This window comes from Triturus cristatus, chromosome 1_1, assembly GCF_964204655.1.
Source record: "Triturus cristatus chromosome 1_1, aTriCri1.1, whole genome shotgun sequence".
Classification (NCBI taxonomy): domain Eukaryota; kingdom Metazoa; phylum Chordata; class Amphibia; order Caudata; family Salamandridae; genus Triturus; species Triturus cristatus.
The window spans coordinates 3,087,855-3,232,033 of record NC_140579.1 but is presented as its reverse complement, the minus strand read 5'-3'; the positions used below and the strand labels follow the sequence as shown (position 1 = coordinate 3,232,033).

The 144,179-nt window shown below is 47.1% G+C and overlaps 1 protein-coding gene across 1 annotated transcript; it reads left to right on the top strand.

Annotated features, from left to right (window-relative positions):
- Nucleotides 1-47,186: 47,186 nt before the first annotated feature.
- Nucleotides 47,187-142,694, top strand: LOC146869052 (E3 ubiquitin-protein ligase TRIM39-like). The gene is made up of 6 exons (XM_085645090.1): nt 47,187-47,600; nt 63,070-63,165; nt 76,811-77,041; nt 101,353-101,375; nt 128,483-128,532; nt 142,180-142,694. The coding sequence occupies exons 1-6, from the start codon at nt 47,187-47,189 to the stop codon at nt 142,692-142,694; spliced, it is 1,329 nt and encodes a 442-aa protein (XP_085501216.1).
- The last annotated feature ends 1,485 nt before the right edge of the window (nt 142,695-144,179 follow it).

The following is a 144,179-nucleotide window of genomic DNA, read 5'->3' as shown; positions in this document are numbered from 1 at the left end:
CGAGGCCTATGCACCCGCTTCCTGTGGGTGAGGTAAAGCTGGCAATCCTGTGCCCAAGTGTAGTATTACATCTCTAGTGCCTGTGTTCCAAATATTGAGTTCCTAGTCCATCCGGAAGATCCTTTTTGCAGTAACTTTGTACTTTTTACGCACCCATTGAAACCTATGGGAGCACGCGTGTGACTATTTGCTCTGCACACGCCACCCGTGGACCTCCTGGTCACTAACTGAAGTTAGCTCCTTGTAGGCCCAGCGATTCTAGAGGCCCTAGGCCTTTTCCCTTTTCTGTTCGTGGTACTTATACCACTATTTTAGTATATGGTTCGAGCGGCCACCAGGGCCTATCCATATAAAGTGCAACTTCTGTGTATTCTACTGTAATCTTGTTTGACGATTTGTGCTCCTGTGCTCATAAAGAGACTAGGGGTTACTTTGAGAAATAAATACATATATATTTTGAATATATATCTGTGTGGTGTCCTTTCATTGGTATAAAAGGGGGTTGCATTTGGTAAAACAGCTGGCTTAACACGCTTCACGAGTTTAGCCTCAAAGACTGCTTAGCCTACGCTACCACTAGGGCAGCTAGTCCGAAAAGGTTGACTTACAACCACACCATAAGGGTTGCTTGGCATGGTACAAGGTGGTCACTTTAACTAGTGAACATCATATACCAGGCCAACTTCTCACAACAACTGTTCAATAAATCCGTATTGAAACGACCAGACCGTTTATTCTGTATATCTCTGAGACAAACTAAGTGAGCACGAGTGACTGAGCGAAAGGTAGTACATTGTTTCCACAATCCTGTGGGATCAGGGTTGTAATGTTCTGAGGTTGCCAGAAACTTTTCTCTCCCCAATAAGAGGAGATTCTAGTGGTACTGTGAGCTAGTTAATGCAAACAGGCCAATATATCCGGTGGGGTTGCTCGGAACCAGTCTGCCACCAAACCCACAGTTTATGCTATTCAAACGCGCAGATCCTGTATAGTATATATAGGAACTACACGACATTTCGCCCAACGTTGGTTGGGTACCTATTTAACAGTAGAATCTGAGTAGTTCAGTTGTGCTATTCTCAGAGACCCCTACTCACAAACACCAGAGACGTCTGGAGTGGGTGGGCACAAAACTCCGCCGCAGCTGAGCAGGCAAAAAATCCTATTTATTGACTGTTGGTTAATCAAGCTTGAAGGACACAGTGTTCCTAAAATTGTGCATAAAAACCTTATCTTAGTTCCCTTGAACAAACTTCTTGGTTGAAGGCGTGGAAAACGCAGGGGGAGTTGAGCATAATTTGCAACTCGCAGATGAATAAGATGCAGGAGCAATTCCGATTGCAGAAAAATTCAGACATATAGTCACCATGAAACTGTTAGAAATGGTTTATCAGCTAGGGGTGGCTTAGTAGTTTGTGATTGAGGCACACAAATCAAACAAAACAGAGGTATTTTATTTGTGGGGTACATTCCCAGCAGCAAATGCAAGAACACAGATTTCACTCTTACACAGAAGGAGATGCACCCACGGAATATTGTCCGTTAGAGGACATAGAGGTTCCTCTCACGTACCAAGAACACTTATACTGGTTTAAAGGCACCCTACCCCATACAAGAAGAAAAGTAAGACTCGGCTCGCTCCTCAGAGAAGGGGCAACATGGCTGATATTAGCGGCCTACACACCACAACCTGACATTGATACAATGCTACAAGGAGACTTACTCATACAACACAAAGAATCTATAGAAACATGATGCAATTCGTCATGAGTCCAACCAGCAATAGTTGCAAAAAATTGAACTCATTCTCAGGGTACAGTGACTAAAATCACACCACAAACATTACACGCAGTGATGGGCAAAATGCCCACAAAACGGGAACAAATGCCATTCTGGGTGGCTCACAAAATAACACAGTTAGAGGCAGTATTCCCGAATACTACTCCATATGAAAAACGCAGAATGCTAACAATCTGCTTGCCCATGGGGATAACACCACAAGTAGAGGGTTGTACCACTTGGGGTACAGTCTTTGCTACCATTTACACCAGGACTCATGGTATTCCGTCATTAGCAGTGATACCAGATGTATTAAGACAAATACAAAACGAATACGGAGTGGAGCCTGCTCTGAACTTAGGGATGAAGTTACTAGGTAACTATGCCCCGGTATCAGCCATAATTGTAGCCAATATTAAAGGGGAGGCAGCATCAGTGGCTATCCGCCAATGCCTAAGGGATTTCAGTCCTTTAGAACAGGAACATGAACTACCTAAAATAATTGAAACTGCGTATGCAGAATTAGGCAGAGACAGTCTGGGTGGGAAAGCACTAAAACCACAGCGAATGGGCAGTCCTGAAAAGGACACTTCAAAGCAGACGCCTGCTTCTTCTAAAAGAAAGTGGGACAATAAAAAACAACAAACATTTAAGGGGAACAGATCTCAATCTCGAGGTAGATCTCCTCCACAGGAGCCCTCTGAAAAGAGGTATAATCTCAGGAATAGGGATAATATTAGGAAACCTGACAGGTATCAGGATACTGTTACACATTCCTCTCGTTCCTTTCAGGGTTGTCCGAAATACTCTGAGAGGGAAGGACAGTCAAAAAGACAAGAAGTACAAAGTCCAAAGACAAGCAGCACGCCTAAGATTACAGTTCCAAAAAATAAGAAAAGCCACAGTTCACACGGATCGCTTATTTCTATATCTCCCTTTCTTATTCGTCTTTCATAACTTGCTGTACGTTCCTGTATATGTTCACAAAGCTTGGGACAATTATAGTATTCAAAAACTTTACTCAGACTACCTTCGTACTGTTTACACTACAATGGCCGATGATTCTTTATTTTGGGGTTTTAAGCCTAAACGTAATTTATCTCTCTAATTAGAATGGTATTTATGTATGGACATTGACTGGAATATTCCACTCTGAATGCCTTTCAGTCCAGATCTGTTGAAATTATTGAGTACGGTTGTGTTGGTGTTTATTTATTACCCTGATGGTGTTAGGCTTCTCCGGTGTTAATGTTGCAACCGACTAGCAAATGCATTTAATTTGTGTTATATTATTCACGGACTCATCTGTCACCTCACCACTTTTGCACCTTTGGATTTTTGCTATGTGATAACAACATATGAAGTATCCTTTAAACTTTTAACGTCAAGAAGTTTTCACTTATTATTTTCTCCGCATATATATTCTTGTAATTTTTTTCCTTCCTATGCCCAATATTCTCAATACACCACAGGTTTGATTCTTTAATTGTGTGAAGTCACTTATGTTGTTGCTTTTATGCTCTTTCCACTTCTTTCATAGGGTTTCCACATACACAAGGTGTTTTTCTGGGCTGGTACACCTCGTTGTTGTTTTTTTGTTCTCTTGAATCGCTTTTGGATATTCTATCCTGTACTGTACTATATTATTTGTTTATTCCCAGCCCTGAAGAGTCACGGGTACACTGCCCGATTGACGAAACACGTGTCGGCTGGTTTATCTTTGATGTTCTCCTTCTGAAGAAGAAGGTTCAAATATATCTTACCCAAACGAAAACCGTCTACTGGTGTTGACCCTGTCTCCATTCCTACCATTACATTGTGTTTCCTCATACAGACATTTACTTGTATTTACCTAATGTGTGCACAGGACCATTGTTGAACTAAGTAATGTCCACCTGAAGCAGACCATCTCTGGGGAATTCAAATCAGTCACAGCAAGACCTGTCTGGATCCCAAAAGTCAGGGATCTGGCCAGAGAGAAAATAACAGACAAGAAAGAATTTGGACCATCCTACAGAAAACCTGTACCTGTCCTAGCAATTGAAGGAACAAGAACTGTACTTCTGCCGCCTCTTGCCTGAAAAAAGGAGAAAAGATTTGTCTCAATTGACCTAATCATACCAAACTATGTAGCCGATACTAAGCAGTAGGCCGTGTGGACTCCAAAGTAGCAGACGCCTTCCTCTCGATACTATTCAAGTAGTTCAAACTGAAAGACTCATCAGGTTCGAAGAGTCACCTGTATGGAATGAAGGACTATGCAACAATGCTATGGAACTTGTTCCCCTTGAACCTGAAGTTCAACTTCAAAATGAAACTCAAAATAACACTCAAGTTGCAATTCGACCAAATACAGATGTCAACATGCCTCAACGAGAGCAAAGTAAGATTTCGACAAATCTTGATGCAATTCCAACAATTGATCGAACTGCTTCTGGCTACTTCATAAACTTTGATACATTTTCTTTGGATCCAAGTGAACCAGAAACGACGCGAGCCCAGAAAACACGCAAGCAGCAAGTTAAAGACTTTAAGAAGTTCAGAATGGCCAGTGCAGGGGACAGAAGCTTTATTTAGAGAATGTCTTATCACTCATCAACTCATGTTTTTGAACGAGACAGTGCAACAAATGTCTTGCCTTGGACTAGCCAAGAACGAAGACTTGAACGCACCTCGGCTACCAACACCATCACTAACCGAGGGTAATGAAGCATCACAAGAGGGGGTTACATTAGATGACATCATGCAATACAACAGATCAGACCCCGATTGGAAAAAATGGTTGATTTGGCCCACAGACACCAATGGTTGTCAGGAAAGATTAATGGGTAGTACGGAAGGGTTTACTGAAGGGTTTACTATCCATAGGCCAGATCCACGATATGTACAGAGACAACATGCAGGGGTAGTGACATCACTAGTGAGGTTGCGGGTAGTGACATCATACAGTGTTGGGATGTTGTGCCTTGATTGGCTAGAAACCTCAACACTCACAGAGGTGAAACAGCACTTATCCTTACTCACACAAGACATGGACTTTAAGGATTTTTTACTCGGTTCCAGGAAGCCACGTCAGAAACATTTTATATATGCTGGCATTTATGCTGCATACAATGAAATTTGGAAAATATCCCAACAAGAGGCCGCAGAGAGAATACGGGAAATAGACGTATTAAGTTAGAACAATCTCTAGCAGTGGTAGACAATGGGTTAACAACATTGACCGCCAGGATATTTTCCTTAGGTAACATGGTATCTTCAGCGATAGACATACTGGAGCAAGATTTGGCCATATTACAACACAGACAATCTCAGTTACGTTCTATTATGTTGTTGAGCTGGACATTGCAATCTTTGCATGCAGGGAATGTGCCTTGGCATTTTATCAACAGTATGCTTCTGTTTTCTGAATACAATCTAACAAATAAACAGATAGACACAAAGGGGACAAGGGGGAGCAAAATACACAATGCTGCGTATCGAAAAACTGGAAAGATTACCATTCACAGTGGCAGAATCATCGCACACAGAATGAATAATCCATGGCCACATACCTCTACCTGTCACTACTTTTCAGTTTCAATATTGCCTTGAACAAAAGCACGGAAAGGTCAATGTGCCATCAAGGGATTTAATTTAAGGTGATCAGTTAATTCTAAATTTAAGTGATTTGAATCAATAAGTATGTTAAGATGAATTAACATCAATATGAAATCAATTCCATGAACTAAACATCATAAATATCTAATGATGACAATGCACACGGGGATTTCTTTTTGTGATTTAATCACAGTGATTTTTATAGTTTTATCCAAGTAAAAAAGAGTACAAAAAGGAATATAAATAAGAGCAATATATCGTGAAAACAGGGAACGGAATTAAGTCCTCTTTTCATCTGAATATACACATCAATTCCTGGGCGGTTTGAACAGAGATGAAACTCTTTCTGAGCATACAATCTACTGTACATAACATGTAAACTGGAATTGGATGGTAAAGTCGACGTTTCGGTCTTGGGTGTAGTCAATCCGTCAGACCATCTTCAGGACAATAATTGCTTATATAAGGACTCCATGTAGAGCTTAGCAACAGCGACTGCCAGTTCGTGTTATTGCGGAAGTCAATCCTGCAGTGATTTTATTGTTTACCGTCGTTAGTTTTCGAAATACGAAATGTGATCCGTCTGATTCAGGGGCAGCCTGATTACGCACTGCACTGTCAAGTGCTTTTAAGGAATAATCGTAGTTGCAGTTCAACACAGTTGTGAGTATTCTGGCGTCAGTCTTCAGAACACAGATGGGGGTCCGCTAGCATCGGTACAGCCTGTACAGCCTGTACAGGCTGTACCGATGCTAGCGGACCCCCATCTGTGTTCTGAAGACTGACGCCAGAATACTCACAACTGTGTTGAACTGCAACTACGATTATTCCTTAAAAGCACTTGACAGTGCAGTGCGTAATCAGGCTGCCCCTGAATCAGACGGATCACATTTCGTATTTCGAAAACTAACGACGGTAAACAATAAAATCACTGCAGGATTGACTTCCGCAATAACACGAACTGGCAGTCGCTGTTGCTAAGCTCTACATGGAGTCCTTATATAAGCAATTATTGTCCTGAAGATGGTCTGACGGATTGACTACACCCAAGACCGAAACGTCGACTTTACCATCCAATTCCAGTTTACATGTTATGTACAGTAGATTGTATGCTCAGAAAGAGTTTCATCTCTGTTCAAACCGCCCAGGAATTGATGTGTATATTCAGATGAAAAGAGGACTTAATTCCGTTCCCTGTTTTCACGATATATTGCTCTTATTTATATTCCTTTTTGTACTCTTTTTTACTTGGATAAAACTATAAAAATCACTGTGATTAAATCACAAAAAGAAATCCCCGTGTGCATTGTCATCATTAGATATTTATGATGTTTAGTTCATGGAATTGATTTCATATTGATGTTAATTCATCTTAACATACTTATTGATTCAAATCACTTAAATTTAGAATTAACTGATCACCTTAAAGTAAATCCCTTGTTGGCACATTGACCTTTCCGTATTTATCTGCCCAAGCCCTCAAGGGTATATTGGGTCTGACCCCTATTCAATATTGAACAAAAGCAGGCAGGCAAATATGAAAAAATGGGTAAGGAATACAATAAGAAATCTTGGAAATTGCCAAACAGATTTCGATGCAGGAGTGGGGATCGAGAAGTGTTTCTCAGTGGTACAAACTGAGAGCGCTTTAAGTGGATCGCTCATTTGTCAGGATATTACGCTGCACTGGGCTTGTTGGTTCTGTAGTGAACTTGTCCTGTCATCTGAGGGGTGCCCCAGCTGCTGTGAATACTCCAGCTTTTGGCAGTGGCTTAACGAAACCTGAGGGGGCCCCCCTGCAAAGGACATGGAGGGGGCGCCCGACTCTCCGCCCACCACGTTGCCCCACCACCAAAAATCTGGTATATTTTTAATTGAAACCTTCAACATTAAATGAAATGCCTCTATATTTGTGTACTCAAAGTTCGAATAAGAAAGTAAGAAACACTCTTAACATATAAGCTAAACCATTTGTAACATTATTGTCGAGAGCAGATTATTTAACTGATACGGGAATCAGAGCAATGCCAAGGAGCGGTCCTATTGTTTGAGGAACTGCCTATCACTGAAGAACAAAGAACAACTACATAGGGTCTGAATTAGAATTGACATTGATGGAAAATAATTTGAAACTTTGAAAGACAAACCCAAATCTGCAATTTAACAGACTTGACTGACAATATACATGAGCAGTACACAAGATATAGCCCAGTATTCCAGTATCCTGCCAGCTCCAAGAAAATAAACTGGTGTGAATTGTCTGCATGCCACACGCTTGCGTCTGTCAGGGATTTTGTATCATATTAACCACTCTATAGTATTTAAAATGCACTGAGGATGCAATTTCAATATCTACCATCAGGGCTTTATTAGTAAGCAGGGCATAAACAGGCAGGCAAACAAGGCTGAGGATGAAAACTGCTTCGATGCTTCAGAACACTGATGCACCAATTACAGGTGGTCTGGATTGAGATGTCAGGAGACTATCTAGCCAGAAAGAGCGACTCCAGATGGTATATCCAGACCTGAAACCTGCTGTTCTGAGTACTGGTGAATGTGAATTAACACATGAACTGGGAATTACCTGGTCCAAAACAGCATGTGGAGCCTTCCTTCTGTGGACAAATCTGCTTCGATTCACCACCAGCTATTAGGAGGTGATAAATGGGTGCAGGACCAGGTCAGCCTTTGTAGGGTGGGTAGGGCTTCAGGGGTTATTAGAGGCAATGGGTTCTGATGACTTAGGAGGGCGCCAGAGAATGGGTGTTTTCTTGGGACTGAATGCCAGAAGTAAGCCAGGAGTTTTCCTGGTTTATTAATTAAATTTGGAAGTAAGCCCGGAGTACTGCAAGAATACGTCATACCTACTCATAACAAAGCCTTTTGTGAACCAGGCCATGTGTGAATTGAGCTCCATGTGCCAATTCACAAAAAATGTGTTGGAAATGGGTGAGACTTACACATATAGTACTCCTATCTTACTCATGAATTGTAGACATAAGGTAGACAGTTCCTAACTTACTCCTGCCTTCCTCACAGAATTCAAGCGTAAGCCAGGCGTACCATAAAATTAAGTCATAGCAAAAAGCTTTGGAGAGTGTGGCCTGTATCTTTTCCTCTGCAATGTCATTACACATAGAAAAACTCTGCAAAAGGTAAACTCGCAGACATATTTTTCATCCTGGCTAGCTTTGTTGAAAGTGAAAAAACATTGCTATGCAGTAGAAACTATCACACTATGCAGAGACAAACTTTGTGGAATTGCAATGGAAAACTTTGCAAGCTTCGCAAATGGAAAGAGTTGGACATTTTATCAATCTTTGCAAGTTAAAAATAGCCCCCTTCTGCACTCTAACCCTTAAACCTGTTGTGCATCAAATGTCGTCTTTTGGCTAACACTATTACCCCACTCATTCCTTTTTTGTCAGTTTTGTAAAATCAATATTATTGCACTCAGAAATGAGACAAATTAATGGCATGAGTGTCCCAAACGTACTTTCGATGCACATTAACTTAAATAAAGGTTCAGTACATACAAAAATAAAGTAAAATGCAACTGAAAGCTCTTCCAGCAACCTGGTGCATAGCCTGCTGGAAACCCCTGTCTAGACGTAAGCGCTGGGACGCCTTCGGGTAGCTACGCGCTATCAATCAATCAATCAGTGACACTTGTAAAGCGCGCTACATACCCGTAGGGTCTCAAGGCGCTGGGGGGGGGGGGGGGAGCCGCTACTGCTCGAACAGCCAGGTCTTCAGCTTCTTCCTGAAGGAGAGGTGGTCTTGGGTCAGGCGCAGGTCGGTCGGGAGGGAGTTCCAGGTCTTGGCGGCCAGGTAGGAGAAGGACCTTCCTCCTGTAGTCGCTTTTCGGATGCGGGGGACGGCGGCGAGGGCGTGGTTGGCTGATCGGAGGTGGCGTTTGGGAGCGTAGAAGTTGACTCGGCTGTTGAGGTAGCTCGGGCCTTGGTCGTGTAGGGCTTTGTGTGCGTGGGTGAGGAGGCGGAAGGTGATTCTTTTGTTGACGGGGAGCCAGTGAAGGTCTCTCAGATGTCCGGAGATGTGGCTGGTTCGTGGGATGTCGAGGATGAGTCTGGCTGAGGCGTTCTGGATCCGCTGGAGTCTCTTCTGGAGCTTGGCGGTGGTACCGGCATAGAGGGCGTTGCCGTAGTCCAGTCGGCTGGTGACGAGGGCCTGGGTGACGGTCTTCCTGGTCTCGGTGGGGATCCACCAGAAGATCTTCCGTAGCATGCGTAGGATGTTGAAGCACGCCGAGGAGACGTTGTTGACTTGCCTGGTCATGGAGAGGGAGGAGTCCAGGATGAAGCCCAGGTTGCGTGCATGGTCTGTCGGTATGGGTGCGGTGCCCAGGGCGGGAGGCCACCAGGCTATATAAAAGTTAATAATAATAATTAAGCTACAACTGACCACAAAAAAACTAAACACTGCATGGTCAAGCATTACCTAAAGAGTGCACTCTCTCGATATTCAGAATTTGTATGCATCAAATCTTTAAGGCCTTTAGCACGCCTAATATAATTCAGCCTACTGGAAGACGTTTACATAATTTTCCAAGCAAAGGTTACCTGACCATTTCACGCCGTTCACAGTGTGGCCGAAATGACCCCGATGAATGAACGATTACCCAGACACTAAGGCAAACAACAGCGCGTAATAAACATCTGGAAATTTCCATAGCACTGTCCATCTTTGCCTTTGGTGACACCTAGATCAAGCCTGGATTTCCAGCCATCATTTCCCAAGGCAGTTGATAGGTCTTAAAGGAAAATCTTTGTGTGTAGAGTCAGTTAAAAGTTCAATTTGTTTTTTATTCAACATGTAAATAGGGGGTTGCTTTCAGTGTGCACAAGGTGCCACGCCGAGCTGCATGCAAGACTGACATGATGCTTGCATTATGAATGAAGCACCTACGAGCATAGCTCTATATTCCGGCATTTAAAAAAAATACATATTGTGTCAAATTGTGTAATACAACAAAAAGCGATCACTATATTATTATGCTGTGAAGAAATATATACATTAACTTCTTTAATTTGTGGTGTTTTTTGTCAGTGCATTTTTTTAAAATATGCAATTCTATTCGGTCACAATTTTCAAAGTATACGATTAGTACATTTACTTGCAAGGCAGTAATATGTGCATTAGCACCAAATTTGAATTTCTGAGTATGTGGCCCGGTGTAATGGAAACATTTTAAAGACTAGAGAAAGGATTTTTACCTGAGGAAATGGAAGGAGACGTGACCTAACAGTTGCTGGCAGGCAGCTTCAGTAGTGTCCACGGGAGCAGGCGCAGATGACTGGTGCTGACCAAGCAGTTTACTCTGCGCACATGACCCATCCTGCAGAGCAATGCGGGATTGCGTGCAGGCGGCGCACTAAATGTGAACATGCGGCACTGCAGCCGCAGGAGCCCAGCCTCTGTCTCTGAGGCTGAGGGCCCGTTTTAATAATGGCCTGCTGTACAAAGAGCCAGCCTTTGCGGTGCATGGGAGGCAGGTCATTATCATTATTAAAATGCTCCTCTTGTTAGGGTTTACAGTACTCCTCAGGATCCGGGTGATGCAATACAGGTCCACCTCCTGATATCCCCGGACTCCAACCTAAGGTTACGGAGCCCAAAGGTGATCAGGCGAGGGAAAGAAGGGAGAAAAGGGAAGGGACAGCTGGGACAAGGATCTGAAAGACAAAAGGAGAATCAGTCAACCACACCTCTCATCGCAAAGTCTACACTCTTTTAGGTCTTACTAGATAATAGAATTACCATTTGCTCCTGAGTTATTCATCCATTCCACTAGTCCCAAAGATTCCGCTCACTGGTTAAAGAAATGAAGACCAACGTAAACAGGCACTCCCTGTGTGGACAAGAAGAACTATTCCCTTGTTGTTAGTAAGAAACAAATATAGGAGGAGCGACAGTCTTCCCTCAAACCATAACTCCACTCCGTGATTAAAACAGCCTCAAACGTAACCAAAATAACAAAGGGTGGCTTCCACGGTGAGTACACCGCCGCCTAAGACCTAAAACGGCGTAGCGCTCCTTCCCTCCTGTGAGTATCAACACGCTAAGGTACTAGAAAGAGTGCTCCACTTAAGCAGTCTGTCTATGTCTTTTCCAGCACAATTCTGTTGAGTAATGATCATGTACGGCGACTCACGGGGCAAGATGGCGGCGTCGAGCTAGACGCCGGTAGCAGCTCCTGACCGACCCAGATCGTATTATAACAACAAGGGATGCAGTATGCTCTCGCTGGTTATTTGAAAGGAGAAAACAGCATTGCAATGGATTAAGGAGATATGCCCACCAAAAACCTGACTTTACCGCTGCAGTTCACGATCTCAATTACGAGGACGCCGCTGTCACTTCTGGCTTCCATCATCGGACGTGCTGTCCTTCATTCGTTGATTGGCGGCCGCCTCCTCCTCGGCATTCATCCTCTCCCTGAGCGTTGCGGTGGTTGTGGCATCAGCGGAGCTGGTAGTGGCTCCGCGTACAAACGGCAGGTTAAGCACGGCGCCGATACCATGCCTCCCAAAAGCGCAGCTCTCAGTTCTGCAGCCGCCAAAGCTAGAACGACTCGTTTAGCACTACGCGAGCAAGAAATGAACCACAGACGCGGGACGACCCGAGAGGAGCATGCTGGGGGTCCAAAAAAGTCTATTGCCTCTTCGTCTGCCTCTTCGTCTGCCTCTGCCTCTGCCTCTGCTTCTGTAAGTGCTCCTACTCCCCCTACTGTTCTGACAATGATGCATGCTGCCAATCAGAGACTCCAACACAGGCAGACTCGGCAGGGCCAATCAAAGGAACTGAAGGAGGTAGTTGCTACCGACACCACTACAGCCGGAGTGGCTGCTGATATTGATACTCATAATGGGGAGAATACCAATAGCCCTAAACAGATGAGGAAGATCCCTGACTCAGATATACCAGATCATATTAAAGAATCCAACGGAGGGCAAGACGTTCAGTTAGCTGCCGAGGGGTCAGACGCTGCAAACACCCCGGTAAGTCAAGCGATTCTTCCTGCTTCTGGTTTTGCCTCTGCTTTTACGATTACTAATATTGTCAATGGTCGAGATATCTCTAAATCTATTTCTGAGACTTTGGAGACATTAGCTCAGCCACAGACTGTAGCTGCCGTCACTCCAATTACAGGATCAGACAGTTCCTATCCTCATGTCGGCAGTGGCAGTGATACCCATTGCTCGTTAGTGCTGTCAGAGCCGGTTAGGGGGGCCTCAACAGACCCTTTAATCCAATCACCCTATACTACGGTCCGGCCTATAACTGAGAGAGAAGCGACGGCTGGACTTGTGCCAAATCAGGGGAGAGAACTCAAAATAGATAATACAGTCAACGGTGAGACAAGCGACCATTATACTGATCATTTGGAGGCAACTGAGGCGGACAATGATAAAGATAAGGATATAACCGACTTCTACTCTTTATCAGATGGCTTTAGCTTGTCCGGTGACACAGAGGACGAGGTGGATGAGGGCGAGAACGATTCTGACTCGTACTCCAGTACAGATTCAGACTTCAACCCTTCAAGGGAACCACGTGATAAAAAACGGACAGTACTCAAAAAGGGGAAAGCTGGATGCCAAGGAACAAACGAACTAACTTGGGATTACACTCCAACAGCTTTGAGCTCCAGTCATAGTCAAAATATCATTGCCACGCCACAGGTACCAAATTTAAATGAAGCCATAAACACTCATCAAGCTGGTCCACAACCTGATGTCTCTGGAGCGACTGGTGCGACATTGTCTCAAGTCATGGAAACAGTTTTACAAGCCATTGCTTCTCATCGTGAAGAGACCTCAAGAGACAGTCGCAAAGCGCGAGTAGCTGTGCAGAAGGTCCAGGGGGTTGTCCGAAAACTTTCAAAAACGATGGGTGCTTTCACAGAAAGGCTGCATGACATAGAGGCGCGGATCGTTCAGAATGAAACCGACGCTACCAGAGTAAATGATCGGCTTGAGGCGCATGAGGCAGAACTCAAAGATACCAGATGGAAGTTGGAGGACTATGAAAATAGACTTCGCAGGAATAACCTTCGCGTTCTTGGTGTTCCAGAGAAAGTCGAGGGCGAAGACTGTCGTTCCTTCATCATACAGTTGATGCGCGATACACTACCTGAACTTGCTGCCTGGGACTGGGACTACGAGATACAACGTGCACATAGAGTTCCTTTAACTCTAAAATCTGCGACTGTAGCTGGGAAATACCCACGAGCAATCTTAGTTTACTTTGGAAATTTTATGCTTCGACAAGCTATCTCCGATAAAGCTAAGCCAGATAAACCTCGCAGCAAGGATACCATCTCCTATTTCGTGCGCCCTGACTTTTGTCATTACACAGTCGAACGCAGATGGAGATTACGACAGCTAATTAAACCTTTTCAAGAGAAGAATGTCACGGTATATCTTAACAACCCGGCTAAGTTAAAAGTAATTAATGGTGGGCAAATTAAGTTTTTCACATCCGAGATCAAGGCTAAAGAGTACCTTGATAGCTTAAAGTAAAAATGCATAAAATGCTTAAACCACTTTATAACGCCGTATATCATTAACATTGTAGGGTCACCTCTCTTAAATTTGTAATTAGTATGCTAAATTCAGAACGAGGGTGATTCACAGTGTTTAAATTACTGACTAATTGTACTTTATATTGTACAGAGAGGGTCAAACAATTTCCGGCTATTCCTCTCTCCTTGATCTTCGCGTGGCTTTGCTCCGTTTTCTTGGGGTACAGTCTTTGCTACCATTTACACCAGGACTCATGGTATTCCGTCATTAGCAGTGATACCAGATGTATTAAGACAAATACAAAACGAATACGGAGTGGAGCCTGCTCTGAACTTAGGGATGAAGTTACTAGGTAACTATGCCCCGGTATCAGCCATAATTGTAGCCAATATTAAAGGGGAGGCAGCATCAGTGGCTATCCGCCAATGCCTAAGGGATTTCAGTCCTTTAGAACAGGAACATGAACTACCTAAAATAATTGAAACTGCGTATGCAGAATTAGGCAGAGACAGTCTGGGTGGGAAAGCACTAAAACCACAGCGAATGGGCAGTCCTGAAAAGGACACTTCAAAGCAGACGCCTGCTTCTTCTAAAAGAAAGTGGGACAATAAAAAACAACAAACATTTAAGGGGAACAGATCTCAATCTCGAGGTAGATCTCCTCCACAGGAGCCCTCTGAAAAGAGGTATAATCTCAGGAATAGGGATAATATTAGGAAATCTGACAGGTATCAGGATACTGTTACACATTCCTCTCGTTCCTTTCAGGGTTGTCCGAAATACTCTGAGAGGGAAGGACAGTCAAAAAGACAAGAAGTACAAAGTCCAAAGACAAGCAGCACGCCTAAGATTACAGTTCCAAAAAATAAGAAAAGCCACAGTTCACACGGATCGCTTATTTCTATATCTCCCTTTCTTATTCGTCTTTCATAACTTGCTGTACGTTCCTGTATATGTTCACAAAGCTTGGGACAATTATAGTATTCAAAAACTTTACTCAGACTACCTTCGTACTGTTTACACTACAATGGCCGATGATTCTTTATTTTGGGGTTTTAAGCCTAAACGTAATTTATCTCTCTAATTAGAATGGTATTTATGTATGGACATTGACTGGAATATTCCACTCTGAATGCCTTTCAGTCCAGATCTGTTGAAATTATTGAGTACGGTTGTGTTGGTGTTTATTTATTACCCTGATGGTGTTAGGCTTCTCCGGTGTTAATGTTGCAACCGACTAGCAAATGCATTTAATTTGTGTTATATTATTCACGGACTCATCTGTCACCTCACCACTTTTGCACCTTTGGATTTTTGCTATGTGATAACAACATATGAAGTATCCTTTAAACTTTTAACGTCAAGAAGTTTTCACTTATTATTTTCTCCGCATATATATTCTTGTAATTTTTTTCCTTCCTATGCCCAATATTCTCAATACACCACAGGTTTGATTCTTTAATTGTGTGAAGTCACTTATGTTGTTGCTTTTATGCTCTTTCCACTTCTTTCATAGGGTTTCCACATACAGAAGGTGTTTTTCTGGGCTGGTACACCTCGTTGTTGTTTTTTTGTTCTCTTGAATCGCTTTTGGATATTCTATCCTGTACTGTACTATATTATTTGTTTATTCCCAGCCCTGAAGAGTCACGGGTACACTGCCCGATTGACGAAACACGTGTCGGCTGGTTTATCTTTGATGTTCTCCTTCTGAAGAAGAAGGTTCAAATATATCTTACCCAAACGAAAACCGTCTACTGGTGTTGACCCTGTCTCCATTCCTACCATTACATTGTGTTTCCTCATACAGACATTTACTTGTATTTACCTAATGTGTGCACAGGACCATTGTTGAACTAAGTAATGTCCACCTGAAGCAGACCATCTCTGGGGAATTCAAATCAGTCACAGCAAGACCTGTCTGGATCCCAAAAGTCAGGGATCTGGCCAGAGAGAAAATAACAGACAAGAAAGAATTTGGACCATCCTACAGAAAACCTGTACCTGTCCTAGCAATTGAAGGAACAAGAACTGTACTTCTGCCGCCTCTTGCCTGAAAAAAGGAGAAAAGATTTGTCTCAATTGACCTAATCATACCAAACTATGTAGCCGATACTAAGCAGTAGGCCGTGTGGACTCCAAAGTAGCAGACGCCTTCCTCTCGATACTATTCAAGTAGTTCAAACTGAAAGACTCATCAGGTTCGAAGAGTCACCTGTATGGAATGAAGGACTATGCAACAATGCTATGGAACTTGTTCCCCTTGAACCTGAAGTTCAACTTCAAAATGAAACTCAAAATAACACTCAAGTTGCAATTCGACCAAATACAGATGTCAACATGCCTCAACGAGAGCAAAGTAAGATTTCGACAAATCTTGATGCAATTCCAACAATTGATCGAACTGCTTCTGGCTACTTCATAAACTTTGATACATTTTCTTTGGATCCAAGTGAACCAGAAACGACGCGAGCCCAGAAAACACGCAAGCAGCAAGTTAAAGACTTTAAGAAGTTCAGAATGGCCAGTGCAGGGGACAGAAGCTTTATTTAGAGAATGTCTTATCACTCATCAACTCATGTTTTTGAACGAGACAGTGCAACAAATGTCTTGCCTTGGACTAGCCAAGAACGAAGACTTGAACGCACCTCGGCTACCAACACCATCACTAACCGAGGGTAATGAAGCATCACAAGAGGGGGTTACATTAGATGACATCATGCAATACAACAGATCAGACCCCGATTGGAAAAAATGGTTGATTTGGCCCACAGACACCAATGGTTGTCAGGAAAGATTAATGGGTAGTACGGAAGGGTTTACTGAAGGGTTTACTATCCATAGGCCAGATCCACGATATGTACAGAGACAACATGCAGGGGTAGTGACATCACTAGTGAGGTTGCGGGTAGTGACATCATACAGTGTTGGGATGTTGTGCCTTGATTGGCTAGAAACCTCAACACTCACAGAGGTGAAACAGCACTTATCCTTACTCACACAAGACATGGACTTTAAGGATTTTTTACTCGGTTCCAGGAAGCCACGTCAGAAACATTTTATATATGCTGGCATTTATGCTGCATACAATGAAATTTGGAAAATATCCCAACAAGAGGCCGCAGAGAGAATACGGGAAATAGACGTATTAAGTTAGAACAATCTCTAGCAGTGGTAGACAATGGGTTAACAACATTGACCGCCAGGATATTTTCCTTAGGTAACATGGTATCTTCAGCGATAGACATACTGGAGCAAGATTTGGCCATATTACAACACAGACAATCTCAGTTACGTTCTATTATGTTGTTGAGCTGGACATTGCAATCTTTGCATGCAGGGAATGTGCCTTGGCATTTTATCAACAGTATGCTTCTGTTTTCTGAATACAATCTAACAAATAAACAGATAGACACAAAGGGGACAAGGGGGAGCAAAATACACAATGCTGCGTATCGAAAAACTGGAAAGATTACCATTCACAGTGGCAGAATCATCGCACACAGAATGAATAATCCATGGCCACATACCTCTACCTGTCACTACTTTTCAGTTTCAATATTGCCTTGAACAAAAGCACGGAAAGGTCAATGTGCCAACAAGGGATTTACTTTAAGGTGATCAGTTAATTCTAAATTTAAGTGATTTGAATCAATAAGTATGTTAAGATGAATTAACATCAATATGAAATCAATTCCATGAACTAAACATCATAAATATCTAATGATGACAATGCACACGGGGATTTCTTTTTGTGATTTAATCACAGTGATTTTTATAGTTTTATCCAAGTAAAAAAGAGTACAAAAAGGAATATAAATAAGAGCAATATATCGTGAAAACAGGGAACGGAATTAAGTCCTCTTTTCATCTGAATATACACATCAATTCCTGGGCGGTTTGAACAGAGATGAAACTCTTTCTGAGCCTGTACAGGCTGTACCGATGCTAGCGGACCCCCATCTGTGTTCTGAAGACTGACGCCAGAATACTCACAACTGTGTTGAACTGCAACTACGATTATTCCTTAAAAGCACTTGACAGTGCAGTGCGTAATCAGGCTGCCCCTGAATCAGACGGATCACATTTCGTATTTCGAAAACTAACGACGGTAAACAATAAAATCACTGCAGGATTGACTTCCGCAATAACACGAACTGGCAGTCGCTGTTGCTAAGCTCTACATGGAGTCCTTATATAAGCAATTATTGTCCTGAAGATGGTCTGACGGATTGACTACACCCAAGACCGAAACGTCGACTTTACCATCCAATTCCAGTTTACATGTTATGTACAGTAGATTGTATGCTCAGAAAGAGTTTCATCTCTGTTCAAACCGCCCAGGAATTGATGTGTATATTCAGATGAAAAGAGGACTTAATTCCGTTCCCTGTTTTCACGATATATTGCTCTTATTTATATTCCTTTTTGTACTCTTTTTTACTTGGATAAAACTATAAAAATCACTGTGATTAAATCACAAAAAGAAATCCCCGTGTGCATTGTCATCATTAGATATTTATGATGTTTAGTTCATGGAATTGATTTCATATTGATGTTAATTCATCTTAACATACTTATTGATTCAAATCACTTAAATTTAGAATTAACTGATCACCTTAAAGTAAATCCCTTGTTGGCACATTGACCTTTCCGTATTTATCTGCCCAAGCCCTCAAGGGTATATTGGGTCTGACCCCTATTCAATATTGAACAAAAGCAGGCAGGCAAATATGAAAAAATGGGTAAGGAATACAATAAGAAATCTTGGAAATTGCCAAACAGATTTCGATGCAGGAGTGGGGATCGAGAAGTGTTTCTCAGTGGTACAAACTGAGAGCGCTTTAAGTGGATCGCTCATTTGTCAGGATATTACGCTGCACTGGGCTTGTTGGTTCTGTAGTGAACTTGTCCTGTCATCTGAGGGGTGCCCCAGCTGCTGTGAATACTCCAGCTTTTGGCAGTGGCTTAACGAAACCTGAGGGGGCCCCCCTGCAAAGGACATGGAGGGGGCGCCCGACTCTCCGCCCACCACGTTGCCCCACCACCAAAAATCTGGTATATTTTTAATTGAAACCTTCAACATTAAATGAAATGCCTCTATATTTGTGTACTCAAAGTTCGAATAAGAAAGTAAGAAACACTCTTAACATATAAGCTAAACCATTTGTAACATTATTGTCGAGAGCAGATTATTTAACTGATACGGGAATCAGAGCAATGCCAAGGAGCGGTCCTATTGTTTGAGGAACTGCCTATCACTGAAGAACAAAGAACAACTACATAGGGTCTGAATTAGAATTGACATTGATGGAAAATAATTTGAAACTTTGAAAGACAAACCCAAATCTGCAATTTAACAGACTTGACTGACAATATACATGAGCAGTACACAAGATATAGCCCAGTATTCCAGTATCCTGCCAGCTCCAAGAAAATAAACTGGTGTGAATTGTCTGCATGCCACACGCTTGCGTCTGTCAGGGATTTTGTATCATATTAACCACTCTATAGTATTTAAAATGCACTGAGGATGCAATTTCAATATCTACCATCAGGGCTTTATTAGTAAGCAGGGCATAAACAGGCAGGCAAACAAGGCTGAGGATGAAAACTGCTTCGATGCTTCAGAACACTGATGCACCAATTACAGGTGGTCTGGATTGAGATGTCAGGAGACTATCTAGCCAGAAAGAGCGACTCCAGATGGTATATCCAGACCTGAAACCTGCTGTTCTGAGTACTGGTGAATGTGAATTAACACATGAACTGGGAATTACCTGGTCCAAAACAGCATGTGGAGCCTTCCTTCTGTGGACAAATCTGCTTCGATTCACCACCAGCTATTAGGAGGTGATAAATGGGTGCAGGACCAGGTCAGCCTTTGTAGGGTGGGTAGGGCTTCAGGGGGTATTAGAGGCAATGGGTTCTGATGACTTAGGAGGGCGCCAGAGAATGGGTGTTTTCTTGGGACTGAATGCCAGAAGTAAGCCAGGAGTTTTCCTGGTTTATTAATTAAATTTGGAAGTAAGCCCGGAGTACTGCAAGAATACGTCATACCTACTCATAACAAAGCCTTTTGTGAACCAGGCCATGTGTGAATTGAGCTCCATGTGCCAATTCACAAAAAATGTGTTGGAAATGGGTGAGACTTACACATATAGTACTCCTATCTTACTCATGAATTGTAGACATAAGGTAGACAGTTCCTAACTTACTCCTGCCTTCCTCACAGAATTCAAGCGTAAGCCAGGCGTACCATAAAATTAAGTCATAGCAAAAAGCTTTGGAGAGTGTGGCCTGTATCTTTTCCTCTGCAATGTCATTACACATAGAAAAACTCTGCAAAAGGTAAACTCGCAGACATATTTTTCATCCTGGCTAGCTTTGTTGAAAGTGAAAAAACATTGCTATGCAGTAGAAACTATCACACTATGCAGAGACAAACTTTGTGGAATTGCAATGGAAAACTTTGCAAGCTTCGCAAATGGAAAGAGTTGGACATTTTATCAATCTTTGCAAGTTAAAAATAGCCCCCTTCTGCACTCTAACCCTTAAACCTGTTGTGCATCAAATGTCGTCTTTTGGCTAACACTATTACCCCACTCATTCCTTTTTTGTCAGTTTTGTAAAATCAATATTATTGCACTCAGAAATGAGACAAATTAATGGCATGAGTGTCCCAAACGTACTTTCGATGCACATTAACTTAAATAAAGGTTCAGTACATACAAAAATAAAGTAAAATGCAACTGAAAGCTCTTCCAGCAACCTGGTGCATAGCCTGCTGGAAACCCCTGTCTAGACGTAAGCGCTGGGACGCCTTCGGGTAGCTACGCGCTATCAATCAATCAATCAGTGACACTTGTAAAGCGCGCTACATACCCGTAGGGTCTCAAGGCGCTGGGGGGGGGGGGGGGGGAGCCGCTACTGCTCGAACAGCCAGGTCTTCAGCTTCTTCCTGAAGGAGAGGTGGTCTTGGGTCAGGCGCAGGTCGGTCGGGAGGGAGTTCCAGGTCTTGGCGGCCAGGTAGGAGAAGGACCTTCCTCCTGTAGTCGCTTTTCGGATGCGGGGGACGGCGGCGAGGGCGTGGTTGGCTGATCGGAGGTGGCGTTTGGGAGCGTAGAAGTTGACTCGGCTGTTGAGGTAGCTCGGGCCTTGGTCGTGTAGGGCTTTGTGTGCGTGGGTGAGGAGGCGGAAGGTGATTCTTTTGTTGACGGGGAGCCAGTGAAGGTCTCTCAGATGTCCGGAGATGTGGCTGGTTCGTGGGATGTCGAGGATGAGTCTGGCTGAGGCGTTCTGGATCCGCTGGAGTCTCTTCTGGAGCTTGGCGGTGGTACCGGCATAGAGGGCGTTGCCGTAGTCCAGTCGGCTGGTGACGAGGGCCTGGGTGACGGTCTTCCTGGTCTCGGTGGGGATCCACCAGAAGATCTTCCGTAGCATGCGTAGGATGTTGAAGCACGCCGAGGAGACGTTGTTGACTTGCCTGGTCATGGAGAGGGAGGAGTCCAGGATGAAGCCCAGGTTGCGTGCATGGTCTGTCGGTATGGGTGCGGTGCCCAGGGCGGGAGGCCACCAGGCTATATAAAAGTTAATAATAATAATTAAGCTACAACTGACCACAAAAAAACTAAACACTGCATGGTCAAGCATTACCTAAAGAGTGCACTCTCTCGATATTCAGAATTTGTATGCATCAAATCTTTAAGGCCTTTAGCACGCCTAATATAATTCAGCCTACTGGAAGACGTTTACATAATTTTCCAAGCAAAGGTTACCTGACCATTTCACGCCGTTCACAGTGTGGCCGAAATGACCCCGATGAATGAACGATTACCCAGACACTAAGGCAAACAACAGCGCGTAATAAACATCTGGAAATTTCCATAGCACTGTCCATCTTTGCCTTTGGTGACACCTAGATCAAGCCTGGATTTCCAGCCATCATTTCCCAAGGCAGTTGATAGGTCTTAAAGGAAAATCTTTGTGTGTAGAGTCAGTTAAAAGTTCAATTTGTTTTTTATTCAACATGTAAATAGGGGGTTGCTTTCAGTGTGCACAAGGTGCCACGCCGAGCTGCATGCAAGACTGACATGATGCTTGCATTATGAATGAAGCACCTACGAGCATAGCTCTATATTCCGGCATTTAAAAAAAATACATATTGTGTCAAATTGTGTAATACAACAAAAAGCGATCACTATATTATTATGCTGTGAAGAAATATATACATTAACTTCTTTAATTTGTGGTGTTTTTTGTCAGTGCATTTTTTTAAAATATGCAATTCTATTCGGTCACAATTTTCAAAGTATACGATTAGTACGTTTACTTGCAAGGCAGTAATATGTGCATTAGCACCAAATTTGAATTTCTGAGTATGTGGCCCGGTGTAATGGAAACATTTTAAAGACTAGAGAAAGGATTTTTACCTGAGGAAATGGAAGGAGACGTGACCTAACAGTTGCTGGCAGGCAGCTTCAGTAGTGTCCACGGGAGCAGGCGCAGATGACTGGTGCTGACCAAGCAGTTTACTCTGCGCACATGACCCATCCTGCAGAGCAATGCGGGATTGCGTGCAGGCGGCGCACTAAATGTGAACATGTGGCACTGCAGCCGCAGGAGCCCAGCCTCTGTCTCTGAGGCTGAGGGCCCGTTTTAATAATGGCCTGCTGTACAAAGAGCCAGCCTTTGCGGTGCATGGGAGGCAGGTCATTATCATTATTAAAATGCTCCTCTTGTTAGGGTTTACAGTACTCCTCAGGATCCGGGTGATGCAATACAGGTCCACCTCCTGATATCCCCGGACTCCAACCTAAGGTTACGGAGCCCAAAGGTGATCAGGCGAGGGAAAGAAGGGAGAAAAGGGAAGGGACAGCTGGGACAAGGATCTGAAAGACAAAATGAGAATCAGTCAACCACACCTCTCATCGCAAAGTCTACACTCTTTTAGGTCTTACTAGATAATAGAATTACCATTTGCTCCTGAGTTATTCATCCATTCCACTAGTCCCAAAGATTCCGCTCACTGGTTAAAGAAATGAAGACCAACGTAAACAGGCACTCCCTGTGTGGACAAGAAGAACTATTCCCTTGTTGTTAGTAAGAAACAAATATAGGAGGAGCGACAGTCTTCCCTCAAACCATAACTCCACTCCGTGATTAAAACAGCCTCAAACGTAACCAAAATAACAAAGGGTGGCTTCCACGGTGAGTACACCGCCGCCTAAGACCTAAAACGGCGTAGCGCTCCTTCCCTCCTGTGAGTATCAACACGCTAAGGTACTAGAAAGAGTGCTCCACTTAAGCAGTCTGTCTATGTCTTTTCCAGCACAATTCTGTTGAGTAATGATCATGTACGGCGACTCACGGGGCAAGATGGCGGCGTCGAGCTAGACGCCGGTAGCAGCTCCTGACCGACCCGGATCGTATTATAACAACAAGGGATGCAGTATGCTCTCGCTGGTTATTTGAAAGGAGAAAACAGCATTGCAATGGATTAAGGAGATATGCCCACCAAAAACCTGACTTTACCGCTGCAGTTCACGATCTCAATTACGAGGACGCCGCTGTCACTTCTGGCTTCCATCATCGGACGTGCTGTCCTTCATTCGTTGATTGGCGGCCGCCTCCTCCTCGGCATTCATCCTCTCCCTGAGCGTTGCGGTGGTTGTGGCATCAGCGGAGCTGGTAGTGGCTCCGCGTACAAACGGCAGGTTAAGCACGGCGCCGATACCATGCCTCCCAAAAGCGCAGCTCTCAGTTCTGCAGCCGCCAAAGCTAGAACGACTCGTTTAGCACTACGCGAGCAAGAAATGAACCACAGACGCGGGACGACCCGAGAGGAGCATGCTGGGGGTCCAAAAAAGTCTATTGCCTCTTCGTCTGCCTCTTCGTCTGCCTCTGCCTCTGCCTCTGCTTCTGTAAGTGCTCCTACTCCCCCTACTGTTCTGACAATGATGCATGCTGCCAATCAGAGACTCCAACACAGGCAGACTCGGCAGGGCCAATCAAAGGAACTGAAGGAGGTAGTTGCTACCGACACCACTACAGCCGGAGTGGCTGCTGATATTGATACTCATAATGGGGAGAATACCAATAGCCCTAAACAGATGAGGAAGATCCCTGACTCAGATATACCAGATCATATTAAAGAATCCAACGGAGGGCAAGACGTTCAGTTAGCTGCCGAGGGGTCAGACGCTGCAAACACCCCGGTAAGTCAAGCGATTCTTCCTGCTTCTGGTTTTGCCTCTGCTTTTACGATTACTAATATTGTCAATGGTCGAGATATCTCTAAATCTATTTCTGAGACTTTGGAGACATTAGCTCAGCCACAGACTGTAGCTGCCGTCACTCCAATTACAGGATCAGACAGTTCCTATCCTCATGTCGGCAGTGGCAGTGATACCCATTGCTCGTTAGTGCTGTCAGAGCCGGTTAGGGGGGCCTCAACAGACCCTTTAATCCAATCACCCTATACTACGGTCCGGCCTATAACTGAGAGAGAAGCGACGGCTGGACTTGTGCCAAATCAGGGGAGAGAACTCAAAATAGATAATACAGTCAACGGTGAGACAAGCGACCATTATACTGATCATTTGGAGGCAACTGAGGCGGACAATGATAAAGATAAGGATATAACCGACTTCTACTCTTTATCAGATGGCTTTAGCTTGTCCGGTGACACAGAGGACGAGGTGGATGAGGGCGAGAACGATTCTGACTCGTACTCCAGTACAGATTCAGACTTCAACCCTTCAAGGGAACCACGTGATAAAAAACGGACAGTACTCAAAAAGGGGAAAGCTGGATGCCAAGGAACAAACGAACTAACTTGGGATTACACTCCAACAGCTTTGAGCTCCAGTCATAGTCAAAATATCATTGCCACGCCACAGGTACCAAATTTAAATGAAGCCATAAACACTCATCAAGCTGGTCCACAACCTGATGTCTCTGGAGCGACTGGTGCGACATTGTCTCAAGTCATGGAAACAGTTTTACAAGCCATTGCTTCTCATCGTGAAGAGACCTCAAGAGACAGTCGCAAAGCGCGAGTAGCTGTGCAGAAGGTCCAGGGGGTTGTCCGAAAACTTTCAAAAACGATGGGTGCTTTCACAGAAAGGCTGCATGACATAGAGGCGCGGATCGTTCAGAATGAAACCGACGCTACCAGAGTAAATGATCGGCTTGAGGCGCATGAGGCAGAACTCAAAGATACCAGATGGAAGTTGGAGGACTATGAAAATAGACTTCGCAGGAATAACCTTCGCGTTCTTGGTGTTCCAGAGAAAGTCGAGGGCGAAGACTGTCGTTCCTTCATCATACAGTTGATGCGCGATACACTACCTGAACTTGCTGCCTGGGACTGGGACTACGAGATACAACGTGCACATAGAGTTCCTTTAACTCTAAAATCTGCGACTGTAGCTGGGAAATACCCACGAGCAATCTTAGTTTACTTTGGAAATTTTATGCTTCGACAAGCTATCTCCGATAAAGCTAAGCCAGATAAACCTCGCAGCAAGGATACCATCTCCTATTTCGTGCGCCCTGACTTTTGTCATTACACAGTCGAACGCAGATGGAGATTACGACAGCTAATTAAACCTTTTCAAGAGAAGAATGTCACGGTATATCTTAACAACCCGGCTAAGTTAAAAGTAATTAATGGTGGGCAAATTAAGTTTTTCACATCCGAGATCAAGGCTAAAGAGTACCTTGATAGCTTAAAGTAAAAATGCATAAAATGCTTAAACCACTTTATAACGCCGTATATCATTAACATTGTAGGGTCACCTCTCTTAAATTTGTAATTAGTATGCTAAATTCAGAACGAGGGTGATTCACAGTGTTTAAATTACTGACTAATTGTACTTTATATTGTACAGAGAGGGTCAAACAATTTCCGGCTATTCCTCTCTCCTTGATCTTCGCGTGGCTTTGCTCCGTTTTCTCCTTTTTTTTTTTTTCATTCAGCTTGCTTGTTTGTTTCCTCTCCTTTGTTTTTTTTTTTTTTTTGGGTTGTATTGTTTTCCGGTGTCGGTCAGACATTGCTAAACCATCACAAAAGACTCTTACGGAGTCTTGTTGCCTTTTTTTGGGATGTCTGGGTGGGTTGGTTGGGGTGGGTAGGGGGGGGGGGTTGTGTGGGTGTTTTGCTGGGAGGGGTGGGAGGGGAGGGGGGAAAAAAATATGTTGCAAAATGAGCAGATCCGAGAGTACTATAAGATTATGTATCGACATTAAACTATTATTTACGCTTCATGTGCCGTGTTTAAAAAATAAAACAATAAAATCGGGAAGTTAAAATTAGGATGTTGGAATGTGGCAGGACTTAATGACAAAGGGAAGAGGGATCAATTTATTCAACTAGTGAGACAAAATTTCTGGGATATTATATGTATACAGGAAACCCATATTCCGATCGGGGAGATTGATAAATTGAACATCCCGGGCTTTAACCTATTGGCTGCAACCACACAAACCTCTAAAACTAGGGGGGTCAGTATTTTTGCAAGATCAGGACTTGGCACTCCAATACGTAAAAAAGTTGACAGTCATGGTAGGTGGGCCATTGTCCAACTTAATATAGAAATTGTCATATGTTCTATTTATGGCCCTAACATTGATGATCCTACTTTATTTATTGAGCTAGACTCAGAATTAGCATTATGGACTGGCCCTTTAATATTATGTGGTGATTTCAATTTATCAAGTGACCCACTACAATATAATCAAAACCAACATACTTATCTGGGTCGAAAACCAAGAGTGTTTAGGGCATTACAAAATTTGATTCATAGCCACAATCTGTGTGATATATGGTCATTAAAGAATGGTGGAGATCCTGGATATACGTATTTTTCCTATCCTCATCGGAAATATGTACGGATTGATTATATATACACAACTACCGATATTGCTTCTAATGCCTCTATCGTTAAATCCCCAAAGACAATATCAGACCACAACGCACTTTGTCTAATATGTGATGTCCCCAATCTTAAGAGGGCCTATCCACAATGGACATTTGACCGCAAACTTCTAGTCAATCAAGCATACATCGATCATATTAGGCAATGGGCCCAAGAATTTTTTGATATTAATCAATATAGTGCGTCTCGGTTCAATGTTTGGGACTGCTTCAAGGCAGCATTAAGGGGAGAGACCGCTACCTTTGTTGCCAGCCGAAAAAAAGAACATGAAAAATTACAAATTCAATTGACCAATAGACTCATGGAATTAGAGTATTTACATGCCAGTCAGTTGAGTTTGGGGATTCCAGGTGAAGAAATACTAAATAAAATCTTAGTGCTCAAAGCCGAGTTTAACGATGAATTAACTCGTAAGGCAGCCGAAACTTTTCAATCGAATCGGAGTAAGGTCTATGAGACTGGTGAGAATGTAGGGAGATATCTTGCCCTTGGAACTCGGCAATCACAATCCCGTAATTCCATCCAGAATATCAAATATGAGGGAAGAGAATATACCACTCAAGAGGACATCACTAAATGCTTTTATGATTACTATCAAAAATTGTATCAAAACGAAGATCATGGCTTAGCCGTTGATACTAAGGATTTTTTAGAGAACTGGTTGGAAGAGACTAATTTGACTAATTGCCTCGATGATGGTACAAAAGATGAACTCGAAATAGACATAACCTTAGCTGAAGTAGAACTTGCCTTGGCCGAATTAGCAGCGGGAAAGGCGGCAGGGCCAGACAAAATACCTACTGACCTTTACAAAATATTGGGCAATGTAATTATCCCATTTATGCATGATCTTTTTTTGGGGATACAATGGCTTGGTAAATCTCCTGAATCCTGGAAACTAACGAATATTGTCATTTTTATCAAAAAAGATAAGCCACCCGAATTAACAACTTCTTATCGACCAATATCCCTGATTAATTCAGACTCAAAAATATATGCTAAAATCTTATCTAATCGCTTGAGCAGGATCATCGAACGTCTGGTCTCTCCCTGGCAACACGGTTTTATACCCGGTAAGAGCACTACAGATCACACGCGTAGAGTGATCTCCCTTTTTGACATCGTGGGAGCAAGGGGGGACCAGATGTCGCTGATCTTGCTTGATGCTGAGAAAGCTTTCGACCGGGTCTCTTGGCAGTTTCTTTGGGAAATATTAGCCGTTAACAACTTTGGCCCGGTCTTTATAAAATCTATTAAGGCCCTTTATGCAGACCCCAAGGCAAAAGTAATGACGGGTGGAGGTGAGTCTGCAATTATTAACATACAAAGGGGTACACGACAAGGTTGCCCGTGTTCCCCATTATTGTTTGCCTTATATATTAATCCCCTTATCCTCAAACTATTAACCTCACCATCGATTAGACCTATCAAAGCTGGCCTATATGATACCAAAGTTCTTGCCTATGCCGATGACGTTGCGGTTTTAACAACTAACCCTACTGAGGCTATAACTAATATTGAAGAAATCACTCGTACTTTCGGTTTATACTCTGGATACTCATTGAACCAAGACAAAACAATGGTGCTATCTACTGCTAATACTCCTTTTATAAGCCTTTATCGAGTTAATTCGGCAAAATATCTCGGAGTGACCATCTCACCAAAAATAAGTGAAATTAATGCAATAAATTATGACCCCCTAATTAAAAAAATAAAAATAGACCTACTTAGAATAAATAATCTTCATCTTTCTATAATTGGTAGAGGTAACTACGTTAAAATGGTGGTATTCCCAAAGATCTTATACCTATTTAGGGCAATCCCCCTTCTTGCCAGTATCGACACAATTAAAACCTTAGATCGTGCGATATCATCCTTTATTTGGAGTTATGGGAAGACAAGGCGAGCGCTGGTAAAAATGACACTATCATCCTCAAGAGGTGGTTTAGCTATTCCAAATTTAACTTATTATTTATGGGCCGCTTTCCTACAACCGATGATGGTTTTACTCATACCAGGTACTAACAGTAACAACAGTTTTAATAACAATCATGATCAATATATACCATCAATTTATGAGTTGATGCTGGGCAGTAAAGCAAGAGGTTTGCTTCTGAGACAAGTAGAACCTTCCTACTTCAAAAAAATTAAATTTAAGACCTTTACAGACGCCCGGAAAATTTGGAATAGAATTACTAAAATGCTCGCTATTTCAAAATTTACATCATATACACCGCTATGGGATAGTGCAGTTATACCGCAATTCTTCAATGATAATATAACTAGGCGGTGGGCGAATCTGGGCATCATAACTATTGGGGATTTTTTGGGTAGTGAGGGTAAAGCAACATTTGATGAATTATATGCTAAATATCATATCCAACCCACAGATTATCTAAAATTTATTCAAATTTATACAAGTCTTAGACAAATTAAATCCGACATAGAACTAAAACCCATACCACTTCTTGACCTTTTAGGAAAACATCGCACCAGAATAAGCCATCTATATGATATTTTCATCAGAAATCACCCCGACGACCTTGAAGATATAGAAACCAGCTGGGCTAATAAATTGAACAATGCTAATGTAGATATAGATATGACTCTATATTTATCTTCCAAAGTTTTACTTGCCTCTAACTTAAAGGCCCAAGTCTATAAAACTACATTTAATTTATATTACACCCCCTCCAAATTGTTTTCCTGGGGTAAGGCAGAACATGATAAGTGTCCCAGATGTACTCTAGGTCCGGCTGACCTTATACATATGTTTTCGGATTGCCCCAAATTGGAACAGTTTAAAATGGCCATCATTAAGCATTGGATTGAAATTTTTGGGCATGAAATAAAAACGTCAACCACTTTGTTTTTGTTAGGTTATGATGACTCTCTCGGCCATACCAACCTAGAAATTCCCGTTATTTACATCGGCACTGCGGTCTATAGAATAATTTTATCAACAAGATGGAAAGATCCCGAAGCACCAACTTTCCAGGGATGGCTAAATAGATTACTGGCAATATACAAGTTGGAAATAGCTATCTATGGAGCTAGAGGTAAAAAGTCTCGATCTCATGGGGAACAAGTGTGGTTACCAATAACTAATTGGTATGAGTCGCTGAGGGACTAATTTGATTTTCCTGTTAAAACTTAAGTATATATGTATACTTGAAGGCTATGTTCATTATGAATATTTTATTGTGTCTCAGATGAATTTCGTGTCCTTTTCTTTTCTTATCTTCTTTTCCGGCCTTTCTTGCTCCTAGAAATGTAATTGGATTCCCTTTGATGTCTACTGCATTATTTAACCGTATAACATTCATTATTTGTTTGTCCTGCCACTCTAAAGTTTCTACTAGTATTTCTTTTTTGTATTTCTTGAATCTGCTCAATAAAAATTTAAAAAAAAAAAAAAAAAAAAGAAAAAGAGTAATGATCATGTACTCGTGATGGGTAAACTTAGAGATAAGTTTATTTCCAATGAAGAAATAAAGGAAGCACCAGCGGTTACACGTCTTCAAGCTCCGGCTGGCTTCCCTCAACTGCCAACTCTTGATTCTTGGACCCGATCAGGTGTTCTAATCTAGAACACCCTGATCGTGCCAAGAACCAAGAGTTCATAACACAACAACATATGAACTTGTGCTTGCAAGCACGAGAGAAAACCATATAATAAATATAACACATCTTCCTCCCTTAAATAAAAAAAAACAAAAAAAACATTACAAAAAAAAAAATAACCCTAAAAAGCAATTTTGTTTTTGATAAAGGAAACAAAGTCAGACATCCAACCAGGTTTCCTTGTTTGGCGTTTTCTTGAATCTACATTAAGATCAAACTCTTTTGGAACATTGTCACTACTGCTGGAACAATCAACAAAATCATCCTCATCACATACGTTAAAAGACTCAGGTTCTTCTTCAAGATTGAAATACACACTGTTATCACCTTTCAAAACAGCAATTCTGCTAAGGTTCCAAACTTTATTGTTAGTAAGCCTAACAGAATTTTTAAGAACGTCTTTTATTTCAAAAGGACCCATAAATTGACTTTCCCCTTTCTTGACTTTCCACGGTTTTTTTACTTTAACCAACAACCCTACACTGACAATCGGGTCATGCGGAGAACCCTTCTTCTTATCAAATCGTTCTTTACTGACAGCACGATTCATGATGAGATTTTCTTTTACTGACTCTAAATTCAAATCTGATTTGGTAGAAGGAGCCAACCAAGCAGGGTTACATTTGGTTCTTGGAAGTCTACCTCTCATAATCTCAAATGGTGAATAACCAGTCATAGCATTAGTAGACGTTCTATACATCCATACAGTTTTAAAAATTTGTAGCTCCCACTTATCATTATCAATTCCCGTGGCTTGAATATCACTCTTGAGAACTCTGTTGAATCTCTCTATTACACCATTACCACTTGGATTGTATAAAGAAGTTGTACAATGAATTATACCTACTCTTTTGAAATACGCTTTTGCCTTGTTAGAAAGAAACTGGACACCGTTATCAGTAATTAGGCGTACTGGTAACCCTTCTTCTGTGAAAGTTTCATCCAAAAAAGAAAGAACTGCATCAGTGTCTACTCTATCTACAATTTTGATTACTGGCCAATTAGAAAAAACATCAATGGTGGCAAGAACATATTTATGATTGGGACCTACAGGACCCAATATATCCATGGCGATAGTATGCCACGGAAAATCAGGAATGGCATGATCACTAAGATTAGGTTTGAGGGTAACCAATGTTTTATCAGCATTGGCGCACATAACGCAATCCCTGACACTACGTTCTATGAACATGTCCATGCCAGGCCACCCAAATTTTTTTTTAACTCTTTGTTTTGTTCTCACAATGCCACAGTGACCCTCATGACCATGTGACACAATTTCCTGTCGTAACTTATTTGGAGGAATGGCACCATCATTTCTTTTGAGAATACCATCAGCTACCAAAAGTTCATCCTTGATTTCCCAAAAACCCCTCAATTCCGCACTGATGTTCTTTTTACTAGGCCACCCTTCCAAAATGTGCCTCTCCACATCTTTAAAACTAGATCATTATTAAACTCCTTAAACCAAACCTCACGATTAATAGATGCAGAGTCTTCATCATGAAGTAAAGCAACATGGAAATCATCCCACTCATTGTGGGTACATTCCTTAAGTGGTTAAGGCATCCTAGATAAAAAAAATCGGCAGTAACATTTTCTTTACCAGGCACATAAACTATTTTATAAATGAAATCCTGGAGACGCATAGACATACGTGCTATGCGTGCAGAGGCTTTCAACATGCCTTCTGTAGTCAATAAGCATACCAAAGGTTTGTGGTCGCTTCTAATTAAACATTCCTTCCCCCCCACAAACACCCTGAAGTGCTCAAGCGCCCAAACACAAGCCAAGGTTTCCCTTTCTATAGTGGAGTACTTTTCTTCTGCAGGAGTAAGCGCCCTGGATGCATGGGCAATTATGCATTCCTTACCAGAATCTAATCTTTGAGCAAGAACTGCTCCCAAACCTCTTGCACTGGCGTCTGTGGTGATAATGCAAAATAATGACGGATCAAAACTAGAAAGAGCAGTAGCTGAACAAATCGCTTTTTTTACATCTGCAAACTCTGCTTCGCACTCTCTAGACCACATAAACTTGTTCTTGTCCTTAATCAACTGTCTGATGTTGAACATGCGACAAGAAAAATTTGGCACGTATTTTGAGTAAAACTCGGTAAGACCCAAAAAAGACCTAACATCATCTTTGGATTTGGGATGAGGAGCAGATCGAATAGCTTCAACCAAATCATTTTTGGGTTTAATCCCCTCTTCACATAACTCATGACCCAGATAATTCACTGACTTCACGCCAAATTTACATTTTGAAAGTTTTATAGTCAAACCATGATCCGAAAGTACTTTAAGTACTTTCTCAAGTGCTGCTAAGTGGACCTGAGCATTGCTTCCAAATATAAGAATATCATCTTGGAAACAAAGGGCATTATCACAATTCTTTAAAATATCTTGCATTACCCGTTGGAAAATGGCTGCTGCAGAAGCTAGCCCGAAAGGCATTCTGTTGTACCTGAAACACCCAAACGGGGTAATGAAAGCAGTGTAATCTTTGCTATCCTCATGTAATTCAACTTGGTGATAAGCAGCGGAAAGATCAATTGTAGAAAAAAATTTAGCGTTTCTAACGGTGGTTAACATTTCTGAGATGCGAGGTAGAGGAAACTGGTCGATGACAATGTTGTTATTAAGATGGCGGAGGTCAATGCATAACCTAATTTTTCCATTGGCTCGTTTTGCAACGACAATGGGTGAAACCCACTCTGAAGATTCAATCTTTTCAATAATGCCATCTTTCATTAAAGAGTCAAGTTCATTCTTAACTTCTTCGCGAACAGCTAAAGAAATGTTCCGCGCTTTGTGAATTTTAGGACATGAATCTTTTTTAAGCTTGATTACATGTTTGAAGCCAATTAATTTGCCAATGTCATACTTAAAAGCATTGGGGAATTTATGAAGTAACAACTCGCTGAGACCATTTGCCTCATCAATAACCATGACAGGGGGGAGGAGGAGCCAAGATGGCGACCGGAGCAGTCGCTTGAGCGCCCGGCTCCGTCGGCCCTTGGCCTCGGACTATCATCCTGATTCCTATCCTTGCCGATTTTCGAGGTGCAACGCGTGCGACGACGCGCTGACTGCGCCGCCGCTTTCCCGAAGTCTTAGCCCGCCCGGATGCCGGAGTTTTTGGTGCCTTTGTTCCCCGCCCTGGACCCTTGCTCTACTGTGGCCTCGGCCGGCCCCCTGGAATCGTTGCAGTCACCGGACCCGCTGGTGCAAATCTGAGCCCGAGGTCCCGATCCCGCCTCACGCCACGCACGGTCGCCAGAAGAGCCGGGAGAGAGACGCCCGGACACCTCCTGTACCCTGCATCTGATGGGCTGGAGCCAGAGGGTAAGCCCCGGTGTGGCGGGTCTCCTACCCCGCTCTGTGGACCACGCTGTAGAAGGCTGCAGACCCCCTTCTTCTATGGTCTAGTCGGCTGCAAAGAGAGCCTGAGGGAGGGGAAGAGACTGCTGGCTTTCACCTGTTGCGGCGCAGACCTGTTGGGAATTGCCTCCTTGTCACGATCCCCCCCCTGGCCACGGTACCGTTCAACGGTAAAACATGGCGCTGATTGCCTGCTCGCTGCTGGGGGGTGATGCTCCGGTCTCGCCCGCTGCCCGCTTCGCCCTCCCTCTACCAGACTCCAGCTCCCCAGTGCCGTCCCGGATTGCTGCCGTTGGGGGGACGCAGCTTCCGCTGACATACGGCTCCGTTCTGGCTGCCCTGCGGGACTTTCGTCTGCAATTGTGTGTCGGCTTGCAAACGCTGAGTGAGCGGTTCGACTCTACACTGTCTGCTGCGGGCCGTGAGCGCCCCGTTTGTGATCAACAAGACGTGAGTCTGCCAGTGCTGTGGTCCTCCTGCGGGGAAGCAACGACTGGGTATAACGGTGCTACACTGGTGTCTGCATTTGGCTTTCCCGGCGCTCAGGATCAATCGCTCTCCTGCTCAATGGCAGATACTTTGTTTCCCCGGTCATTGCTGCCCGCTTTGTTGTTGCCTGCCTCACCGTGCCCGCAGGAGTTTCCAGCTGAACTACACCTGGCGACCTCGAGGAACTGTTCACGGTGGCCTACGACTCCTTTTATGTGGAACTCATGTACGTTACAAGCCAGGTCTGGATTTTATATGGTGTGCAAGGGGTCCTCAATAGATGATCGGCGGCCATTTTGTGACTCTACTTCTCCATCTTCTCCCAAGTGGCCATATTGTCTTTGTCTGTTCGGGATGCGGGGCATTCACGAGGGGGCGGGTCTAATCGTACGCCCGCGATCGGGCCAGGGCTAGATTACTTTCTATCATCATGGCTTCACGGCCGGGCTGGACTGGGACTGGAATTGTCTACTTATGTTGTGCGCACTCGTCGCGATCTGTCTGCCTTCATTTCCGTGGTGTTACATGCTATCTTCCCACGACCGCCTTTGGGTGTAGTGGGGTTTCAGTGTGTGGAGGCTTGGTTGGCCGGTGGTGTTGGGCGCTCCTGAGGATACGTGGGCTCCTCCCCGCCTCCTTTCTTCTTTCTTCTCTTAGTTTCTTTACTCTATTCCTACTTTCTCTCTCGTCTATATTTCGGGTTCATTGGGCGACAGGCACTATGCCGGGGGGGGGGGGTAGGCCATAGCCTCCGCATTGGTGTAGGGTGGGGGGGTAATTTACTGTTTCTTTTTTAGTTCTATGGGCCTCTTTCTTTCATGTCTCTGCGCTATACTTGTTTCGATTCGGGGTCCGGGTGTGGGGTGGATTGAGTGGGGGCGGCTTTTAGGGGGTGCGTATTTACTACTGTGATGATCCTGTTATCTAATTGCATCGCCTTACTGTATGAGATTTTCTATGGCTGTTTTAATGATGCTGCTGCTCTCCAGTGTATGAAGCCGACTTGCGGACTCGAATCTCCTTGTTTCTATCCTTTGCTGACTTTTTTCCCGATAAAAATTTTTTTGAAAACCTTAAAATTAACCTTCACTTCTCCTTCCCCCGGTGTCAAGGATCCCTCCAGTGTATGAATCCTGAATCGTTGCTAATCTTGACCTTGACGCACAGGGGATGTATTGTTTGTCTCTGTGCTCAACCGTATTGTGGCCGGCCTGATGGTTGTAGGCCCGTATTTGTTCTTTTACTATGCACAAATAAAGGTTTTTAAAAAAAAAAAAAAAAAAAAAAAAATAACCATGACAGGATTGGAACTGTTGGGGTTTAGAATAATATCTAATTTACCCTGACCATACCAGCTCAAAACAGAAGGTCCTTTTTTTGACACATAAAGCTTAGCAGTACATTCGCGATTCTTAAATCTGAAAACAAGGGTTCTGTATCCTAAGATATCAATTCTCTCACCGGAATAGCCTTCCAGGTTTATGTCTGGAGAATTCAAAACGTTACCTAATTTAGGTACGAATTGTGAATTCCAGATCATCTCATTCACAATGGAGTATGGTGAACCAGAATCCGCATACATTTTAGTATTAACACCACCAATAACCATGTCACACATAGGTTTCTTTTTTATGACAGAACTGTCAATGTTCAACATAGAAGGCTCAGAACCCCTTATATTTAGAACATACAAATTTTCACCACCGCAATCAGAATTAGGTTCTTCATCGTCGCTGTCATCAGTTTGACCTATACATTTAACCTTATTATTAGTATTCTTTCTGTTACAGGCTTTCATGAAATGACCAATAACACCACAATTAGAGCATTTCTGCTTAATGGCCGGACAAAATTTGTAGTTGGCCAGGTGAGTTTTACTTGTACACCTAAAACACCTCAAATTGTCTTTCTGATCTTCTCTTTTCCCTGTATAGGAACTGGTAGACTTCTTTTTTTTTAAATCTTGTGACTTACTATTAGAATTAATTTTAGCAACAGCATCATTCTTATTACTGTTAGACTCGCCTTTGACTTGTTTTGCATTTCTGCAAGACATTTCTGATTTCCTCACAATGGCTAATATGTTTTCAAGATCAGAATCACCATTGACCCATAACCTTTCTTGAATAGTGGAATTATTAGCATGCATCACTACCTGGTCTCTAATGAAATCCTCCTGTAAACTTCCAAATTTACAATCTAACGACAAAGTTTTGAGTACGGAAACATAAGAGTCAACAGATTCATCAGAACTCTGTTTTCTTTGAAAAAACTTATACCTAGAAATAACTACACACACTTTCGGTGAAGAGTAACGATCAAAATCTGAAATAGCCTTTTCAAAAACATTCCCATCACCACTAGACTCAATTCTCGGTAGTTCATTATATGCTTTAAGTCCTTCAGGACCCAGAGAATGTAAGAAAATACCTTTTTTTTCATGAGGTTTCATTTTACCGTTGGCATCTAATGTATCTATATAGTTCAAAAAATACGCTTTCCATTCTACCCATGGCATACATGGTGAACCCCCGGCAGGCCAATACGCTTGTGGGGGAGAAAGAGTATAGCCTTGTGCACTCATGCTCTTTTACACAAAAAAAATAGCTACACAAACGGATTTACCTAGAACAATGACTGAAATAGAAATTCAATTCAAATTATACATTGCCCACAAATCAAATATGCATATACTTTCAGAAAAAAAAAATGAAATTTGCTGTATGCACCTGAATGGAAAAGGTTAAAACAGCATGAGAATAACAACAACAGAAAAATTATTATATCCACTAGATGGCACACCAATCTTTTTTAAGAAACAAAAATCGTGTTGAAACGACGAGTAAATCTTTCTTGAAGAAATTTTTTTTTTTTAAAACGAAGAATCCAAGCACAGTCTGATGTGTGGGTAGGTGTCACAGAATTACTGTCTGAAGAGACAAATGAAGAAGTTATTTCATATAACGAAGCAGTGTTGAATATGCGCTGAAGTCTTTACCCAGAAATTAATACAGTAATCCAGCACAAGAAATCTTCTCGATGACAAAAGAAAAAGAAAATGAAAATAAAAGTTAATTTGTACCTTTGTAAAATAGATGCCTCGTTCTTGACTTGAATACGGAAATGGGATCACCACATATGAAAAAAAAACGTGAATGAGCGTGTTGCGTCGTTGAACGTAAACGTGGGACAGCACATGTCACATGCGCGTCATTCGCCAGCAGAAGAAGACGGAACATTCCACCCGAAGAATCTACTTGAGAATGAAAACGAATGCTCCGTTGGATTAGGTGAGTGAGAAAGTCGTTGAGTAAAATTATTTTTTGAAAGAACACTTTGACTCTGGTGCTTGCAACGGCAAAAGCTCTGCAACTCCAACAACTTTGATTGCTCCTCCGTTAGTCAGCACCCTCGTTGCAATTCAAATGACGGCTCTAGATGCTGTCAGCCAGTTCTTCGCAACAGTTCAAAAGACCTCTTCACACAAGTAATCCGAAATCCTTCTGTGATGCGTCAAACTAAATCTGGCCACTCAAAACCTCGAAGCAAATCTAGCGAAAGAAATCAAAAAAAGTTGACGAATTAACAGCCTTTGTCCGGAACTACGAAATCCCACAAGTTCGAATCCCCAAATATCCGGGTTTAGATTCTTGTAATTTTGTCCTTTTTATCCACGTAGGTTCTTTGAAATAGTGCTTCCTTTAAAAAAAATCGTCGCCAAGTTTGTTGAGTAATGATCATGTACTCGTGATGGGTTAACTTAGAGATAAGTTTATTTCCAATGAAGAAATAAAGGAAGCACCAGCGGTTACACGTCTTCAAGCTCCGGCTGGCTTCCCTCAACTGCCAACTCTTGATTCTTGGACCCGATCAGGTGTTCTAATCTAGAACACCCTGATCGTGCCAAGAACCAAGAGTTCATCATAACACAACAACATATGAACTCGTGCTTGCAAGCACGAGAGAAAACCATATAATAAATATAACAAATTCCCAGGAGCTCGTGCCTCTCAGCAAGCCCAGGCCTGCTGCTCATCTGAGCCTATACCCCTCCTAGAGTGCTTCACCTAGCACGGGAATCAAAATAGGCACCTTTGTTCGTGCCGGGTTCGGGTCACAGCCGGGCTTGATATGCGAGCTCCGCCAAACACTGGGTCCAAAAGGGCACTGTTGGTTGTGCCGGGTTCGGGTCACCGCTCCTCCGAGCAGTGCATTTGGTTTTTTGCTTCACCGAGCACGGGGTTAAACATAGGCACCTTGGTTAGTGCCGGTTCCGGGTCACCGCTCCTCCGAGCAGTGGTTGTTTCGTGCTCTGCCACGCACGGGGTCAAAGATCCGGCACCTATGCGGGTGCCGGGTTCAGGTCACAGCTCCTCCGAGCCGTGCGAGGTTTCGTGCTCCGCGGAGCACGGAGGGGAAATCCTCACCTTCTTCGTCTGGTGCTCTTTCTCTGAGTAGTCGCTCTAAACTGCAAACCGCCTTGAACGGCGTCTGGATACTCCGATCTTCCGCCTCCGTTCGAATGGAAAGAATAACGCACGCCTCCTGCCGTGCGCGGCGTCGTTAAGTAGATGCCTACTTCCTGGTTCCATGGCTGCTGGGAACTGTAGTTCTAAGCGCTGGGTAGGCGCTTTGGGTCCCGATTCATTACACCTCTGCCTCGGTCAGACCAAAAACCTCACAAGTGGCTCCCTCCAGACAACCGTATCCACTATGGTATTATTGCGGAGGAGGAAACGCATAGCTGCCAAGGTTTGACATTGCTTATGTGTGGCGTTTTCATAGTTTCAGTGTACTTATGAGTGACATGCAACAACCAATGTGTGACACTTAAGAATGACACTTACTCCCGAGTAAAATCAAGCAATGACATCCATGGAAGCAGATAAATACCAAAAGTTACACCCATATGAGCAATGAGAAACTAAAAGAGGACCTTGAAACTTCTACAAAGCACCATTACTAGTGTAGGGTGTCAGAGCACTTTACATCATACCCACATTATAGAGAGACAATAATTCATACATTTTGTAGGAAGGTGGATATCTGACTATGGTTACCCCCAAATTTTTTGCCTAGTGTCTAGCTGGTTTTTCGACTTAGTTGGCCTGAGATCCTGCCATTCAGGATCTCAGCCTGGCTGTTCTCTCTTTAAAATGGACTCCATGTACCCTAGGTACATACCCAATTGGTTGGATCACCCTGTGAGCCCCTGTACCAGTGTACACTAGGTACCAGGGCATTGGTGTATCTAAGGCCTGCCAGGGGCTGAAGCATGTATTATGCCACCCCAGGCTTGGCCTAACAAATTTGACACAACTGGCTGATCACTCAGCTGGGGTAAGTTGGTGTAACCACCTCTTACTTAGGTGTAGTATACCTATACCTAACCTTAAATGGGACACATGTTAACCTATAAGTCACTCCTATGGCAGGCCTTAACAATCCTGAAGGCAGAGTGCTTGGTTCCATGTGAGATGGTGCTCTGGCATGAGCTGAGCATGTCTGCAGTGGTCGGAACAACTTCCTTCTACTGTTTCCAGATATCGTCATACCATATACTCTTAAGTGCATTATGAACCTCGCGGTTAAATGCTAACTTTGGTTTGGCTTTATCAAAACATGTCGAGTAAGGTGTCATACGAATTGGAATACTAACCCCTCGCCAATTCTGGCGACGGGGTTAGCATTCCACCCTTCTAGAGGGACACGACATGTACAGTACCTGAAACCCGGGTAAAATCAGACATAGCCTCAGCTCCACAAAATGGATGCTGCCACCACAGACACAAGTCTGCCCTCCTGCTGCTGGGAGTCCTTCCAGCTTGGGAGGTGTGGACAAAGGGTTTCCTGCCAGGGGAGGTGCGTGCACTAGGGCAGCTGGTCCGAAAAGGTTGACTTACAACCACACCATAAGGGTTGCTTGGCATGGTACAAGGTGGTCACTTTAACTAGTGAACATCATATACCAGGCCAACTTCTTACACATTTGTAATCAGTCTAAAGGAAATGTTACAAAAAATAGTGAGGTTTACAAGTTGTAGAATCACGTCATCCATACTAGTAGGCAGTATATTTTAAGAGTGTTGGTCTGGATTTAAAACGTACCACAGTGGTTGGTTTTACTAAAACAAAGTATTTTTACCCAAACTAAACCTTTTAGCAAAATTAGGATAATGAGAGTCTTGGGGGGTGGAGGGTATAATGTTCTAACCTCACCACGCTGTTTGAATACAAACTCTTCACTGCAGTTCATACATAATTGTGTTATATCTCTGTGACAAAAGCAGGAACCCACTGAGCTACTCACATAAAATGCACTTTAGTGATCTGTATGTACACGTTCTTTGCAGCAGGCATATTAACCCTCTGTGCTACATCAGGATGGGTGAAAACTGCCACGGACAGAATGCTGATGTTGCTCCAGCAGGAACATTATTCACAAGAGTTATCTTGGCATGATTTTAATCGTTGCCAGAAAACTCCTGGAGACACAAGGGATTCGGCAGAAGGTGTTTTTTAATTGTGAAAACATCGTCGTGGTTAAAAGGGCCGATTCCCTGAATCCTCCTCACTCACAGGTGGAACCAGTATTAAAACAAAAGTAAGCGAGTTGAGCAATGGCTGCAGCCGCTTCCAAATACACAGTACACATGAGCCTCTGCACTGCAAGAAATAAAAGTGAAACCAAATTGAAGACGCTCCATCAGGAGAGGGAAGCCTGATGTGCTGAACATGCGGGGCCCTGCCCCACAACAGCTGAAACAAACGATACTCTATTATTAAAAGAAAAATGTATCCTACCTTACAACTCAAACATAGCTGCCAAGATTTCAGATTGCTATGAGTGACATTTTCATAATTTCAGTGTAATTATGAGTGACATTTCAACGACTATGAGTGACGCTTTTTCGCAAGCAAATCAAGCAATGAAGACAAGGGAAACCTATAAATATCAGAAATGACACCTATTTGAGCGTGTATCCTACCTTACAACTCAAACATAGCTGCCAAGGTTACAGATGGCTATGAGTGACATTTTCATAATTTCAGTGTAATTATGAGTGACATTTCAACGACTATGAGTGACGCTTTTTCGCAAGCAAATCAAGCAATGAAGACAAGGGAAACCTATAAATATCAGAAATGACACCTATTTGAGCGTGTATCCTACCTTACAACTCAAACATAGCTGCCAAGGTTACAGATGGCTATGAGTGACATTTTCATAATTTCAGTGTAATTATGAGTGACATTTCAACGACTATGAGTGACGCTTTTTCGCAAGCAAATCAAGCAATGAAGACAAGGGAAACCTATAAATATCAGAAATGACACCTATTTGAGCGTGGCTGCTAATGTTTTAGTTTGCTTATGTGTGACATTTTCATAGATTCAGTGGATTTATGAGAGACATTCAGTGACTGAGTGACACTTAAAGTGACACTTTCTTGCAACCAAAATCATACAATGAAGTCCATGGAAACAGACAAATATCAGAAATCACACTAATTTGTGCAACAAGAAAGTCGAACTCTGCTTTTAAAGCTATTATTTAATTTCTAAATAATTAGCACCCTCTACCCCAATCTCAGCTCCAGGTGCGGCTGAACTACAAGTAAAAAAGGGATTTCTGTGACAAAAGCAGCAACCCACTGAGCTATCTGCATAGAATACAGTTCTGTAATATGCTGATAGACTTTCTTTATAGGAGGCATATAAACCCTCTGAACTACTTTATGGTGAGAGTGAAAACTGCCAGTAGAGAAAACTGTGACCTCTCTCCAGTGGGAACATTAATCACCCGACTAATCTGTGATTTAGCAAGTCTCATAGTGCTGGGAAAATAAAGCCTTCTGCTTCATACTGTCAAGAAAGGGTATTTTAACCATTTGCAAAAATAAATCAGCAAAACTGCTAGTTCAATTAGACCAAATTAGACGGGGGCCTTGCAATTTACAGGACAGACAGGCAACCTTAGTGTGCACATTTGCAAGGCGCTATGCTGTACTGCAGCCCCCTCGCATTTCTCGTAAAATAAACATTTTAAATGTCAGCAGCAGTAAATTATTATATCAATATGTGACTTACTAAGGGGCATATCAACAACAACCGGCGATAATTATCTCTAAGCGCACTTAGCGCTAGGATAATTATCGCCGGCTGGCGTGAATTTTTATCGCTGAGATAGCGTGCTATTAGCAACGCTTATCTCAATAGCGATAAAAATCCTCACGCTAACAGGCTAACGTGAGATTATCGCTGGAAACCCAGCGATAATCACACGTTACCTTGTTGATAGGGACAGGCAAACTTAGCCATGATATCCTCCTTCCATAGGATATCATGGCTAAGGCAGAAAAATACCAGACATAAAAAAGCAGCGTTAACCGCGGTTAGCGCTGCTTTTTTTGTCTCTAACAGGGTTAGCGACATTCTTGATAATAGGAGAAATGTCGCTTAGCGACATTTCTCCTATTATTTTACTCTGGAACGCCCCCTTTGCATCTCATTAGAGATGCAAGGGGAAGCGTAGAGTAAAAGGGTGCTAACATGCGAATTTGCATGTTAGCACCCTGTTGTTGATAGGGCGCTAGTTTTATCTCTCCTTTTTTGGCTTTTAAAGCCAATAAAGCAGAGACAAAGCCCTTGTTGATATGCCCCTTTGTCTGTTAATAGAATGTTCCACGTAGAGGAGCTGCTGGCGTGGCATCATCGTTAGCCTGTCTCTTCTTCAAAGACAGACCGCGCCGTGCCGCACTGCCACAGACTGTGCCACCTGCTGCCTACGAGACTCATGCTGGCGTAATGAGTCCGGTGCTCAAGTTAGGCTCTGCCTGGGCAGGTTAAAGAGGAAGATTCCCTTTGAATAGGAGACAAATTCAACCATTCACACTTCTGTCACTGATCATCTACACTTATAAATCAATTCAGTAAAAATATTCCTCTAGTTTATTTAATAAACACTTTTCACAAATCCATCTTATACATCCATTACACAAAATTACTTCATACCATTAAAAACTATTTAAAAACAAAAAACAATTCAAAAAAACAATTCTTAAGGGAGAAGCTACAAAGACAGTACACTGTGTATTTCCTGTGTTATTTAGGCTAAATCTGTAGACAGCATAGAGCACGGGTCTAAATTTCCTGTCTATAGCTTGATGCTGACTCCTGCCCAATTTAACACCACTTGATCATTAGGCGTCGACGCGTTTCGGTGACACATTCATTTAAAGCCGCATTAATTTGGTTCTCCTTATATGATTACACAGGGGAGGACACAGCAACAGCACAAGGCGAGGTCAGGAGGAAATGAGCAGGTGATCGGTTCTTAAACACCGGCTTCCTCCTTTAAATCTGCACCATGCAGCAGGGCGCGCAGTAGGACAGCAATGAATTCCTGGATGCCTTGAGACACGACTGGCGCCGTGGGCAGGAAATTGAACATCCTGCCACAGCCTGGGCCCACCGAACATGGCTCCTTTTTAACTTCAACGCCGTGGTACCTGGGCAACATCTACATGAAGCAGGTTTGGCGCTAGTTTAAAGAGCTTTATTTGACATAACAAAGAAAGCCGCATATAAAATCAGTCTCAGACCGGATAATTAATACATTCGTTAAGAAGGTAGCCGGTGCCTCCTCAGAACTCGACCCGAAGGGTATTGGCATTACGTGAGAAGAAGGAATACTGGAGACTCTTCCCAGGCGAACCCTGCCGTGACACTGACTGCTGCGAGTTAATATTTAATTACGGTATTTGGTCCCATAGTCAAGCCAGTCTGCATAGTGCTGAGGGTGCCCCCTAGACTTCGGCCCCCCCCACACCGAGGGGGCTGCGGGGGACTGTGTTACGCCCCTGCACATGAATTACAATTTGATTTGTACTGAAACATTGCTGTCCGCTGCTTTCGTAGCCTGGTTGCATCTGCCTTTAGCGTTCTTACTCTCTGTAGCGTATGGCATTAATTTGCGTACTGGAGCAGTACATTTTATTTCTCGTTGTTTCCTTCAGGTACAGGCCACCAACATGTAGACTTTCTAAGTCACTTTCTTTAGCTTCAAGTGTTTTATACAGGCTGGCGTTGCGCTGAGACTCTACCGGTGCCAGGGTTGATTCTGTACTTCAACTGCAGTACACATGGCATGCACTAGTAGTTGGCTAGACCGCGGCAATCTCTCTGGAACAGCGCTTTCAGCATGCGGGCTTCGTATCCCCTATCGCGTCACCGGTTATAGCATCCTGCCAGCCCAGGTTCTCACCAGTAACCACGCCACATGGAGAGTAATTTTACACGTCTTTTGTCTGCAGCGTGTAAGTCAGAACTCAACATTTTAAGCCTGCCTTCAACTCATCTCTTCAACGCTTACATCACAGACCTACGGTGTAAAGTGGGAATCAAGAGTTCCAGAATTATTTTATTCACAAGACACTACAAAGGGGGAACTGCTCAAAGAAAGAAACTGAAAAAAAGATAAACACAGAGGCTTGCTGTAAATGGTGGGGCTTTAGGACGGCCAGTAATACTTTGAATGGTCCTGGATAACTGGCTGGCATCCTCAGCCCAGGCCATGGCACATGGCAGAGGGTGGTGGGGGGGCTGAAGCCCTTGAAGCCCATGGTTGTTGTGCATCTGTGCCTGCATTTTATGCTTGTCATCACACAGTGTGCCAGGGCAAGAAGAGAGCACAAATGTTCCATATCTTTGTAAATATGGAGCATTTCTGCTCTCTCACTTTCACGCAACTGAGTGCAGCAACTTTGCTTGCTCCCCCGTGGTACGTCAAAATTTAGTTAATATGAACCCGGGGTTCAGTAGAAGTAACCATAGTACATCAATCTTGCAAACAACATCGGAGTACAGCACAGACAGTCACTGTGCTAGCTTTTCACTCATACACAGAATACAGCAGTAGCACCCACAGTGCAAGCTTCTTATTCACACAGAGTACAGTACAAGCAACCACAGTGCAATCTTCTTGTATATACAATCTGAGTACAGCACATGCCATCAGAGTGCAAGCTTCTCCCTCACATAAAAGTTAAGCGCAGAAGCAGTTCTCACACACTGAGCAGGCACAGTGTAGAATCAAACCGGTACAGGCATAACAAGCTTCCTTCACACACATGATGGGTACAGCAGCAATGCAGACTTCCTTATACATGGAACAGTCACAATCAGGACACGGTCATACATGCCACATCTGGGAATACTCAAGAGGCAGATTTCAAAACACAAGGCATAACAATCCAGCCCCTGGCTTGAATTTGAGAACGTGATAGCTTTTACAGGAGAAAAAAGACCCAAAATACGAACATGTCGACCCAGAACATCTTTACAATCATAATAGGTACACAAGGCACACGCAACGATGATTTAGGTTTCCCTCATACACAGAACAGGTTCATGCTTCCTCTCCACAGGTGCACTATAGGCAAATGAGGTGCATCACAGACAATATAATAGCAGAGCAAGCTTCCCTCCCACAGAAGAGGGAACATAGACACCAGCAGTACAAGTCTACCTCACACAAAAGAGGTGCAGCACAGACAACAGCAGTGCAAGCTTCCTTCACACAGAAGAGGTCCATCACAAGCAACAACAGTGGAGGCGTCCTTCACACAGGTGCAGCACAGACAACAGCAGTGCAAGCTTCACTCCCACAGAAGAGGGAACACAGATGCCAGCAGTACAAGTCTACCTCACACAAAAGAGGTGCAGCACAGACACCAGCAGTGCAAGCTTCCCTCATACAGAAGAGATGCATCACAGACAACAGCAGTGCAAGCTTCCCTCACACAGAGAAAAGGTGCATCACAGACAACAGCAGTGCAAGCTTCCCTCACACACAGAAGAGGTGCAGCACAGACACCAGCAGTCCAAGCTTCCCTCACACAGAAGAGGTGCAACACAGACACCAGCAGTGCAAGCCTCCCTCACACAAAAGAGGTGCATCACAGACAACATCAGTGTAAGCTTCCTTCATACAGAAGAGGTGCAGCACAGACAACAGCAGTGGCATCTTCCCTCACACACAAAAGTGCTGTACAAACAACCATAGTGCAAGTGTCCCTCACACACAGAAGAGGTGCAGCACAGACACCAGCAGTGCAAGCTTCCTTCACACAGAAGACATGCAGCACAAACAACAGCAGTGCAAGCATCCCTCACACACAGAAGTGGAGCACAAGAAACAGCAGTGCTGGTTTCCCTCACACACAGAAGAGGTGCACCACAAGCAACAGCAGTGCAAGCTTCCCTCACACTCACAAGAAGTGCATCAAAAGCAGCAGCAGTGCAATCCTCCCTCACACACAGAATAGGTAACCACAGGCAGTGGTTACAATATCCTCTTAAACGTTAAAACTTCTGCTGTAAAGGCATCAACAAGTGAACATGTACAAAGTACAGGTGGAGTTGCCATCTGGACGGTGATTTACTGGCCTGACTAGAATCTGTATGCATGGCTGGAACAGATTAAAAAACATGAAGCCAAAGCAGGTATTTTGCAGGCTTTGAAACCTAAAGGTAAAATTGCAAACGCAGGAAGAAATTGCCTAAAAAGTATTTTTCAATATGTACAATTCTTAAACAATGATTCTAATCAACATATTTTTTTTAAAAATACAATGGATTTTACAGAAAATCGCTCTTGAGACTTGCAGAAAATGAGAACAAAACCAAGTGGCAGTTCCGTCCTGCTCTGACTGTAACATGATGAACCTGGAAGTCCCAGCGCAGCCAGAGACGGGCAGATGCACAGACACACCCACTTCACACCGAGAGAAATGAAACTTAACTTCCTGCATCTCTGAATCATGGCGGCAGCAGCTCAGCTCGGGAAGCTCCAGGAAGAGGCCACTTGTTCCATCTGTTTGGAATATTTTAAGGATCCTGTGTCCATCGAGTGTGGACACAACTTCTGCCGCTCCTGCACCACTCAGAGCTGGGAGGGAAGAGATGGAAACTTCCCCTGTCCACAGTGCAGGGAAATATCTTCTGGGAAAAGCCTCCGACCCAACAGGCAACTGAAGAACATGGTGGAAATTGCAAAACAGCTTCATCTGCCCCCCGTGAGGCCCCCGGAGGAGACTCTGTGTGAGAAACATCACGAGAAACTGAATCTGTTCTGTGCAGAGGATCAGAGGATGATATGTGTGGTGTGCTGGGAGTCCAAGGAGCATACAACACACTCAGCAAGTCCTCTAGAGAAGGCTGCAGAGGAGTACAAGGTATGTCTGTGGGTGTTCAGGGATCACAGTTTCACACTATGATCCCCATTGAGGAACCTGCATATGACTATAAGGGGTGTGTGTGTGTATGTGTGTGTGTGTGTGTGTGTGTGTGTGTCAATTGAAGATCACGGGGTATGTCTGTGGACATTCAGGGATCACAAAGTGACTCTGTGAGCCCCATCAAGGAGGCAGCCAAAAAGCACGAGCTGTGTGTGAAAGTATTTAGAGGTCACAAGTCACTCTGTGTACCCCATAGAGTCGGCTGCAGAGGAGCACAGTGTGTGTGTGCTCAGGATTCACTAGTGAATACACTCCTCGAGGCTTTCAGAAGTTACAATGTCTCTGGGTCTTCAGTGATCAACGGCGCCCTGTGAGTCCCATAAAGATAGTTGTCCAAGAGCACAAGTTATGTGAGTGGGTGCTCAGAGCTCACTAATGAAGACATGCAATGAGTCATACAAAGGAATACAAGGTAAATAAGTTGGAATTTAGGAAATCACAGGTTGTTCAAGCCTCAAAGAAGGGTCTGGAAAAGAGGACAAGGCACGTCTGTGGGCATTCAGGGATCACAAAGCCACACTGAGCCCCAGTGAAAAACCTGCAAACAAGCACAAGGTGCGTGTGGGTGTTTAGGAACGACAAGTGAAGAGCACAAGGTATGTCTGTGAATATTCAGGGAACACAAAGTCACTTGGTGAGCCACACCAAGGGGCAGCCAGAGAGCACAAACTGTGTGTGAGTGTTCAGAGGTCACAAGTTACCCTTTGTTTCGGGCGACCAGATGGCTCTGTGTCACTAGAACGCCATTTTTCTATTCCTGGACTTTGCTCTTATATATCATTTTTATCTGGTGTGTTGAAGCAATAGGATTCAGTAAAATGAACCAAGACCACAACTCCCAGAATGCACTAATATGTTAACTCAAAAGCTCCGAAATGTAAAGTTTGAGTGCCTGTGGCATGGCATCATCTAGTCACCCTACTTGTGAGTGCCATTGAGGAGACTGCAGAAGAGAACGGGGTATGTTTGTGGATGTTCAGTGAATCAAAAGTCCATAGAGGAGGCTGCTAAGAGCTCTTGGTATGTCTGTGATTGTTTCTAGATCATAATGTGCCAGTTGGCCCCAAAGAGAAGTCTGTGCAAGGAGTGTATGTGGGTGTTCAGGATTTACAAGTGAAGACACTCTGTAAGTTACCCAGAGGAAGAACCTGCAGAGGAGCACAAGGTAGGTGTGTTGGTGTTCAGGTACCACAAGTTAAGTCACTTGTTAAGTCTTTATGAGGATACAAAGTATGTTTTCGGGTGTTAAGAGATCACATTTCACCCTGTGGATCCAATAGAGAAGTGTGCCCAAGAGCACATGGTAAATATGTGGGAGGTCAGGATTCACAAGTAAAGACATCCTCCGAGTCTCACAGGGGAATACAAGTTATGTATGTCTGCTTTTAGGGATCAGAGGTGGAACACTATGAGCCTCATAGAAGAGGATGCAGAAGAGCACAAGATATGTCTGTGGGTATTCAGGGATCAAAGTGGACTCCGTGGATCCCCTGGAAAAGACTGCCCAAAGTCACAAGGTATATGTGTGGGTGGTTAGGGATCGTAAGCAAAGGCACTCTGTGAAACCTATATAAGAAACAGGAAAAGAGCACAGTGCGGCTATCGGAGCGCTGAGACAACAGGTGTATACCTTGAGCCACAGAGGCGGCTGCAGAGGATCAGAAGGGATGTGTGTGGGTGTTTTTGGATCTCACGTGGTACTCAAAGGGTTCAGTGTGGTAATGACAGTTGTTGGTGTCAGAAGGCTTGATGCAGCAATGTAGGGTGTAGCACACAGTCCCGCAAGGGTATCAGACACAGCAGAAGATGTGCAGCAATGCAGTGTGTAGTACACAGGCTCCCAAGGGTATCAGACACAGCAGAAGATGTGCAGCAATGCAATGTGTAGCACACAGGCCCACAAGGGCATCAGACCCAGCAGAAGATGTGCAGCAATGCAATGTGTAGCACACAGGCCCAGAAGGGTATCAGACACAGTAGAATATGTGCAGCAATGCAATGTGTAGCACACAGGCCCACAAGGGTATCAGACACAGCAGAAGATGTGCAGCAATGCAATGTGTAGCACACAGGCCCACAAGGGTATCAGACACAGCAGAAGATGTGCAGCAATGCAATGTGTAGCACACAGGCCCACAAGGGTATCAGACACAGCAGAAGATGTGCAGCAATGCAATGTGTAGTACACAGACTCCCAAGGGTATCAGACACAGCAGAAGATGTGCAGCAATGCAATGTGTAGCACACAGGCTCCCAAGGGTATCAAACACAGCAGAATAGGTGCAGCAATGCAATGTGTAGTACACAGGTTCCAAAAGCATCTGTGCAGATGACTCCCCGCAATGCAATGTGTAGTGCACAGGCTCCCAAGAGCATCTATGCAGATGACCCCCAGCTATGCAGGGTTCATCAGGCAGAGGTTCAGCTGGGATGGTTGCTCGTCACAGACCCCGTAGAAGCCTGTTGCCTCTTTTCTGTTGCAAACTCTGTAAGGGGCTGGAGTCTGAATTGTATTTCAGATGCTGGAAAGGGTTGGAACCTGCCCTGATGTAAACTCTCAGGCCAACTCCCTGATTCCGGTCATAGGCCCTGAGAGCGGCTGATGTCTGCTCCCTATCTCTTGCTGTCTGTTTCTTGCCTTCTACTTTGTGTGGTGTCTGCTCTCTGTTCTCTCTCACAGACCCTGTATGAAGCTGGCACCTGCCCTCTTGATGTAAATGTGTGTCCTCTGTGTACATGGCGCTGGTGTCTGCTCTCTCACTTTGACGATCTGTTTTCTCAGTCACAGGCATTTCTGAGGCTGGTTGCTCTCCTGCTGAGCCTGTCTGTTCTTCATCTGAGATCCTGTAGGAGTAGGGTACCCGCTCCCTCAATATGTCTATTCTCAGTCACAGACCCTTTATGAGGCTGGTTGCTCTCCTGCTGTGCCTGTCTGTTCTTCATCTGAGATCCTGTAGGAGTCGGGTACCCACTCCCTCAATATGTCTATTCTCAGTCACAGACCTTTTATGAGGCTGGTTGCTCTCCTGCTCTGCCTGTCTGTTCTCCATCTGAGATCCTGTAGGAGTCTGGTACCCGCTCCCTCAATATGTCTTGTCTTAGTCACAGACCCTTTATGAGGCTAGTTGCTCTCCTGCTGTGCCTGTCTGTTCTCCATCTGAGATCCTGTAGGAGTCTGGTATCCACTCCCTCAATATGTCTATTCTTAGTCACAGACCCTTTATGAGGCTGGTTGCTCTCCTGCTGTGCCTGTCTGTTCTCCATCTGAGATCCTGTAGGAGTCTGTTACTCGCTTCCTCAATATGTCTGTTCTCAGTCACAGACCCTTTATGAGGCTGGTTGCTCTCCTGCCGTGCCTGTCTGTTCTACATCAGAGATCCTGTAGGAGTCTGGTACCCTCTCTCTCACAGACCCTGTAAGCTGCTGGCACTTGCTCACTTCCTGTGACTGTTCTGTGTCACAGACCATGTAAAAGTTTGGTTCTCTCTCTCTCGTATGTGGTATGTGTTTTCTGTTGCAGACCCTATATGGGGCTGGCACCTGGTCTCTTGCTGTGTCTCTCTGTTCTCTGTCACAGGCCCTGCCTGGGGTTGCGGCCTGCACTCTTCCTGTGCCTGTCACAGACTGTGATCATTTCTTTGGTTGTCTGTTCTCTCTCACAGACCCTACATGGCGCTGGCACCTGCTCTCCCGCTGTGTTCTGCTATTCTCTGTCACAGGCCCTGCCTGGGGTTGCGGCCTGTTCTCTTCCTGTGCCTGTCACAGACTGTGATAATTTCTTTGGTTGTCTGTTCTCTCTCACAGACCCTACATGGGGCTGGCACCTGCTCTCCCGCCGTGTTCCTCTATTCTCTGTCACAGGCCCTGCCTGGGGTTGCGGTCTGCACTCTTCCTGTGCCTGTCACAGACTGTGATCACTTCTTTGTTGTCTGTTCTCTCTCACAGACCCTGCATGGGGCTGGCACCTGCTCTCTCACTGTGTTCCTCTATTCTCTGTCACAGGCCCTGCCTGGGGTTGCGGCCTGCACTCTTCCTGTGCCTGTCACAGACTGTGATCACTTCTTTGTTGTCTGTTCTCTCTCACAGACCCTGCATGGGGCTGGCACCTGCTCTCTCGCTGTGTTCCTCTATTCTATGTCACAGGCCCTGCGTGGGGTTGGAGCCTGCACTCTTCCTGTGCCTGTCACAGACTGTGATCATTTCTTTGGTTGTCTGTTCTGTCTCACAGACCCTGCATGGGGCCAGCACCTACTCTCTCGCTGTGGCTCTCTTTTCTCTCTCACAGGCCCTGCATGGGGTTGGGGCCTGCACTCTTCCTGTGCCTGTCACAGACTGTGATCATTTCTTTGGTTGTCTGTTCTCGCTCACAGACCCTGCATGGGGCCAGCACCTGCTCTCTCACTGTGTTCCTCTATTCTCTGTCACAGACCCTGCCTGGGGTTGGGGCCTGCACTCTTCCTGTGCCTGTCACAGACTGTGATCACGTCTTTGGATGTCTGTTCTGTCTCACGGACCCTGCATGGGGCCGGCACCTGCTCTCTCGCTGTGGCTCTCTTTTCTCTGTCACAGACCCTGCCTGGGGTTGGGGCCTGCACTCTTCCTGTGCCTGTCAATGACTGTGATCATTTCTTTGTTGTCTGTTCTCTCTCACAGACCCTGCATGGGGCTGGCACCTGCTCTCTCACTGTGTTCCTCTATTCTCTGTCACAGGCCCTGCGTGGGGTTGGGGCCTGCACTCTTCCTGTGCCTGTAACAGACTGTGATCATTTCTTTGTTGTCTGTTCTCTCTCACAGACCCTGCATGGGGCTGGCACCTGCTCTCTCACTGTGTTCCTCTATTCTCTGTCACAGGCCCTGCGTGGGGTTGGGGCCTGCACTCTTCCTGTGCCTGTCACAGACTGTGATCATTTCTTTGTTTGTCTGTTCTGTCTCACAGACCCTGCATGGGGCCAGCACCTGCTCTCTCGCTGTGGCTCTCTTTTCTCTCTCACAGACCCTGCCTGGGGTTGGGGCCTGCACTCTTCCTGTGCCTGTCACAGACTGTGACCATTTCTTTGTTGTCTGTTCTCTCTCACAGACCCTGCATGGGGCTGGCACCTGCTCTCTAACTGTGTTCCTCTATTCTCTGTCACAGGCCCTGCGTGGGGTTGGGGCCTGCACTCTTTCTGTGCCTGTCACAGACTGTGATCATTTCTTTGTTGTCTGTTCTCTCTCACAGACCCTGCATGGGGCTGGCACCTTCTCTCTCGCTGTGGCTCTCTTTTCTCTGTCACAGACCCTGCGTGGGGTTGGGGCCTGCATTCTTCCTGTGCCTGTCACAGACTGTGATAATTTCTTTGGTTGTCTGTTCTGTCTCACAGACCCTACATGGGGCTGGCACCTGCTCTCCCGCTGTGTTCCTCTACTCTCTGTCACAGACCCTGCCTGGGGTTGGGCCTGCACTCTTCCTGTGCCTGTCACAGACTGTGATCATTTCTTTGGTTGTCTGTTCTGTCTCACAGACCCTGCATGGGGCTGGCACCTGCATGGGACAAGGTCAAGAGATGGTTCATCAGTCGAGGGGGTGTATGTTATGTTACATTCATTTAATAAAGCTCAATGAATCACACCTGGAGCTGCATCTTGGCACTCGGCCTGCACATAACTTGCACCTAATAACTGAAACAGTCAGGTTTCCAACAGTTTTTGTAATTTAGCAAAATCCGAGCAGCAGCAGCGGTAGAGTGAAAGCTGATTCCATGCCGCCGGGCAGTGTAGGAGAACGCTCTGCCCCCATATCTTGAGGCACGAATGCGAGGAATGGTTGGATTGCCTTCTCGATGGTTCTGAGTGTGCGAGCAGGACAATGATAACGGTATTCGCCTTTCAGATACAGAGGAGATTTGCCCATCAAAGCTTTGTGGGTAGGGCAGCTTCTTTTGAAGACAATGCGCTTTCTGACCGGAAGCCGGTGGAGGGCCCTGTAGGTGGGGACAGAAGGAGAGCCTGATGGGAGGCTACAAACCAAACAGACAGCCGTACTGTGCACCACCTGTAGGTTGTTCATCTTGTAGTGGCTATGTGGCTTTTCATAGCCAATTCCTGGTCTATTTTAATCAGGTTTCTGACAGATTGTCTTGGACAGGGGACTGACCCCAATTCAGGAGGCCACCAGTCAGGAGACCAGAGATGCTGGGTTTTGCCAAACTGCAGGAACTGCGTCTTCTCTCGTTCAACTGAAGACAGTTCTTAGACATCCGCTCTGCCATAATCCTCATACAATATCGAACTCGGCGTATGGCACCGTCAATGTCCCGTCCCAGGGAGATGACCAACTGGGCATGGTGGGTATAAGAAATGTCTTTAAAAGCAGAGGCTTTAACGATCTGAGCCAAAGGAGCGACATAGATGTTAAACAGCGTCGGGCTCAATGATGAGCCCCGTGGTCCACCTTTGGGGATGGAACCAGATGATATTTAAATGGACCCAGGGTGATTATTTGAGTCCGGCCACCTAAAAAGTCTAATAATTTAAGGGGAATTTTGGTTGCTGGAGGTAAATTTGGCACAAGATTATCTGTGTATGATGAGTACACCTTTGAATTCCATTTTAGAAAATGTTTTTCAATGATTGCCAATGGCTGTGAGATGTAGCCACTCATATTAATTTTGACATGGCATTGAAGCACTGGTTTCCACTACATGGTCACTTTCCATTTGACATAAGAAAAATGCACATTATGTCACAGGGTGAGGATTATTAAGATTGTATGACAAATGTGTGGTATATGTATAATGGGGACTTTCTGTTTTATTTCGAGCCCTGACGAAATAGTTGGGCGAGATACTCAAAATGACGAAACACGAGTTGGCAGTGGGCAAGAAAAAATAATGAGTAAACATGGAACAAAAATGAACTTCTTATTTGAAGACTAATTTCAGAAATTGCTTGTATAAATTCACGTGTGCATAAGACTGTATAATTATTTAAAAAGTCAGCCGACCACTGAAGGACAGCACCTCTCACACCGATCTCATGCAGTCTGCTAGGGGTCCAGCAGCACAAGCATAGCAGGGGCGCCCATATCCAAAGAACGGCGGATGGAAGCAGCGACTGCAGCCCGTGCAGTCTGTGTGCTGTGGGCCGCCGAGGGGTCCAGCAGCACAAGCATAGCAGGGGCGCCCATATCCAAAGAACGGCGGATGGAAGCAGCGACTGCAGCCAGTGCAGGCTGTGTGCTGTGGGCCGCTGAGGGGTCCAGCAGCACAAGCATGGCAGGGGCGCCCACATCCAAAGAACGGCGGATGGAAGCAGCGACTGCAGCCAGTGCAGGCTGTGTGCTGTGGGCCGCTGAGGGGTCCAGCAGCACAAGCATAGCAGGGGCGCCCACATCCAAAGAACGGCGGATGGAAGCAGGGACTGCAGCCAGTGCAGTCTGTGTGCTGTGGGCCGCTGAGAGGTCCAGCAAAAGACACACAATTGATGGACGGAATGCAGAACAAATCAAAACATTCACCCCCAGTCAAGAGATCTGGGTTAAATCCATCATTCTTTTGCTCACCATGCCACCACAGTTTAGACCTGGCCATATGCAAATCAGTTTTGATCCTGTGCCTCATGGGAACAGTCCATCCCGAACTGCCAAGCCAGGTCCTCCCTGGACCGGAAACACGCATCCTAGGACCGAGATCCCATGTATTTTATGTAGCGTTGAGTATCATCTGCAGACTGATGGATCCTGATGCTGCTGTCTGTAAGGATGGATCCCAGAGATCCCATGTATTTTATGTAGCGTTGAGTATCATCTGCAGACTGATGGATCCTGATGCTGCTGTCTGTAAGGATGGATCCCAGAGATCCCATGTATTTTATGTAGCGTTGAGTATCATCTGCAGACTGATGGATCCTGATGCTGCTGTCTGTAAGGATGGATCCCAGAGATCCCATGTATTTTATGTAGCGTTGAGTATCATCTGCAGACTGATGGATCCTGATGCTGCTGTTTGTAAGGATGGATCCCAGAGATCCCATGTATTTTATGTAGCATTGAGTATCATCTGCAGACTGATGGATCCTGATGCTGCTCTCTGTAAGGATGGATCCCAGAGATCCCATGTATTTTATGTAGCGTTGAGGATCATCTGCAGACTGATGGATCTTGATGCTGCTGTCTGTAAGGATAGATCCCAGAGATCCCATGTAGGTCGCTCCCCTGCCCTCGCGGCGCCACCAGATCCTCTGTGCCTGCCTTCTGCTCTGTTGTTGTGCCGACTGTCCCCCAGAGTGTCTGCCTTTTTCCCCTGTGTATGATCGCATCCCCTTTTGCTTTTTTGTATCCCAGAGTGCCTGCTTTCACCGTTGTGATCGCGCTCCCCTTGCTTTTTGTATCCCTGAGTGCCTGCTGCCCCTCGTGCCCCCGCCGTCCCCCCCGTCCTTCCGCCGCTTTTTGTCGTTTTTTTCTCGCTTTTCCGGCTTTTGTACCCCTTCTAGGTACTTTTCCGCTTTTTCGGGCCTCCTCGCCTCCCCGAGGCCCTTCGCCGCTTTTCCCGCTCTTTTTCCCCCCTACCCGCCCTCCTCCTGCCTCCCAGCTGTCCCCGCCTCCCCGGCTACCCCTTATATGGCGGCCGCTGCGAGGCAGTGGTAGCGACCTTTGACTCCAGGGTAGGTCGCTCCCCTGCCCTCGCGGCGCCACCAGATCCTCTGTGCCTGCCTTCTGCTCTGTTGTTGTGCCGACTGTCCCCCAGAGTGTCTGCCTTTTTCCCCTGTGTATGATCGCGTCCCCTTTTGCTTTTTTGTATCCCAGAGTGCCTGCTTTCCCCGTGTGATCGCGCTCCCCTTGCCTTCTGTATCCCTGAGTGCCTGCTTTCCCCGTTGTGATCGCGCTCCCCTTGCTTTTTGTATCCCTGAGTGCCTGCTGCCCCTCGTGCCCCCGCCGTCCCCCCCCGTCCTTCCGCCGCTTTTTGTCGTTTTTTTCTCGCTTTTCCGGCTTTTGTACCCCTTCTAGGTACTTTTCCGCTTTTTCGGGCCTCCTCGCCTCCCCGAGGCCCTTCGCCGCTTTTCCCCGCTCTTTTTCCCCCCTACCCGCCCTCCTCCCGCCTCCCAGCTGTCCCCGCCTCCCCGGCTACCCCTTATATGGCGGCCGCTGCGAGGCCGCGCAGCGGACGCGCACAGCAGGCGCGCCGCTGGCGCGCCGAGGGCGCGCCTAAGGCAAGCCCGTCTGCGATCGTCCGCGCCTGGACCGCACCCAGCACCCGAACCTCTGGCCCCCGCGCCCCCCGCCTGACCTACGACTCCGCCTTCCTCGCCAACCTCAACCCCGGCCGCACGCCGGGCTGCTACTGCGCCACCCCGAAACGCACCCACGGACCCTTCACCTGCAGCAACTGCCGCTTCACCTGCCTCTGAACCCACTCCGCTCCCGCCAAGAACTACTCCCGCGGAAACAACCTCCACTGCATCCTGGTCAACACCCGATCCATCCACAGGCACGCCATTGAACTGTGGAACCTCATCAACTCTACGAACCCGGACATCGCCTTCCTCACCGAGACCTGGATGAACCCCACCTCGGCGCCCGACATCGCCATAGCCATCCCCGACGGCTACAAAATCATCCGGAAAGACCGCACCAACCGCATCGGAGGAGACATCGCCATCGCACACAAAAACTCCATCCGCATCTCGACCGACACCGACAACTCACTCCCCGACGCCGAACACCTCCACTTCATGATCCACAGCGACCCCAAAACCACCCTCAGAGGCACCCTCATGTACAGATCACCAGGACCTCGCACCAAGTTCAGCGAAGACATCGCAGACTTCGTCAAACCTCACGCACTCTCATCCACCGACTACATCCTCCTAGGAGACCTCAACTTTCACCTGGAGAACCTCACCGACAACAACACCACCGCCTTACTGGACAACCTCGCCAACCTGGGACTGAATCAGCTAGTTAACACCCCCACCCACGACACCAGACACACGCTCGACCTCATCTTCTCCTCCAGCAAACACATCACCTTCAGCCACACCACCGAACTCACCTGGTCGGACCACAGCTGCGTCCACTTCATCTTCAAGAAGACCACCGTGCCCCACCACACCCAGCAACCACCAAGAAGACACTGGAATCGTATCACCACGGAACAGCTCGCATCAACCCTCTCCCAGAACCAACCAACCAGCACCACCGACCCCAACGTAGCCGCCAACAACCTTACAAACTGGATCTCCGACTGCGCCAACCTCCTGGCCCCCCTGAAGACTCAAGCCAGCACCAACAACCACAAGAAAAACTCCTGGTTCACCCCCGACCTCAAGAACTCCAAGAAAGAATGCCGCGCCCGCGAGAAGACGTGGCGCCTTAACCAGACCGAAGAGAACATGTCAGCTCTCAAGGACGCCACCCGCCAACACCACCAACACCTCCGCGCCGCACGAAAAACACCCTACCGGAACAGACTTGACAACAACGCCCACAACAGCAAGGAACTATTTGGCATCGTCAAAGAGCTCTCCAACCCGGAAGCAGAAAACAACTCCATCCCTCCCTCACAGGACCTCTGCGACTCCCTCGCAACCTTCTTTGGAGAAGTGTGGCTCAATGATTAGAGCGGCAGACCCTGATGCAGAAATCTAGCCCGGGACCAGGGTTCAATTCCCCGCCTCGGCGGGTCTTGGGCTCAAAAATTCCACGGACCTGATAATTCTCGCCTCGGTGCCATTCTAATCATGGAGTCCCACTCTGCAACTCTGGGCAATAGCTTGCTTAATCTCCACAACGGCCCCCACAACGCTAAGGATGCCTGGCCTCCACCTTGGGGGTGCCCAGGAGTGGACGCCTCACAGGGAAAGCCAGGATGGGTTCCACAGCGCTATTCGTACAAGCGCCTTGAGACCCTTGTGGGTGAGTAGTGCGCTATACAAGTATCAATTTACATTTACATTTACATTTTTCTTCCACCACAAGATCACCAACATATACAACAGCTTCCCGACCGCCGACACAAGCCCCCCTCCGGAACCCGCCACCGACACCACTACCATCCTCACCTGGAACCCTACCACCACCGAGGAGACCACCCGCATAATGAACTCGATCCACTCCGGATCCCCATCGGACCCCTGCCCGCACCACATCTACAACAAGGCCGACGACATCATCGCACCGCACCTCCGAGACATCATCAACGCCTCCCTCACCGCCGCCACCTTCCCGGAGAGCTGGAAACACGCAGAGCTCAACGCCCTCTGAAAGAAACCTACAGCAGACCCCACCGAACTCAGAAACTTCCGGCCCATCTCTCTCCTGCCGTTCCCCGCCAAAGTGATTGAGAAAATCGTCAACGCTCAACTCACCAATGCCCTGGAAACCAACGACTCCCTCGACCCCACACAGTTCGATTTCAGGGCCAACCACAGCACCGAAACCGCCCTGATCGCAGCAACGGACGACATCAGAGCCCTGACCGACAAGGGAGAGACCGTGGCCCTCATACTCCTGGACCTCTCTGCAGCCTTCGACACGGTCTGCCACCGCACCCTGATACGCCGCCTCAGCAACGCCGGCATCAGAAGCAAGGCCCTGGAATGGATCGTCTCCTTCCTCTCCGGAAGGACTTAGAGAGTCCGCCTTCCCCCCTTCAGATCCACAGCCACGGAGATCATCTGCGGCGTACCTCAAGGATCCTCCCTCAGCCCCACTCTCTTCAACGTCTACATGACCCCCCTGGCGAACATCGCACGCAAACACGGACTCGACCTTATATCATACGCCGATGACACCCAGCTCATCTTATCCCTCACTAACAACCCCACATCAGCTAGGACCAGACTACATGAAGGAATGAAGGAAGTGGCGAACTGGATGACAGACAGCCGTCTGAAACTGAACACAGACAAAACGGAGGTCCTCATCCTCGGCCCCACTCCCACCGCATGGGATGACTCCTGGTGGCCCCCCGCCCTAGGCAGCACTCCCCAACCCACCGACCACGCGCGCAACCTCGGCTTCATCCTGGACTCTTCCCTCACCATGACCAGACAGGTGAACTCGGTGACCTCGGCATGTTTCAACACCCTCCGCATGCTCCGCAAGATCTTCCGCTGGATCCCCACCGACACCAGGAAGACCGTCACCCACGCCCTCGTCACCAGCCGCTTGGACTACGGGAACACCCTGTACGCCGGCATCACCACCAAGCTGCAGAGGAAACTCCAACGGATCCAGAACGCTGCCGCAAGACTCATCCTGGACATCACTCGCCACCACCACATCTCCGGACACCTGAAAAAACTCCATTGGCTACCCGTCAACAAGCGGATCACCTTCCGACTACTCACCCACGCACACAAAGCCCTTCACAACCTCGGACCCAAACTCATCAACAACCGCGTCTCCTTCTACACTCCCTCGCGCACTCTGCGCTCCACCGGACAGGCCCTGGCAGCCGTACCCCGCATCCGCAAAGCCACCGCCGGAGAAAGATCCTTCTCTTTTCTAGCAGCGAAGACCTGGAACTCTCTGCCCAGCCACCTTCGCGCCATACCTGACCACCTCTCCTTCAGAAGGCAGCTCAAGACCTGGCTCTTCGAGCACTGACCCCCCCCCCTCCCAGCGCCTTGAGACCCTTGATGGGTGAGTAGCGCGCTTTATAAATGCGATTGAATAAATGCGATTGAATGAATGTATTTTATGTAGCGTTGAGTATCATCTGCAGACTGATGGATCCTGATGCTGCTGTCTGTAAGGATGGATCCCAGAGATCCCATGTATTTTATGTAGCGTGGAGTATCATCTGCAGACTGATGGATATTGACGCTGCTGTCTGTAAGGATGGATCCCAGAGATCCCATGTATTTTTTGTAGCGTTGAGTATCATCTGCAGACTGATGGATCCTGATGCTGCTGTCTGTAAGGATGGATCTCAGAGATCCCATGTATTTTATGTAGCGTTGAGTATCATCTGCAGACTGATGGATCTTGATGCTGCTGTCTGTAAGGATGGATCCCAGAGATCCCATGTATTTTATGTAGCGTTGAGTATCATCTGCAGACTGATGGATCCTGATGCTGCTGTCTGTAAGGATGGATCCCAGAGATCCCATGTATTTTATGTAGCGTTGAGTATCATCTGCAGACTGATGGATCCTGATGCTGCTGTTTGTAAGGATGGATCCCAGAGATCCCATGTATTTTATGTAGCGTTGAGTATCATCTGCAGACTGATGGATCCTGATGCTGCTGTCTGTAAGGATGGATCTCAGAGATCCCATGTATTTTATGTAGCGTTGAGTATCATCTGCAGACTGATGGATATTGACGCTGCTGTCTGTAAGGATGGATCCCAGAGATCCCATGCGGAGGTTAAAGATGAAGAGAGAAAGGATGGAGCTCTGAGGTACTTTGCAGGAGACGGGGATTTTCTGTGATCTTGCTGAACCTATTTGCATGAACTGGTGCCAGCTGGTGAGGTTGGATGTGAACCATTTCAAGACCGCGTCTGAAAATCCCGCTTGGTTTTTCAGGGTGTTGATCAAAGCTGGATGGTCGTCTGTGTCGAAGGCTGCAGAGAGGTCCAGAAACAGGACCATGATGTCAGGAGTTTTTCTTGTTGTTGAGGAGGAGGGTGTTGTTGTCTGCTTGGAGTGTGGCTGTCTAAGTTCTGCTACATGATCTGAAGACAGATTGGTCGTCCTGTAGAGTATTAGCCTTGCGGAAGTGCTGCTGTAGAGTATGGCAACTGCTTTCTTGTTGATCTTCCCTATGAATGGAAGGTGCTTAAAGGGCCCAGAAGTTTGTGAAGTCGGCTGGGCCCTGGGATGGTTTCTATGGCAGTAGAAAGATCTGAAGTCTCTGAACAGTGCTTGAAAGTGTCCTATGGCTGAGGGAGATGTTGACAGTGTAGTAGAAGGGCTTAAGGGCCTCTCCTTGAAGCAATTTGATGATGGATGAAGGAAGGGTCTCGTCTTCATCAGAGATTTCTTAGACTAGAGTTTAGGATATTGGGGAGATCCATGCGTGAGACTGGATTGAAGAAGATCCATTGGGTGGCGTGGCAATGGGGGATGGTTGGAAGCAGAGGGAGTGTGGAAGTGGTGATAATGTTGATCTGATTTGTTTGATGGCATTGCACTGTTTTCGTATGGCGTGATTGTTTTCGTTACGCTCTGACATCCGTGGTGGTCTGACCTGTCTAGCAAGTAATTGAATGTATTACAGAAGGAAGTCTGATGGAGTGGAAGGTGATTATTCTTGTTTTCGATTGTCCTTGATTCTCTGGTGTAGTATATGCATTGGAGAAAGGGATGGGAAGGTGGTCTGTCCAGTTGAGGATGGAAAGGTGGTCTGTCCAGTTGAGGACGGAGAGGTGGTCGGTCTAGTTGAGGATAGAAAGGTAGTCTGTCCAGTTGAGGATGGAAAGGTGGTCAGTCCATTTGAGGGCTATAGGTGTCTAGCCGCAGATATTGGGAGATGCTGATAGAATGAGGCCTGGTGTGTTGCCTTTGTGTTGGGTTATTGATGAGTTGTTTCATTTCCAGTGTCTTTAGAAGTGTGTAGAAGGCTTCCTTCATGTATTTTGTGTTGGAGGTGGAAGTCTTCGAAGAATGTGCGGTGGCTGCGTTGAATGGAGGCCGTTAGTGTATACTGAGGATGCTGTTTTGGAGATTGCTAGAGGTCAATAGCAGGAGAGGAGCTTGAAAGAGTTGGGTCTTGTAGAATTACTAATATGGAGGGTCAGAGTGTCCGGTGTGTGACTGCAAGCCTCCCTCGTCCCGGTTTGAGTGTGATCTATGTATGGAAGCATCTAATTTTAGGGATGGGGACGCCCCAGATGTGCGTGAAGGAGGGTGTGAACCAGGCTGAAGGTTGAAACTAGGTTGTATCACTGCACAGTATGCATTAATGAACATCAATCAAGAAATTCACATACAATGTACCTTTTTCCATTCTTTTAGTCTCAAAATGCTTCCTGTTTATTCTTGGTATATGGGCTGCACACATGGTTATTGCATTTATAAAAATGTGTTAGATTAGATATTTTCACATGGTTGTGTGTTGTTCTAAAATATGTCATAATGTCTCTAGGACAAAGTTTGTTTTTTAAATTAGTGCCATGTCTAAATCTTTCCATGCAGTTAGGCTTAAAGTGAGCACAGTGTCTTTCTAGGCAAGAACAGGACAAAAGAAGTGACACCGTTGTCTGTGTCCTTGTCTGTGACACTGGCGCTGGTGCTCACAACCCTGATATGTGCGACTAGTACTTACAATCTGCATATGTGTGGCTGGTACTTGCACTATTAATGTATGACTGGTATATACAGTCCGGGCACGTGTGGCAGATACTGTAGTGACTCTTTTTTGTGAGTAAGACCACACTCTACAAATATACACTTATTTCTTGCAATCTCATCCCTGCAGGTAAAACTTCAAGAGTGGCTGCGTCTTCTGAAGAAAGAGGAAGAATATATTCTGGAGTCTAAAATCAAGGAAGAGGAACAATATGAAACCATGAGGGTGAGTGGCTGCAGGGAGTGCTGTGTCTCTGTGTGTCTGTATATGTCTGTGCCCGTGTGTTTGTGGTGACACACAGAGGCTGATGAGTCACACTACAGACTGGGTCATGGTCCGCACCAAATAAATATACTGACCGGAGTCACTGTGCTTGGATATTGGGACTGAAATCAGCCAAGGGCTTGTCCTAAAATAAATAAAAACAAGAATTACTCTTCTGACCTTAAGGTAGTACTTACATACTGGTGTGTGATAGTGTGTGTGTGCACAGATATCGCATTCGCTGGCTGTGAGTAAATACCAGTGTGTGTGTTTGTGCACACATGCGTATGTGTGTGCGTGCATATTCATGCTTAGGTGAACGTGTTTAATTATGTATTCATGTATGGATGGCCCTGGATTTATTCATGGGAGTGCATGCATGTCTACTCATCTCTGTGATTTTGTGGGCATCAACGAGTGTTTCTGTGTGTCTTCGTATGCATGTATATATTTTGAGCCATAGAGTATCCAGATGCATGTGCTCATATCTGTATATGTGTGTTTGTGGGTTTACTATGCTTCAGTCTGGATTTATTGGCTGTGGGTTTGTACTTGCATATGTGAATACTGGTCTAGGGGTTTGCTTATTGCATAATCTGGTGGTATTTGTGAGTGGGCAAAAACATGGCATCTGTATGTGTGTGCGTCTGTGAGCTTGTGTGTGCATAGGTCTGGAGTTATACATCAGTCTGTATGTGTGTGTGTCTGTGAGCTTGTGTGCATAGGACTGAAGTTATACATCAGTCCGTATGTGTGTGCGTCTGTGAGCTTGTGTGTGTGTATAGGTCTGGAGTTATACATCAGTCTGTATGTGTGTGCGTCTGTGAGCTTGTGTGTGCTTCAGGTCCGTAGTTGTACATCAGTCTGTATGTGTGTGCGTCTGTGAGCTTGTGTGTGTGCATAGGTCTGGAGTTATACATCAGTCTGTATGTGTGTGCATCTGTGAGCTTGTGTGTGCATAGGATTGGAGTTATACATCAGTCTGTATGTGTGTGCGTCTGAGCTTGTGTGTGTGTATAGGTCTGGAGTTATACATCAGTCTGTTAGTGTGTGAGCTTGTGTTTGCTTCAGGTCTGGAGTTATACATCAGTCTGTATATGTGTGCGTCTGTGAGCTTGTGTGTGCATAGGTCTGGAGTTATACATCAGTCTGTATGTGTGTGCATCTGTGAGCTTGTGTGTGCATAGGTCTGGAGTTATACATCAGTCTGTATGTATGTTCGTCTGTGAGCTGTGTGTGCACAGGTCTGGAGTTTTACACCAGTGAGATTACCTAGGCATCTCTTTGTGAATATGTGCATGTACGGGTGTGCCTATGTGAGAGTGAATGTGCTGGGTTTGTTTATACACAGTCTAGAGATATTCATCTGTAAATGTGTACTACTGAGGTCATTTGCCTCTGGTGTCCTGAAGTCTGTCCTATTATGGCTCGACACTGGGTCAGGGACATCCCTCTCTGCCCTTGACTCCCAGGATAGCGAGGTCGAGCAGTCAAAGGCTTCTCACGGAGGCAGAGGGCAGGACAGGCATTCAGAACTCAACAGTCAAACAACAGACACAATAATGTTATGTCTAGCCCTGTTCTTAAGAACTAAAGTCCATTAAGCACAAATAAAGGGAAACACCACACAGTTCAATAAAGGTACAGTTGCAGGGTTGCAATGTACAATCCCCCAAAAAGCACTGTACCCCCTCTGGTGCCCTTCTCCCTCTGCAAAATTTTTAATGTCTGTGGTCTCCTGTATGTTCTCAGTGCCCGGATACACTCGTAGGTGATTAGCTGTGCTCTATAAATCCTGTTTGATTGGTTGATGTCATATGGGCATAGACATTATTCAAGCACAGACTAAGTTCGCTCTGGGTCACCCCACTGGCTGCTGCGTAGATCAGTTCAATGGCTTTTGCCTCAAGGAGTTCACACGGGCAAAAATTATATTGCTCCACTGCAGATTTCTCTGCCCTGCTATACCTACTCTGTGGTGGGGTGCTCATAGTGCCCATTTCTGTATCAGCGGAGTCAGCTACGCGGATCTGTAGGGAAGCCTCATTTGGGACAAAGACTGCTGGTGATAATCAGTTCAGCAGCCCTGCACGGCGACACTTGTCTTTGACCGCTGTGGCCTCTTAGGCCCGTTGCACACAGATACTCGCACATAGCAGTTGCAGCCTCAGGGCCTAGTATTCAGCGGATGGTCATCATTGGCAGTTACGGCTTCCCAGGCCAGATCAGTTCTTTCCATCAACTTTGATGGTGGTTCTTCTTGGGCAGGTTTGATATCAGGCAGCAGCAGGCACTTATCAGGGCATCGTACGACCCAGCGGTGATTCTCACTTGAATGACTCTGCTTTCTGTGGATGTTTCTCATGCCGAGGATATGCTGGGCTTCTCTCCTTGACAGGCAGTACTCTTTCATCATGCCGGGCTTCTCTCCTTGACAGGCAGTACTCTTTCAGCACGTGACACCCTCCTTCCCTTTCTCACCGGCAGACTCCTAGGTGCTAGGCAGGTCCTCAGCTCTTTCTGAAAGTGATGCAGGCTCCTAGGTGCTAGGCAGGTCCTCAGCTCTTTCTGAAAGTGATGCAGGCTCCTGGGTGCTAGGCAGGTCCTCAGCTCTCCCTGAAAGTGATGCAGGCTCCTAGGTGCTAGGTAGGTCCTCAGCTCTTCCTGAAAGTGATGCAGGCTCCTAGGTGCTAGGCAGGTCCTCAGCTCTTCCTGAAAGTGATGCAGGCTCCTAGGTGCTAGGCAGGTCCTCAGCACTTTCTGAAAGTGATGCAGGCTCCTGGGTGCTAGGCAGGTCCTCAGCTCTCTCTGAAAGTGATGCAGGCTCCTAGGTGCTAGGTAGGTCCTCAGCTCTTCCTGAAAGTGATGCAGGCTCCTAGGTGCTAGGCAGGTCCCCAGCTCTTCCTGAAAGTGATGCAGGCTCCTAGGTGCTAGGCAGGTCCTCAGCTCTCCTGAAAGTGATGCAGACTCCTGGGTGCTAGGCAGGTCCTCAGCTCTTCCTGAAAGTGATGCAGGCTCCTAGGTGCTAGGTAGGTCTTCAGCTCTTCCTGAAATTGATGCAGGCTCCTGGGTGCTAGGCAGGTCCTCAGCGCTTCCTGAAAGTGATGCAGGCTCCTAGGTGCTAGGCAGGTCCTCAGCTCTTTCTGAAAGTGATGCAGGCTCCTAGGTGCTAGGTAGGTCCTTAGCTCTCCTGAAAGTAATGCAGTCTCCTAGCTGCTAGGCAGGTCCTCAGCTCTCCTGAAAGTGATGCAGGCTCCGAGGTGCTAGGCAGGTCCTCAGCTCTTCCTGAAAGTGATGCAGGCTCCGAGGTGCTAGGCAGGTCCTCAGCTCTTCCTGAAAGTGATGCAGGCTCCTAGGTGCTAGGCAGGTCCTCAGCTCTCCTGAAAGTGATGCAGACTCCTGGGTGCTAGGCAGGTCCTCAGTTCTTCCTGAAAGTGATGCAGGCTCCTAGGTGCTAGGTAGGTCTTCAGCTCTTCCTGAAAGTGATGCAGGCTCCTGGGTGCTAGGCAGGTCCTCAGCTCTTTCTGAAAGTGATGCAGGCTCCTAGGTGCTAGGCAGGTCCCCAGCTCTACCTGAAAGTGATGCAGGCTCCTAGGTGCTAGACATATCCTCAGCGTTTCCTGAAAGGGATGCAGGCTCCTAAGTGCTAGGCAGATCCTCAGCTCTCCTGAAAGTGATGCAGGCTCCTAGGTGCTAGGCAGGTCCTCAGCGCTTCCTGAAAGTGATGCAGGCTCCTAGGTGCTAGGCAGGTCCTCAGCGCTTCCTGAAAGTGATGCAGGCTCCTAGGTGCTAGGCAGGTCCTCAGCTCTTTCTGAAAGTGATGCAGGCTCCTAGGTAGGTCCTCAGCTCTCCTGAAAGTAATGCAGTCTCCTAGCTGCTAGGCAGGTCCTCAGCTCTTCCTGAAAGTGATGCAGGCTCCTAGGTGCTAGGCAGGTCCTCAGCTCTTCCTGAAAGTAATGCAGTCTCCTAGCTGCTAGGCAGGTCTTCAGCTCTTCCTGAAAGTGATGCAGGCTCCTAGGTGCTAGGCAGGTCCTCAGCCCTTCCTGAAAGTGATGCAGGATCCTGGGTGCTAGGCAGGTCCTCAGCTCTTCCTGAAAGTGATACAGGATCCTGGGTGCTAGGCAGGTCCTCAGCTCTTCCTGAAAGTGATGCCGACTTCAGGTACTTTTCCCTCAGCTCCGGGAGACGGTCTGTTATGCAGACACCAGCTCTGGTCACACAGCGATCTGAGTACCATACAAAGCACTCCCGTCCTTGGTCAAGATGATCTCGAAAGCAGGTGATTTGGGTCCTTCTTTACTGTACTCATCTTGCAGACACCAGCCCTGGTCACACAGCAATCCGAGTACCGTACAGAGCACTCATGTCCTTGGTCAAGATGATCTCGAAAGTGGGTGATTTGGGTCCTTCTTTACTGTACTCATCTTGCAGACTCCAGCCCTGGTCACACAGCGATCCGAGTACCGTACAGAGCACTCCGGTCCTTGGTCAAGAAGATCTCGAAAGCGGGTGATTTGGGTCCTTCTTTACTGTACTCATCTTGCAGACACCAGCCCTGGTCACAAAGTGATCCGAGTACCGTACAGAGCACTCCCGTCCTTGGTTAAGATGATCTCGAAAGCGGGTGATTTGGGTCCTTCTTTATTGTACTTGTCTGGCAGACAACAGCCCTGGTCACACAGCGATCCGAGTGCCGTACAAAGCACTCCCATCTTTGGTCAAGATGATCTCAAAAGCGTGGTGCTTTGGGTCCTACTTTATTGTACTCGTCTGGCAGACAACAGCCCTGGTCACACAGTGATCCAAGTACCGTACAGAGCACTCCCGTCCTTGGTCAAGATGATATCGAAAGCGGGTGATTTGGGTCCTTCTTTAATGTACTCGTCTTGCAGACACCAGCCCTGGTCACACAGCGATCCGAGTACCGTACAAAGCACTCCCGCCCTTGGTCAAGATGATCTCGAAAGCGGGTGATTTGGGTCCTTATTTACTATATTCATTTTGCAGACACCGGCCCTGGTCACACAGCGATCCGAGTACCGTACAGAACACTCCCGTCCTTGGTCAAGATGATCTCGAAAGCGGGTGATTTGGGTCCTTCTTTACTGTACTCATCTAGCAGACACCAGCCCTGGTCACACAGCGTTCCGAGTACCGTACAAAGCACTCTGGTCCTTGGTCAAGATGATCCCGAAAGCATGGTAATTTGAGTCCTACTTTATTGTACTCATTGAGGAGACGGGGAAAGCAGATCCGCCGTCTAAGGTTTTGGAACTGTTTTTGTTGAGGACTCTGAATTCAAAATTGACTATGAAAGTTGATTCCTTTAAATCAACAGTGAAGCATATAATTGATATGCCCCCCGCCGATGTCACAAAATACCTTTCATTCGTCTTGAGCGGGCTAAAGGTGCCTGCATTACATCAAACTCACAAAATGTTAATAAATCATGGTGGTGATGAGGTATAAGTCTCTCAATTTAACAACATACATTTTCACCATTACAAATCTGTATGCAACATAGATGCCAATAATATGAAAAACTTATCAAAATAGGCTACATATTAGATTTGTCATGGTGCACACCTTTAAATATCTCTAAAATAATTAATGCAAAGGTGTTGTTTCCTTGGAGACTATGACTGATCTGTGTTTCTTCCGAAATTTAATTAAGACTACTTCATTGACACTACCTGTATACTAGTGCACAGCACAGGAGCAGAACCCTCTACCTGTATACAAGTGACACATCATAGAAGCACAACACTGTTGGAGCCGGCCTCGTGGCATGGTCCTGTTCCCCCTCGCTAAGCCGCACGAGGTCCCAGGCACCTCGGGGCTCCTCCATTATGGATTGTACGTGACTCTACGTAACCAACTACGTGACCCCGCTCCACCCGGCCTCAGTCCCAGCGAGGCCCGACATTGAGGCGCCAACCCCTGGCCCGGGGGATACCACGTGCCCCCTTCCCACTCCCGGCGGAGGTCAGTATCGATGGGACCCCCAACCGTCCTTCCACACCTAGGTGCGATCGCCCCACAGCTCTCTGGGGCCTGGCGCCTCTCCTGCTGGGCGTCTGGCCGCTCCCTACCCGGCCTCTCCGCCCCCCCGGGCGCAAGGGTCCGGACCTCAAAGGGCTCCAGACCTATATCTGGGGCGACCCGGCAACAAGACGACAGTTGTATCCCGGAGTCAAGAGCCCTGCTGATCGGATCGCGGCTGACCCTACGGAGGAAGACTCATCCTGAAACCACACTCTGAGCCCTGCTGACGACGTCGCGGCTCCACCGTGCTTAAAGACCTTCACGAACCTTTGTGGCCCTGCTGACGCTGTCGCGGCCCGACTTTGTTGAACGTACCATCAGAGCCCAGCTGACCTCGTCGCGGCTCGACCGAAGCAGACCTACCACCGGAGCCCTGCTGACGCCGTCGCGGCTCTCCACGTCCGAGCTGCTTTGAGACCAGCTCGCAAGGTCTGGCGCAGAGCCTTCCCGTACCTGGCTGGTACTAAGACTGTCCCGCTACCCTATCCCGCCAAGGACATTGAGACTCTTACCGGATCCCTCGATCCCCCTGTAAATATTGACTGTGCTACTATTGATAAAGAACCAAGATAAGTAACTGATACGGAGTCCTGTGTGGTGGTGTTACTGGGCCTAGTACGATCATAGGAGAAGGACCTCTCCTCGGAGGCTTCTCAGCGGCGCTCGGCTATAACTTTGCGGTAGGAAGGTGCCCCGGAGTAGTCCCCCCGACTCCCCGGTGGTCCTCCCTCCAACATTTGGTGGCCAGCGACGGGATCCGAGCCAGATGCAATCGTACAGGCGAGTAACGCACCCACTACCTAACTAGACGGAAAAAGAAAAGGGGAACCATGGACGGCCAAGAAGCAACCGTGGCCGCAGCCTTCCAGCCGGAAAGGCTGGAAGAATACACCCACAAAGAACTGAAACAATTCTGCAAAGACAAAGGGATCCCAACCACAGGATTGGGCACCAAGGAAGAAATGCAGAAAGCCCTGAAAGCCTGGGCAGAAGCCGAGGCCACTCCACCCCGAGCCGAAGGGACCTCGGCCCGGGACGGAAGCCTGCCACCAACCATAACCCCGACAGATGGGGGACGAAGCATCCTGGAGGCCAGCCTATCCCACGAAGAAATGCGAGAACGGGAGAGGGTCCGGACACACGAAATGGACCTCGCACGACTCCGGCTGGACGGGGAGCTCCTACTGGCGGAGAAGAAAATAGCCTTGGAGCAACTACGGCTGCAAGAGGAAATCGAAGAAAAGAAACGGCATCGGGAACTAGAAGAGAGACGGCTAACCCTCGAGCACGAGAGGAGCCTCAAGGAACTCGAACTGAAATCCAAAACGGGGGAGACCAGCACCCCCGGGGCCCGGGACGCGCTACCACTGACCGAGCCAAAGGTTCATATCCCCAAGGATGTCGTCAAGGAATACTACAAGAACGACGACATCCAGCAGTGGTTCCGAGGTAGCCATGACCTCCCATCGGGTACCCCGGAAGGATTGGGGTGCCGGCCTATGGGGGAGGTTCCTCAGCGAGGGCCGGGATACCCTGCTGCAACTCCCCGACGCGGTGATGACATCATACGACCACATGAATGAAGCCCTACTCACCCGCTACGGACTATCAGCCGAGATGTACCGGCAGCGCTTCCGGGACTGCAAGAAGCTCCCCGGTACCACATGGGTCGAGTACGTGGACTTCTTCAGCCGGGCCTTTGAAGGGTGGATAAAAGGGAGCAAGGTCACCTCGTACAATGAACTGTTCGACCTCATTGTCTGGGAGCACCTCGCCAACAACTGCTTTGTTGAACTAAGGCAACACCTCCTGGACAGTAAGCTGACTAAGCCCCGGAAGCTCGCCGCCGAAGCCGACCGATGGGTCAACTCCCGGGTCCCCCGGAACCCCGTGGGGGACTACCAACGGAGTACCGCGGGACCTCCTCGCCAGCGGGGCGGAGGAGGGGGGTCCCACCGCAGTCGAGAATTCCCGGCCGGGCCGCACAGAAGCCCGCCACGAGGCCAAGCCGCCAACCACACTTCCCCGACCCTGGGCCGAAGGGGGACCCCCATCGCCCGGCCTGGACCGCGACCAACAGCGACCTGCTTCGGCTGTCAGCAGACCGGCCACTACGCGAGCGACCCGGCCTGCCCCGTGAACCGACGGAACGGGACCGCTGGGCCCCCTTCCCGACAAATAGCCGCCGCAGCCCTGGGGGAAGGAGAGGACGAGGAGGAAAACCGCGACGACGGGTCTCCCGAGTGGGAACCAGCTGCCATGTCACTCGTATGCCTGGGCTCCCGAGAAATGGTGCCCCGAGCTGCCATCCCAAGCAACACCCAAACGTACCAGCAGTGGGTCACCATCAATGGACGACGGGCCGAAGCCCTCCGGGACACTGGGGCCAGTGTGACCGCTGTCCGCTGCCACCTAGTGACCCCCGAACAAATCCTGCCACATGTCCTATGCCCTGTCCGGACCGCGGACAACACCGAAAGCATGTGCCGGATGGCCAGGATCCCCTTCGAGTGGGGAGGAGTGTCAGGCACCCTAAAAGTAACTGTCCGCGACGACGCCCCAGTGGACTGCTTCCTGGGGAATGACCTAGAGAGCTCCCCCTGGGCCCAGGTGGAGCGCCGAGAGCATCTGGGGATGCTAGGGCTGCCCGAGTGGGCCTGCGCCACCACCCGATCCATGACCGCCCAACCAGCCGCTGCCGCGGCCCACGACAAGCCTACGGGCCCAGAACTACCGCCCTCCTCTGGCCCGGAGGAACCTGACGATGAGGCCGGGCCATCCGAACTTTCCCCCGACGAGGCCGCCTCCCTCAGCGAGATCCCCGAGCTGGTCCAGTGGCGCCACGACGGGGGCCCCACCCGCGAGCAATTCCAGCAAGAGCAGAAGGCCTGCCCGTCCCTCGAGGGGGCCCGACAGCAAGCGGCCGCCCAGGCCCCGGGGGACCGCACGGGAACCCACTGGATCTATTGGGACAATGACTTATTGTATAGCGAGCAGAAAGTCGCCGAACTGGGAGCCGGCCAGGTGTTGGTGGTTCCCCTCCGATTCCGAGAGTTCCTCCTGAACCTGGCGCATGACGTGCCCCTCGCCGGACACCTCGGGCGGGACAAAACTTACAGCCGCCTAGTGACCCATTTATATTGGCCCCGAATGCGAAGAGACGTGGACCATCACTGCCGGTCCTGCCCGGCCTGCCAGGCTAGCGGAAAGACTGGGGGTCGAGTTAAGGCCCCCCTCCAACCATTTCCAGCCGTCCACACCCCATTCGAACGAGTGGGGATCGACATCGTGGGGCCCCTCGACCCCCGAACCGCCCTGGGACACCGCTTCATCCTGGTACTGGTCGACCACGCCACCCGATACCCCGAGGCCCCCACACAAGCACAACCTTCACTATATTAGCGACATAGCACAGTAGCACAAACCTCTACCCTTATAGTAGTGATACTAATGAGACATCATAGAAGAACAGCTTTCTAACTGTAAACTAGGGACAGCACAGAAGCACAATCCTCTACCTGTATACTAGTGACACATACAGGAGCACAACCCTCCACCTCTATACTAGTGAGACATCACATTAGCACAACCCTCTACCTGAATGGTAGTGAGACATCACAGGAGCACAACCCTCTACCTGAATAGTAGTGACACATAAGAGGAAAAAAAACCTCTAACTCTATTACTATTGGCACAGCAAAGCAACACAACCCTCCACCTGTATAATAGTGACACACCACAGGAGTGCAATCTTCCACCCATATACTTGTGACCCATTACAGCGGCGCAACCCTCTGCCTTTTCTTTTTAATTAGTCAAATTTCATAGTGCGTGTCATCTTTGGCTTCAAGCCTTGAACTGCAGAATAAAGGATCGTGCAATTGTCTATGCAATGCAGAGAAAAAACCTGCTTCCCTTATTAAGCAGCTGGCTCTCCTTGGAGCCCCCGAATAATACTAAGCTTGCTTCTGGGAATATTTTGTGTAAAGTCTGACATACCTCAAATAATTACGGCCAAACATCTTCTAATTTCGAGCACGTGAAAACTGTGTGGAGCCAATCTCTTGTCCCTTGCTGATGACAGCGGAAACAGTTATCATGGACTAATGGGTCTATTTTATGAAGGGTTACTGGAGTATAATATGCCATCCAACGAGATAAGAACGAATTTCTTTTAAAATTTGCTGCTCGTAAAGATGTACGCCCTATCTCTGCATACCTTGGCTGTCCCCCAAAATATTTGCTACCACGAAGTTGACTATCCGTCCAAAACTTGAAAAGAACCGGTTACACTGTCCCCCACATCTGGAAAGAAGCTCCTCCCAAGAGATACATTTACCCCATACAGGAAAATCTCCACATTCTTTAAAAGCCATTGAATTCCAAAACTTCATCTCCTGATCTGATAGCGAAAACCCTAAAAACCTGCTCTGACGGAGGTGCCAAAATGAAGTATCAAAAATGGCCTGATAAAATTTACTAAGAGCGTACAATGATCCTCTGAACCCCTGAAGAAGCTTGTATCTAGACTTTTTGGGTAGTTTCACTGTTTTAATAAAAGCTGGTAGACTTATTTCAGATTCCTGCACCATTCTGGTTAAAAAACAATCATCAAATCTCCCTGCTCCCATCCAAAACCCTTGCCAATGTGTTAATTAAGCGGTACAAAAGGGGGAGGTGATGGACGGAGCATCAGAACCAATCAAACACTCACACCCAGTCAACAGATCTGGGTTTGATCCATCACCGTTCTTTATCCCACTCTGCACCCCAGTTCAGACATGGCCATATGCAAATCAGTCTGACCCTGTGCCTCATGGGAACAGTCCAGCCCGAACTGCCAAGCCATGCCTTCCCTGGACCGGAGACAAGCTTCCTAGGACCGGTTTCTGGCATTTCAGCCGTCTTCAGCCAGGCTTGCTTGAATCCAGTGGCAAAGTGAGCAAGGGACTCACGTCTGAGCATACCCTGCCAACCTATGGCGAACAAAGCGGTACAAAAGGGGGTGGTGATGGACAGAGCATCAGAACCAATCAAACACTCACACCCAGTCAACAGATCTAGGTTTGATCCATCACCGTTCTTTAGGCCACTCTGCCACCCCAGTTCAGACATGGCCATATGCAAATCAGTCTGACCCTGTGCCTCATGGGAACAGTCCAGCCCGAACTGCCGAGCCATGCCTTCCCTGGACCGGAAACAAGCTTCCTAGGACCGGTTTCTGGCATTTCAGCCGTCTTCAGCCAGGCTTGCTTGAATCCAGTGGCAAAGTGAGCAAGGGACTCACGTCTGAGCATACCCTGCCAACCTATGGCGAACAAAGCGGAACAAAAGGGGGTGGTGATGGACGGAGCATCAGAACCAATCAAACACTCACACCCAGTCAACAGATCTGGGTTTGATCCATCACCGTTCTTTAGCCCACTCTGCCACCCCAGTTCAGACATGGCCATATGCAAATCAGTCTGACTCTGTGCCTCATGGGAACAGTCCAGCCCGAACTGCCAAGCCATGCCTTCCCTGGACCGGAAACAAGCTTCCTAGGACCGGTTTCTGGCATTTCAGCCGTCTTCAGCCAGGCTTGCTTGAATCCAGTGGCAAAGTGAGCAAGGGACTCACGTCTGAGCATACCCTGCCAACCTATGGCGTACAAAGCGGTAGAAAGGGGTTGGTGATGGACGGAGCATCAGAACCAATCAAACACTCACACCCAGTCAAGAGATCTGGGTTTGATCCATCACCGTTCTTTAGCCCACTCTGCCACCCCAGTTCAGACATGGCCATATGCAAATCAGTCTGACCCTGTGCCTCACGGGAACAGTCCAGCCCGAACTGCCAAGCCATGCCTTCCCTGGACCGGAAACAAGCTTCCTAGGACCGGTTTCTGGCATTTCAGCCGTCTTCAGCCAGGCTTGCTTGAATCCAGTGGCAAAGTGAGCAAGGGACTCACGTCTGAGCATACCCTGCCAACCTATGGCGAACAAAGCGGTACAAAAGGGGGTGGTGATGGACGGAGCATCAGAACCAATCAGACACTCACACCCAGTCAACAGATCTGGGTTTGATCCATCACCGTTCTTTAGCCCACTCTGCCACCCCAGTTCAGAAATGGCCATATGCAAATCAGTCTGACCCTGTGCCTCACCACCCCCTTTTGTACCGCTTTGTTCACCATAAGTTGGCAGGGTATGCTCAGACGTGAGTCCCTTGCTCACTTTGCCACTGGATTCAAGCAAGCCTGGCTGAAGACGGCTGAAATGCCAGAAACCGGTCCTAGGAAGCTTGTTTCCGGTCCAGGGAAGGCATGGCTTGGCAGTTCGGGCTGGACTGTTCCCATGAGGCACAGGGTCAGACTGATTTGCATATGGCCATGTCTGAACTGGGGTGGCAGAGTGGGCTAAAGAACGGTGATGGATCAAACCCAGATCTCTTGACTGGGTGTGAGTGTTTGATTGGTTCTGATGCTCCGTCCATCACCACCCCCTTTTGTACCAATGTGTTAATTAAGGCTGCTTGGTAATAACTCTGCAAGTGAGGGAGTGCTGATCCACCCTGTGTTTTTTCTAATTGTAAAACACTCAGATTCACTCTAGATACTTTTCTTTTCCCAGATAAAACTCCTTATCAATGCATCTAGCTCCTGAAAAAAAACTATTAGGGATTTTAATTGGTATATTAGAAAAAAATAAATATTCATAATGGTAGGACCGACATTTAAATCATGGCAGCGCATCCAATTATGGTTAAGGGAAGCAGACACCATCTTTCCATAAGCCCTTTGATTTTGCTAAGCATTGCGCAGTGTGGCGTACCTCACCTGATAACTCACAGCCTCTTATCTTAGGATAGGGCAAGATTTCTAACCAAACTCCTCATCCATCTCCTATAGGAATTGCTAAATAACCTGCAGACATCAGTGCAGTAACATTAATTTATCTGGTAGTTCTCCATTCAATAACAGAATACACATCAGTTTTTTATGATTCTGAATGTGAAATAACCACACCAGTGATTCCTCCTCACTCTGTATGAGAGCCTTAGTAGGGCACACCCTGTGTGTCTCCTTCTGAGTGAACACATCCAGAGCCCTGGCAGGACAGGGGCAGCATGCACACCACCTACATCCTCTCTTTCATCCCAGGGGCTCAAACTTCCCGCCCCTCCCATTTACATTCTATTGTGCAGGTCATATCCACTCACACTTGACTTCAGCCAGTCTCCACTCAGCCTGCCTCTGGGTCTTTGACTGTCTCTGCCTGTGGCGGGTTCGCTTCCTTGCAATTTCATCATGGATCTAGCTTCTCTGCAGCTGCACAAATTCTGACCTCCCCACAGTTTGTGATGTGTCTGAGGAAAGGGGGAGGGCAGGAGTGGGAGCGGGCAGAAGATCGTGAAAGGGAAGGTAGTAAGAGGCTGCAGAAATTGGGAGAAGCACGCTAGAGTTCTGAATTTTGAAAGTAGCTATTAACCCCTCAACCCTCCCCCTGAACTCCCTCTCTAGGGACGGCTTGTAGGAAGCTTTTTAATATCTAACCAGCTTTTGTGCCTTTGCTTACGACAGGACATGTTAACAACTGAGAAGAATAAAATTGAATCTGGGTTTGAAAAACTGCGGCAACTCCTGAAAGAACACGAGCAAACACTTTGTGAAAAACTGGAGGAGATGGAGAAGAAAATTACCATGGTAGAAAATGCAAATATCACCAAACTGTCCAATCAAATCACCTCTCTCAACGCCCTGATAGCAGCAATAGAAAAGAAGTGTGAGGAGCCAGCGTGGGAACTCCTGAAGGTAAGATATCAATCAATCAATCAATCAATCAATCAATCAATCAATCAATCAATCAATCAATCAATCAATCAATCTACTTGGATTTGTAAAGCACGGCTAATCACCCGTGAGGGTATCCAGGCACTGGGCTCTTGCTGGGATCAGTTGAAAAGCCAGGTCTCGATTCCTTTTCTGAATTCAGGGAGAGAGGATGATGTTCGGAGGTGCAGGGGGAGGTCGTTCCAGGACTTTGCAGTGAGCTAGGAGAAGGACCGTCCTCCACTGTTGCTTCAGCGGATGTGGAAAGTGTGAGCGAGGGAGGTGAAGGGCAGGTGTCTGGAGGGTTGGTGGAGGTTCAGGCGTTCGTTGATGTATGCTGGCCCTTGGTTGTGGATGTCCTTATAGGCGTATGTCAACATCTTGAATTGGCATCTTTTCTGGATGGGGAGCCAGTGAAGGTTCCTGAGGTGGGTGGGGGGGGTGTGGTTCCTCCTGGGGAGGTCCAGGATGAATCTGGCATGTGAGTTCTGTATCGTCTGGAGTCTCAGGAGTTGGATGATGAGTCCTGCATAGCACGTGTTGTCGTAGCCCAGCCAGCTGGTGACTTGAACTTGAGTGACAGCTTACCTGGTGTTGATGGGGAGCCATCTGAAGATCTTTTGGAGCAGGTGGAGGGTGAGGAATCAGACGGAGTAGACTGTATTGATCTGGTCTTTCATGGTGAGTTTGCTGTCCAGAGTGATACTGAGGATTCGTGTGCGGTCTGTCGGTGTGGGTGTGCATCTAAGAGGGTCATTAGGATGGCGGGCGGACTTTGTCAGCCCGCCATCCTCTTGGAGAATGGTACCACCCGCCATCGGTGCGGGGGTCCCGTTGCACACATTAGGATGCACCCGCCACACTGGCGGGCGCATCCTGCATACTTGACATTGCAGCGGGTGGTGCTCTCAGCACCGCCCGCCACAATGCCAAGAAGGCATGTTGTGCATGGAACTGCAGGGGGGTACCATAGGTACCCCCCATGTGCACCCCCACCCCCCAGGATCCCTGGGGGCCCGCTATGGGCCCGCAATGGCAAAAACCACCCGCCTTTCCGTGGCGGCAACGGGTTCCCGCCTGCATAATAATATGGATGGCGGTGTCTACCAGACACCGCCACCATATAAAATGCTTTTCCACCCGGTAGGCAATCGGGCGGATTGCCTACCGGCGGACTGTCTTCCCGTCCGCCAGGGTCCCGCCGCCATGGTAATGTGGCAGGGGTAAATTTGTAGCGGGCAGAGGTTTTTGGCGGGCGGATCGCCACCACCATACCGGCGGTGGCGATCCGCCCGTTATCCTAATGGACCCCTAAGTTAGGAGGGCCATCAGGTGTCGTTCCACAGGGAGGTGTTATTCCCAGAAAATTGGCACTTCCGTCTTATCCATGTTGAGCTTCAGGCAGATGGTCTTCATCCAGTCGGTGACGCTTGTCATGCAGTTGTGGGAGTTCGTCCTGGTGGTGGAAAGGTTTTCTGTGAGCGAGAGGATGAGCTGGGCATCATCTGTGTAGGATATGAAGTTGAGGCCGTGGGTTCTGACGATGTCGGCCAAAGGCGTCATGTACGTGTTGAACAGGGTGGGTCTGATTGAGCAGCCTTGAAGGACGCCGCAAATGATGCTCTTGGGTTCCGAAGCAGAGGGTGGTTGGCAGATCTTTTGGGTGCATCCTGTGAGGAAGGATGTGATCCATTTGAGGGCGTCTCCCTGGATCCGGATGTGGTGGATTCTTTTGATGAGGGTGTGGTGAGATACGGTGTCGAATGCTGCTGAGAGGTCGAGAGGGATCACGGCCGCTGTCTCCCCACGGTTGAGGAGGGACCTACTGTCATCGGTGGTGGTGATCAGGACAGTCTTGGTGATGTGGTTGGTGTGGAAGCCAGTTTGGGAGGTGTCCAGCAGATTGTTGCTCTCCAGGTGCTCGGTGAGTTGATGATTGATCCCCTTCTCAGGGACTTTGGCTGGGAAGGGGAGCAGAGAGATGAGGCGCTAGTTCTTGAGTTCTCTAGGGTCGGCGGAGGGTTTCTTGAGGAGGGGGTCTGACCTCTGCATGTTTCCATTGATCAGTAAAGGTGGCTGTGTTGGGGCGTGGCCGGCAGCCAAGCATGGTGGCCGCATCGTAACCGAGCTCCGGACCTGGGCCGCCAATATCCTGCATAATACCCGCTAGTGGACGCAGGGCAGCCTCCTGTGAGACCGGGAAAGGTTGCGGTAGCGGGCGAGAGGACCCGGTGCGACCAACGCCGCAAGAGAGCCGGGAACGACGGTGAATTGGTCCCCGAAGGCCGGGCGGAGGAAAAGGCAGCCGCACCCGGAGAGCTGCATCGTGGTGACGGCCTACGCATGAAGAAGCCGATACGCTACGGGAAACCTGGCGCGCGGCCGTGCAGCCTAAAGCGCATGAGCACACGAGTGGAGCCCGGAGGGAACGGAGGTGGTGGCTGCCGTGACTGGTGAATTGCACGACACCAGACGGGCGAGAGCAGCAACTAATTGAGAACGAGGCTGCATGCGGCCTACCGCCTCACAGGCCTGATGCGAAACGCAGTGGTGCCCTGCTGAGAAGCGGAGAGGCGGGACGCTGCGCCGGCCGGGTGAGTTTGTGATGCGCCGGCCTGACGGAGGTGGACTGTGGGAGAAGCCGTGTAGCAGGGAATAACTGGGCGATAATTTGGAAATGGCGGCGCAGGAGGCGACAGAAGGAAGGGGGAGATCATGAGATGCCTGTGACGGCGAGGTGGAAAGCACACAAAAGCGCCTGGAGAGATCTCTGTTCGTAACATGCAAGCACCACAACCAAGGTGACGTGAATGGATTGTGAGAGGGTGATGTGGCACAAACTGGGAGAGGTTGCAAGACTTGAGGCCCACCGCATTCTCTGGGCGTCCGCTCCCTTCCCAGCAACCGCGGTGTAAGAAGGGTGACGCTGTCGTGCTGGTGCTCTGGGCGGGCCACTGTGGAGAAGACAGCGTCAACCACCACCATTGACTGCATTAGGGCACAGTTCGGATGAGGGGACACCGTACCCATGCGACAGTGGGAAACACTAGCAGACACGCCGGATAGGGTGACCTGAGGACGCGCGCCACAAAGCGGGAAGCGGTCATCCACGTCACTTATTGCTGCACTGGCCTGCAGGATGGGGCGCAAGGGAGTACGACAACCTGACCAGGGCGGACAAGATTGCGTCCCGGACACGGCGGACCCTACCGGGGGCAAGTCCGGACCAGGGTGTGCAGCGTCGTCAGCGACGCCCGGCCCAGTGGAAAAACTGGATCTCATTTTGCAAGAAGTGCGCGACTCCAGGAAGGCACTAGAGCTACAAATAGGGACACTGTCTGCTGGCCTTGGGTCGCTCCGAGAGGACCACACTAAGATGGCGGATAAGGTGAAGATGCACACTGCGACGCTGGAAGATGTCGTACCACGGCAGGCTCAGAATGAAACCAAGGTTCTACGACTGCAGGAACAAGTAACCGCCCTGTTGGATCGTGTGGAGGATGCGGAGGGAAGAGCCCGAAGGAACAACATACGAGTCATTGGACTGCCGGAAAAAAGTGAAGGGAGCTATATATGGAACAATGCTTCCGGGACCATGTCGCCAACGAAGGACTTTCTACGCAATATTGCATAGAGCGCGCGCACAGGATACCCATGGGGCGCCCAAAACCGGGCGCTCCACCTCGACCGCTAATAGTAAAATTGCTGAGTTTTCGGGACAGAGACCTCCTGCTGCAGAAAGCCCGCGAATTAACTCCGATAACTTTTGAAAACACGAAGATCTCACTATATCCGGACTATACGATGCTGGTACAGAGGCAGCGCTCCTTCTTCTTGGCAGTCAAGAAACAGCTCAGAGAACTGGGCCTGAAGTATGCACTGCTTTTCCCGACGCGACTAAAGATCATACAAGAACAAAAATCCTACTTTTTTGAAAGCCCAGGCGATGTGGAAGACTGGTTGGAAGTAATGGAACTAAAGAGTACTGCACCGACTGACTCAAAGGCATCGGCAAAGAGCGGGAACAGCAAGGTGACCTCACCAGGGAAAAGACGGCAAAGAACGGACAGAACGCCTGCGAGGCAGTACATCACGAAGCAGCAGATGGAGCAGACCAAGGCCGGGGCGCTGGTGGCGGCGGCCGCCCTCACGAACAGTCTGGAGGTGACGACTCGGCCCTCCTCGGAGGAAGAGGCCACGCACGAATCGGACTCTTAAGAGCAGTGTCGCGCTGTTCCCCTCTGCGACCCCGCAAGTCATCAAAGACTTATATGGCTGACTGTATTCGCAAGTATAATTTTTTCTTGATATCTGTAAATGTAGGGCGATCTTCTGTAACGTGCCCGCGAAACTGGCGGGTCTACACACACTAGCCTACATTCAAACGGCACAGGTTCCGTAGTAAGCTTGATCATATTACTGCACGAGAATACGCCACATGTGGAGCGCTAGCAATGTCCCCCCAATGACAAAGGCGCTATACATGACCAATGAGGTTTCTTTTTTGTTTCAGTTCAGTTTTATGGTCTGGTATAGTTGGATGACCAGACCGAGTATTGGGTTGTTGGGGGGAGGGGACGGTCTCCCGGTACCGGGAACATTGGATGGCTATTGCATCCGGAAGATGCATTGTTCCTCCAGCAGACACAAAAATAAAGGAATGACGTCGCAAGGTAGATACACCATAATAACATGGAACATACGGGGCATGGGGACAGTACAGAAAAGACATAGGATACACGCCCAGCTTCAACGCCGAAAAGCACAGATAGTGTATCTCCAAGAATCCCACATGACGGACAGCGAAGCGGTAAAGCTGCGCAAAAAATGGAGGGGGCAAATCTTCTCCACCTCCTACTCCAGCTACGCCAGGGGTGCCACAATATGGGTGAGGCATGGAGTACCATTCCAGGCAACGGAGCAAAGAGTAGATAAGCTTGGTAGGTACATATTTGTGAAAGGCATGTTAGACGGTCAGCCTATGGTGCTTGGCACGGTATATGCCCCGAATACGGAACAAGACAAATACTGGGATGTGGTGAGCGGGGCGCTGGTGGGTTGGGAATCGCACCCCTGGATACTGGGAGGGGACTGCAATGCGGTGATGGACGTAACACTGGATAGATCACACCCGCCGCTACATGGGTGGGCGTGTTCAGGCAAGCCGAAGCACTGGGCAGGTGGGCAAAGGGCTGGGAACTGTGTGATGTATGGAGAATGAGACACCCCACGCACAGGGAATACTCCTATTATTCTGCAGTGCACGACCTACACACAAGAATTTACAGGATGTACTGCTCCACCAGAATAGCAATGCAGACGCTCAACGCCACATACTTACCAAAAACTTTCTCAGATCATAATCCACTTGAGATAACCATGGCATGGGGGAGGGTACCCACACCAGTTCCCACATGGAGGCTATGGCCGCAGATGCTGGAGGACCAAGTGCTCCGCAACGACCTTTCTGGGATCATAGAACACTACTTTGCAATCAACAGCAACACAGCGTCAAGCAAATTGATAGAATGGGATGCTTTTAAATCAGTGATAAGGGGGAAAGCAATCAGTACGACAGTGGGTGTCAGGCAGGAAATACATAAGAAACTAAAAGAGGTAGAGGACGAAATGGGTACACTAGAGCAGGCAGCAGTTACACGTGTCGACTGTAAGGGCCCACTGCAGGAAGCAAGGATAAAACACGCAGAAACACTAGAGACGCTACGGGTCATTGACTACCAGGCATACACGAGGAGAACCCATGCGGAAGCGGACAGGTCTGGTGCACTGCTTGCCAAGTTGATACGGGATGCTCCCCCTACAGCGGTTATACACGAGATAGAGACACTAGATGGAGGAAAGGTATGCACGCAAGCAGACATTAATACAGCCTTCCGCCATTACTATGCCACATTGTATAGCACCACAGACCATGACCTAGAGCCCCAAACAGCAGACTTCCTTTCTGCTCTGACGTACCCAAGGCTCACAGCGGAGGCGCAGAAAGGCCTCACCGGGCCCATTACGCAAGCTGAGATTCGGACAGCCATAAAGAACCTCCCGTGAAATAAAACCCCTGGCATGGACGGGCTCCCAATAGAATTTTACAGCACATATGCGGATCTCATAGTCCCTCAATTGGAAATGTTGTACAAAACTGTATGGAAGGAGGGGGCCCTGCCGCTCACAACAGCGCAAGCATTGGTTATATCACTTCCGAAGGCGGGAAGGGACCCTGCGGATATGGCAAACTACCGGCCGCTGTCCCTACTAAACTCGGAATATAAAATATTAAGCAAGGTACTGGCTACTAGGTTACTGCCCGCCCTGCCTAAGCTCATACACATAGACCAAACTGGGTTCTTGCCATCACGTAGCACGTCCTTGAACATTAGAAAATTTCACCATTTGATGTCGGAAGCCCCAAGCCAATATCCACACGCGGGCTGCCTTTCGCTGGACCTAAAACAAGCTTTCGACTCCATAAACTGGGAATACATGTTTCAAGCTCTGGGGAAATTTGGGATACCGGAGGGTTATATTGCGTGGATACGTTTGCTATATAAAAACCCTGTTGCCAGAGCCCGCACGGGAAACCACATCTCTAGTGCATACACGATACATAAAGGGACTAGGCAGGGCTGCCCTCTGTCACCTCTAATATTTATATTGGCTCTGGAACCACTGGCCATAACGCTGCGGAAAGAATCCTGCCACGAGGCATATTACTGGGACACATGCAACACCTTTTTTCGGCATACGCAGATGACATTCTCTTATACCTGCATGACCTAAGAATGCCTCTAACCGCAGTACACGACACGTTCTGTCGCTTTGCCAAGGTTTCAGGATTAGCCATTAATATAAGAAAGTCACACGCCTTCTTTTTTACAGAACACACAGGGATTGAGTATATGGCCTTTGGAGACACGCGTATAGAAGTAGCCACGGACACTTTTAAATACCTAGGTATACAAATATACAGGACACATGCGGATATGCTAGATGGTAACCTACACAAAGCAATCCAGGCCCTGCGATCCAGCATAGGGTTCTGGACAGCACTGCCATTGTCAGTGATGGGAAGAGTGGCCCTTGCAAAAATGGTGGTCCTACCGAGACTTTTATACTATTTATCCAACATGATGCTCATTGAACTAATTTGGGGTAATGGCAGACGCCGCATCAGCCTTAAAAAGCTACAAGTGGGTACACGTATGGGGGGACTGGGAGTCCCAGAATTGCGAGCATATTACTACACCTGTCAATTGTCAACAGAAGGAGCTGACCTAATTCACATGTTGTGGATCTGTCCAAGAATACGAGGGTGCTGGGACACCATAAGGCATAGAATAGGGGAAGCGACGGAGCGGGAGGTGAAGAACACGGTGGAGGAGTGCATTCTAGGATTGCATACACAAGTGCACAAATACAAAGTACAATACCGACTTATGGATCTTGCACTTATATTAGCCATACGTAATATTACAATGAGATGGAAATCATGGAGACCTCCAGACGCATTGGCATGGCACTCGGAACTAATATGCTGGGGCACTGCAGAGAGCGCAACACTTCACAGGGAAGAGCTTAAAGGGTTGCGGAAAGTACCAATAGCATTAGAGTGGGATGCTCTATTGGAAGCTCTAAAGTCCATAGCGGCAGCTGAAACCCAGCCATAGGTATTACAACCTAACACATACAAAAATAACCAAGCCCTAAAACCAACGTATATGCAGGAGGTATTAAGGCACATGCACACGACCAGGCAACAAGCATAGGCTGAAGTTTACACTTACAAGACCGGAAGGAGAGGTACGCGTGAGACCGGGGAGGGTGGGAAGAGGGGAGTTTTGGGTAGTTAGTATCAATATTGTAGTAATACGCTTGTCACAAATGTTCACCTTCTTTTTAGTTCATTGCTAGACAATGCAACAGCCGCATTAAGATGTTGTATATACCTGGATTGTGGCGGAGAGCTGCAAAGGACTACTGTATACAGGACTGGATGTATAAAATGTTACAAGCTGCACACATTGTAATGATGCAAATGAAAATAAGAAATGCAATAAAATATGTTTAAAAAAAAGGTGGCTGTGTTGATGAATGCGTTGAGAATAGAGGTGGTGGGGGCAGGGGTCCGTGGGTGCTCCAGAGTGGATGGAGTTCATGATGGCTGTGGTGCTCTGTGTGGTGAGCAGTTTTCATGTGGTGAGCGGATGGTTGGGTGTGGCATCAGTTGACATAAGGCTGTAGAGGTCGTTGTTAATGCAACACCAGGCAATTCCAGTGAAAGTTATTAACATGGAAATGAAAGAGCAAATTGTGAAAAAAGCTGAGGCAGCATCTTAGAGAATTGAAAAACAAATCCTCCTTTTCTAAGAAGTTTGAAAATATTTCTGTTCTAAAGCTGTTACTTTTTTCCTGAAACAGATGGCAACTAGCGTTTGCGTTCACCGATCTTTTGTTAGGGCGAACAGCTATATAACTAGGCATTTGGAATAGGTAATGACAAGCTCACTGGTTTTTCTCAGCTCCAGATAAAGATTGCCACAGAAAACGCTTTAGATTGAAGAAGATTGACAATTTTATATCACATGTAACCCTTGGTCATATTACAGAGTGCGTGACATGAAAGTCCGCAAATTGCTGCCCGGCAGCACAAGAAATTTGATGTATAACTGGATTATCATGAAACCGTGAACGGCAACCAAATTCCTCACCAATTTGGCTCAGGGTGGGATTAGAGGTTTAAACCTCCTCATTGGGGTCATACGCTGTAACTTTTAACAGTGATGCGCTGCTCAAATAGGTTGATTAGTTTACAACCCAGAAGCTTCCTGAGAAATAGCTCCATGTAAAGGGCATTAGATGAGGGTGACAGAGAGCATCCCTCTGAGGGTGACAGACCGCATCCCTCTGAGGGTGACAGAGAGCATCCAGGACATCCCTCCGAGGGTGAAGGAGAGCATCCCTTCGAGGGTGACAGATAGCATCACTCAGAGATTGACAGAGCGCATCCAGAACATCCTACAAGGGAGGCTGGTAGCATACCTCCCGAGAGCGATAGGGAGCATCCCTCCGAAGGCGAAAGGGAGCATCCCTCCGAGGGCGACAGGGTACATCTCCTCCGAGGGTGGCAGAGAGCATCCCTCCGAGGGTGGCAGAGAGCATCACTCAGAGATTGACAGAGCGCATCCAGAACATCCTACAAGGGAGGCTGGTAGCATACCTCCCGAGAGCGATAGGGAGCATCCCTCCGAAGGCGAAAGGGAGCATCCCTCCGAGGGCGACAGGGTACATCTCCTCCGAGGGTGGCAGAGAGCATCCCTCTCTGGTTCCACAGCCAGTTCTGAAACAGTGTAAGTTGAAGTAGTTTATAATGACCATGACCTGTCAATGTTGCTATAAACATGTACTTTACCAGTTAATCCAAACTCATGTTCAAATGCCATTTCTGCTTCTTGGCAAATAATAGATAGTAAAGCTATGCGTACGCGGGCTGATACCGGGAGCACCTCTGTCTTGGTGCTCCTGGATTTATCAGCCGCGTTCGATACCATGAGCCATAGAATCTTGCTGGGACGGCTGATGGAGATTGGAGTGGGCGGCCAGGCCTTACGGTGGCTCCGCTCCTATCTAGCGGGGAGACACCAATGGGTGTCCATGGGTTCCTTCACCTCAGAAAATACCCCTGTGGACTTTGGAATCCCACAGGGCTCCAGCATCAGCCCCATCCTATTCAATATATCCCTACAACCGCTTTTTTCTATCATCAAGGCATTCGGGGTGGAGCTGATTAACTATGCAGATGACACACAACTGGCTTTCTCCCTGGAAGGTGACAAGGCGGTTTCTCTGGAGCGGTTCCAAAGCTGCATGAGGCAGACTACGGACTGGCTACAGAGGAACTGCCTGCAATTCAACGGAGATAAAACCGAGCTGCTGTACTTTGCGCCAACTAAACGGACTCAACATCTACCAGTGGACTTTAGGCTCACCCCGGACGCGGCCCCACTGGTTCCAGCTGGCACAGTACGGAATCTCGGGGTGCTATTCGATGACAATCTCCAGTTGGACTCACAGACAAATAAAACATCTAGTACCTGTTATGGACTGCTGCGTCTTTTACGTCGGATTCTTCCATTGCTGCCTGTTGACTCCCGCAGTACGATCGTTAGGAGTACAATTCTTAGCAGATTGGACTACTGTAACTCGCTGTACCTTGGAGCCCCCCAATACATCATACAGGGGCTACAGAGAGTACAGTCAGCCGCTGCTAAGCTGGCACTGGGCCGCAGGTTCGACTCTTCCTCCACTCAGGCACTTAGGGACCTTCATTGGCTGCCTGTTAGAGAGAGGGTCCTCTTCAAGTCCCTTTGCCTGGTTCATAAGGCGTTTCATGGAACAGGACCGGTCCCACTTCAAGGGAGATTCTTAAGGTACTCCCCCGCAAGGCAGTTGCGGTCATCCAATGCCAGCTTGCTGGTCCAGCCCAGGTTCAAACGGGCAAGATTGGGGGGGAGGGCCTTCAGTGTGGTCGGAGCCCGAAGCTGGAATGAACTTCCATCTGAACTCAGACAGTTGCAATCACTTATGGAATTCAGGAGGAGCCTCAAGACCTGGCTCTCCCCAGCCGCTTGATGCCCCCTACTCTACCCCCCTCAGCACTAAAACATCTCGTTTGGTTGAAAGCGCTTGGATACCCGAAGGGTCACAGTGCGCTATATAAGTATTCATACAATACAATACAATATGTTTCCCTGGGTGACCAATTTGGAAATCAAGCCAACCATCACCAGTGTAGCTAAAGGTTTGGTGTATAGTTTTGTGTCAGTGATGAGAAATGAAAGGGGTCCAGTAAGACCCACAGTCCAAGGGAGGGTCATCCGTCTCACAAGAGAGGACCACTTTTGCCCCCTGCTAGAATGATGGACCCGGACCCATTGATATGACCTTGCGACTCAGTCTAGGATGCTCTTCCGTGATCTCTTGATGTAGCCTCTCTTACAGTTACAGGAATTTGACTCCTGTCCTGGTGATGAACCTCTTCTGTCAGTCAAGGACGATGGCCCATGACCTGTTGATGAACTCAAACTGTCCTATATGTTTGGGTTATCTGATGATAGTGGTCCTGCGCTTGCCACTTCCCACTAAGTCAGTAATTCTACTATCTTATATTTTCAATAGACAATACACAGATGTGGGGAGAAGCGCCCTACAACAGAAGGCTCCTCTACTCTATAGGCAGCCGACAGCTCCTCTATTCTATAGGCAGCCGACAGCTCCTCTATTCTATAGGCAGGCGACTGCTCCTCTATTCTATAGGCAGCCTACAGCAGGGGTCCTTTCCAGGTTGCCCTCACCTGTAAGGAAGCGGCAGTAAGGCATCCTAGCTCTGAACCTGGTTCAGTGTTTACAACTGTGAGCCTCGTGTGTGCTGTAGTTGCTATATTGATTCACAACAAATGACTACACCTTGACGACCACTGTCAGAGAACCAAGATTTGTGATATAATGCTCTGTGACATCAGAGCTTTTAGGAAGAGCTGAACATAAGACTATCATAGTAATTCATGACCATCAAAGATGTAAATGGTGTTTTAGGTTCGATATGATTCAGAATGTGTGAAAGAAAAATATCTTTCTAGTAAAGATTGACTTTTTATACCTAAAAAACATATTGTTTCTTATTTACATGTTTATCTAAAATTCGACGCTATTTATCTCCATCAGTGCTTTGTGGGTCTTGACACTGGTCAAAGAGACTCCTGGCACAGTGACCTGGGTTTCTTACTAGTATTTGTCCTAGTTTTTTAGATGTAGATGAAAATTCAAGAGCTCTATCTCTGGAGCTGGCATCAGGCAGTTCTGACATTTTATTTATTGGCACGGACTGGTCGGGTTAAAGTCTTTGTCACTCAATCTTGGCAGGAAGAGAGAGTGGAGCTGGGTGTGCCGTGACAGAGGAAACTGAGACGAAGGCTCAGACGAGAGGCCTTCCCTCCCGGCTGCTACACAGAACTGCATTAACTCTTCTGGGGATGATGGATGCAGGAAATGGGCAGCAAATGACCTTCAGAGCATCATTTGTCTCCCTCATTCCTTTCCATTCACAAACGTTTGGTCCACTTCAATGACCTGAAGAAGGTTTCCACAATCTACCTCCCTATCTGTCAGGCTCACTCTATCCTCCATCATATGTACTATTCACACACAGGGGAACCAAAATGGACTCCTGTCCCCATACATTAAACACAATAGACACACTCTGAGCTCACCCTAACCTCCACATGCAGCACGCATGTATCATGCACTGTCTCCGCTGGTGTCTAAGCGCTATAGATTACAGCTAGTAGCTAAATTGTGACAAAGATTTTAGTGTATGAGACTCCATTAGGATAACTCACATCACTGCAGAGATCCAAATACCTGTATTCAAAGCGTGATATACAGAGTGTTCATGGGAAGAAACCAACTTCCATTTGCCGCTCTGCCTGTGCTGTCAGTGTGTGTGATATCACCTGTAGGTCTTGTAAAATGTCTCCTCTACGGGTGGAAACCATTCATGATTTATAATATTATGTGAAGTTCTCCATGTGCTGGGGCATGTGATACAGATTAGAATATAACAGACAATGCAGTGTCATGTGACCCCATTCAAAATATCACAGACTATGTCATGTGGCCTCATTCAGTAAATCCTACACTGCACTGCTTCATGTGATAACATTCAGAATATCACAGATTGAGTCATGTGACTTGTTTTAGACTAGCAGACTGTGTCATGTAAACTCATTCCTATCACCCACTGCTGTGTCATGTGACCAGGGACGTTGATTCTAGGAGTGGGCGGAAAAATCAGCTTCTTTGGCACAGTTTGCCACATTCTGTGCTCTGCTTGGAGCACGGAGTTTGGCAAAAACTCTGCCTGCCACCGGCACTGCAGAGTTTGACGTCCACCCTACAAACACTGCTCAAAAGTCAATCTGTCCCAAGTATGCGAGTGGGAAAACGAGCTGCTTACATGGGCTTTGTGCATCTCTGAAAAGCCCGCAAGCTGTAAAATGCCTGCACCCATCCGTGCCCACACTTTCCAGCTCGAGTCCGAAAACTATGCCCTTCAACGCCCTTCAACGTCCTTCAACGTCCCCTTTCATTCTGGTGACAAAGCTGAATTCAGAATATAAACTTCTGCTTCCACCAGTAACGCTGAAGGCGGTGCGGAAGTACGGCAGGATTTGCTGTTTGAGTTTGAGTTGAGTTTAAGGAATTTGTAGAGCGCACATACACCAGGCGGTTTCTTGGCGCTATGTAATTACTACTGCTCAAGGGGCATAACAACTGAGGGAACAGGGTGGTTAGGATTGGAAGGCTTCGGTAAAGAGAAAGGTTTTGAGATCTTTGCGGAATAAGGGATATTGGGAGCAAGACCTCAGTTGGAGTGGGAGGGAGTTCCAAAAGGCGGGAGCCGTGGTAGAGAATTTGGAACCTCCCCATTTTTTCCGTTTGAAGCGAGGTACCACCAGTAGTTGCTGGGTTGTAGAGCGCAGTTCTCTAGGGGGGATATAGTCTTGAATGGCTGTGTTAATGAAAGCCGGGGCAGTGCCAGACCGGGCTTTAAAGATGGTACAGCCAAGCTTGAAAAGAGCGCGTTGCCGAACAGGGAGCCAATGGAGGGATCTGAGAAGGGGGGTAATATGTTGTGACCTGGGTGAGTTAAAAACCAGTCGGGCTGCCTGGTTTTGAACTAGTTGTAGGCGCCTCACGAGGTACGCAGGCATGCCATGATAGATGGCGTTGCCGTAGTCCAAGCGAGACGTCACCATGGCCAGAAGTATTAGTTTGAGGGCAGATGGAGAGAAGAAACGTGAAACTTTCCGGATAGTTCTGAGGGAGAGGAAGGCTGAAGAGACGACGGCACTGACTTGAGAATGGAGAGAGAGTTGATTATTGATTTTGAATCCAAGAGTTTTGACAGAGGGGACCGGCGTGGGTGATGGGCCTAGAGAAGAGGGCCAGAAAGAGGAGGACCATGGACTGGAGCAACCACCCGTCAACACCAATTCCGTTTTGTCGGGATTGAGTTTCAGGTGGTTGAAGTTCATCCAGTCCTGGATAAAAGTCATGATGAACTGAAAGTTAGCAATTGACTGGGGGGAGAGGGAGAGGGAAAAAATAAGCTGGAGGTCATCTGCGTAGTTGTAGACAGAGACCTCCAGTTGCTGTAGCGCGAAAATAAGAGGGGCAATGTAAAGGTTAAATAACAGAGGGGACAAGGAGGATCCTTGGGGGACCCCGCACTGGACTGAGCGATAGTCAGCTGAGAACTCGCCCAGGCGGACCGCTTGGGTGCGCCCACTCAAGAAGGAGGAGAGCCATAACAGGGCAGTCCCTCCGATTCCCGCCGCCTCGACACGAGAAAGTAAGATGGTATGATCCACCGTGTCGAATGCGGCGGAGAGATCAAGAAGGACCAGGGCCTGAGACTTACTGGAATCCATACCTTCTCGAAGGTTGTCTAGGACCGATATAATTACTGACTCGGATGAGTGTGCGGGCGGAAACCAGCCTGCCTTGGGGCCAAGACGCTGTATCTTTCCACAAATTGGCTCAAGGTTCTGACCACATGGCGTTCCAGCACTTTTGCCAAGAAGGGCAGAAGGGATATAGGGCGGTAATTGACTGGGTTTGAGGAATCCGCGCCAGGTTTTTTTAAAATAGGTACAATCACCGCTGATTTAAGTGCAGGGGTAACAATACCCTGGGATAAGGAGCTGTTGAGAAACGAGAGAGGTGGAGTGGGGCAATGGGTATAAATCTGCTTCAGGATATAGGCAGGGCAGGGGTCCAAGGGGGAGCCGGATTTAACCATAGAAAGAATGGAGGTGAAAGAATCGATTGTGAGGGGGGGAATGGAGTCCAAGCGAGCTACGGCAGAAGGGCAACGGGGGTCAGTGAAAGAGGAAGATGGGGAAGGAATCTTGGCCTTGATCGTGCTGATTTTATCGAGGAAGAAGGAATTAAGGGAGTCACAAAGTGATTGAGAAGGAAGGGGTTTGAGAGAAGCTCTGTCAGAGTAAGCCAGGTCTTGGACGATGGAGAATATTTCTCTGGGCCGGTTCTCCGCAAGTTGAATTTTAGATGAGAAGTAAGCCTTTTTGGCTTCCAGAATAGACTTCTTATATTGGGCTAAGAGGGTGGTGTATTGGAGTCTGAGGGTGGGGCAGTAATCTCGTCTCCAAAGACGTTCCGCTTGGCGGAGGTTGAGTTTTTGAGTTTTTAGGTCGTTGGAAAACCATCGATTGGCATCTTTGAAGCGTTTGGACAAGATGCATTTCAAAGGGGCGATGGAGTCGCAGCCGGCCCGCAGCCAGCTATTGATAGATTCAGCCTGTGCTGAGGATGGCAGCCCTGAGAGGTCGGTGCTAGATGAAGAGAGCGTGGCCGACAGAGCCGCTGTATCAACGCGGTTCCATGATCGGGCCCAGACGTTTTTGGCAGGAAGGGGTTTGGGAAGTGAATGGGGGCATAAAGAAAAAGTGATCAGAAAATGATCCGACCAAACACAGGGAGAAATGGAAAGTGAAGTGACCGGGCAGTTTCGGTACCAAATTTGGTCACGGATATGTCCCAGCCTATGGGTGGGAGCTTGGACCGCAGGAATAAAATTGAGCGAACGAAGTGAGTCTGAAAACTCCTTGGAAGTTGCACATTCCTCGGGGTCTGAGGGCCAAAAGTTGAAATCTCCAAGGACTGCGATGGAAGAGTGGTCGACAACTAGGGTAGCCATCAGGTCTTGGAAGTTGGGAAGGAACGATTGCGGGGAAGAAGGAGGTCGATAAATAAGGACGCACGTGAGAGGGGGGGTCAGGGAAGGTGAACGGGCAACTAGACAGTCTGATGAGCCCAGGGAGGAGAATGCTAAAGGTTGGAACGTGAGTTCTTTGCGGGCAATCAGGGCCACCCCTCCACCGGGCTTTCCGGAAGAACAATCGACTCGGATAGCATAATAGGATGGTGGGAGTATAGCCAGTACGGAGGGGAGAGAACTGTCCGAGAACCAAGTCTCAGTAAGGAAAAGTATATCGGGTTTGTGGGACTCCAATAGCGAGAAAAGATCGAGCTGATGTTTAACTGCCGATCCGGTATTAAGATACATTGCGGAGACGGCTGTGGGAGGGTGGTCAGTGGCAGACGAGGCTGGAAAATAACTGGCGCGGGGCAAAGACCGGGAATTCAATTGGGATGAAGTTTGGGAGGATAAGAGGCCATATTTGGTAATTTGGTTGACGGCGACATTCGCCAATGGTCACTTGCCTTGTATCTTGGTCAGCTGCGAGCTGGAATAATGGATAATAGGGGTACAGTGACCTGCCTCTGGCCTCGGTCGGTCGCGGACGGGCGCAGACGGGCTTTCCTTAGGCGCGCCTTCGGCGCGCCATCGGCGCGCCCGCTGCGCTCGTCCACTGCGCTTCCTGTAGAGGCACATGTTTATGGAATGAGAGTGGATAGGCGGTAGGCGTGGCCTCCGAAGGGGGCGTGGCCTGTGATCGAAGCAAGACGCTGGGATAGCGTGTCCCCGCCGATTCCTATCAGCGGTGATCCCGCTGTCAGTTCAAGTAATTTGGGTGAGTGAGTCTTTTTAAAATAGACAAGAACACAAAGATAAATTTAAAATTAAGCACTCTCCCGGCTTTCCGCCTCAGGAGCAAAGTAACTACAAGTGGTGACGCTAGTGATCAGCGTCCCTTTAAGCAGTGGGCGGTGGGCGTGGCCTCCGAAGGGGGCGTGGCCTGTGATCGAAGCAAGACGCTGGGATAGCGTTTCCCCGCCGATTCCTATCAGCGGTGATCCCGCTGTCAGTTCAAGTAATTTGGGTGAGTGAGTCTTTTTAAAATAGACAAGAACACAAAGATAAATTTAAAATTAAGCACTCTCCCGGCTTTCCGCCTCAGGAGCAAAGTAACTACTACTAGTAACTACTGTTGCTGTTGTTACACTGTTAGAGAGTTGTTACAGAGTGCCATAGCTGTTGGCCCGACACAGGTTCATCTTCTCTTAATGAATAGGTAAGTGGTCCCCGCTTCCTCCTGATGCAATGCCCCCATAGGCCGCTATTTGCTCACAGTGGATACTTTGTATTTGTTGTTATTATCTGCTGGTAAATAATATGTGCAGTTTACACAGCATGTCACAACTTGGACAATAACATCAGAACATTGGAATTCTCTATAGGAGGGTGACGCAGGCAGCGGACGTGTGCGGAAAAGGTGCACGACTTTCCCTCTTGCAAATCCCGCTCGTTCTACAGTGGTAACTTTTTACTGCATGAGACCGTCGGTGCTACCAGTAATCCGTGTACACCAGGGGTCTCCAACCTTTTCTGTGGCGAGAGCTACTTCTGATCAATAAAATCATTGTGAGCTACTAAAGGCCGAGCAACTGGTGTATTGTTCCCAGAGTCCCCCCCCCCCAGCAACCCCTAATAAAGTACCTCTTGCAAGTGGTTCCTCGGCACAAACCGGAGCCAGGAACCTATTTTACATTTCTCTCATTATTTAATTACAATTTATAATGCTTCCAGTGAGCGTTTTTAGGCGCTGTCCATAGGCCGTAGTCGATAGGAGATTAAGTCATTTGCCCAGAATCAGAGGATGTCGAGCCTACGCCGAGACTCGAACCTGGATCCCCAGCTTCAAAGTCAGCAGCTCTGGCCCTTACGCCACACCCTCTCAGTCATTCAATTTCAATGAAAAGAAATGTAAAATAATGTTCCTGGCTCCAGTTTGTGGTCAGGAATGACTCAGATTACTTTATGTATTTAAAAAGAAAAGATCCTTGTGAAACGCTGCTTTAATTTACATGATCAGGCCTTGAAAAATTCAGGTCTAGTGACTTGAATACTCTACTGAGAGTCTAGAGTGCAGCTAATAATTCAACAACACACACACACCTCAGCCGACGCGTGGGGGTTTCCGAGATGGGATCTTGCGAGAGGGGTGGGATACGAACACCCGAAACAGCACTCTATGCTCACGTTTCCAGTTATCTCTGGACACAGAGTCGTGAACATGCACCACCCGCTTCCCACCAGTCAGCCTGCACTGCCAAAAGAACAAGTATTTAAGTGGCCTTTCCTGAGATAACACTATAATTTTTCTTTTAGTTTTATATAGCGCAAACTCGACCCGAAGATCTCAGAGCTCTTTTCCTGAGCACCAGTTGCGTTACAGACGAACACATTCATATTGTTAGGCATGGAGAGATTAACTGATTTGCCCAGAATCACAGGAAGTTGAGCATCTCTGCCGAGACTCAAACCCGGTTCCCCAGCTTCGAGGTTGACCGCTCTAGCTGTTAGGCCACATCCTGTCCCCTAATTATATCACACACCGGAATTGTGAACCTGCCACTATTGTTTAAGATGTGGGAGCTGGGGCGGGTTCCAGGGTCATGCAAGTGCCATCTCATATAAAAGCTATTAGCTAACGGGTGCTGTTGTTGGTTATTCATTTTGGACGGCACCCAGAAGGTCATGCTACAGGGTGCTGAAGAGGAACCCCCCATCATGTCACATGACTCTGAAGAGAAGGGCACACTGCACTGACGGAAACTCACCAGCACAAGCAGTCACACAAAAGGGCTTTTTTAAGTGTAATAATGTTTACATTAGACTTTTAGTTATCTGAATTCAACAATGAGCAACACGTGGAGGGGTGCATGCATGTCAAGCTATACCATTTCCATATTATGGCTTGGTGGAGCGGGGGCTCAGCCAGCTTCTGAAGCAGCTGATGCACTTCTGTTTCTAGAGAAAGCTTCACATCCACAGGTGCCGCACTAGCAATGCAGCTGATGCACTTCTGTTTCTAGAGAAAGCTTCACATCCACAGACGCTGCACTAGCAAAGCAGCTGATGCACTTCTGTTTCTAGAGAAAGCTTCACATCCACAGACGCTGCACTAGCAAAGCAGCTGATGCACTTCTGTTTCCAGAGAAAGCTTCACATCCACAGACGCTGCACTAGCAAAGCAGCTGATGCACCTCTGTTTCTAGAGAAAGCTTCACATCCACAGGCGCCGCACTAGCAATGCAGCTGATGCACTTCTGTTTCTAGAGAAAGCTTCACATCCACAGGCGCCGCCCTAGCAAAGCAGCTGATGCACTTCTGTTTCTAGAGAAAGCTTCACATCCACAGGTGCCGCACTAGCAAAGCAGCTGATGCACTTCTGTTTCTAGAGAAAGCTTCACATCCACAGGCGCTGCACTATCAAAGCAGCTGATGCACTTCTGTTTCTAGAGAAAGCTTCACATCCACAGGCGCCGCACTAGCATAGCAGCTGATGCACTTCTGTTTCTAGAGAAAGCTTCACATCCACAGGCGCCGCACTAGCAAAGCAGCTGATGCACTTCTGTTTCTAGAGAAAGCTTCACATCCACTGGCGCCGCACTAGCATAGCAGCTGATGCACTTCTGTTTCTAGAGAAAGCTTCACATCCACAGGCGCCGCACTAGCAAAGCAGCTGATGCACTTCTGTTTCTAGAGAAAGCTTCACATCCACAGGCGCCGCACTAGCAAAGCAGCTGATGCACTTCTGTTTCTAGAGAAAGCTTCACATCCACAGGCGCCGCACTAGCAATGCAGCTGATGCACTTCTGTTTCTAGAGAAAGCTTCACATCCACAGGCACCGCACTAGCAAAGCAGCTGATGCACTTCTGTTTCTATAGAAAGCTTCACATCCACAGGCGCCGGACTAGCAAAGCAGCTGATGCACTTCTGTTTCCAGGGAAAGCTTCACATCCACAGGTGCCGCACTAGCAAAGCAGCTGATGCACTTCTGTTTCTAGAGAAAGCTTCACATCCACAGGCGCTGCACTATCAAAGCAGCTGATGCACTTCTGTTTCTAGAGAAAGCTTCACATCCACAGGCACCGCACTAGCATAGCAGCTGGTGCACTTCTGTTTCTAGAGAAAGCTTCACATCCACAGGCGCCGCACTAGCAAAGCAGCTGATGCACTTCTGTTTCTAGAGAAAGCTTCACATCCACTGGCGCCGCACTAGCATAGCAGCTGATGCACTTCTGTTTCTAGAGAAAGCTTCACATCCACAGGCGCCGCACTAGCAATGCAGCTGATGCACTTCTGTTTCTAGAGAAAGCTTCACATCCACAGGCGCCGCACTAGCAAAGCAGCTGATGCACTTCTGTTTCTAGAGAAAGCTTCACATCCACAGGCGCCGCACTAGCAAAGCAGCTGATGCACTTCTGTTTCTAGAGAAAGCTTCACATCCACAGGCGCCGCACTAGCAATGCAGCTGATGCACTTCTGTTTCTAGAGAAAGCTTCACATCCACAGGCACCGCACTAGCAAAGCAGCTGATGCACTTCTGTTTCTATAGAAAGCTTCTCATCCACTGGCGCCGCACTAGCAAAGTAGCTGATGCACTTCTGTTTCTAGAGAAAGCTTCACATCCACAGGCGCCGCACTAGCAATGCAGCTGATGCACTTCTGTTTCTAGAGAAAGCTTCACATCCACAGGCGCCGCACTAGCAATGCAGCTGATGCACTTCTGTTTCTAGAGAAAGCTTCACATCCACAGGCACCGCACTAGCAAAGCAGCTGATGCACTTCTGTTTCTATAGAAAGCTTCACATCCACAGGCGCCGGACTAGCAAAGCAGCTGATGCACTTCTGTTTCCAGGGAAAGCTTCACATCCACAGGTGCCGCACTAGCAAAGCAGCTGATGCACTTCTGTTTCTAGAGAAAGCTTCACATCCACAGGCGCTGCACTATCAAAGCAGCTGATGCACTTCTGTTTCTAGAGAAAGCTTCACATCCACAGGCGCCGCACTAGCATAGCAGCTGATGCACTTCTGTTTCTAGAGAAAGCTTCACATCCACAGGCGCCGCACTAGCAAAGCAGCTGATGCACTTCTGTTTCTAGAGAAAGCTTCACATCCACTGGCGCCGCACTAGCATAGCAGCTGATGCACTTCTGTTTCTAGAGAAAGCTTCACATCCACAGGCGCCGCACTAGCAATGCAGCTGATGCACTTCTGTTTCTAGAGAAAGCTTCACATCCACAGGCGCCGCACTAGCAAAGCAGCTGATGCACTTCTGTTTCTAGAGAAAGCTTCACATCCACAGGCGCCGCACTAGCAAAGCAGCTGATGCACTTCTGTTTCTAGAGAAAGCTTCACATCCACAGGCGCCGCACTAGCAATGCAGCTGATGCACTTCTGTTTCTAGAGAAAGCTTCACATCCACAGGCACCGCACTAGCAAAGCAGCTGATGCACTTCTGTTTCTATAGAAAGCTTCTCATCCACTGGCGCCGCACTAGCAAAGCAGCTGATGCACTTCTCTTTCTAGAGAAAGCTTCAAATCCACAGGCGCCACACTAGCAAACCAACATTATTCAAGTGCTGCAGACTGAGTCTCTGCACGCGGGGGCTGGCAGAGGCAGTGTACGCACATCCCGCCTTGTATATCAGCCAATGGGAAGCGGCCAACATGGACTGGAAGCGCACCAGTTACTGACGGTGGGCAGTCTAACACTGCTCATGTAGGACTGACGTCACTCGCTTTGCCCCACCACTCCCCAGTGAAGCTTAATAGCCAATGGGAGCAGTTGGTGTGTGCGAAAGTAGGCAGGAATGGATAAGAGGCCAAAAAGGCCTGAAAATAAACAAAATTGCTATGACAGGATACAAAAGTGGGGGTCAGGCTGCGAGGTACTGACAGGTTGTCGGCGAGCTATCAGTAGCTCATAATCGACTGGTTGCAGACCCCTGCTTCAAATGTTTCTGGATTTTCTTCCCATAATTCTAGACAGTAATTTCATTGAAAATTAGCCAACGTACGACCACAGGACGCTTGCTTATTATTATTAAACATTCATCATCCTGAAGTCCTACTGTAATGAACCAACATACGGCCACGGGATGCTTGCTTATTATCCTGAAATTTTATCATCCTGAAGTCGTACTTTATTACCGTTTTAGTGCCGCTTGGCCTTCTAAGATCGTCTCCGAGGTAGCATGGTAACCCTTAAGTGATGAAGTCTACATTTTACCAATCAGAAAATGTATATTTTTGTGCCTCACTCATCTGGCTTCCCCATGTGATTTTATTTTTCATTCCTCTTTTGTTTAGCTCTCTACGCCCTTCAATTTCATGGCCCGTTTTCATGATGTTTTTTACCATATTCTGATAATTTTCTCAGGTATCTCTTATGTCTGTTTACCAGGTTAATTTTCAGTAAAACATCTTAAGAAAACCTTAATCCTGTAAAATAGTTTATTACCATAACTGTTACTTATTTGCAGCGCTTCTCACCCATGTCTTTGCTACTCCCTGGGCTGGGCATGATGATGAGGCGGTAACCGTAGAGCGACTGAAGGAAAGGCCGCAAGGGATAGAAAATGACCCATCACTGCGTGGCTCCATAATAAAGGCATACTGTGATTGGCCATGTCCTTCTGTAAAGCCAAACCTGCTGCCTCCAAGACAAGGCCTACTCTTCGCCTCTTGAGCCAATCCAGAAGCTGTTTCACAGCATAAGAGCAGCGTGGGGATTGGCTGGAGCAGGCAAAGTCAGCTCTCCTTTGGAGACCAGGGTCGCTGCGGATATGACCCCTGGCTCACTAACATTGTGCGGGTAGGACAGGCCTTATGTGCGCATGCCGGGTTGGTCATAGGAAGAAATCCATCCATCCTGACATGCGCACTTACACATCTTTAGACCCAGACAGTCTTCCGGTGCTGTCTATCATGATGCCACGCCCCCAAGTCTGCTGCTTGCAATGTGCAGTCGGCTCACCACTATAATATAAGCATCGCAACCGGGAATATAAACTGTATAAATGCATATTAGGGTCCAGGGGGGCAGCAAATACAGGGGGGCAACGCACCCATGGAGAAATTGCACCTGGCTGGAATTACATCCAGTACATCAGGACTAGAATTTTGTGATTGTTGCCCCCCATATTTCATGGTTTTCCTCCCTTATGCCAAGAAGCATCTCCAATGAGCTAGTGCCAGTATCTTGCCACAGTTACCCCCTATGCCAAACATTGCCTCCAGTGTGCCAGTAGCAGTGGTTTTCACAGGTGCCTGTCCATGCCAGCAATTGCCTCCAGTGTGCCAGTAGCAGTGGTTTTCACAGGTGCTTGTCCATGCCAGCAATTGCCTCCAGTATTCCAGCAGTAGAATTTTTCCATAGGTCCCTTTATAAGCCACAAATTACCTTCAGTATGTAAGGGTCAATGGCAGACTAGCAAGCATTACATCATATTCTCACTCACATTTACTCAACCACACTCAATCATTCATTCTCACTCAGTCTACCTCACTCTCACTCGTTCTTACTCTGACTCCAACATACTTACTTGCTCTAACTCTGTCATTCTCACACACTCTGTATCACTCATTCTCTCTCCTTCATTCACACTCACACTCACTCCAACTCTTACTCACTCATACATTTTCTCTTGTGCACTCTGACTCACTCATACTCACTGACACTCATCTTCACTTATTCTCACTCCCTTTTAGTGGCTCTCACACACTACCTGTCACTGACACTCGCTGTTACTTACACACACTCATGCTCACACGTACAAACACATTCACAAACACACACCCACACTCCGATCCCCAAGCTTGTACCCCACGTACATTTAAAAGCATTTTTTATTTGTCATCTGCCACACACGTACTCATTCTAGATCCTCGTGCCCCATTTTTTATTACACTAACAGTGAATAATAATCTATCATTCACTATTAGTGTAATATAAAATTGGCTGAAAACAAAGGCGGAGCACGGCTCCCATAAGGGGGAGCTGCCTGTGTGTTCTTGGTTCTCATTTGGTACCTCTGAAGCCAGAGGTCGCACAAGCAGTGTCAGAGGTCACAAGGGGCTGCGACCCCTGGTAATCCCTAAATGATGCCCATGCATGTGACCCTGTTCAGAACATCATACAATGTGCCAAGTGACCTCATTCAGAATATCAGAATGTGCTGTGTTTTGTGACTCCATTCAGAAGGACACTGTGCTATGTCATTACCATTCCGAATATCAGTTTCTGTTATATCTTGTGACCTCATTCTGAATATCACATTTTGTGCTTAGTCATGCGATACCCCAGAATGTGCTGTGTCGTGTGACCCCAGTCACTGTTTTCTAACCATAGATAGTAAAGTGTTTCACTCCTAAAAATACTGCCAAAACTTTAACATCTTCTGTGGAAGCTGATTTCACTGTGTTTGTTTCTCTGTTTTGCAGGATGTCAGAAGCACCCTAAGCAGGTACGGTTGGTTTATTATCCTCCTGTCAGTGTGTAAGGAGCAGGTCTCACTGCTGCAGTGTGTAAACACCACTACTGAGCTCACAGAAAGTGTTAGGAAACTTTCAGATCCTCATAAAATCCCTTTACATTCTCAAAACAAATCTTAAGTCCTCAGAAACCTCCCCTGTGTCATCTGGAAACTGTCTTAAATTTTCATAAATCCTTGCAAGTTTTCAGCAAACTCTTGAGTCTTGAAATAATTGCCACAGAAATGAGCTGCTGTCCTCACAAAACATATTTGTATCTTTAAAGCCTAACTGAAGTCTTACGAAAAGTTCCCTGAACATACAGAAAAAGCAAGCCCATTCTGGAAAAGTCCCCCCCTGCGTTTTCCTCAATTCAGAGTTGGGCAAAACCTAAGTCAAAATTTCCTAACTATACAAACACAAATGGTGGCTCTGCTCACAACAATTGCAGATCCACTTTTCAGCACTATTGTTAGGGATGTTGGATCATACACATATATCTTCATGGGGGGTAGAGGTGCTACCATGGTACGGCAGACACCCTGCCACCGAGGGTGTTCACCTGCTTAGGACAATGTCCTTGGCAGCAAATATACAAAATAATAAGTACTAGAGCACACATAGAAAGTCCACTCAATAAAAAAAGTAGTCCTAATATGAATTCCCTCAACTTTTTTACCCTTTTTTGTGAAGTTATCATATTCCATTTGTAGTTTCCACAATGTTCGGTTTATATATCAGCAGGAACGGCCAATATCTGCTCTATACGAGCACAAGCAGCTGACACGTGTTTCGTCCGTTGGGCTTTGTCAAGGCTGCAGACAAAATACATACATTGGTATGGAACATCATCTCTCATGAAATCTTTTATGTAAAATTCTTACGTGTCAACCTCATATAGCAGTGATGAGGCGAAGGAAAATAGTGACATGAAATTCTATATGCCGGTCACAACGCACTGGGGATATTGTGTAAAAATGCATTGTAGCGTCAGCTCACCCAAAGCCATAAAAAGCGGTACCCATGATAGGTGATGTTGACCGAAAGAAGAGAACCCATGGAGGCCACAGGGAATGCCAGTATATATTATAATACAAGTGAAAAACTAGATTTTGCATGCATTGTGCTCTATAAGATACAAAGAAATATGTGTATTTGGTGTTCCGTTTTGCATGCAAGGAAAGAATATATATTAGTAGTGATTTTTAATAAGAATGTAGAATACCTAAGCGCCCTGTAGTAAGTACAATGTCCAAAAGTAGTCCGTTAGATACAGAGAGGATCTTGTCGAAATCTATTTAAAATATATATAAAACTGCATGTATATGCAACCATGCTGAGGAAAATATAGGATTGTGCAGAAAAGTAAAAATCAGTACACTGTAAGGAGAGCAAAGTCTCCTGAGTAGTAAAAAGGGAAGGGCAAATAACAACATATAAAAGTAGAGCAGTTTAGAATGAAAACTGGTCACCCAGGTGAAACGAGGGAAGTGATTCCATGTGTAGCGGAATACAATGAAAAGGGCCAATGTACGAATAGTTGTCCCGTGAATTTCCGGATGGAGTATATAATTCCATTTCTAGGGCCTTGAAAAAGTCACTCTTGTCACTGCTTTAAGCAAGCAGATATTCCGGCCATTCAATAGGTTGTGTATGAGTATGTAGCATCCTGTCACGTCCGCAACCCGGCCACTCAGCTGAAACAAGAGCCCCGAGCCACCCATATGGAAACCTCTCTGGCATAGGATGAATAAGTGGATGAGTAAAGCGGTCCCCTCCATTTTTTGTGGAGTTTCTGGGCTTCTGTCTCCAACATATGTGTCTCTCGGAGGAGAGCTAAATGAACTCTAATCCTTCTAAGATAGATGTGTGTTCTATACTGTTTCACGAAGGAGTTTAGACCCCTCACATTCCATGTGACAAATTTAAAATTTCACCCATCTCGTAACATCCCACCCCCCCTCGCTCTCCTGCTCCGCAGACACACCTCCCCACACCATTCTCAAACCCCCGCCACCCTCAGACACAACTGATGCTTCAACAACGATAATAACCCCAAACCATATGCGACTCCCATTATACCACCCGGGTAAACACCTTTCAACTTAGCTAGTGTCCTCCCACACATAATGCTACTCCCACCCACCCAAAAATTGTCTCAATTGAACTACAGTGTGTGTACACTCCCTCTATTGGGTATAAACTGGTATTATATCTTAGGGGCAGAAAACAGTCAGATCTCACCCCAGGGGGCGGCTCAATCAGCAGTTCCGCACACTAATACCCTGAGGTTCTCACACTGGTAGTCAGGTAATCAGTCACACCACAGAAAAGTAGAAACAGGAGAAGGTATGGGAGGAAAACAAGAAGTAAAGTATAATAGAGCAAGGGTAAAAGGGAGGGTTGGCAGCTGGTGGGTGAAAGACTCGGGACCTCTATCGGTGCCACAACCTCATATTATCACACCTCACTTAAAGTCCGTACAATAATGACTGAGTGTCCCAGGGGGAGCCTCAACAAACAGACTAATCAGTTCCGTCGTACTACTGGGTGGCATTCCCCCTACAGCCCTCCTCATACCTGTCACACCAGGGGCAAGTGCAACATCATTCTACAGCACCTTCAGTGTGGTCCATAAATATGTGTCCATATTCGACCATCTGCTCTGAAGTAATGGGTTTTTCAGAACCAACCCAGCAGTGCCAGGGGACACACCCGAAGACTTCGAGTTCTTCCTGTTTCAGACCACAGAAACACAGAGTCTTCTAGATGAAGTCAAAGATCGTATTTATTGGCTGCAGACCAATCACAGGTATCCGAGAAGTACAACACGGTGTATGTTCTCAGGAGACTGCTCCAAACCAAAAACCAGTCTTTTCTTATATACAGAATATTACGCTCTGGGCAACACCGCCCCTATTTTACAAGTAGTCGTTCACATATTTTCGCTTCAAAGAAAGAGCACAGTCATGATGACAATCCCACATTTCAGCTCGGTCAGCACATAATTATTTACCCAGCGAGGCTCAGAACCCTCATCAGATATCAGCAGACCCCAATAAAACGGACACCTCCTCCTCGTAAAACAGGCCAAAAAGTAGGAAACAGAGTCAGGTGTGAAAGGGATTAGTCAGGAGTCGCGTGGGATACACGACTTTATGATGTGTTGGGCCCTGATGCTAATCCCGTAAGGCCGCAGTAAAAGGAACCCGGCCGGGCAGGACTGACCTCGGGCAGCGGAGTCAATTTGTATAGGTCAGAAAGAAGTCAAAGGAAGATTGCGTGTCCTTTAGGCCTAGGCATGGCCTTAATGTGCAGCCTATGTGAGGGCAACCACAACATGGTTACCCTTTTAAGATGGAACTCGAGGGTTCGACATGTAGTATCGTATACACGGTGAATTCATCGGTGAAACATAACGAAAACACTCATACATACCGCATTAGTCATTTGCGGTTCGCTGATACCAAAATCGGCAGGCTAGGACCATGCTACCAACATGGTTCCGAAATTTACAGTACCACAGTCCCTCCTTTTGCCCTTACATAGGCAATAACTATACTCATACTAATCTGAGTCCAGGTCTATATTCATAAAGTCATGAAGATGTTGCTGTAGTATCATCCTATTGCTTAGTTCGTCCCTTGATACAGGTCTCCTTACACATGATGCAACGCAGAGGCTACATATTACAGGAGCACCCTGTACACATAGACAGAACAGGAAAAGAATGGCCAAGATCGTCCCAGCGACTATTAGAATCTTCCATCCCCAAGCTGATATCAGTCCCCAGAACCACCCCATCATTGACCAGTCTCCTTTATCCACATGAATGGATTCAGAAATCTTATGCAGTTTAGAAATGGCCTGATAGACTGTTGGAGCGGTATCTGGTATGAAAATACAGCAGCTTGATTGGATAACCTTGCATACCCCACCACGGTCTGCAAGTATGACGTCTAGAACCATACGGTTCTGCAACGTCATGAGGCGATCCGCTTGGAGCTCAGCTGTCAAGTTACCAAGGGCACCAGCCGTTACATTAACAGTGGTTTCAACTACATGAGTCAGTTGTCTCAGGTTCCTACTATTGACCATTGGTCCCCAAAACGGCAGGAAACCCAGGAAAAAGCCTCCCGCTTCCTGACCGGCAGTATCCTCCTTACTAACAACGCCTCTCACAACTCTGATCTTGTGATAATCAGAGGCGGCAGTAAATGTCGGCGGTAGCAAATTTGCAACATAACACGTGCCCGAGAAATCAGGGGGCAACCATGTATATGCTCGATCATTACAAACAAAGTATGTACCCTTGGCAGCCAAAAACGCAGGGGAAAACTGTGATGGAAAAATGTACGTTTCAGCACAGTCACTCTTCCCTAATTGAGCTCTGGGATTCTGACCATTACCTTGTAAACAGAACCGACCTATGTGGGGTACGACCCAAATTGGGGATGAACTTTTACGCTGTCTCTCGCCCAGACTAATGCTATACCCTGTCGCGTTCCAACCCACATAAGCTCGCAGCTCATCCTTGGGAATAGATGAATATGCATCGATATCTCTGCTCATATCAGCAACTCCTCTCATCAAGGCTTTATTGTTCGTGCTAGGTCTAATGGAACGCGGTGGTCGTGGGGGATAGGTCTCAAGTACAAAAAGAAACATAGTCTGGAATGCCCAAGATGACCCATTATAGCTAAACGGCAGCGCCAGATATGGGATACCCTTGTTAATGGTATGCGGCATCAAACCACACACCCAGCAATTTGTCGTATTCATAACTAGTTGGTGCTGGTGCAGAAGTTGAATAAACAAATTGTTTACGAACTCAGATCGTCTAGCTTGTTCGTGTTCAGGCAGAGGGTGGAAAGAGTGTGAGGAAACAGTAGGAGGAGGTATGGGCTGTATAGTGGGTGCAAACGGCACTTGAAAGGACAATAATACATAACCTACAGAAAACATCATCATGCTAAATAGGACAAACAGACATAATATTACAAAACGTTTGCTATTCATTACTTTACATATTCTGCTCTTAAAATTTATTTCCTCAGCGGGTCTCTTCATCTCGAAAAACTCCATCCTCTAATCGTGCTGTTCGCGGCGGATGAGTATCTTCTGCTAAGGAGTACACCTGTCAGTCCAGGGAACGCCCTAGACCAACCAGACCATTGACCTAACGTCTCCGGCTTGTACCCCAAAGTCTTGGCACCGCGACCCTACAGTTGAACCCAGATGGTGGTTCGAAAAAGCAAAAATAAGAAAGTTTCTCAGATGGAAGAGAGAGAGCTGCACTTCTCAAAAAAAGAAAAAATATCAAAGAAAAATAATTTCTATTTGTCCAAAGTTCTCGGCCTCAAATTGTAGCGACTTCTTGCAGGAACTGTTTGGTCTTGGAACAAGAGTTCAGGCTCTGTAGTGTCCAATTGAGTTGGCGGTGGCACAGTTTCTTGCAAGATGTCATCGCTTTCCTTCTCAGAAAGCGTTCCTTTTACTCGTGCATCGCTAAACGGCAGGAAACGAGGCACAGTCTCAGTCTCTGAGTCAGCGATCCCTTTCTGGACCCACTGGTCGTAAGGCAAAGGCAAAGGGACCCTCTTGCAGTGAACGCCGTGTATCCAGTTCTTTTTCCCTTTTATTCGGACAGCCGATCTCGTGGAAAGAAGGACGAGATGGGGGCCGGTCCAGCGGGGCTCATCATTCTTTGTCCTTTTGAAGTTTTTGACCAGTACCCATGATCCAGGATTGATAGGATGTCCTGGAGCTTCAGAGACCTGGGGCAGAGCATCATGCACCTGTTGGTGTAAAACACGCAATTTAGCCGTCAATTCATACAAATAATCAAGCAGTACTGGATGTTCGATCTCACTGAATTTTGTAGGCCTTGGCACTCCCCATATATTGGCCGGGCGGCCAAACACGATTTCGTAGGGACTAAGTCCCACTCGTGAGTGCACAGTCATTCTTGTTGATAGGAGTGCTAAGGGCAGAGCGTCAGGCCATTTAAGACCAGAACTTGCTTGGATCTTGGCTAATTTGAGCTTCAATGTGCCATTGTAACACTCTACTAGTCCAGCTGATTGGGGGTGATTTGCAGCGTGGAATTTCTGCTTTATGCCTAGTCCCTCACATACATTCTTCATCACTCGTCCCACAAATTCACTCCCATTATCACTCCATACCATTCTTGGCATTCCAAATCTAGGGAAGAATTCTTTGACAAGGGCTTTAGCTGTGGATAAGGCAGTATTGTCTTTTAGGGGATATGCTTCTATCCACCTTGAAAAAGCGCAGACAACAACAAGTACATATTTCAAATTGTTTCACCTTTCCATGTGGATGAGATCTAGCTGTAAAACCTCAAACGGATACGTTGGGGGCGCAAAATGACCAGCTGGAGTTGGGGTTCCCCTACCAGGATTGTATTTCAAACATACCATGCAATTTTTGACCACATTCTCTGCACACTTGGGAATTCCAGCATTCTGCCATACTGAAGCCAACAACTTGCATATCCCTTTCACACTGATATGCGCCATTCCATGTGCCATCGTGACCACTGGAAGCACATATGCATCAGGTAACAACCATCGCCGGTGTTCTGACAAATCAGTCCAACAACCATTTTCATCCAATTTACCCTTACTTTCTTTCCACATGCTCAATTCTTTCTCTGTGGCTTCAGCTTGAAGGGACTTCACACTCCCTATCGTGTCTTCACACATTCCAACATCACCAACCCATCTTGCAGGGCCTGCAACATACATTCGATTCGTCACATCGTTTGCTGTCTCTTTCGCGATTTCGTCAGCAAACGCATTACCACGACCAACATCATCAATAATCTTCTTGTGGGCACTGCATTTCACAATCGCGACTTGTAATGGCAAGGTCAGCGACTCAAGGAGATCATTCACCAACTGACCATTCTGAATCTTAGTTCCATGCGAAGTCAAGAACCCACGTTCTTTCCACAAGCGCCCAAAACTATGGGCCATGCCAAAGGCATACTGACTGTCAGTGTATATGTTCACTTTCATTCCTTTCGACAACACGCATGCTCTTGTAAGTGCAATTAATTCTGCTGCTTGAGCCGAATTATGAGGTATACGTGCAGTTTCAACAATCGTGTGCAAAGTCGTGACAGCATATGCAGCAGTCGTGTCACCATTCGGAAGCTTGAAACACGAGCCATCCACCCATAAGGTACCATCACACTCAACCAGGGGAGTAACTTTAAGATCCACTCTCCCTTTTGTTTCTTCTTCCGTTCTGAACAGACAATCATGCTGTTCGATCTCATCTGTGTCTGCTGAAATCGGTAATAATGTAGCTGGATTCAACGTATTGCACCTCTTTATGTGCACATGACTCGCTAGCAGTGTCAACTCGTAACCTGACAATCGAGCACTAGTTAAGTGCTGTGTCTTGGTCCTGTTTAATAACGTGTCCACTGCGTGTGGCACCATCACAATCAACGTGTTGTTCATTACTAACCCAGCAGACTGTCGAATAGAAACAGCTGCTGCTGCTGTGGCTCTTAAGCAACTTGGCAATGCCTTGGCTACCGGATCCAAAGTCGACGAAAAATACGCGCATGGACGCTGTCTGTCTCCAAAAGACTGTGTCAGCACTGACAACGCACAACCTTCTTTCTCATGAACATACAATGTAAAAGGTTTACTGTAGTCGGGGTTACCCAGTACAGGAGCCGAGCATAATGCCTTACGTAATTCCGAAAAACTTTTCTGACACTCTTCAGACCATGGGACGGGATTCGGTGTATCTTTGCATGTTCATGCTATCAAGGGTTTTGCCAGCAAAGAAAAACTCGGGATCCACTGCCTACAGTATGAAGTAATACCCAAAAAAGCACGCACTTCTCTCTGTGTTATTGGCACGCTCAATTGTGCAATGGCCTGAATTCTTTCTGGGGTCAGTTTCCTCCCCTCCTTCGACAAGAGATGACCTAAGTAGGTCACTTCTTGTCGACAATATTGCAGTTTTGAGAGAGACACTTTGTGATGAAAGGCAGACAAATGGCGCAACAATGACAATGTAGCTCCTTTACAAATCTCCTCAGTATCCGCGGCGATTAGTAAATCGTCAACATACTGAATGAGGGTGGCACCACTAGGTAAGACAATTGCATCAAGCTGCGCCTTTAAAGCCTGACTGTATATTGATGGACTTTCACAGTAGCCTTGCGGAGCGCGTTTAAAGCGGAAGCTGCGACCTCCTAAACTAAAACCAAAAATATCTCTGCTTTCCTCTGCAATCGGAATGCTAAAGAAAGCATTCTTTAAATCAATCACTGAGAACCAAGCAGCGGAAGCTGGAATCATAGTTAACAAGGCAGTTATATCAGGAACAACTGGAAACTGTGGCACAACTATCTTATTGACCTCTCTAAGATCGATCACAAATCTGTAAACAGGTGGCTGAGAGGCGTCAGTACGTTTTAGAACAGGCAGAACCGGACTATTGCAAACGTTGCCTCTTGTCTCTTCAATTACATCCTTTTCAATCAAGTCATAGATGATTGCTAACAACGCTTTCTCACCTTCATTAGAGATCTTGTACTGGGGAATGCGTGGCAATTTAACATTGGCTCTCAAAGTAACCACATATGGCGGTATTTCCAAGAGACCCACATCATTAGGACCAGAAGCCCAAAGGACATCCGGAAGAGACGACAATTCAGCTGGCAGTTTATTCTTCGACAAATACATTGGAGAAATCACTTCCCTACCCAGTGTAAGTTGTACTCCCGAGGGGGAACAATATAATGTCGCATATAATCTCTTTAACAAATCCAATCCTAGCAGATTTGCACCACAACCTGTCGTTAGGATAAGGGGTGCTTTCAGCTCACAAGGTCCAACAGAAAGGGGCATAGGACTAGAGATCGGGTTCCTAACCGGGGCGCCAGAAAAACCTACTGAAACATTCATTTCGCCAGACAAAGGCGCGCCAGAGAGTTTTGAGTGCATAATTGAACTCTTTGCAGCACCAGTATCCAACAGAAAAGGCTCTGATACACCCGCTGTAGTCACCTTGACATACGGTCCACTCTGGTCCACTGGCACTGAAACAACTCCCTCTCTCTGTCTATGGCTGTCCTAGTAATCATTACCTTCCGCACTTTCATCTTCTGCATAATAGTCGTTATTATAGTACTGAGCTGTCCCACCAGTTACATTGGCTTGCTGATCAAAACTATTCATCGTATTTTGAGGCGGAAGAGGACGCGCGTTCTGGGGAACGTTCCCACGCCCTCTACCTCTAGGAGCTTGCTGACCACCTCTACCTCTTGCGCCATAAGCATTATTCATGCGCTGCAACAATATAGGACAACTATACTTAAAATGACCTTCTTGTTTGCAATACGAACACTGATTGGGACCCACAGGAACACGCGGTTGGGAATACCCGAACCTTTGCCAGTTACTCTGAAACTGTTGGGGTTGTTGATCGTTACTCTGACCTTGCTTATAGTTATTCTGATCTCCACGTGGCGGGTAAGCCTGCTGTAAAAGAACCTTCGTCTTTAATTCTTTTGTTTTCTTGTCTGCTCTATCCTTCTCATCTTTATCCCTATTTTGGTAATACTGTGCAGTAGCCAGTATTTGCGCTGATGAGGAAACAGCCCAAGAACTCTCTGAATCTTTTAATTTCTTACACAACTCGGGAAGCAAATTATGCACAAATTTATCAACGAATAACCGTTGACCACCTTCCGTACTCATGTCTTGACCACTGTGATCGATAAATGTTTCTTCAAACCTGGTGAAGAAATCAGACACTGTTTCATCTTTCTTTTGTTTGCATGCGGATAATTTATCCCAATTCACACAAATCGCTGGCATTAAAGTATTCATGTAGGTAATAATTCTACCAGGGAGTTCTGCTACTAAGGGCTCAGGTTTCGCACCACCAACTTGTCTAGTGTCTGTAGCAGTGATATTATCCCATGTGCCACCTAGTTCTGCAGCATGATCTGTATTACGAATCAACCCCCATAAAGGCTGCGGAACAACATTCCCGAACAACATATCTATGTCAGCTAGGTCCATGACGCACGATTCTGCAGTCTGTGATAACTCCTTATAATATCCTGCGGGGTTTTTACGGGGGTCAGGCAATGTCTGCTTAAGGGCTAAAACTTCTGATCACTTCCAAGGGACATGTACCCAAACACGCTGGAAATGAGCTGGCATAGCAGCAATACCGTTAGCGGCATCAGCCGCAACCGCGTCCTTCCATACCGGAGGGACTTCTCTCATAGGGTATTGTCTAACCTTCCTGTCAGAGGAGTCACGTTCAAACAGTGACTGAGAAGGACCCCCGATCCTAAAAGACAATAATGTTGCAACTGCTTTCTCAACATCGGGGCCCACAATCGTACCTTTTCCAAATTCAAACCTTACATGACACAATTCCTGCGGGCTTAAGTCCAAACCATGATCTTCCAATTCCTCACAGAGGAATACACACATTTTCTCGAAAACGTATCTCTGTTTCAGTGCTTCCCATTGATGAAAAACATTTACAACAGACTCTACATCATATCTTGAAGGAAAAACAATCCATTTATATGCCATGAGGTCTAATACTTCTTTCTCTTCAGAACCTGGCAGCTGACTACGCAACTGCGTACGTTGTGAACCAGGGGTCGTACTAGATGACCCAAAGAGAGGCGATATAAAACTAGTGAATGCGCTAGCTATTCGTTGTCGTGTAGAAGGAGAGGTTGAGGCAAGAACAGGGGGAAAGACAGAGGGAAGAAAAACGGGTACAGATACGGGTACAGATACGGGTACAGGGGTCGTATCAGGAAGAGTGCAGAGGGAGGCAGCTGATGAACTAGGTAAAGTCGCAGGAAGCGCAGAAAAGATAGGCAGCGAGACCGGCGGCCCTTGAGAGGGCTGCGCCGTAGGGATAGGAGCCGGCTGAGGAGGAGCTGGCGGCTGCGGGAAAGCTTGCGGCAAATTAACTGAAGGCCGTACATTTAAAGGCTGCGGAGGCGCTGTAGCACTCTGCGCATACGGGGGTGGCGAACTCAGCAAATGTGACATTAGGGGATCTTTCTCCTTTTTTTCTGACGCATCTTGCTGAAGGGGCGGCAAAACTGGGTAGCATTTATCAATCACTAATTTACGTCGCCTGTGCAGCTGCTCATTCATTTGCTCTTCTTCATTATCTTTAAACTGCAAGGCTGCTTGCATTATCGACATACCTTTCTCTCTTTTATTTTTCTTGGCTAATTTCATTTCTTTCTGTTTGGCTTCCTTTCGCCATAGGCGGAAAGAATCAAACATCGCCGGCCGGGCCTTCTTTTTAAATAATTTAACTTCTAAGTTATCTAGGATTTCTGTGTCGAAACTACCATTTTGGGGCCATTTTAAAACGCCATCCTTCCTGGTGTATCGGATCCATACTTCATTATACGCAATGGGGCCCACGCCATGTTTCACATAAAGCTCATAAGTTGGAGTTCCAATTGGAGGAACCGGACACGAATCCTCTAATCGGGAGTCCCTATTACAACCCAAACAAAACACATTTCCAAATATACTAGAACCAGGCATCGTTGCTCACTAGTCTAGTTTCAAACTTCAAAGGATTATCGAATACTATAGTCTCGTGAATACACGAGTCCTTCGGCTTTGGCACTTGCAAGTTCCAAATCAAAGCGATCCCAAAGGGATACCAAACCAAACTAAGGACTGGGAGACGCTCCACTTATACTTAACTGAGGTATCGATGACGTCACCAGAAGACTCGTTAAATCGTTTCGCTCTACCAAATCATCAAGGGTCCAAAACAGGGCGATAGTCAGGGCAGCAGTCCTTTGTAGCCGTCGGGACGCGGAGAACCTCGCAGTAAAGACTTTCGGACCACGTCGACATGCAGGGGTTGATGAAGTGGCGGCCTTCCTCCAGAATTTTCACACGAAGCTCCTCACGAACCTCTGGCTTGGACCGGTACCGCTGAAATCGGCCCGAGTTGGGCGCCAACTGAAGTACTGGGTTTTTCAGAACCAACCCAGCGGTGCCAGGGGACACACCCGAAGACTTCGAGTTCTTCCTGTTTCAGATCACAGAAACACAGAGTCTTCTAGATGAAGTCAAAGATCGTATTTATTGGCTGCAGACCAATCACAGGTATCCGAGAAGTACAACACGGTGTATGTTCTCAGGAGACTGCTCCAAACCAAAAACTAGTCTTTTCTTATATACAGAATATTACGCTCTGGGCAACACCGCCCCTATTTTACAAGTAGTCGTTCACATATTTTCGCTTCAAAGAAAGAGCACAGTCATGATGATAATCCCACATTTCAGCTCGGTCAGCACATAATTATTTACCCAGCGAGGCTCAGAACCCTCATCAGATATCTGCAGACCCCAATAAAAAGGACACCTCCTCCTCGTAAAACAGGCCATAAAGTAGGAAACAGATTCAGGTGTGAAAGGGATTAGTCAGGAGTCGCGTGGGATACACGACTTTATGATGTGTTGGGCCCTGATGCTAATCCCGTAAAAGGAACCAGCCGGGCAGGACTGACCTCGGGCAGCGGAGTCAGTTTGCATAGGTCAGAAAGAAGTCAAAGGAAGATTGCGTGTCCTTTAGTTTTGGCCTTAATGCGCAGCCTATGTGAAGGCAACCACAACATGGTTACCCTTTTAAGATGGATCCCGAGGGTTCGACATGTAGTATCGTATACACGGTGAATTCATCGGTGAAACATAACGAAAACACTCATACATACCGCATTAGTCATTTGCGGTTCGCTGATACCGAAATCGGCAGGGTAGGACCATGCTACCAACATGGTTCCGAAATTTACAGTACCACAGCTCGCTCGGGTGTTCGTGAGTCCCCAACACATCCGATTCTGTGCTTGAGGAAGCAGCAGAAGTAACTACCTCAGCTAAGGCCCTGGCTGCTTCTCACTCCTGTGATTGTTTTGCTAGGTCCAGAGTACCATCAGATTGCACCACCATTCTCGCAGCAGATCTGGAACGGCGTCTACGTTGACTTTGTCTCCTTGAAGTAGCCGAGGGGCCTTCTTTCTGCCACAGTGAATCCCGAGCCCGTAGATGTCGAAGGCTGACATTCAGCACTATGGACCTCCAGCCAGTCCCAAGTGTATGATAAAATGAGAACGTCCATCCCGCAGCACCTTCAGTTTGGCAGGATAAGGCGACATATACTTCAAGACAATCATTCTTAGCTTTTGTTTGACACTACTAAAGGACTGCCAATGCAATTGGGCAGCTCTTGTATAGTCTGGGAATATTCGTATACTGCTATTTACAAATATCGAGTCTCCATGGCTCCGAACCCCTCATAGTAGTTTATCCCGTTCTCTGTAGTTGAGAAATTTCCCTATTATGCTTCGGGGTCGAGCTCCTGGTTGCGGCGGTGGGACCAATGACTTGTGGGCCCTTTCCACCACAAGAAATAGTGTCACGTTTGTGAGTGTTGTCTTGATCCAGTCTTCCATGAAGGTCTCTGGAACGTTACCTTCGGGGAATCCCATAAATCATAGGCTACAACTGCAGGACCAGCCCTCCACATAGTCCATCCGTGCCTCCAATCGACTCAAGCAGACCGCCTGGGTGGCCACCGTCACCTTCAATGTGGAGATCTCCCCCCGCACTTCCGTGACCTGTGTCTCAGTTTCCACTAATCACTCCGCTACCGTGCGAAGGTCGGTGCGGAGGAGGTTCACGTCTATGGCCATGGCTTCGGTTTTGGTCTGAGGCTTCAATTGCTGCCAGAATCTGGGCCCCGAGGGCTCCATTGCAGGTTGTGTCGCCTCTTCAAGAGACTGTGATGTGGTGGTACCCGCTCCCTGTACCGTGAACTGGTCAATCTTTGTCTGCTTGCTGCCCCTGCGCAATTTGTCCTTACCCATGCCACCTTGAGGACCTTTTCACTTTCTCTCCCTCAATATCTCCCGGATTTCTGGCGGAAGCACTGCAGTTGTGGTCGCTCCCCACACCTTGTGTGTCTAGAATGAATCCCACCAGTGGTGCCAGTCCAATTCTGCACAGGTAAGCTGTGTGAGGGACTCCAGGATTAGCAGCGGGGTGCAGCAGCACAGAGGATACAGAGTTCCCACCTCCTGGTGTCACCTACAGTTCTGATTCAAATCCAGGGTCCGGTGTTCAGATGCCTGTGCAGGGATCGCACCAGGTAGTCATGTGACTGTGAAGGCCATGCTCCTAGTTCAGAGCTAGTTACCAGCGAAAATCCTACAGGAGGAGAATGTCAGGGTCAATGGCAGGTTGCAAGTCACACAGCCCACTCACCAGTCAATGGGACCGGCCACTAAGAGTGTGGGTTCACGTCCAGTCCAGTCCACGCTGCCAAGGCTGACTGCTAGTCTCTTCTCGCTCCTCTGCATGACCCTCAATCCCGGGGTGGGGCGAATAAACAATTGCTGGCAGCCTCTCGCTTGTGTGTACAGCCACATTTATTATACCCTCCAGGCATACCCCTGCACAGCACCTGGAGGAGGGGGGGGGGGTCCACAGAAAAGCTCCTCCTCAAGCACCATGGGTCCACCAGGGCCACCACCGGATCCGTCCCCAACATCCTACCGAGGGCCCCTTGCATCAACCAGTGCGCACCGTTGTCGCGGCTCATCTCCGCCACAGCGTGTAGAAGTGCCTGCAGTGTCTCGGGGATCAGCGGTCACTGTCTCTCTCACACTCGGCCTCAGGAGGGGGGTAAATCAATGCAGCCACCATGTTGGGGGGTCTCTCTGTGGCGAGGCAGTCACCAAGAGCGGAGGCGTGCCGGGGCTCCGTTACAGGCTGCAGGTTCTGTCAGCAGGCCGGCCGGCTATCGTGGTATCAGCCATCCCACTTTACCACCCACACTCCGTTCACCTCCTTGTGGCAGCTCCCCAGGTCCGCCCACAGCTTTGGCAGGCAGGCTGGTCTCCGGCAGAGTGGTAGTAACTCGTAGGCTTCTCCTCGGGTTGTGCATCAGCGCGTTGCAGACAGCTCCAGGGGTTTCCCTATTTTCATGGCGCCACCCTATCCGGAGATCAGTTTCGAGATTTTCAGAGTCGAGGGGTCAGCAGGAGGATGGAGTATGTCTGTGTCTGGGCTGGAGCTCTCTTTTAGTGCTGCCGCCCGGCTATCTTGTTGGCCACGCCCCCCAATCTTATCTATCATTAATAAAATGAATGGCCATGCTGATCCTATGGATCCACCATAGGCTAAATGAACAGCTAGATCCTATGGATGCCGGAGCCAAAGATGAAAAGAAGAATCCTAAAAAGTAACAGTGCCTAGAGGTTGCAGCGTACAGTGACATGACTTCTCGCTGCAGAGGTAGTATGGGGCACTAATCATCTACTAAGGCTGACTTGGGCCCCAAGTCCGGTCTACTGACATCTCTTACAGATCTGAGCCATTCTGATACCTTTGGTGAGTCGGGAGTAATCGATTTCTTACAGATTTCCGTTCTTGCTAGCGATATCAGAAAAAATATCAGTGAGGCCTGATCCAAGTTTAACTCGTCCCAGTACAGGCACAAGTCCATCCCAAATCGGATCAGGCAGGGGCTTACCTTAACTTCGCAGCCAATAATTTATTGAAACGCCTGACTTACATACCCCCAGAAGAAGGCAAATAACGGGCAGTCCACGAACATGCGTATATCATCCGCCTCTGTGTCACCGCGCTTCTAATATTTTAATGGTTCCTATGTGATCTTAGCCAACTTCGTTGGTGACCAATAAGGTCTATGGAGAGTAAACACATGATTCTTTTTAAGTGGTGCTGGTTTGATCAGAGTGTATAACAGATTTAAAGATACTCGCTATAATTGCTCTTTAGCCAGCGCCAGAAGATCCTTTTCCCAGTGCAGGTATGGGACTCCTGTTTTCTCATCTGAATACCCAATACCACTGGGAAACCCCTTTTTAGGTCTTGCCTGACCCAGCGCATGCGCTGGTCTGGCGAGACTTATTGAGAGGGCTCCAAAAAGAGCTACCAGGCCAGCCTAGAGCTACAGTACATGTGCGCGGGCGCGCGCGCCGCGCTTTACCGCGATTACTTTCACTTTCGCGGCCGCTTGGCATAGCCAATAGGTCTCGCTTTTGGGACCTTATAAGTATTTAGTCATGCAACTGTTGCATGGCTAAACACTTATAAGGTCCCAAAGGCGAGACCTATTGGCTATACCAATGCTTGTTCTCATTGGCATTGACGTGCCCTATAATTTTGTTTGCATTTGTATATTTTTTTATACACGGTCTTTTTACTCGTACATCTTTGGTGCTACCAATCTAATTGAAGAAATGGGCTTCGCTCATTGGTTGTTATTGTTTGCTGCACATCAAAGTGGCAAATGCATCAAATTCGTCTACACACGCCCCCAGGGATATCCAGGGGTGGGAACTAGAGGCTACAGGGTCTCAAGGGTGAGCTGGCCTCCAACCTACTGTTGGCACACAAATTAAGCTAATTATATTCAGTTATGTTACAGTGTCACTCTTAGCGCTACTTCCTAGAAGTGCGAGACCTGCAAAAACATGTAACGGGTTGTCCTCGCACTCCACCGGGTGTCATGCTTCATTATTGGACAACCCTAGCTGGTTTGATGGAGAGTGGGCCTACACCTGGCGACAGGGAGGCACTTCTAAGTAAGAATAGGCCAGCGTAAAGAGTGAATTTTAAAATAACAATGTGAAATCCTAAATTTCATTTATTCATTTGACAAAACACTTTGTATTAAGAGGTGAAAATGTGGGGATAAGTGGAACTATTACCCCATCACCACTATTACATAACTGAATATAATTCTCGGTAGCTTAATTTGTGGGCATCAAATTACCACTGAAGTCAATATATTATACTGTTGTATGTATCTTAAAAGCTCTTTATAGAGAGTGGGGGAAGGAGTTAGTCCCATTCTCCAGAAAAGCGTGAAGCTCTGGAGCAGAGTGGTATTTGAGTGAGAACCCGTCAGTAGCCCAGGATAGTGAAGGGGGCCATTAGCAAGGGAGTTACTCCTGCGGGACAGTGGCACAGCCGAGTGTGGCATTAGCTGTGTGTCTGGGTCTTTACCTGCAAGGTGTTTGAGGCTGAGGCTTTGCATGATGAGCATTGGTGTTGTAGACCTCCCAGTTCATGCCCTTTTCATATCCATCATCCCTTTCTTTGGAGATTAAATCAGGAACTCACCTTGTGAGTGCACGTTTTGTCCTCTGCCACTATTTTTCTTATCACTATACCTTCAAAAAGTGTTTAATTTCTAATAATTGTATTTGTATGGCTGACTGTTTTGAAAGATACTTCTTTCCACACACTCCTCAGCTTGTGAATACCCCCAAGGTTCCAGACTGGATCCTGACATTTCTCGCGAGTGTGTTTCATTGTGAGCCTCGACATCAACTTTAGTCTGCTCTGGGAGTGGCAGAACTGCACATAAGCACCACCCCTGCTTGCTGATGTCTGTTCTTTTTTCTGTGCCTTTGGATGCAGATGTGGAACTCGCTTCCAAACTTTTTTTCTCATTTTTAAGGAGCTTTTTTGCATAAAATTCCTAGGGTGTGCAAGAAAACCTGTCCCCACCATAACCCACAGGGTTTAAGTTTGTAGAAACTGTGGCAAACCAATGTCTTTGACAGAGCTCCTGGAGGTATGTCTTTGGTGTTTAGAGTTGTCTCACGACTACGTTTTGTGAGGACTGCACCCAGATGAACTCCAAGACAATCCAGGACTGCAAAACCAAACCCTACGTCGCTGAACACTGACAGAAAGCACATAAGTCCTGCCCTTGGTCGAAGTTAAATGCATAGACTTACCCCTGCTTTGAACACCACTTCCCAAAATGTCTTCATTAGCATTCTCAGGTAAGTTGAAGAAAAAGAAAAGCAAGAAAAACTAAGCACGGTTCTTCCACATGCTGGCACTCTCAACCAGAGAAACTTGTGCAGATGTCAAGGTGATTCTTGGTCTCTGTCCCAGTTTCCTACCATGGAACTGAGTTCCCCCAACTTACCCCAATGCACCCCAAATTCCCAGGTTCAATGGTGACATCGCAGCACATAAATGCTTTCAAAGAGGCCATGTTGGGAATATTTGCGACTCTTCCGGATCCCTCTGGTGCACCTTCTGGCCCCACGGAAACAAGGAAGCCTCTAGTTGGCTTACAGTCAACAGATCCATCCTCCACGCTGTCTGTGCCTATTGACCCTCCTACATCGACGCCAGAAAAATGCTGGAGGAGGACCAGATTATTATGTCCAACTCAAAAACAAATCTAATACGACCTCGACCAAAGTCGCATCACAACATGACCATATGCAACCTGATTCAGACTGGACCTTGGCATTACCTAGGCGTAGCCCACAAGCACTCTCCAATTTATTTGGATTGAATTCTGACCGTAGTCAACAAGGCCTGGGTGATGAAAATGGAGGTGACTTGGATGATTCATCCCATTATAAGGATGACAACAAGTTCCTCATGGATTTACAAGAGTCCAGTAGTTTGGACCCTTCCCTGACAGTGGGTTGTGATTCCTCTACCCCCCTGCTCCTCCCCCCCCCCCGGTTCCCCAGGCCTAAGACAGAAGAATCAGCTCCATTTGCTGTAGTGATGAGATGTGTGGCCGAAGTCTTAGAATTGCAGGTACCATCTTCAGAAGTCAAAACTAATGTCTTGTCAGAGGTTCTGCAGTCTGAACGGTCTTTAACAGAGCCACTTTTACCTTTTATTGCGGCCCCCACGGACATGTTAATGTTACTTTAGTCAAGTCTTGCTCTTGCCTCTCAGTAGATAGGCAAGTGGCCATACGCCACAGACTGCCCCAGGAGACCCTGACACTCACTGTCCTTTGCCTGAGAGTCTAGTGGTCCATGCATATGCATGTAGGGTGAATCAAAACGTTTTTGCTCTACAACTCTTCCTGATAGGGATATAAATATACAGAGGCATTTGGCAAAAGAATGATTTCCTCAGCTAGTCTTGCTCTTCTCTCTGTCCAAGGAAGCCGCTAGAATTGACCATGTTCACATGCATTGTGGACACGGTCACTGAAATCTTGCCATTAGTCACCAGTGAATCAGTAAGGATGGCCAAGATATGGCAAAGCATGTCCTAACATTACTGAGTGTTTAGGCAGCGTGGTGCTGGGACGACATGCGTGGATGGGAGCAACGTGTTTTTTGGATTACGTCCCGGCGTCATTGATGAATATGCCATTTGGCATTACCTGTCTCATTGGAGATAAAACAGAATCTACACTGCAGTGCTTTAAAGAAATCCAGAACACAAAGCTCTTTATGTGCCGGTGCAACAGTATCCCCAACACATCTTCCCTTTTTGAGGCTTCAGAGAAGTATGGCTTACAGTCAACATGAATGTCCCCCAAGTCAGCAGTTCACCCCCCCCCCCCCCACCACATCTGTATAGCATCGTCCAGGCCGTCAGGGTTAACGTACTACCCAATCTCCCTGACCCGGCCGCTTTGCTTCCAAGCTGCTTTAGTTTGTCTTCGGCGGCGCATGGCCATCCTTTGAGTCATGATAAAGTACTACTTCCAAGGGTGGAAAAGCATTATCTCCCAAAAATGGGTCCTACAAATAGTCCAACAGGGTTACACCCTGCCCTTCCTGTCCCATCCATTGCATATTCCAACTACATCAGTTGGCTTTCAGGGGACCATTTCTTTATTCTGTAGGATGAAGTCCTGGCTCTTTTGGAGACGGACTCCTCTACATTATTTGTGCTTTAACTTATTTAGATATCCCTCATAATATTTTTGACACCACCATGAGTTATTGAATGCTATGAGTTCCATGTGCCTTCTATCCCTTCCTTCCTTCCTTCCTTCCAGGAACTTTGCCAGTTGATTTATTTTCATCAATGCAAAGGAGTTCCTGAACTACTGTTTGACTAAAAGTCAATTGATTAGATTGGAAGCGTTTTCTCTCTCCCTGGGTTCTTGGTAAGTATAAAAGAGCAACAAACACGCAATTGATGGACGGAATGCCGAACAAATCAAAACATTCACCCCCAGTCAAGAGATCTGGGTTAAATCCATCATTCTTTTGCTCACCATGCCAGCCCAGTTTGGACCCAGCCATATGCAAATCAGTCTTGACCCTGTGCCTCATGGGAACAGTCCAGCCTGAACTGCCAATCATATACTAACTGCGACGAAGCATTAACGCGGTGCAGCAAACACCTCCCTGTTTGAGGTTCTATATACAGGAAGATCACCGAGAAGTGTTGTCTGTGCCCGTCCTTAGTAAATAGACTTATAAAATGTGTCATACTTGCAGCCAGTTGTAGTGTTTAGGCACGGAGGAGGGGCAGTGATTGCTCGGGTTCTCCTGTGTTTGGGGACTTGGTACCAGAAACTTACTCAAGAAGTTCTGATAGGAACCTTGTCAACGCTGTTACTAGGAGAATTTAGTTGAAGGTCTCCGGAGCACAGTCTATGGTTGGGTGGGTTGTTGCTTGGCAACTATTATAGAACAAATCTGTTGAAGTAAGTACATATCAAGTAACAAAGGATTTCAACATCTAGTTAAGCATATCATATACTTAACAATCAAGTTCTGCAGCTGTGTGCAAGTAACCTTTGTAATGTGTATCATAAAAATACATGGCATGTTCCCTTCCAAATGTAATGGGAAAGGTCGTTGTTACCACAAGGTATTGAGATTTACATTTCTTAGGTTGCAATGATCACTCTTTTCTCAAGACTTTTCACTTATTGGATAACTCTCCCAATGTAAATGCAGCTTGTGTGGACATAATAGAAAGACTATTTGGAAGAAGAGCAAAATGGTTATGTCGAAGAAAACTAGACTTGGGTTAGCCGCAGCCTGTGAGTTGCCGGCCATGTAGCTATGAACCTCGCATGTTCCCCGTTAATCTGACAAACAGAATAGTTTTGGTGCCATTTAATGAAACAAACACTCAAATGTATATATAGCATGATTCTGTTGCTCAGCTGTATGTATATGCTGAAAGTGTTTGTGTCATTATATATCCTTGAGTTGGAAATTGTAATGTCTGATGCATGTCCTTTTATAACACTTGATTGGGAGTTTCAGATCTTGTATTTGGGGGAAGGGGGGAGGGTGTATGAGAGCTTTTCTTAATAAGGCGATGGTTGAGCCGAATCCTATCTGAAGTTTAAAGCTCGACCTAAGTATTAGGAGGGTGGGTTTTGGGGGGGTGGGACATACTTATTTACGTGTATCAGGCATTTTTCCATGAGTCCTAGTATTTTGGATGGAGCGTTGATTTTCTTCTGAAGCCTGATGAATGTTTTTTATACCAGGACCACCGAATGTGTGCAGCCTAGCTTTTGGGCCCACCCTCTGGTTTCTTCACTTTTTTGTTGACACTTTAATTAATCATTTGAGAGGCAGAGATACACATAGTGGGTTTACTCCAGTTTAGCATTAATTGTGGTTTAGCTGCATGTACTCCGGGCAGCAGCATAGGAGTCTTGTGCCTGATAGTTGCCTTATTTTTTTGTTTGATCTTTTTTATTATTTTTTGTAACATGTCAGCATACATTTGGAAATATCATTTGTATCAGAAGTAGTCGAGTAGTGGGTTGCCGAATAGACAACTTGCAGTCTACAACAATAAAAAGTTACGTAATAATATTGTCACATATCAATATACATTTAAGACAGCTTTGTGTATCAGTATATGTTCGCTGTTATCAAATCACAGTTTGTAATAGATCAAGCAAACCGTAATTCTTAAAACTGGGAACAAATAAACCTCAGGTTGCCCCACCCCATCATACTCTTCCCATCAGTAAGAACCATTTGCAATGCAATAGGTCTCGCCTTTGTAAGAGTTTGAGCTATTGTCATTGTAAATGACAATGCCTTTCATTTATGTGTTTTGAAAACCTGTAAGCGGTCTGTAAACACGCAGTTTGTACTAATAGCTGGGAGTAAAAGAGGCGCAGTTACTTCCAGCCTTGTAAGCAACGACTATAAGTACAAAGTGTGTGTTTACGCACCGCTTGCAGGTTTTCAAAACACATAAATAAAAGGCATTGTCATTTACAATGCCAATAGCTCAAACACTCGCAAAGGCGAGACCTATTGCATTGCAAATGCTTGTTTAGGTTGTTACTTAGCCCTCACCCACTCGAGAACATCCTCCTGCACTGAACCGCTCACCTCTGACTACGTTTGGGAAGACCAACAACAAAGCTGCAGACAGTTACATTTTGAAAGCCCCCCTTCAAAAGTTCAGAGAGCTCTTGTCATGTCACTCCAGGTGGAGAGGTTGCCATGCTGGAGAGGGTAACTAAGTTTATCTTTAAGTCGCTTGGGGGTTACAGGAGAGCCCCAAATTGGTGCCAGGTCCGCATTGTAATCTATCCAGAGAATTCTCCTAAAGGATTCCCACACCCTCAGGATTGTTTAGAGTACCTTTAACCTACCTTGTTTAAAAACTTTGGGTCCCCAAACTTAAACAAAAAACGTTTTCAGGCTTAAATGCTTCAACATAGCTCTACACAATTGACCCATGTGAGAATTATCTAGCTCTCCAGCCAGGAGCCAGGAATTCTTGAACTGGAAAGAATAACAATAGGCTTGAAAATCCAGAATAGCCAGCGCCCCTTGCTTCAGTCTCCTCCGGAGCTTCTTTCATGAGATCCTGGCTCCCCTGGATGCCCATATAAAGCTGCTGACCCTCCCTTGCTTCAGTCTCCTCCGGGGCTTCTTTCATGAGATCCTGGCTCCCCTGGATGCCCATATAAAGCTGCCGACCCTCCCTTGCTTCAGTCTCCTCCTTCTTTCATGAGATCCTGGCTCCCCTCGATGCCCATATAAAGCTTCCGACTCTCCCTTGCTTCAGTCTCCTCCTTCTTTCATGAGATCCTGGCTCCCCTGGATGACCATATAAAGCTGCAGACCTTCCCTTGCTTCAGTCTTCTCCTGAGCTTCTTTCATGAGATCCTGGCTTCCCTGGATGCCCATATAAAGCTGCCGACCCTCCCTGGCTTCGGTCTCCTCCTTCTTTCATGAGATCCTGGCTCCCCTGGATGCCCATTTAAAGCTGCCAACCCTCCCTTGCTTCAGTCTCCTCTGGAGCTTCTCTCATGAGATCCTGGCTCCCCTGGATGCCCATATAAAGCTGCCGACCCTCCCTTGTTTCATTCTCCTCCAAACCTTCTCTCATGAGATCCTGGCTCCCCTGGATGCCCATATAAAGCAGCAGACCCTCCCTTGCTTCAGTCTCCCCCAGAGCGACTTTCATGAGATCCTGACTCCCCTGGATGCCCATATAAAGCTGCCGACCCTCCCTGGCTTCAGTCTCCTCCGGAGCTTCTTTCATGAGATCCTGACTCCCTTGTACGCCCATATAAAGCTGCCGACCCTCCCTGGCTACAGTCTCCTCCGGAGCTTCTTTCATCAGATCCTGACTCCCCTGGATGCCCATATAAAGCTGCCGACCCTCCCTGGCTTCAGTCTCCTCCGGAGCTTCTTTCATGAGATCCTGACTCCCTTGTACGCCCATATAAAGCTGCCGACCCTCCCTGGCTACAGTCTCCTCCAGAGCTTCTTTCATGAGATCCTGGCTCCCCTGGATGCCCATATAAAGCTGCAGACCCTCCCTTGCTTCAGTCTCCTCCGGTGCTTCTTTCGTGAGATCCTGGCTCCCCTCGATGCCCATTTGAAGCTGCTGACCCTCCTTTGCTTCAGTCTCCTCCTTCTTTCGTGCGATCCTGGCTCCCCTGGATGCTCATATAAAGCTTCCGACCCTCCCTTGCAATTTCTGCAAAAGCTTTTTGGGGAAAGGAAGTGGTTTAGTATTAAACAAGACAATCCCCTTCGGAAGAACCAGCATCTTAATGGTGTTCACCCTCCCATAGATACCGAGGGGCAGATTTTCTCTCCATCTTGTAAGGCGAGCATCTATATCGCGGTGTTGCTTGAACATGAAATACCTTTGAAAAACCTTTGGCAAAACAGGAACAGTTTGTTTAATTTAACATAGCGGCCGGGAGAACAGTTACAGACACAGGGTCTGAGGAATGTCTCAAATTACAATCAATCTGTAGCGTTCTTATATACAATTCATTATAGGCAATAAAATGTTTCTAGAGATCCTTGTGGGGAGACAAATGTAAGTTGCTCCCTCTAGATTCATAAATTAATTTTAATTGATAATCCAGGTGCGCCTCGACCTTGCAAGGACAAAATGCGGCCATTGGTTAAAGTGTCCATATGTCTGGCACGGGGAGCACATGATCACTGCGTGTTCTGTGATGTGATTTTCTCTATGTTCCCAACTTGTGTAGCATCTGACTTTATGCTGTTTTTGAAGCGCGCGTATCCCCTCCAGCCATGCTCGCTTTATTGGGGCAAATCTCCCTTAACAATTGTAGTGTCTCTTCACTAATCTGTGGGATTGATCTCGGATTTCCCGTCCATGCATTTGTCTGCCGGCTACGTGCCACCCCACCTGTGGCCTGTCAATCAGTAACCTTGGGCCTAGGTCTCAGTGCTTGCCGGACTACGTATTTGCGAGTCGGGTTTGATGTGGCATTCACAATGGGTGAATTTGTTAATAAGGACGTGATTTTGTTCACTTAAATAAATGTATCATTTGTCATATCAGCATCGATTTTTTCCAAATTAACAGTGGGATACCTTAGTTATGTTTACATCCGATATTTACTCCAAACTCTGAGTTACGATGCTCTCATTGTTCCTAATCTGATTTCTGGTTTGAAGCCCTACCTTCTCTATAGCCCGGTCTTTCCCTTATTGATTAGATACCCTGACAGACTCCCAAAATCTCTGGCATGCATATCAAGCTGTGGAACAGAGAGCTCTGGCTTCGATGCATACAGAACTATGTCATCAGCATGCAGTGCTAGTCTCGTTGGTAACTCTGCAGCTTCAAAGGGAAGAATGGTCTAATCCTGCCGAATCATCTGGGAAAAGGGCTCAATATATACCCGGAACAGAATTGGCGACACAGGACACCGCTGTCTAGTTCCCCTGGATATCTGAAATGAAGCTGTAAATTCGCCTTCTAAAATCTTAGCGACCGACACCTTATATAGCATTTGTACAACGTCAGTAACATTGCTGCTGAAACGATAATCCTGCAATACCTCCCAAAGATAGAACCAATTAACCCTATCAAATGCTTTAGCAGCATCAATTCTTGCGATTGTCAACAGGAGATTAAAGGCTTCGGCCATATCATCCACACCAATGTCATTGGGTTAATTCATACAGCTTCATTCCAGGCACAAACCACTTTTGATCGAAATGGATCAACTTTTGAAGGACATCTGACAACCTCTTAGCCAAGATTCCTGCAATCATTTTGTAATCACAGTTCAACTAAGATATACGTCTGTAGGAATCCGCTAACCTAGCGTCTTTACCCGGCTTAAGCATCATAACTACAGGTGCGTCATATTAGGAAGGTGGAATTTAGTAGCCTTCCAGAGAGATCTCATTAAAATAAGATATCAGAAACAGAAAGAGGATTCAGATGGGATCCCGTCTGGGCCTGCTGCTTTCCCTTATCCCTGTTCCCTTATCTCTCCCACTGTGATCCCCTCTGGGCCGGCTGCTTTCCCTTTACTGAGCCTCCTAACCTGTTCCTTATCTCTCCTTCTGTGATCCCGTCTGGGCCTGCTGCTTTCCCTTTACTGAGCCTCCTAACCTGTTCCCTCATCTCCCCCTCTGTGATCCTGTCTGGCTCTGCTACTTTCCCTTTACTGAGCCTCCTAACCTGTTCCCTTATCTCTCCCTCTGTGATCCTGTCTGGCTCTGCTGCTGTCCCTTTACTGAGCCTCCTAACCTGTTCCCTTATCTCTCCCTCTGTGATCCCTCCTGGGCCTGCTGCTTTCTCTTTACTGAGCCTCCTAACCTGTTCCCTTATCTCTCCCTCTGTGATCCCCTCTGGACCTGCTGCTTTCCCTTTATGGTGCCTCCTAACCTGTTCCATTATCTCTCCCTCTGTGATCCCGTCTGGGCCTGCTGCTTTGCCTTTACTGAGCCTCCTAACCTGTTCCCTTATCTCTCCCTCTGTGATCTCTCCTGGACCTGCTGCTTTCCCTTTATTGAGCCGCCTAACCTGTTCCTTATCTCTCCCTCTGTGATCCCGCCTGGGCCTGCTGCTTTCCCTTTACTGACTTCCTAACCTGTTACCTTATCTCTCCCTCTGTGATCCCGCCTAGGTCTGCTGCTTTCCCTTTACTGAGCCTCCTAACCTGTTCCCTTATCTCTCCCTCTATTATCTCTCCTGGACCTGCTGCTTTCCCTTTATTGAGACTCCTAACCTGTTCCTTATCTCTCCCTCTGTGATCCTGTCTGGGCCTGCTGCTTTCCCTTTACTGAGCCCCCTAACCTGTTCCCTTATCTCTCCCTCTGTGATCCCGTCTGGGCCTGCTGCTTTCCCATTACTGAGCCTCCTAACCTGTTCCCTTATCTCTCCCTCTGTGATCCTTCCCCTACGGCCTAAAATTTGCTGTTCTGTAAGTAGTGGGAGTTTTTGTTTTGCAACCAGTTTTTCATTACTAAGCCGTCTGGGTTCATATCTTCCTTATATATCCCACTAAGGCTCTTCAATATCTTAGTTGTAGAGAATGGTGACGAGGTTTACACTGGCAGGGATTGGATGTGACAATGTTGTGTTGTGGGTGCTGTCAGGAATTCACGTGGACCTCAGGTAGGAAGGTATTTATTAAGTATATACACGAGACAGGAGCAGATGTAACCTGTCTCTGCCCCCCTCTCATTGAGCTAACGGCCACTCCTTGAGACCCACGCTGTGGCACTCCGTGGCATCACATGAAGCGTGCTGGTCTCACTGAGCTATCTGCCTTAGAACAACCACATCCTGTCATAAGATATTAAAGGTACTTTTGGATATCATCAGAGCTTTGACTGTTGTGTATGAACAGTAACTCACGCTGAGCTCTAGTCCGCAGGCGCTGCTTCTAATACTGAATCGTATTTCAAATACGGGTCTTGTGTGATGTTCATGCTTTGTTCCTGTAGCTGTCATTGCTCTTTAATACAAAGATGATGTGTGTGTTATTACAGGTGTAATAATGTGAAGATTCAGAGCCCAGAGGTGATGAAGAGTTATAAAGGTAAATACCATTGTGATGATTAGTTCTGAATATTACTGTTCATGAAAATGATATGGTATGGTGTGGTATGCTATGGTAAGGTGTGGTATGCTATGGTATGGTGTGGTATGCTATGGTATGGTATGGTGTGGTGTGCTATGGTATGGTGTGGTGTGGTGTGCTATGATGTGGTGTGGTGTGCTATGGTATAGTGTGGTGTGGTGTGCTATGGTATAGTGTTGTGTGGTGTGCTACGGAATGACATGGTATGTATGGGATGTTATGGGATGTTATGGTGAGATGGGATTGGATGTGATGGTGTGGACTGGTATGGTTTGGAATGGTATGATGGTATGGTGGGTGTACTATAGGGTGAGATAATGGTATAATATGGTATAGTGGTATGGGATGGTTTGGTATGGTGGTAATGGATGGAACGGGATAGCGATATTTTATGGTGTGGTATGGTATCGTATGGCATTTAGTGGTAACGTGCACTCACGTCAGGGTACAGTTACTTGATTTGTGTCTCTAAATTTGTCTCTTCCAGATTTTTCTAGATTTCTACTCATCTCCATTCTGTATACGCGCTGACGCATTTCCTTTGTTTAAATCATTCTTCTCCTTGGATAGTCATGCTAAGTTTATTGTAAATTCAGATGCGGTAATTTCACACCTCACATTAATGATACTGCTAGGCTGGACAACTGCGAGCAACTCAGTTACTGCAGTATTCTGGGACTAGTGAATGGGAAATTACCTCAGAATTCACTATTACCACGTAACACACTCTATTTTCCAGAGTTTTAGCACCAACAGGGACCCAACGCATGCATCTACACGGACCCAACGCATGCATCTACCTAGCGCATGCATCTACACTGACCCAACGCATGCATCTACACTGAGCCAACGCTTGCATTTACTTAGCGCATGCATCTACACTGACCCAATGCATGCATCTACTTAGCGCATGCATCTACACTGACCCAACGCATGCATCTACACTGACCCAACGCATGCATCTACACTGACCCAACGCATGCATCTACCTAGCACAATGCATCTACACTGACCCAACGCATGCATCTACTTAGCGCATGCATCTACACTGACCCAACGCATGCATCTACACTGACCTAGCACATGCATCTAAACTGACCTAGCATATGCATCTACACTCACCTAGCACATGCACCTACACTGACCTAGTGCAATCATCTACACAGACCCAGCTCATGTTACTACACTGACCTAGCACATGCACCTACACTGACCTAGCGCATGCACCTACACTGATGTATATGCAGCTTCACTGACCTAGCGCATGCATCTACACTGACCCAGCGCATGCACCTACACTGACCTAGCACATGCATCTACACTGACCTAGCACATGCCTCTACACTGACCTAGCGCATGCATCTACACTGACCTAACACATGCACCTACACTGACCTAGCACATGCATCTACACTGACCTAGTGCATGCATCTACACTGACCTAGCACATGCATCTACACTGACCGAGCACATGCATCTACACTTACCTAGCGCATGCACCTACACTGACCTAGAGCATGCATCTACACTGACCTAGAATGTAGGCACCTTCACTGACCTGGCACATGCACCTACACTGACCTAGCACATGTACCTACACTGTCCTAGCACATGCACCTACACTGACCTAGCGCATGCACCTACACTGAACTAGTGCATGCATCTACACTGACCTAGCACATGCATCTACACTGACCTAGTGCATGCACCAGCACTTACCTAGCACATGCACCTACACTGACCTAGCACATGCACCTACACTGACCTAGCACATGCACCTACACTGACCTAGCACATGCACCTATACTGACCTAGGCTAGCGCATGCACCTACAATGAACTAGTGCATGCATCTACACTGACCTAGCACATGCATCTACACTAACCTAGTGCATGCACCAGCACTTACCTAGCACATGCACCTACACTGACCTAGCACATGCATCTACACTGACCTAGCACATGCACCTACACTGACCTAGCGCATGCACCTACACTGACCTAGCACATGCATCTACACTGACCTAGCACATGCAATTACACTGACCTAGCGCATGCATCTACACTGACCTAGCACATGCATCTACACTGACTGAGCACATACAATTACACTGACCTAGCGCATGCACCTACACTGACCTAGCACATGCATCTACACTGACCTAGCGCATGCATCTACACTGACCTAGCGCATGCATCTACACTGACCTAGGACATGCACCTACACTGACCTAGTGCATGCACCTACACTGACCTACCACATGCACCTACACTGAGCTAGCACATGCATCTACACTGACCTAGCGCATGCATCTACACTGACCTAGCGCATGCATCTACACTGACCTAGCACATGCACCTACACTGACCTAGCCCATGCACCTACACTGACGTCGTGTATGCAGCTACACTGACCTAACGCATGCACCTACGCTGACCTAGCGCATGCACCTACACTGATGTGTATGCAGCTTCACTGACCTAGCGCATGCATCTACACTGACCCAGCGCATGCACCTACACTGACCTAGCACATGCATCTACACTGACCTAGCACATGCCTCTACACTGACCTAGCGCATGCATCTACACTGACCTAACACATGCACCTACACTGACCTAGCACATGCATCTACACTGACCTAGTGCATGCATCTACACTGACCTAGCACATGCATCTACACTGACCGAGCACATGCATCTACACTTACCTAGCGCATGCACCTACACTGACCTAGAGCATGCATCTACACTGACCTAGAATGTAGGCACCTTCACTGACCTGGCACATGCACCTACACTGACCTAGCACATGTACCTACACTGTCCTAGCACATGCACCTACACTGACCTAGCGCATGCACCTACACTGAACTAGTGCATGCATCTACACTGACCTAGCACATGCATCTACACTGACCTAGTGCATGCACCAGCACTTACCTAGCACATGCACCTACACTGACCTAGCACATGCACCTACACTGACCTAGCACATGCACCTACACTGACCTAGCACATGCACCTATACTGACCTAGGCTAGCGCATGCACCTACACTGAACTAGTGCATGCATCTACACTGACCTAGCACATGCATCTACACTAACCTAGTGCATGCACCAGCACTTACCTAGCACATGCACCTACACTGACCTAGCACATGCATCTACACTGACCTAGCACATGCACCTACACTGACCTAGCACATGCATCTACACTGACCTAGCACATGCAATTACACTGACCTAGCGCATGCATCTACACTGACCTAGCACATGCATCTACACTGACTGAGCACATACAATTACACTGACCTAGCGCATGCACCTACACTGACCTAGCACATGCATCTACACTGACCTAGCGCATGCATCTACACTGACCTAGCGCATGCATCTACACTGACCTAGGACATGCACCTACACTGACCTAGTGCATGCACCTACACTGACCTACCACATGCACCTACACTGAGCTAGCACATGCATCTACACTGACCTAGCGCATGCATCTACACTGACCTAGCGCATGCATCTACACTGACCTAGCACATGCACCTACACTGACCTAGCCCATGCACCTACACTGACGTCGTGTATGCAGCTACACTGACCTAACGCATGCACCTACGCTGACCTAGCGCATGCACCTACACTGATGTGTATGCAGCTTCACTGACCTAGCGCATGCATCTACACTGACCCAGCGCATGCACCTACACTGACCTAGCACATGCATCTACACTGACCTAGCACATGCCTCTACACTGACCTAGCGCATGCATCTACACTGACCTAACACATGCAACTACACTGACCTAGCACATGCATCTACACTGACCTAGTGCATGCATCTACACTGACCTAGCACATGCATCTACACTGACCGAGCACATGCATCTACACTTACCTAGCGCATGCACCTACACTGACCTAGAGCATGCATCTACACTGACCTAGAATGTAGGCACCTTCACTGACCTGGCACATGCACCTACACTGACCTAGCACATGTACCTACACTGTCCTAGCACATGCACCTACACTGACCTAGCGCATGCACCTACACTGAACTAGTGCATGCATCTACACTGACCTAGCACATGCATCTACACTGACCTAGTGCATGCACCAGCACTTACCTAGCACATGCACCTACACTGACCTAGCACATGCACCTACACTGACCTAGCACATGCACCTACACTGACCTAGCACATGCACCTATACTGACCTAGGCTAGCGCATGCACCTACACTGAACTAGTGCATGCATCTACACTGACCTAGCACATGCATCTACACTAACCTAGTGCATGCACCAGCACTTACCTAGCACATGCACCTACACTGACCTAGCACATGCATCTACACTGACCTAGCACATGCACCTACACTGACCTAGCGCATGCACCTACACTGACCTAGCACATGCATCTACACTGACCTAGCACATGCAATTACACTGACCTAGCGCATGCATCTACACTGACCTAGCACATGCATCTACACTGACTGAGCACATACAATTACACTGACCTAGCGCATGCACCTACACTGACCTAGCACATGCATCTACACTGACCTAGCGCATGCATCTACACTGACCTAGCGCATGCATCTACACTGACCTAGGACATGCACCTACACTGACCTAGTGCATGCACCTACACTGACCTACCACATGCACCTACACTGAGCTAGCACATGCATCTACACTGACCTAGCGCATGCATCTACACTGACCTAGCGCATGCATCTACACTGACCTAGCACATGCACCTACACTGACCTAGCCCATGCACCTACACTGACGTCGTGTATGCAGCTACACTGACCTAACGCATGCACCTACGCTGACCTAGCACATGCATCTACACTGACCCAGCGCATACACCTACACTGAGCTAGCACATACATCTACACTCACCTAGCACATGCATCTACACTGATCTAGCACAAGCACCTATACTGACCTAGCCCATGCATCTACACTGGCCTAGAATGTAGGCACCTTCACTGACCTGGCACATGCGCCTACACTGACCTAGCGCATGCATCTACACTGACCGAGCGCATGTACCTACACTGACCTAGCACATGCACCTACACTGACCTAGCACATGCACCCACACTGACCTAGCACATGTACCTACACTGACCTAGCACATGCACCTACGCTGACCTAGCACATGCAGCTACACTGAGCTAGCACATGCATCTACACTCACCTAGCGCATGGATCCACAATGACCTAGCGCATGCATCTACACTGACCGAACACGTGTACCTACACTGACCTAGTGCATAAACCTACACTAACCTAGTGCCTACACCTGCACTTACCTAGCACATGCACCCACACTAACCTAGCTCATGGCACTACATTAACCTAGCGCATGCATCTACTCTGAGCTAGTGCCTGCACCTGTACTTAATGCATCCACTCACACTAATCTAGCGCAATCATCTACTCTGACCTAGTGCATACACCTACAGTGACCGAGCTCATGCATCTACACTGACCTAACGCATGCATCTACACTGACCTAGCACATGGATCTACCCTGACCTTGCACATGCATCTACACTGACCTAGTGCATGCACCTATAATGACCTAACACAAGTATCTACACTGACCCCGCTCATGCACCTACACTGACCTAGCGCATGCACCTACAATGACCTAACACATGTATCTACACTGACCCAGCTCATGCACCTACACTGACCTAGCGCATAAACCTACACTGACCTAGCCGATGCCTCTACACTGACATAACACTTACGTCTACACTAATCTAGCGCATGCACCTACAATGACCTAACACATGTATCTACACTGACCTAGCACATGCACCTACACTTACCTAGCTCATGTGCCTACACTGACCTAGCACATGCACCTTCACTGACACAGCTCATGCACCTACCCTGACCTAGCACATGCATCTACATTGAACTAGCACATGCACCTACAATGACCTAACACATGTATCTACACTGACCTAGCGCATGCACCTACACTGACCTAACATATGCACCTACACTGACCTAGTGCATACACCTAGACTGACCTAGCACATACCTCTACACTGACCTAACACATATGTCTAGCCTAATCTAGCGCATGCACCTACAATGACCTAACACATGCACCTACACTGACCTAGCCCATGCTCCTACACTGACTTAGCGCATGCACCTGCACTGACCTAGCACATGCACCTACTGTAACCTAGCACATGCACCTACACTGACCTAGCCCATGCGTAGGCTTTCCTGTTTTCAGTTTCTATTTTTCGTAAATTCTGGTGGGATTTTTTCAGTTTTTCCAATACCTTAAAAAAACAGTGATTATCAGTGGTTACACATTTTTGCGCCAATAAAAACAACAAAAACAGTGTTTTACCGGTGTTTATGGAATTTTTATTTAATTTTAATTATTGCTTGCTTTCTGCGCTGATAGCATTCTTCATTAACTCTAAAGATTGTAAAGATGCTTTCAGCAAACCATCTAGCAAGTGACAAGGATCTCTTACAGGGAAGCACTTCAGCTCAGGTATTTTGACAGGCCATCATACAACTTTTTCATATACCTAGCGGAATTACTGCAAATACAAACAATATCACTCAAATCTTTATTGAACTTGGTAGGAACATTTTTCAGCAGCATTCTAAGTCTCACTGTGTTCCATGTTTACCAAACGCCGGGTGTCATGTTTAAAGACTGGGGGGTTTGGCAATTTACTTACAATCAAAACTGACTCACTAAAAAAGGGGGCTGATGTATCAAAGGATTTCACCCATTCTCTGTATGTGGGTAAGTGTGATGCTACATATTAGGAAAGATTCTAATGAAACCAGCCATTTTTCCCATCAGTGAAATCAAATGTAGCCAAAATTTCAAATATGATTTTGATATTTCCTGATTCTCTACAGTTTATAAAACAACTAAATAAGACCTAAAACATGCTTCTAAACACTGCATCTTTAGACCAAAGACCACAAAACTAAAGAAAGAAGAGATCATGTTTTAGTGACATCCCTAAACAACAAAACTCAAGCAAAATAATGCTAGCCCAGTCTTTCTTGATACTACCTTGTATAACAAAGTTACATTATATTGGCCCCTTCAGGACAAAATAAAAAATACACCTTCACTCATCTTTTCCTTTCTTTGAATGGCACTTAGTTTGTGATTGTAAAGGTGTTTTTTCAGTGTTTATATGTTTACACCGGTGATGGCTATTTTTCTTTTGGTGGGGTTTTAATCAGTTATTATAGGTTTAAACCTAAAACCAGATAGCCTACCCATGCGCCTACACTGATTTAACGCATGCACCTACACTGACCTACCACATGCACCTACAGTGACCTAGCGTATGCACCTACACTGAACTAGCACATGCACCCACACTGACCTAGTGCATGCACCTACAATGATCTAACACATGTATCTACACTGATGCAGCTCATACACCTACATTGACCTAGCCCCTGCACCTACACTGATCTAGTGCATGCACCTACAATGACCTAACAAATGTATCACCTACTCTGCCCTGTTGCATGTACCTATACTGACCTACCACACGCACTTACAGTGACCTAACTCATGCTTCTCCAGTATTGGGGTGTCTTTCATAGATTCACATACTTGAATCATTCCCCGTTGTCAAAGTGGGAGTCCCACGGTACATAAAATAGCAATATGTATATACATATATACATAGTATAACAGTAGCATAGCTAAACAATACTACCACAGAGCCGCCGCCACCATCGCTCCAGAACTACGATGCACCATCAATGCCACCTTCAAAACCGGCATCTTCCTTGACGACTGGAAATGCGCAGAAGTCAGACCCCTGCTCAAGAAGCCCTCAGCAGACCCCACAGACCTCAAGAACTACTGACCCATCTCCCTCCTCCCCTTCGCGGCCAAAGTCACAAAAAGACCGTCAATGCACAACTAATGAGATTCATCGGAGAAAACTCCATCCTCGACCCCACCCAATCAGGATTCCATAGCACCGAGACCGCTCTACTTGCCACAACAGATGACATCCGCACCCCCCTCGACCAAGGACACACCACAGCCCTGAACCTACTCGACCTCTCTGCAGCGTTCCGCACCGTCTCCCACTGCACACTCACCGCCAGACTCCACGACCCCGGCATACAAGGAACCGCCCTTGACTAGATCTGCTCGTTCCTCACCGGCAGAATCCAAAGAATCAGTCGGTCACCCTTCCTCTCCAAACCCACGGAAATCAACTGCGGAGTACCCCAAGGATCATCGCTCAGCCTCACGCTCTTCAACATCTACATGGCCCCCTCGCCGCCATCGTCCGACAGCACGGACTCAGCATAGTATCCTACCCCAACGACACCCAGCTCATCCTCTACCTCACCAAGGACCCCTTCACCACCAGACTCAACTTCCAGGAAGGAATGAAGGATGTTGAATCCTGGATGAGCAGCAGCTGCCTAAAGCTCAACTCGGAGAAGACAGAGGTCCTCTTCCTCGGACCCTCCCCTTCTGCATGGGACAACACCTGGTGGCCCACCGCCCTTGGCAGCCCTACCACCCCCACGGACTACGTCCAAATCTTTGCCATCGTACTTGACTCCTCCCTCTCCATGAACCCTCAGGTCAACGCCGTCGCTTCCAGCAGCTTCAACACCCTTCGCATTCTCCGAAAGACCTTCAAATGGATCCCCCCCGAATCAAGAAAGGCCATCACCCACGCACTCATAACCAGCAGACTGGACTACGGAAACACCCTCTACGCCGGGATCAACAAGTCTTTGCTCCGCAAGCTCCAGACCATGCAGAACACCGCAGCCAGACTCGTCCTCGGCATCCCTCGACATGAACACATCACCTAACACCTGTGGAACCTCCACTGACTCCCTGTTGAGAAGAAAGTTACTTTCAAGATACTCACCCATGCCTACAAATGCCTCCACAACATCGGACCCCAATATCTCAACAAGAGAATCTCCTTCCACGAACCCAAGAGAAACCTCCAATCTGCCGACCTCACCCTTGCCGAAACCCCACGCATCCACAGGGACAGAACATGTGGAAGAGCATTCCCCTACACCGCGGCCAAGACCCCAAGACCTGGAACGAGCTCCCGATCGACATCAGATGCGCCCCCAACATGAACAGCTTCAAGGAAGACACTTAAGACCGGGCTCTTCGACTGAATGGAGCTGCTCACCTCCCCCCCGTGCCTTGAGACCCTCAGCGCACTTACAGTTCCCCTGATTGATTGATTGATTCACCAGTACAGTATGCCTCGGAGTGACTCTGTTACTTTGTACTATCTAATTCTGTGTACTGACAAGTAAAGTATGAATTGGAGTGGCCCTGTTACTCTGTAACATCCAATATAGTGCACTGACTAGTACAGTATTCCTTCTAGTAGCTCTCTTACTCTGTACCATTCAGTGCAGTGTACTGCCTAGCACTGTTTACCTTGTAGTAGCTCAGTGCCTCTGTGCCATCTAATGCAGTGTACTGGGTAGTACTGTATACCTTGGAGTAGGTCTGTCACTCTGTGCCATCTAATGCAGTATACAGACTAGTACATTATACCTTTTAGTAGCTCTCTTACTCTGTACTATTTAATATAGAGTACTGCCCCGATTACTTACCGGTAATCTTCATTGCTACGAGTATAGTCTTTCTCGCCACACGATTAACGAAGTGAGCTTCAGCTCCACATCAGAACCCTCCAAAGCAAAAGTTAGACTCCTATCCCTTCCCAACATGGCCGACCCCTATCACCCCTGACCTCTATAAGAGGAGGGCCGGCCCAACCCTCAGCCTGTTTTTTGGGTAAGTGGTTCCTGCTGTAGCTGGAACTGGGGTCCCTGGTTGGTGGCCCTTCTCTAGCGGGCCCTAGGACTCTGGGACCATCTTCCTTCCTTCCCCCAAAGACTTACGAGGAGGTAATGGCTAATACAGTATACCTTGTAGTACCCATCTTACAATTTACTATCTAATGCAGTCTACTGACTAGTACAGTATACCTTCTAGTAGCTCTGTTACTCTGTCCTATCTAATGCAGTGTACTAACTAGTACAAAATTAGTCCATGTACATCCAATTTTTCTTTTCCAAAATGATCTTCTTTATTTTTCATATATTAAAATGACATTTAAGAACAGCCAGAGCAGCCGACGCGTTTCGTCCTCTTGGGACTTCTTCAGGGCGTAAGAGATAATGCATCTGTTTATATAATTCTTTCTTGAGAATTCTGGGATGTCATTCAGAGTCAATACATAATGAATATGTTGAATAGAGTAACGGTCTGATGTCAATAGGTAGCGAGTGAACGTCCCGTCTTTTTAAGGATGGAGTATCCAGTCAAGTTAAGATCCAATGATAAGGTTAGGATTCCGAATCTTTAGAATGCCCGATTCCGCATCCTTCAAATCCTCGACGATAATCCTCAGGTTTTCCGGAAAACCTGAGGATTATCGTTACTCTATTCAACATATTCATTATGTATTGACTCTGAATGACATCCCAGAATTCTCAAGAAAGAATTATATAAACAGATGCATTATCTCTTACGCCCTGAAGAAGTCCCAAGAGGACGAAACGCGTCGGCTGCTCTGGCTGTTCTTAAATGTCATTTTAATATATGAAAAATAAAGAAGATCATTTTGGAAAAGAAAAATTGGATGTACATGGACTAATTTTGATTTAAATTTGAGGTTGTGGTGCGCCTTTTGCTATTTATGTTCCTATCTTGCCCCAGTGGTTGGGGAGGTATTGTGTTAGCGGGTACCAGTCGAGAGCGCACACATAGGGTGAATTTGAACTTATCACCTATCAATACAAAGGGTAATTGATAATCCGGTGCTGTCCTAGAGGGTTACCGCTAGCTCCGTTCCTTCTGATTTGTACTAACTAGTACATATACCTTGGTGTAGTTCTGTCACTCTGTGCAATCTAATGCAGTGTGCTGACTAGTACAGTTTATCTTTTAGTAGCTCTGGTACTCTGTACTATCTAATGCAGTGTACTGACTAGTACAGTACACCTTCTAGGAGTTCCATCGCTCTCTACCATCTAATGCAGTGTACTGACTAGTACAGTACACCTTCTCGGAGTTCTATCGCTCTCTACCATCTAATGCAGTGTACTGACTAGTACTGTACACCTTCTCGGAGTTCTATCGCTCTCTACCATCTAATGCACTGTACTGACTTGTACAGTACACCTTCTACTCTGTTATTCTGTACTATTCAATGCAGTGTACGGACTAGTACAGTAGGCCTTGAAGCAGCGCTGTCCCTCTGTGCCATCTAATACAGTCTACTAATTAGTAATGTATACCTTCCAGTAGCTCTGGTAATCTGTACCATCTAATGTAGAGTATTGACTTGTACAGTATGCTTTGGACTAACTCTGTTACTCTGTACTATGTTTTGCAGTGTACTGAGTAGTACTGAATACCGTGGAGTCGCTCTTTTACTCAGTTCCATCTTCTGCAGTTTTCTGACTCGTACAGTTTGCCTTGTAGTGGCTCTCTTTCTCTGTAACGTTTAATTCAGTTTACTGACCAGTACAGTACACCTTCTGGTCGTTCTGCACCAGCTAATGCAGTGTGCGGACTACTGCAGTATACCTTCTATTATCTCTCTAACTCTGTATTTTCCAGTGTTGTATACTCGCTAGTACTGTATATCTTCTAGTCGTGCTCTTACTCTATGCCATCTAATGCAGGGTACTGACTAGCACATCACACTTCTAGTAGCCCTGTTACTCCCTACCTTGTAGTGCAGTGTACTGACTAGTACAGTGTGGCTTGGAGGGTCTCTGTTGCTCTGTAACATCGAATAAAGTGCACTGACTAGTAAAGTACACGTTCTTGTTCTTGTAGCTCTGTCACTCTGTTCCATCTAATGCAATGTACTGACTAGTACTGTATACCTTGGAGTAGCTCTGTCGCTCTGTGCCAGTGTACTGAAAAGTACTCTATATTTTTGATTAGTTTTCTTGGTCTGTATTATTTTATATATAGTACTGCCCAGTACAGTATACCTTGCAGTAGCTCTGTTACTCTGTGCAAACCAATGCAGTGTACTGACTAGTACAGTATAACTTCTAGTTACTCTGTCACTCAGTACCATCTAATGCAGTGTACTGACTAGTACTGTATATTGTCTTACAGCTCTCTTACTCTGTACCGTTGAATGCAGTGCTTTATACCTGTTAGTCTGTGCCATCTAACACAGTGTACTGACTAGTACTGTATACCTTGGAGTAGCTCTGTCACTCTGTACCATCTAATTCGGTGTACAGTCTAGTATACCGTGGACTAGGTCTGTCACTCTATACCATCTAACGGAGTGTACTGACTAGTACTGTACACTTCTAGTACCTCTGTCACTCAGTGACATGTATTGCAGTGTACTGACTAGTACTATATACCTCCTAGTAGCTCTGTCACTCCGTACCATCTATTGAAGTGTATTTAGACTAGTACAGTACACTTCAGTAGTACTGACAAGTACTGTATGCCTTGGAGTAGCTCAGCCGCTCTGTGCCATATGATGCAGTGTACTGACTAGTACAGTATACCTTCCAGTAGCTCTGTCACTCAGTACCATGTAATGCAGTGTACTGACTACTACTGTATACCTTCTAGTAGCTCTCCTACTCTACACCATCCAATGCAGTGTCCTGGCTAGTACGATATACCTTCGGGTAGCTCTGTCACTCTGTACCATCTAATGGAGTGTACTGACTAGTACTGTATACCTTCTAGTAGCTCTGTCACTCTGTGACTTCTATTGCAGTGTACTGACTAGTACAATATAGCTTCTAATAGCTCTTTCACTTTGTACCTTCTAATGTAGTGTACTGAATAGTACAGTACACAACAGTACCTCTGTTAATCTCTGTCATCTATTGCAGTGTACTGACTAGTACTGTATACCTTCTAGTAGCTCTCCTACTCTGCACCATCCAATGCAGAGTAGTGCCTAGTACTGTATACATTGGAGTAGCTATGTTACTCTCTATCATATAACACAGTGTATTGACTAGTACGGTATACCTTGGAGTAACTCTGTACCAACTAATGTGGTGTACTGTCTAGTACAATACACCTTGGAATAGGTCTATCACTCTGTACCATCTAATGGAGTGTACAGATTAGTACTGTACACTTCGAGTACCTCTGTCACTCCGTGACATGCATACAGTGTAATGACTAGTACTGTATACCTTAGAGTAGTTCTGTCACTCTGGACCATTTAATGGAGTGTATTGACTAGTACTGTATACCTTCTAGTGCTTTAGTGTAGTGAGCAGTCTAGTGCCGCGCGCTTTAGTGTAGTGAGCAGTCTAGTGCCGTGCGCTTTAGTGTAGTGAGCAGTCTAGTGCCGCACGCTTTAGTGTCATGAGCGGTCTAGTGCCGCGCGCTTTAGTGTAGTCAGCAGCCTAGTTCCGCGCTCTCTAGCACCGCGTGCCCCTTCCAGGTGTGGTGTAAAGTAATCATATGTAAAACCAAAGCAGTAATTACAGCCTTTCTTTGTGTCATTAAATCTCTAATTGTGAATCTCTTCTCTGCAGTGATGGTGACTCTGGATCCTGACACGGCTCATCCTCAGCTCCTCCTGTCTGAGGGTCGGAGACGTGTGAGAGACACGGGCACAGAACAGACCCTGCCGGACACCCCCAAGAGATTCACCTCCTACTACCCCTGTATGCTGGGGAGCGAGGGGTTCATCTCCGGCAGACATTACTGGGAGGTGCAGCTGCTGCAGGAGGAGATGCTGTGGAGTGTGGGGGTCGCAGCAGAGTCTGTGGACAGGAAGGGAGGGATCACATGGTCACCTGAGGGGGGAGTCTGGGCTGTGCTGGGGTCCGAGGGTCAGTACACGGCTCTCACCTCCCCTCGGACCCCTCTGTCCCCTCGTGAGAAGCCCCTGAAGCTGGGGGTGTATCTGGACTACGAGGGGGGGCGGCTGTCCCTGTACAATGCTGACTCCATGGAGCTTCTCTACTCCTTCCCGCAGGCGCCTTTCACACAGAGGCTCTTCCCGTACTTCTATCTTTGGGGAGGAGCGGAGCTGAGGCTGGTGTGAGCCCCCCTCCTGCCATCCACGGTTTAAACTCCAACATACCAAAGAACCTTCTTCACAATGACCCTCTCACCTGTTGCCATGACAACCAGAAGCCTCACGTGAAACTATGTGTTCGAGGCATATGAGCTGCAGATTGTACACTTAGCATAGATCGCCATCTGGTGTTGGGCCCGGATGTTTGCAGTTTGTTTTTGTTCTTTGGACAGTCTTTGGAAGTCACGAGTTCGGTGACTCCTCCTTCGGTCCGTACTGCGCATGGGCTTCGGCTCCATCCTCAGATTTTTTTTTTCCGCCATCGGGCTCGGATGTGATACTTCGTGCTCCGGCTTCGAACTTCTACGGTTCCAGCGTCGACGAAAAATCCTCGTTTCTTTGAGTTTTCTTCATCATCTTCATCTCTCGAAGCGGCACTTTTCTCCATCCCGTACATCGGCACCGGCCTTCGGGCCCTCCTCGACTCCGGTCCCGGCCGATGGAAAGGACTCCGTTCAAAACGTGCCCAAAATGTGGGTCTAAATTTCCCCACACCGACCTCCATCAGGTGTGTAACCTTTGCCTCTCTCCAGAACACGAGGCTAGAGACTGCCCCGTCTGTAAGTCTTTTCGATCAAAGAAGACCATCCGGGATCGAAGAGCTCGACGCACCATGGCGCACTCATCCTCCGCAGCTCCACCGGACATCTTCGGAGACGGCGCCGAAGCTTCGGGGCAACTACACACCGAGCAGGAGGACGACGTCGTCAGCGCTTCCGAGGCCGACGACTCCGACGTGGAGGACATCACACCGGCGCAGCAGGTCGTGAGTACTGTACCCCCTCCCACCCCCGCGCCCAAAACCAAAGAGACTCAGGTTACACCCTCGCCTGCAGGCCTGGGTAAAACCAAGCAAAAAGCTTCTATCACCCCACCTTCGGGCCCGATGTCGAAGCCCCAAAAGTCTCACGGCAGCTCGGGCTCGAGTCAGCCGACGCCTGGTGCCGAAAAACAGCATCCGGCACCGAAGAAAGTAATACCCAGCTTGACTCTGAAGCCACCGGTGCCGAAGCCTGGACTCTCGGTGCCGACCAAACACAAACAAAAATCTGTCGGCACCGACGCTCCGGCGCCGAAAACTCCTTTGACGCCGAAAACACCGGAGGCCCCAAAAAAGGCACAGAAACCATCGAAGCCCTCGGCTCCGAAATCATCGGTGCCAGCGGACGATTCAACGCCACTGGCCCTGTTTACACCAGACCCTTTGCAAAAGACTCTATCTAAAGATCCAAAGACTGGGCTATTGACTTTACTTGTCAAGAAAAGACGCCTTGACACTCCGGCTCCTCCTCCACCACCCAAACGGAAGGACTCTGCTACTTCTCCCCTCAGAGTGCCCTCCCCACTACCTCCTCCTCTGCCTCCTCCACCTCCTCCACCTCCTCCACCCCCTCCCCCTCCCAGGTCTCCGCCACCTTTACCTCATTACTCCCCGACCCCGTCCCCAGATCC

What these genes read in the sequence shown, in the direction of transcription:
- LOC146869052 (XM_085645090.1), top strand. Translation starts at nt 47,187, where the DNA reads ATGGCGGCAGCAGCTCAGCTCGGGAAGCTCCAGGAAGAGGCCACTTGT. An exon ending in AGGCTGCAGAGGAGTACAAG is followed by an intron (nt 47,601 to 63,069) that starts GTATGTCTGTGG and finishes TCATCCCTGCAG; the next exon opens with GTAAAACTTCAAGAGTGGCT. An exon ending in GGTGATGAAGAGTTATAAAG is followed by an intron (nt 128,533 to 142,179) that starts GTAAATACCATT and finishes TCTTCTCTGCAG; the next exon opens with TGATGGTGACTCTGGATCCT.